Source organism: Schistocerca serialis, chromosome 11 (assembly GCF_023864345.2).
Source record: "Schistocerca serialis cubense isolate TAMUIC-IGC-003099 chromosome 11, iqSchSeri2.2, whole genome shotgun sequence".
NCBI classification, from domain to species: Eukaryota; Metazoa; Arthropoda; class Insecta; order Orthoptera; family Acrididae; genus Schistocerca; species Schistocerca serialis.
The window spans coordinates 22,183,532-22,327,710 of NC_064648.1; positions in this window are offsets into that span (position 1 = coordinate 22,183,532).

A 144,179-nucleotide genomic window follows, 5' to 3' on the forward strand; every position below is an offset into this window, starting at 1 on the left:
GTCAGTCCTCTTGTACTTAAGTCGGCATTGTGCCTTTTGAATTTAATTCCGATGCAATTTCTGTGTTTCATCGTCAATAAGAAGTTGCAAGGTATACAGTAAACCTGAAGTGGAGCATCGGAATCTGAAACTGGACACACAGGAGAGGTTCAAATCATAGAAAGTTAGAGTGTCAGTCCTCTTGTACTTAAGTCGGCATTGTGATTTTTGAATTGAATTCCGATGCAATTTCTGTGTTTCATCGTCAATAAGAAGGTCCAAGGGATACAGTAAACCTGAAGTGAAGCATCGGAATCTAAAACTGGACTCACAGGAGAGGTTCAAATCATAGATAGTTAGGGTGTCACTCTTCTTGTACATGAGTGGGTATTGTGCCTTTTATATTAAATTCGGGTGCAATTTCTGTGTTTCATCGTCAATAAGAGGGTCCAAGGGATACATTAACCTGAAGCGAGCATCGGAATCTAGAACTGGTCTCACAGGAGAGTTTCAGATCATAGATTGTTAGAATGTCAGTCCTCATGTACTTTAGTCGGCATTGTGCTTTTGTATTAAATTCGGATGCAATTTCTGTGTTTCATCGTCAATAAGAAGGTGCAAGGTATACAGTAAACCTGAAGTGAAGCATCGGAATCTAAAACTGGACTCACAGGAGAGGTTCAAATCATAGACAGTGAGAGTGTCAGTCCTCTTGTAATTAAGTCGGCATTGTGGCATTTGTATTAAATTCGGGTGCAATTTCTGTGTTTCATCGTCAATAAGAAGGTCCAAGGGATACAGTAAACCTGAAGTGAAGCATCGGAATCTAAAACTGGACTCACAGGAGAGGTTGAAGTCATAGAAAGTGAGAGTGTCGGTCATCTTGTACTTAAGTCGGCATTGTACCTTTTGTATTAAATTCGGTTGCAAACTCTGTGTTTCATCGTCAGTAAGAAGGTCCAAGGGATACAGCAACCCTGAAGTGAAGCATCCGAATCTAAAACTGGACTCACAGGAGTGGATCAAATCATAGAAAGTGAGAGTGTCAGTCCTGTTGTACTTAAGAAGGCATTGAGCATTTTGAATTTATTTCCGATGCAATATCTGTGTTTCATCGACAATAAGAAGGTGTAAGGTACACAGTAAACCTGAAGTGAAGCATCGGAATCTAAAACTGGACTCACAGGAGAGGTTCAAATAATAGAAAGTGAGAGTGTCAGTCCTCTTCTACTTAGGTCGGTATTGTGGCTTTTGAATTAAATTCCGATGCAATTTCTGTGTTTCATCGACAATAAGTAGGTCCAAGGGATACAGTAAACATGAAGTGAAGCATCGGAATCTAAAACTGGTCTCACAGGAGAGATTCATATCATAGAAAGTTAAAGTGTCACTCCTCTTGTACTTAAGTCGGTATTGTGCCTTTTGTATTAAATTCTGATGCAATTTCTGTGTTTCATCGTCAATAAGAAGGTCCAAGGGATACAGTAAACGTTCAGTGAAGCATCGGAATCGAAAACTGGACTCACTGGAGAGGTTCAAATCATAGGAAGTTAGAGTGTCAGTCCTCTTTTACTTAGGTCGGCATTGTGCTTTTTGTATTGAATTCCGATGCAATTTCTGTGTTTCATCGTCAATCAGAAGGTGCAAGGTATACAGTAAACCTGAAGTGAAACATCGGAATCTAAAACTGGGCTCACAGGAGAGGTTCAAATCATAGAAAGTTAGAATGTCAGTCCTCTTGTACTTAAGTCGGCATTGTGCCTTTTGTATTAAATTCGGATCCAATTTCTGTGTTTCATCGTCAATAAGAAGGTCCATCGGATACAGTAAACCTGAAGTGAAGCATCGGAATCTAAAACTGGACTCACAGGAGTGGTTCAAATCATAGAAAGTTAGAGTGTCAGTCCTCTTGTACTTAAGTCGGCATTGTGCCTTTTGTATTAAATTCGGATGCAAACTCTGTGTTTCATCGTCAATAAGAAGGTCCAAGGGATACAGTAAACCTGAAGTGAAGCATCGGAATCTAAAACTGGACTCACAGGAGAGGTTCTAATCATAGAAAGTGAGAGTGTCAGTCCTCTTGTCCTGAAGTCGGCATTGTGCCATTTGTATTAAGTTCGGGTGCGATTTCTGTGTTTCATCGTCAATAAGAAGGTCCAAGGGATACAGTAAACCAGAAGTGAAGCATCGGATTCTAAAACTGGACTCACAGGAAAGGTTCAAATCATAGAAAGTGACTGTGTCAGTCCTCTTGTAGTTAAGTCGGCATTGTGGCATTTGTATTACATTCGGATGCAATTTCTGTGTTTCATCGTCAATAAGAAGGTCCAAGGCATATAGTAAACCTGAAGTGAAGCATCGGAGCCTAAAACTGGACTCACAGGAGAGGTTCAAATCATAGAAAGTTAGAGTGTCACTCCTCTTGTACTTAAGTCGGTATTGTGCCATTTGTATTACATTCGGATGCAATTTCTGTGTTTCATCGCCAATAAGAAAGTCCAAGGGATACAGTAAACCTGAATTGACGCATCGGAATCTGAAACTGGACTCAGAGGAGAGGATCAAATCATAGAAAGTGAGAGTGTCAGTCCTCTTGTACTTAAGTCGGCATTGTACCTTTTGTATTAAAGTCGGATGCAAATTCTATGTTCATCGTCAATAAGAAGGTGCAAGGTATACAGTAAACCTGGAGTGAAGCATCGGAATTTAAAACCGGACTATCAGGAGAGGTTCAAATCATAGAAAGAGAGAGTGTCAGTCCTCTTGTACTTAAGTCGGCATTGTGCCATTTGTATTAAACTCGGATGCAATTCCTGTGTTTCATAGTCAATAAGAAGGTCCAAGGGATAAGTAAACCTGAAGTTAAACATCGGAATCTAAAACTGGACTCACAGGAGAGGTTCAAATCATAGAAAGTGAGAATGTCAGTCCTCTTGTACTTAAGTCGGCATTGTGCCTTTTGAATTTAATTCCGATGCAATTTCTGTGTTTCATCGTCAATAAGAAGTGCAAGGTATACAGTAAACCTGATATGACGCATCGGAATCTGAAACTGGACTCAGAGGAGAGGTTAAAATCATAGAAAGTGAGAGTGTCAGTCCTCTTCTACTTAGGTCGGCGTTGTGCTTTTTGAATTAAATTCCGATGCAATTTCTGTGTTTCTTCGTCAATAAGTGTGTCCAAGGGATACAGTAAACATGAAGTTAAGCATCGGAATCAAAAGTGGACTCACAGGAGAGATTCAAATCATAGAATGTTAAAGTGTCACTCCCCTTGTACTTCAGTCGGTATTGTGCCTTTTGTATTAAATTCGGATGCAATTTCTGTCTTTCATCGTCAATAAGAAGGTCCAAGGGATACAGTAAACCTTAAGTGAAGCATCGGAATCTAAATCTCCACTCACTGGAGAGGTTCAAATCATAGAAAGTTAGGGTGTCAGTCCTCTTTTACTTAGGTCGGCATTGTGCCTTTTGTATTAAATTCCGATGCAATTTCTGTGTTTCATCGTCAATCAGAAGGTGCAAGGTATACAGTAAACCTGAAGTGAAGCATCAGATTCTAAAAGTGGACTCACAGGAGAGGTTCAAATCATAGAGAGTGAGAGTGTTAGTCCTCTTGTACTTAAGTCGGCATTGTGCCATTTGTATTAAATTCGGATAAAATTTCTGTGTTTCATCGTCAATAAGATGGTCAAAGGTATACAGTAAACCTGAAGTGAAGCATCGGTATCTAAAACTGGACTCACAGGAGAGGTTCAAATCATAGAAAGTTAGAGTGCCACTCCTCTTGTACTTAAGTCGGTATTGTACCATTTGTATTACATTCGGATGCAATTTCTGTGTTTCATCGTTAATAAGAAAGTCCAAGGGATACTGTAAACCTGAATTGAAGCATCGGAATCTAAAACTGGACTCACAGGAGAGGTTCAAACCATAGAAAATTAGAATGTCAGTCCTCTTGTACTTAAGTCGGCATTGTGCCTTTTGTATTAAATTAGGATGCAATTTCTGTGTTTCATCGTCAATAAGAGGGTGCAAGGTATACAGTAACCCTAAAGTAAAGCATCGGAAACGAAAACTGGACTCACAGGAGAGGTTCCAATGATAGAAAGTGAGAGTGTCAGCCTTCTTGTACTTAAGTCGGCATTGTACCTTTTGTATTAAATTCGGATTCAAACACTGTGTTTCATCGTCAATAAGAAGGTCCAAGGGATACAGTAAACCTGAAGTGAGGCATCGGAATCTAAAACTGGACTCACAGGAGGGGTTCAAATCATAGACAGTGAGAGTGTCAGTCCTCTTGTAATTAAGTTGGCATTGTGGCATTTGTATTAAATTCGGGTGCAATTTCTGTGTTTCATCGTCAATACGAAGGTCCAAGGGATACAGTAAACCTGAAGTGAAGCATCGGAATCAAAAACTGGACTCACAGGAGAGGTTCAAATAATAGAAAGTGAGAGTGTCAGTCCTCTTCTACTTAGGTCGGCATTGTGCCTTTTGAATTAAATTCCGATGCAATTTCTGTGTTTCGTCGACAATAAGTAGGTCCAAGGGATACAGTAAACATGAAGTGAAGCATCGGAATCTAAAACTGGACTCACAGGAGAGATTTATAACATAGAAAGTTAAAGTGTACTCCTCTTGTACTTAAGTCGGTATTGTGCCTTTTGTATTAAATTCTGATGCAATTTCTGTGTTTCATCGTCAATAAGAAGGTCCAAGGGATACAGTAAACCTTAAGTGAAGCATCGGAATCTAAAACTGGACTCACTGGAGAGGTTCAAATCATAGAAAGTTTGAGTGTCACTCCTCTTGTACTTAAGTCGGTATTGTGCCATTTGTATTGCATTCGGATGCAAATTCTGTGTTTCATCATCAATAAGAAAGTCCAAGGGATACAGTAAACCTGAAGTGACGCATCGGAATCTGAAACTGGACTCAGAGGAGAGGTTCAAATCATAGAAAGTGAGAGTGTCAGTGCTCTTGTACTTAAGTCGGCATTGTACCTTTTTTATTAAATTCGGATGCAAATTCTATGTTCATCGTCAACAAGAAGGTGCAAGGTATACAGTAAACCTGGAGTGAAGCATCGGAATTTAAAACCGGACTATCAGGAGAGGTTCAAATCATAGAAAGAGTGAGTGTCAGTGCTCTTGTACTTAAGTCGGCATTGTGCCATTGGTATTAAACTCGGATGCAATTCCTGTGTTTCATACTCAATAAGAAGGTCCAAGGGATAAGTAAACCTGAAGTGAAACATCAGAATCTAAAACTGGACTCACAGGAGAGGTTCAAATCATAGAAAGTGAGAGTGTCAGTCCTCTTGTACTTAAGTCGGCATTGTACCTTCTGTATTAAATTCGGATGCAAACTCTGTGTTTCATCGTCAATAAAAAGGTCCAAGGTATACAGTAAACCTGAAGTGACGCATCGGAATCTGAAACTGGACTCAGAGGAGAGGTTCAAATCATAGAAAGTGAGAGTGTCAGTCCTCTTCTACTTAGGTCGGCATTGTGCCTATGAATTAAACTCCGATGCAATTTCTGTCTTTCATCGTCTATAAGAAGGTCCCAGGGATACAGTAAACCTTAAGTGAAGCATTAGAATCTAAAACTGGACTCACTGGAGAGGTTCAAATCACAGAAAGTTAGAGTGTCAGTCCTCTTTTACTTAGGTCGGCATTGTGCCTTTTGTATTAAATTCCGATGCAATTTCTGTGTTTCATCGTCAATCAGAAGGTGCAAGGTATACAGTAACCCTGAAGTGAAGCATCAGAATCTAAAACTGTACTCACAGGAGAGGTTCAAATCATAGAGAGTGAGAGTGGCAGTCCTCTTGTACTTAAGTCGGCATTGTGCCATTTGTATTAAATTCGGATAAAATTTCTGTGTTTCATCGTCAATAAGATGGTCAAAGGTATACAGTAAACCTGAAGTGAAGCATCGGAATCTAAAACTGGACTCACAGGAGAGGTTCAAATCATAGAAAGTTAGAATGTCAGTCCACTTCTACTTAAGTCGGCATTGTGCCTTTTGTATTAAATTCGGATGTAATTTCTGTGTTTCATCGTCAATAAGAAGGTGCAAGGTATACAGTAAACCTAAAGTGAAGCATCGGAATCTAAAACTGGACTCACAGGAGAGGTTCAAATCATAGAAAGTTAGAGTGTCAGCCTTCTTGTACTTAAGTCGGCATTGAACCTTTTGTATTAAATTCGGATGCAAACACTGTGTTTCATCGTCAATAAGAAGGTCCAAGGGATACAGTAAACCTGAAGTGAAGCTTCGGAATCTAAAACTGGTCTCACAGGAGAGGTTCCAATCATAGAAAGTGAGAGTGTCAGTCCTCTTGTACATAAGTCTGCATTGTGCATTTTGAATTTAATTACGATGCAATTTCTGTGTTTCATCGTCAATAAGAAGTTGCAAGGTATACAGTAAACCTGAAGTGAAGCATCGGAATCTGAAACTGGACTCACAGGAGAGGTCCAAATCATTGAAAGTGAGAGTGTCAGTCCTCTTGTACTTAAGTCGGCATTGAGCCTTTTGTATTAAATTCGGATGCAAACTCTGTGTTTCATCGTCAACAAGAAGGTCCAAGGGATACAGTAAACCTGAAGTGAAGCATCAGAATCTAAAACTGTACTCACAGGAGAGGTTCAAATCATAGAGAGTGAGAGTGGCAGTCCTCTTGTACTTAAGTCGGCATTGTGCCATTTGTATTAAATTCGGATAAAATTTCTGTGTATCATCGTCAATAAGATGGTCAAAGGTATACAGTAAACCTGAAGTGAAGCATCGGAATCGAAAACTGGACTCACAGGAGAGGTTCAAATCATAGAAAGTTAGAGTGTCACTCCTCTTGTACTTAAGTCGGTTTTGTGCCATTTGTATTACATTCGGATGCAATTTCTGGGTTTCATCGTCAATAAGAAAGTCCACGGGATACAGTAAACCTGAAGTGAAGCATCGGAATCTAAAACTGGACTCACAGGAGAGGTTCAAATCATAGAAAGTTAGAATGTCAGTCCTCTTGTACTTAAGTCGGCATTGTGCCTTTTGTATTAAATTCGTATGCAATTTCTGTGTTTCATCGTCAATAAGAAGGTGCAAGGTATACAGTAAACCTAAAGTGAAGCATCGGAATCTAAAACTGGACTCACAGGAGAGGTTCAAATCATTGAAAGTTAGAGTGTCAGCCTTCTTGTACTTAAGTCGTCATTGAACCTTTTGTATTGAATTCGGATGCAAACACTGTGTTTCATCGTCAATAAGAAGGTCCAAGGGATACAGTAAACCTGAAGTGAAGCTTCGGAATCTAAAACTGGTCTCACAGGAGAGGTTCCAATCATAGAAAGTGAGAGTGTCAGTCCTCTTGTACATAAGTCTGCATTGTGCCTTTTGAATTTAATTACGATGCAATTTCTGTGTTTCATCGTCAATAAGAAGTTGCAAGGTATACAGTAAACCTGAAGTGAAGCATCGGAATCTGAAACTGGACTCACAGGAGAGGTTCAAATCATTGAAAGTGAGAGTGTCAGTCCTCTTGTACTTAAGTCGGCATTGAGACTTTTGTATTAAATTCGGATCCAAACTCTGTGTTTCATCGTCAACAAGAAGGTCCAAGGGATACAGTAAACCTGAAGTGAAGCATCGGAATCTAAAACTGGTCTCACAGGAGAGGTTCAAATCATAGAAAGTGATGGTGTCAGTCCTCTTGTACTTAAGTCGGCATTGTGCCATTTGTATTAAATTCGGGTGCAATTTCTGTGTTTCATCATCAATAAGAAGGTCCAAGAGATACAGTGAACCTGAAGTGAAGCATCGGAATCTAAAACTGGACACACAGGAAAGGTTCAAATCATAGAAAGTGACAGTGTCAGTCCTCTTGTAGTTAAGTCGGCATTGTGGCAATTGTATTAAATTCGGATGCAATTTCTGTGTTTCATCGTCAATAAGAAGGTCCAAGGGATATAGTAAACCTGAAGTGAAGCATTGGAATCTAAAATTGGACTCACAGGAGAGGTTCAAATCATGGAAAGTTAGAGTGTCACTCCTCTTGTACTTAAGTCGGTATTGTGGGATTTGCATTAAATTCGGATGCAATTTCAGTGTTTCATCGTCAATAAGAAGGTCCAAGGGATACAGTAAACCTTAAGTGAAGCATCGGAATCTAAAACTGGACTCACTGGAGAGGTTCAAATCATAGAAAGTTAGAGTGTCAGTCCTCTTTTACTTAGGTCGGCATTGTGCATTTTGTATTAAATTCCGATGCAATTTCTGTGTTTCATCGTCAATCAGAAGGTGCAAGGTATACAGTAAACCTGAAGTGAAGCATCGGAATCTAAAACTGGACTCACAGGAGAGGTTCAAATCATAGAAAGTCAGAATGTCAGTCCTCTTGTACTTAAGTCCGCATTGTGCCTTTTGTATTAAATTCGGATGCAAACTCTGTGTTTTATCGTCAATAAGAAGGTCCAAGGGATACAATAAACCTGAAGTGAAGCTTCGGAATCTAAAACAGGACTCACAGGTGAGGTTCATATCATAGAAAGTGAGAGTGTCAGTCCTCTTGTACTTAAGTCGGCATTGTGGCATTTGCATTAAATTCGGATGCATTTTCAGTGTTTCATCGTCAATAACAAGGTGCAAGGTATACAGTAATCCTAAAGTGAAGCATCGGAATCTAAAACTGGACTCAAAGGAGAGGTTCAAACCATAGAAAGTTAGTGTGTCAGCCTTCTTGTACTTAAGTCGGCATTGTACCTTTTGTATTAAATTCGGATGCAAACACTGTGTTTCATCGTCAATAAGAAGGTCCAAGGGATACAGTAAACCTGAAGTGAAGCTTCGGAATCGAAAACTGGTCTCACAGGAGAGGTTCCAATCATAGAAAGTGAGAGTGTCGCTCATCTTGTACTTAAGTCGGTATTGTGCCTTTTGTATTAAATTCGGAAGCAATTTATGTGTTTTATCGTCAATAAGAAGGTCCAAGGGATACAGTAAACCTGAAGTGAAGCATCGGAATCTAAAACCGGACTCACAGGAGAGGCTCAAATCATAGAAAGTTAGAGTGTCAGTCCTCTTGTACTTAAGTCGGCATTGTACCTTCTGTATTAAATTGGGATGCAAACTCTGTGTTTCATCGTCAATAAAAAGGTCCAAGGTATACAGTAAACATGAAGTGACGCATTGGAATCTGAAACTGGACTCAGAGGAGAGGTTCAAATCATAGAAAGTGAGAGTGTCAGTCCTCTTCTACTTAGGTGGGCATTGTGCCTTTTGAATTAAATTCCGATGCAAATTCTGTGTTTCTTCGTCAATAAGTAGGTCCAAGGGATACAGTAAACATGAAGTGAAGCATCGGAATCTAAAAGTGGACTCACAGGAGAGATTCAAATCATAGAATGTTAAAGTGTCAATCCCCTTGTACTTAAGTCGGTATTGTGCCTTTTGTATTAAATTCGCATGCAATTTCTGTCTTTCATCGTCTATAAGAAGGTCCCAGGGATACAGTAAACCTTAAGTGAAGCATCGGAATCTAAAACTGGACTCACTGGAGAGGTTCAAATCATTGAAAGTTAGAGTGTCAGTCCTCTTTTACTTAGGTCGGCATTGTGCCTTTTGTATTAAAATCCGATGCAATTTCTGTGTTTCATCGTCACTCAGAAGGTGCAAGGTATACAGTAAACCTGAACTGAAGCATCAGAATCTAAAACTGTACTCACAGGAGAGGTTCAAATCATAGAGAGTGAGAGTGTCAGTCCTTTTGTACTTAAGTCGGCATTGTGCCATTTGTATTAAATTCGGATAAAAATTTCTGTGTTTCATCGTCAATAAGATGGTCAAAGGTATACAGTAAACCTGAAGTGAAGCATCGGAATCTAAAACTGGACTCACAGGAGAGGTTCAAATCATAGAAAGTGAGAGTGTCAGTCCTCTTGTACTTAAGTCGGCATTGTGCCATTTGTATTACATTCGAATGCAATTTCTGGGTTTCATCGTCAATAAGAAAGTCCAAGGGATACAGTAAACCTGAAGTGAAGCATCGGAATCTAAAACTGGACTCACAGGAGAGGTTCAAATCATAGAATGTTAGAATGTCAGTCCTCTTGTACTTAAGTCGGCATTGTGCCTTTTGTATTAAATTCGGATGCAATTTCTGTGTTTCATCGTCAATAAGAAGGTGCAAGGTATACAGTAAACCTAAAGTGAAGCATCGGAATCTAAAACTGGACTCACAGGAGAGGTTCAAACCATAGAAAGTTAGAGTGTCAGCCTTCTTGTACTTAAGTCGGCATTGTACCTTTTGAATTAAATTCGGATGCAAACACTGTGTTTCATCGTCAATAAGAAGGCCCAAGGGATACAGTAAACCTGAAGTGAAGCTTCGGAATCTAAGACTGGTCTCACAGGAGAGGTTCAAATCATAGAAAGTTAGAGTGTCAGTCCTCTTGTACATAAGTCGGCATTGTGCCTTTTGAATTTAATTCCGATGCAATTTCTGTGTTTCATCGTCAATAAGAAGTTGCAAGGTATACAGTAAACCTGAAGTGAAGCATCGGAATCTGAAACTGGACTCACAGGAGAGGTTCAAATCATTGAAAGTGAGAGTGTCAGTCCTCTTGTACTTAAGTCGGCATTGAGCCTTTTGTATTAAATTCGGATGCAAACTCTGTGTTTCATCGTCAACAAGAAGGTCGAAGGGATATAGTAAACCTGAAGTGAAGCATCGGAATCTAAAACTGGACTCACAGGAGAGGTTCAAATCATAGAAAGTGAGAGTGTCAGTCCTCTTGTACTTAAGTCGGCATTGTGCCATTTGTATTAAATTCGGGTGCAATTTCGGTGTTTCATCATCAATAACAAGGTCCAAGGGATACAGTAAACCTGAAGTGAAGCATCGGAATCTAAAACTGGACTTACAGGAAAGGTTCAAATCATAGAAAGTGACAGTGTCAGTCCTGTTGTAGTTAAGTCGGCATTGTGGCAATTGTATTAAATTCGGATGCAATTTCTGTGTTTCATCGTCAATAAGAAGGTCCAAGGGATATAGTAAACCTGAAGTGAAGCATTGGAATCTAAAATCGGACTCACAGGAGAGGTTCAAATCATGGAAAGTTAGAGTGTCACTCCTCTTGTACTTAAGTCGGTATTGTGCCTTTTTTATTAAATTCGGATGCAAATTCTATGTTCATCGTCAACAAGAAGGTGGAAGGTATACAGTAAACCTGGAGTGAAGCATCGGAATTTAAAACCGGACTATCAGGAGAGGTTCAAATCATAGAAAGTTAGAGTGTCGCTCCTCTTGTACCTAAGTCGGTATTGTGCCTTTTGTATTAAATTCGGACGCAATTTATGTGTTTTATCGTCAATAAGAAGGTCCAAGGGATACAGTAAACCTGAAGTGAAGCATCGGAATCTAAAACCGGACTCACAGGAGAGGTTCAAATCATAGAAAGTTAGAGTGTCAGTCCTCTTGTACTTAAGTCGGCATTGTACCTTCTGTATTAAATTCGTATGCAAACTCTGTGTTTCATCGTCAATAAAAAGGTCCAAGGTATACAGTAAACCTGAATTGACGCATCGGAATCTAAAACTGGACTCACAGGAGGTGTACAAATCATAGAAAGTTAAAGTGACAGTCCTCTTGTACTTTAGTCGGCATTGTGCCTTTTGTATTAAATTCGGATGCAAACTCTGTGTTTCATCGTCAATAAAAAGGTCCAAGGTATACAGTAATCCTGAAGTGACGCATTGGAATCTGAAACTGCACTCAGAGGAGAGGTTCAAATCATAGAAAGTGAGAGTGTCAGTCCTCTTCTACTTAGGTCGGCATTGTGCCTTTTGAATTAAATTCCGATGCAAATTCTGTGTTTCTTCGTCAATAAGTAGGTCCAAGGGATACAGTAAACATGAAGTGAAGCATCGGAATCTAAAAGTGGACTCACAGGAGAGATTCAAATCATAGAATGTTAAAGTGTCACTCCCCTTGTACTTAAGTCGGTATTGTGCCTTTTGTATTAAATTCGGATGCAATTTCTGTCTTTCATCGTCTATAAGAAGATCCCAGGGATACAGTAAACCTTAAGTGAAGCATCGGAATCTAAAACTTGACTCACTGGAGAGGTTCAAATCATAGAAAGTTAGAGTGTCAGTCCTCTTTTACTTAGGTCGGCATTGTGCCTTTTGTATTAAATTCCGATGCAATTTCAGTGTTTCATCGTCAATCAGAAGGTGCAAGGTATACAGTAAACCTGAAGTGAAGGATCAGAATCTAAAACTGTACTCACAGGAGAGGTTCAAATCATAGAGAGTGAGAGTGTCAGTCATCTTGTACTTAAGTCGGCATTGTGCCATTTGTATTAAATTCGGATAAAATTTCTGTGTTTCATCGTCAATAAGATGGTCAAAGGTATACAGTAAACCTGAAGTGAAGCATCGGAATCTAAAACTGGACCCACAGGAGAGGTTCAAATCATAGAAAGTTAGAGTGTCACTCCTCTTGTACTTAAGTCGGCATTGTGCCATTTGTATTAAATTCGGGTGCAACTTCTGTGTTTCATCATCAATAAGAAGGTCCAAGGGATACAGTAAACCTGAAGTGAAGCATCGGAATCTAAAACTGGACTCAAAGAAAACTTTCAAATCATAGAAAGTGACAGTGTCAGTCCTGTTGTAGTTAAGTCGGCATTGTGGCAATTGTATTAAATTCGGATGCAATTTCTGTGTTACATCGTCAATAAGAAGGTCCAAGGGATATAGTAAACCTGAAGTGAAGCATTGGAATCTAAAATTGGACTCACAGGAGAGGTTCAAATCATGGAAAGTTAGAGTGTCACTCCTCTTGTACTTAAGTCGGTATTGTGCCACTTGTATTACATTCGGATGTAATTTCTGTGTTTCATCGTCAATAAGAAAGTGCAAGGGATACAGTAAACCTGAAGAGAAGCATCGGAATCTAAACTGGACTCACAGGAGAAGTTCAAATCATAGAAAGTTAGAGTGTCAGTCCTCTTGTATTTAAGTCGACATTGTACCTTCTGTATTAAATTCGGATGCCAACTCTGTGTTTCATTGTCAATAAAAAGTTCCAAGGTATACAGTAAACCTGAAGTGACGCATCGGAATCTGAAACTGGACTCAGAGGAGAGGTTCAAATCATAGAAAGTGAGAGTGTCAGTCCTCTTCTACTTAGGTCGGCATTGTGCCTTTTGAATTAAATTCCGATGCAAATTCTGTGTTTCTTCGTCAACAAGTAGGTCCAAGGGATACTGTAAACATGAAGTGAAGCATCGGAATCTAAAAGTGGACCCACAGGAGAGATTCAAATCATAGAATGTTAAAGTGTCACTCCCCTTGTACATAAGTCGGTATTGTTCCTTTTGTATTAAATTCGGATGCAATTTCTGTCTTTCATTGTCTATAAGAAGGTCCCAGGGATACAGTAAACCTTAAGTGAAGCATCGGAATCTAAAACTGGACTCACTGGAGAGGTTCAAATCATAGAAAGTTAGAGTGTCAGTCGTCTTTTACTTAGGTCGGCATTGTGCCTTTTGTATTAAATTCCGATGCAATTTCTGTCTTTCATCGTCAATCAGAAGGTGCAAGGTATACAGTAAACCTGAAGTGAAGCATCAGAATCTAAAACTGTACTCACAGGAGAGGTTCAAATCATAGAGAGTGAGAGTGTCAGTCCTCTTGTACTTAAGTCGGCATTGTGCCATTTGTATTAAATTCGGATAAAATTTCTGTGTTTCATCGTCAATAAGATGGTCAAAGGTATACAGTAAACCTGAAGAGAAGCATCGGAATCTGAAACTGGACTCACAGGAGAGGTTCAAATCATGGAATGTTAGAGTGTCACTCCTCTTGTACTTAAGTCGGTATTGTGCCATTTGTATTACATTCGGATGCAATTTCTGGGTTTCATCGTCAATAAGAAAGTCCAAGGGTTACAGTAAACCTGAAGTGAAGCATCGGAATCTAAAACTGGTCTCACAGGAGAGGTTCAAATCATAGAAAGTGAGAGTGTCAGTCCTCTTGTACATAAGTCGGCATTGTGCCTTTTGAATTTAATTCCGATGCAATTTCTGTGTTTCATCGTCAATAAGAAGTTGCAAGGTATACAGTAAACCTGAAGTAAAGCATCGGAATCTGAAACTGGACTCACAGGAGAGGTTCAAATCATTGAAAGTGAGAGTGTCAGTCCTCTTGTACTTAAGTCGGCATTGAGCCTTTTGTATTAAATTCGGATGCAAACTCTGTGTTTCATCGTCAACAAGAAGGTCCAAGGGATACAGTAAACCTGAAGTGAAGCATCGGAATCTAAAACTGGACTCACAGGAGAGGTTCAAATCATAGAAAGTGAGAGTGTCAGTCCTCTTGTACTTAAGTCGGCATTGTGCCATTTGTATTAAATTCGGGTGCAATTTCTGTGTTTCATCATCAATAAGAAGGTCCAAGGGATACAGTAAACCTGAAGTGAAGCATCGGAATCTAAAACTGGACTCACAGGAAAGGTTCAAATCATAGAAAGTGACAGTGTCAGTCCTGTTGTAGTTAAGTCGGCATTGTGGCAATTGTATTAAATTCGGATGCAATTTCTGTGTTACATCGTCAATAAGAAGGTCCAAGGGATATAGTAAACCTGAAGTGAAGCATTGGAATCTAAAATTGGACTCACAGGAGAGGTTCAAATCATGGAAAGTTAGAGTGTCACTCCTCTTGTACTTAAGTCGGTATTGTGCCACTTGTATTACATTCGGATGTAATTTCTGTGTTTCATCGTCAATAAGAAAGTGCAAGGGATACAGTAAACCTGAAGTGAAGCATCGGAATCTAAACCTGGACTCACAGGAGAGGTTCAAATCATACAAAGTTAGAGTGTCAGTCCTCTTGTACTTAAGTCGGCATTGTACCTTCTGTATTAAATTCGGATGCAAACTCTGTGTTTCATTGTCAATAAAAAGTTCCAAGGTATACAGTAAACCTGAAGTGACGCATCGGAATCTGAAACTGGACTCAGAGGAGAGGTTCAAATCATAGAAAGTGAGAGTGTCAGTCCTCTGCTACTTAGGTCGGCATTGTGCCTTTTGAATTAAATTCCGATGCAAATTCTGTGTTTCTTCGTCAATAAGTAGGTCCAAGGGATACTGTAAACATGAAGTGAAGCATCGGAATCTAAAAGTGGACTCACAGGAGAGATTCAAATCATAGAATGTTAAAGTGTCACTCCCCTTGTACATAAGTCGGTATTGTGCCTTTTGTATTAAATTCGGATGCAATTTCTGTCTTTCATTGTCTATAAGAAGGTCCCAGGGATACAGTAAACCTTAAGTGAAGCATCGGAATCTAAAAGTGGACTCACTGGAGAGGTTCAAATCATAGAAAGTTAGAGTGTCAGTCCTCTTTTACTTAGGTCGGCATTGTGCCTTTTGTATTAAATTCCGATGCAATTTATGTCTTTCATCGTCAATCAGAAGGTGCAAGGTATACAGTAAACCTGAAGTGAAGCATCAGAATCTAAAACTGTACTCACAGGAGAGGTTCAAATCATAGAGAGTGAGAGTGTCAGTCCTCTTGTACTTAAGTCGGCATTGTGCCATTTGTATTAAATTCGGATAAAATTTCTGTGTTTCATCGTCAATAAGATGGTCAAAGGTATACAGTAAACCTGAAGAGAAGCATCGGAATCTAAAACTGGACTCACAGGAGAGGTTCAAATCGTAGAAAGTTAGAGTGTCACTCCTCTTGTACTTAAGTCGGTATTGTGCCATTTGTATTACATTCGGATGCAATTTCTGGGTTTCATCGTCAATACGAAAGTCCAAGGGTTACAGTAAACCTGAAGTGAAGCATCGGAATCTAAAACTGGACTCACAGGAGAGGTTCAAATCATAGAAAGTTAGAATGTCAGTCCTCTTGTACTTAAGTCGGCATTGTGCCTTTTGTATTAAATTCGGATGCAGTTTCTGTGTTTCATCGTCAATAAGAAGGTGCAAGGTATACAGTAAACCTAAAGTAAAGCATCGGAATCTAAAACTGGACTCACAGGAGAGGTTCAAACCATAGAAAGTTAGAGTGTCAGCCTTCTTGTACTTCAGTCGGCATTGTACCTTTTGTATTAAATTCGGATGCAAACACTGTGTTTCATCGTCAATAAGAAGGTCCAAGGGATACAGTAAACCTGAAGTGAAGCTTCGGAATCTAAAACTGGTCTCACAGGAGAGGTTCAAATCATAGAAAGTGAGAGTGTCAGTCCTCTTGTACATAAGTCGGCATTGTGCCTTTTGAATTTAATTCCGATGCAATTTCTGTGTTTCATCCTCAATAAGAAGTTGCAATGTATACAGTAAACCTGAAGTGAAGCATCGGAATCTGAAACTGGACTCACAGGAGAGGTTCAAATCATTGAAAGTGAGAGTGTCAGTCCTCTTGTACTTAAGTCGGCATTGAGCCTTTTGTATTAAATTCGGATGCAAACACTGTGTTTCATCGTCAACAAGAAGGTCCAAGGGATACAGTAAACCTGAAGTGAAGCATCGGAATCTAAAACTGGACTCACAGGAGAGGTTCAAATCATAGAAAGTGGGAGTGTCAGTCCTCTTGTACTTAAGTCGGCATTGTGCCATTTGTATTAAATTCGGGTGCAATTTCTGTGTTTCATCATCAATAAGAAGGTCCAAGGGATACAGTAAACCTGAAGTGAAGCATCGGAATCTAAAACTGGACTCACAGGAAAGGTTCAAATCATAGAAAGTGACAGTGTCAGTCCTGTTGTAGTTAAGTCGGCATTGTGGCAATTGTATTAAATTCGGATGCAATTTCTGTGTTTCATCGTCAATAAGAAGGTCCAAGGGATATAGTAAACATGAAGTGAAGCATTGGAATCTAAAATCGGACTCACAGGAGAGGTTGAAATCATGGAAAGTTCGAGTGTCACTCCTCTTGTACTTAAGTCGGTATTGTGCCACTTGTATTACATTCGGATGCAATTTCTGGGTTTCATCGTCAATAAGAAAGTGCAAGGGATACAGTAAACCTGAAGTGAAGCATCGGAATCTAAAACTGGACTCACAGGAGAGGTTCAAATCATAGAGAGTGAGAGTATCGGTCCTCTTGTACTTAAGTCGACATTGTGCCATTTGTATTAAATTCGGATGCAATTTCTGTGTTTCATCGTCAATAAGAAGGTCCAAGGGATACAGTAAACCTGAAGTGAAGCATCGGAATCTAAAACTGGACTCTCAGGAGAGGTTCAAATCATAGAAAGTTAGAGTGTTTGTCCTCTTTTACTTAAGTCGGCATTGTGCTTTTTGTATTAAATTCCGATGCAATTTCTATGTTCATCGTCAATAAGAAGGTGCAAGGTATACAGTAAACCTGGAGTGAAGCATCGGAATTTAAAACCGGTCTCACAGGACAGGTTCAAATCATAGAAAGAAAGAGTGTCATTCCTCTTGTACTTAAGTCGGCATTGTGCCATTTGTTTTAAATTCGGATGCAATTCCTGTGTCTCATAGTCAATAAGAATGTCCAAGGGATACAGTAAACCTGAAGTGAAACATCGGAATCTAAAACTGGAGTCACAGGAGAGGTTCAAATCATAGAAAGTTAGAGTGTCACTCCTCTAGTACTTAAGTCGGTATTGTGCCTTTTGTATTAAAGTCAGATGCAATTTCTGTGTTTTATCGTCAATAAGAAGGTCCAAGGTATACAGTAAACCTAAAGTGAAGCATCGGAATCTAAAACCGGACTCACACGAGAGGTTCAAATCATAGAAAGTTAGAGCGTCAGTCCTCTTGTACTTAAGTCGGCATTGTACGTTTTGTATTAAATTCCGATGCAAACTCTGTATTTCATCGTCAATAAAAAGGTCCAAGGGATACAGTAAACCTGAAGTGAAGCAGCGGAATCTAAAACTTGTCTCACAGGAGAGGTTCAAATCATAGAAAGTGACAGTGTCAGTCCTCTTGTACTTAAGGCGGCATTGTGCCTTTTGAATTTAATTCCGATGCAATTTCTGTGTTTCATCGTCAATAAGAAGGTGCAAGGTATACAGTAAACCTGAAGTGATGCATCGGAATCTGAAACTGCACTCACAGGAGAGGTTCAAATCATAGAAAGTGAGAGTGTCAGTCCTCTTGTACTTAAGTCGCCATTGTGCCTTTTGTATTTAATTTGGATGCAATTTCTGTGTTTCAACGTCAAGATGAAGGTCCAAGGGATACAGTAAACCTGAAGGGAAGCATCGGAATCTAAAACTGGACTCACAGGAGAGGTTCAAATCATAGAAAGTGAGAGTGTCAGTCCTCTTGTACTTTAGTCGGCATTGTGTCATTTGTATTAAATTCGGGTGCAATTTCTGTGTTTCATAGTCAATAAGAAGGTCCAAGGGATACAGTAAACCTGAAGTGAAGCATCGGAATCTGAAACTGGACTCACAGGAAAGGTTCAAATCATAGAAAGTGAGAGTGTCACTCCTCTTGTACTTGAGTCGGTATTGTGCTTTTGTATTAAATTGGGGAGCAATTTCTGTCTTTCATCGTCAATAAGAATGTCCAAGGGATACAATAAACCTGAAGTGAAGCACCGGAATCTAAAACTGGATTCACAGAAGAGGTTCAAATCATAGAAAGTTAGAATATCAGTCCTCTTGTACTTAAGTCAGCATTGTGCCTTTTGTATTAAATTCGGATGCAATTTCTGTGTTTCATCGTCAATAAGAAGGAGCAAGGTATTCAGTAAACCTGAAGTGAAGCATCGGAATCTGAAACTGGACTCACAGGAGAGGTTCAAATCATAGAGAGAGAGTGTGTCAGTCCTCTTGTACTTAAGTCGGCATTGTGCCATTTCTATTAAATTCGGATAAAATTTCTGTGTTTCATCGTCAATAAGAAGGTCCAAGGGATAGAGTAAACCTGAAGTGAAGCATCGGAATCTAAAACTGGACTCACAGGAGAGGTTCAAATCATAGAAAGTTAGAGTGTTTGTCCTCTTTTACTTAAGTCGGCATTCTGTTTTTGTTTTGAATTCTGATGCAATTTCTATGTTCATCGTCAATAAGAAGGTGCAAGGTATACAGTAAACCTGGAGTGAAGCATCGGAATTTAAAACCGGTCTCACAGAAGAGGTTCAAATCATAGAAAGAAAGAGTGTCAGTCCTCTTGCACTTAAGTCGGCATTGTGCCATTTGTTTTAAATTCGGATGCAATTCCTGTGTTTCATTGTCAATAAGATGGTCCAAGGGATACAGTAAACCTGAAGTGAAACATCGGAATCTAAAACTGGACTCACAGGATAGGTTCAAATCATAGAAAGTTAGAGTGTCACTCCTCCAGTACTTAAGTCGGTATTGTGCCTTTTGTATTAAATTCAGATGCAATTTCTGTGTTTTATCGTCAATAAGATGTTCCAAGGTATACAGTAAACCTAAAGTGAAGCATCGGCATCTAAAACCGGACTCACATGAGAGGTTCAAATCATAGAAAGTTAAAGTGTCAGTCCTCTTGAACTTAAGTCGGCATTGTACATTTTGTATTAAATTCGGATGCAATTTCTGTGTTTCATCGTCAATAGGAAGGTCCAAGGGATACAGTAAACCTTAAGTGAAGCTTCTTATTCTAAAACTGGACTCACAGGAGAGGTTCAAATCATAGAAAGTTAGAGTGTCGCTCCTCTTGTACTTAAGTCGGCATTGTACCTTTTGCATTAAATTCGGATGCAAACTCTGTGTTTCATCGTCAATAAAAAGGTCCAAGGGATACACTAAACATGAAGTGAAGCATCGGAATCTAACAGTGGACTCACAGGAGAGATTCAAATCATAGAATGTTAAATGTATCACTCCCCTTGTACTTAAGTCGGTATTGTGTCTTTTGTATTAAATTCGGATGCAATTTCTGTCTTTCATCGTCAATAAGAAGGTCCCAGGGATACAGTAAACCTTAAGTGAGGCATCGGAATCTAAAACTGGACTCACTGGAGAGGTTCAAATCATAGAAAGTTAGAGTGTCAGTCCTCTTTTACTTAGGTCGGCATTGTGCCTTTTGTATTAAATTCCGATGCAATTTCTGTGTTTCAACGTCAATCAGAAGGTGCAAGGTATACAGTAAACCTGAAGTGAAGCATCAGAATCTGAAACTGGACTCACAGGAGAGGTTCAAATCATAGAGAGAGAGTGTGTCAGTCCTCTTGTACTTAAGTCGGCATTGTGCCATTTCTATTAAATTCGGATAAAATTTCTGTGTTTCATCGTCAATAAGATGGGCAAAGGTATACAGTAAACCTGAAGTGAAGCATCGGAATCTAAAACTGGACTCACAGGAGAGGTTCAAATAATAGAAATTTAGAGTGTCACTCCTCTGGTACTTAAGTCGGTATTGTGCCATTTGTATTACATTCAGATGCAATTTCTGGGTTTCCTCGTCAATAAGAAAGTCCAAGGGATACAGAAAACCTGAAGTGAAGCATCGGAATCTAAAACTGGACTCACAGGAGAGGTTCAATCATAGAAAGTGAGAGTGTCAGCCTTCTTGTACTTAAGTCGGCATTGTACCTTTTGTATTAAATTCGGATGCAAACACTGTGTTTCATCGTCAATAAGAAGGTCCAAGGGATACAGTAAACCTGAAGTGAAGCATCGGAATCTAAAACTGGACACACAGGAGAGGTTCAAATCATAGAAAGTGAGAGTGTCAGTCCTCTTGTACTTAAATCGGCATTGTGCCTTTTGAATTTAATTCCGATGCAATTTCTGTGTTTCATCGTCAATAAGAAGTTGCAAGGTATACAGTAAACCTGAAGTGAAGCATCGGAATCTGAAACTGGACTCACAGGAGAGGTTCAAATCATTGAAAGTGAGAGAGTGAGTCCTCTTGTACTTAAGTCGCCATTGTGCCTTTTGGATTAAATTTTGATCCAATTTCTGTGTTTCGTCGTCAATAAGAAGGTTCAAGGGATACAGTAAACCTGAAGTGAAGCATCGGAATCTAAAACTGGACTCACTGGAGAGGTTCAAATCATAGAAAGTGAGAGTGTCAGTCCTCTTGTACTTAAGTCGGCATTGTGCCATTTGTATTAAATTCGAGTGCAATTTCTGTGTTTCATCATCAATAAGAAGTTCCAAGGGATACAGTAAACCTGAAGTGAAGCATCGGAATCTAAAACTGGACTCACAGGAAAGGTTCAAATCATAGAAAGTGACAGTGTCAGTCCTCTTGTAGTTAAGTCGGCATTGTGGCAATTGTATTAAATTCGGATGCAATATCTGTGTTTCATCGTCAATAAGACGGTCCAAGGGATATAGTAAACCTCAAGTGAAGCATCGGAATCTAAAATTGGACTCACAGGAGACGTTCAAATCATAGAAAGTTAGAGTGTCACACCTCTTGTACTTAAGTCGGTATTGTGCCATTTGTATTACATTCGGATGCAATTTCTGTATTTCATCGTCAATAAGAAAGTCCAAGGGATACAGTAAACCTGAAGTGAAGCATCGGAATCTAAAACTGGACTCACAGGAGAGGTTTAAATCATAGATAGTGAGATTATCGGTCCTCTTGTACTGAAGTCGATATTGTGCCATTTGTATTAAATTCGGATGCAATTTCTGTGTTTCATCGTCAATAAGAAGGTCCAAGGGATAGAGTAAACCTGAAGTGAAGCATCGGAATCTAAAACTGGACTCACAGGAGAGGTTCAAATCATAGAAAGTTAGAGTGTTTGTCCTCTTTTACTTAAGTCGGCATTCTGTTTTTGTTTTGAATTCTGATGCAATTTCTATGTTCATCGTCAATAAGAAGGTGCAAGGTATACAGTAAACCTGGAGTGAAGCATCGGAATTTAAAACCGGTCTCACAGAAGAGGTTCAAATCATAGAAAGAAAGAGTGTCAGTCCTCTTGCACTTAAGTCGGCATTGTGCCATTTGTTTTAAATTCGGATGCAATTCCTGTGTTTCATTGTCAATAAGATGGTCCAAGGGATACAGTAAACCTGAAGTGAAACATCGGAATCTAAAACTGGACTCACAGGATAGGTTCAAATCATAGAAAGTTAGAGTGTCACTCCTCTAGTACTTAAGTCGGTATTGTGCCTTTTGTATTAAATTCAGATGCAATTTCTCTGTTTTATCGTCAATAAGATGTTCCAAGGTATACAGTAAACCTAAAGTGAAGCATCGGCATCTAAAACCGGACTCACATGAGAGGTTCAAATCATAGAAAGTTAAAGTGTCAGTCCTCTTGAACTTAAGTCGGCATTGTACATTTTGTATTAAATTCGGATGCAATTTCTGTGTTTCATCGTCAATAGGAAGGTCCAAGGGATACAGTAAACCTTAAGTGAAGCTTCTTATTCTAAAACTGGACTCACAGGAGAGGTTCAAATCATAGAAAGTGAGAGTGTCAGTCCTCTTGTACTTAAGGCGGCATTGTGACTATTGAATTTAATTCCGATGCAATTTCTTTGCTCCATCGTCAATAAGAAGGTGCAAGGTATACAGTAAACCTGAAGTGATGCATCGGAATCTAAAACTGGACTCACTGGAGAGGTTCAAATCATAGAAAGTGAGAGTGTCAGTCCTCTTGTACTTAAGTCGCCATTGTGCCATTTGTATTAAATTCGGATGCAATTACTGTGTTTCATCGTCAAGAAGAAGGTCCAAGGGATACAGTAAACCTGAAGTGAAGCATCGGAATCAAAAACTGGACTCACAGGAGAGGTTCAAATCATAGAAAGTGAGAGTGTCAGTGCTCTTGTACTTAAGTCGGCATTGTACCTTTTTTATTAAATTCGGATGCAAATTCTATGTTCATCGTCAACAAGAAGGTGCAAGGTATACAGTAAACCTGGAGTGAAGCATCGGAATTTAAAACCGGACTATCAGGAGAGGTTCAAATCATAGAAAGTGTGAGTGTCAGTGCTCTTAAACTTAAGTCGGCATTGTGCCACTAGTATTAAAGTCGGATGCAATTCCTGTGTTTCATAGTCAATAAGAAGGTCCAAGGGATAAGTAAACCTGAAGTGAAACATCAGAATCTAAAACTGGACTCACAGGAGAGGTTCAAATCATAGAAAGTTAGAGTGTCGCTCTTCTTGTACTTAAGTCGGTATTGTGCCTTTTGTATTAAATTCGGACGCAATTTATGTGTTTTATCGTCAATAATAAGGTCCAAGGGATACAGTAAACCTGAAGTGAAGCATCGGAATCTAAAACCGGACTCACAGGAGATGTTCAAATCATAGAAAGTTAGAGTGTCAGTCCTCTTGTACTTAAGTCGGCATTGTACCTTCTGTATTAAATTCGGATTCAAACTCTGTGTTTCTTCGTCAATAAAAAGGTCCAAGGTATACAGTAAACCTGAAGTGACGCATCGGAATCTGAAACTGGACTCAGAGGAGAGGTTCAAATCATAGAAAGTGAGAGTGTCAGTCCTCTTCTACTTAGGTCGGCATTGTGCCTTTTGAATTAAATTCCGATGCAAATTCTATGTTTATTCGTCAATAAGTAGGTCCAAGGGATACAGTAAACATGAAGTGAAGCATCGGGATCTAAAAGTGGACTCACAGGAGAGATTCAAATCATAGAATGATAAAGTGTCACTCCCCTTGTACTTAAGTCGGTATTGTGCCTTTTGTATTAAATTCGGATGCAATTTCTGTCTTTCATCGTCTATAAGAAGGTCCCAGGGATACAGTAAACCTTAAGTAAAGCATCGGAATCTAAAAATGGACTCACTGGAGAGGTTCAAATCATAGAAAGTTAGAGTGTCAGTCCTTTATGTACTTAAGTCGGCATTGTGCCATTTGTATTAAATTCGGATAAAATTTCTGTGTTTCATCGTCAATAAGATGGTTAAAGGTATACAGTAAACCTGAAGTGAAGCATCGGAATCTAAAACTGGACTCACAGGAGAGGTTCAAATCATAGAAAGTTAGAGTGTCACTCCTCTTGTACTTAAGTCGGTATTGTGCCATTTGTATTACATTCGGATGCAATTTCTGGGTTTCATCGTCAATAAGAAAGTCCAAGGGATACAGTAAACCTGAAGTGAAGCATCGGAATCTAAAACTGGACTCACAGGAGAGGTTCAAATCATAGAAAGTTAGAATGTCAGTCCTCTTCTACTTAAGTCGGCATTCTGCCTTTTGTATTAAATTCGGATGCAATTTCTGTGTTTCATCGCCAATAAGATGGTGCAAGGTATACAGTAAACATAAAGTGAAGCATCGGAATCTAAAACTGGACTCACAGGAGAGGTTCACATCATAGAAAGTTAGAGTGTCAGCCTTCTTGTACTTAAATCGGCATTGTACCTTTTGTATTAAATTCGGATGCAAACACTGTGTTTCATCGTCAATAAGAAGGTCCAAGGGATACAGTAAACCTGAAGTGAAGCTTCGGAATCTAAAACTGGTCTCACAGGAGAGGTTCAAATCATAGAATGTGAGAGTGTCAGTCCTCTTGTACTTAAGGCGGCATTGTGCCTTTTGAATTTAATTCCGATGCAATTTCTGTGTTTCATCGTCAATAAGAAGGTGCAAGGCATACAGTAAACCTGAAGTGAAGCATCGGAATCTAAAACTGGACTCACAGGAAAGGTTCTAATCATAGAAAGTGAGAGTGTCACTCCTCTTGTACTTGAGTCGGTATTGTGCTTTTGTATTAAATTGGGGAGCAATTTCTGTGTTTCATCGTCAATAAGAATGTCCAAGGGATACAATAAACCTGAAGTGAAGCATCGGAATCTAAAACTGGATTCACAGGATAGGTTCAAATCATAGAAAGTTAGAATGTCAGTCCTCTTGTACTTAAGTCAGCATTGTGCCCTTTGTATTAAATTCGGATGCAATTTCTGTGTTTCATCGTCAATACGAAGGAGCAAGGTATTCAGTAAACCTGAAGTGAAGCATCGGAATCTAAAACTGGACTCACAGGAGAGGTTCAAATCATAGAAAATGAGAGTGTCAGTCCTCTTGTACTTAAGTCGGCATTGTGGCATTTGTATTTAATTAGGATGAAATATCTTTGTTTCATCGTCAATAAGAAAGTCCAAGGGATAGAGTAAACCTGAAGTGAAGCATCGGAATCTAAATCTGGACTCACAGGAGAGGTTCAAATCATAGAAAGTGAGACTGTCAGTACTCTTGTACTTTAGTCGCCATTGTGACTTTTGTATTAAATTCGGATGCAATTTCTGTGTTTCATCGTCAATAAGAAGGTCCAAGGGATACAGTAAACCTGAAGTGAAATATCGGAATCTAAAACTGGACTCACAGGAATGGTTCAAATCATAGAATGTGAGAGTGTCCGTCCTCTTGTACTTATGTCGGCATTGTGGCATTTGTATTAAACTCGGATGCAATTCCTGTGTTTCACAGTCAATAAGAAGGTCCAAGGGATAAGTAAACCTGAAGTGAAACATCAGAATCTAAAACTGGACTCACAGGAGAGGTTCAAATCATAGAAAGTTAGAGTGTCGCTCCTCTTGTAGTTAAGTCGGTATTGTGCCTTTTGTATTAAATTCGGACGCAATTTATGTGTTTTATCGTCAATAAGTAGGTCCAAGGGATACAGTAAACCTGAAGTAACGCATCGGAATCTAAAACCGGACTCAAAGGAGAGGTTCAAATCATAGAAAGTTAGAGTGTCAGTTCTCTTGCACTTAAGTCGGCATTGTACCTTTTGCATTAAATTCGGATGCAAACTCTGTGTTTCATCGTCAATAATAAGGTCCAAGGGGTTCAGTAATCATGAAGTGAAGCATCGGAATCTAAAAGTGGACTCACAGGAGAGATTCAAATCATAGAATGTTAAATGTATTACTCCCCTTGTACTTAAGTCGGTATTGTGACTTTTGTATTAAATTCGGATGCAATTTCTGTCTTTCATCGTCAATAAGAAGGTCCCAGGGATACAGTAAACCTTAAGTGAAGCATCGGAATCTAAAACTGGACTCACTGCAGAGGTTCAAATCATAGACAGTTAGAGTGTCAGTCCTCTTTTACTTAGGTCGGCATTGTGCCTTTTTTATTAAATTCCGATGCAATTTCTGTGTTTCAACGTCAATCAGAAGGTGCAAGGTATACAGTAAACCTGAAGTGAAGCATCAGAATCTAAAACTGGACTCACAGGAGAGGTTCAAGTCATAGAGAGTGAGAGTGTCAGTCCTCTTGTACTTAAGTCGGCATTTTGCCATTTGTATTAAATTCGGATAAAATTTCTGTGTTTCATCGTCAATAAGATGGTCAAAGGTATACAGTAAACCTGTAGTGAAGCATCGGAATCTAAAACTGAACTCACAGGAGAGGTTCAAATCATAGAAAGGTACAGTGTCACTCCTCTGGTACTTAAGTCGGTATTGTGTCATTTGTATTACATTCGGATGCAATTTCTGGGTTTCCTCGTCAATAAGAAAGTCCAAGGGATACAGTAAACCTGAAGTGAAGATTCGGAATCTAAAACTGGACTCACAGGAGAGGTTCAAATCATAGAAAGTGAGAGTGTCAGCCTTCTTGTACTTAAGTCGGCATTGCACCTTTTGTATTAAATTCGGATGCAAACACTGTGTTTCATCGTCAATAAGAAGGTCCAAGGGATACAGTAACCCTGAAGTGAAGCATCGGAATCTAAAACTGGACTCACAGGAGAGGTTCAAATCATAGAAAGTGAGAGTGTCAGTCCTCTTGTACTTAAGTCGGCATTGTGTCATTTGTATTAAATTCGAGTGCAATTTCTGTGTTTCATCATCAATAAGAAGAACCAAGGGATACAGTAAACCTGAAGTGAAGCATCGGAATCTAAAACTGGACTCACAGGAAAGGTTCAAATCATAGAAAGTAAGAGTGTCAGTCCTCTTGTACTTAAGGCGGCATTGTGCCTTTTGAATTTAATTCCGATGCAATTTCTGTGTTCCATCGTCAATAAGAAGGTGCAAGGTATACAGTAAACCTGATGTGATGCATCGGAATCTGAAAATGGACTCACAGAAGAGGTTCAAATCACAGAAAGTGAGAGTGTCAGTCCTCTTGTACTTAAGTCGACATTGTGCCTTTTGTATTAAATTCGGATGCAATTTCTGTGTTTCATCGTCAAGAAGAAGGTCCAAGGGATACAGTAAACCTGAAGTGAAGCATCGGAATCTAAAACTGGACACACAGGAGAGGTTCAAATCATAGAAATTGAGAGTGTCACTCCTCTTGTACTTGAGTCGGTATTGTGCTTTTGTATTAAATTGGATGAGCAATTTCTGTGTTTCATCGTCAATAAGAATGTCCAAGGGATACAGTGAACCTGTAGTGAAGCATCGGTAGCTAAAACTGGATTCACAGGAGAGGTTCAAATCATAGAAAGTGAGAATGTCAGTCCTCTTGTACTTAAGTCGGCATTGTGCCCTTTGTATTAAATTCGGATGCAATTTCTGTGTTTCATCGTCAATAAGAAGGAGCACGGTATTCAGTAAACCTGAAGTGAAGCATCGGAATCTAAAACGGGACTCACAGGAGAGGTTCAAATCATAGAAAATGAGAGTGTCAGTCCTCTTGTACTTAAGTCGGCATTGTGGCATTTGTATTTAATTAGGATGAAATATCTGTGTTTCATCGTCAATAAGAAGGTCCAAGGGATACAGTAAACCTGAAGTGAAGCATCGGAATCTAAAACTGGACTCACAGGAGAGGTTCAAATCATAGAAAGTGAGAGTGTCAGTACTCTTGTACTTTAGTCGCCATTGTGATTTTTATATTAAATTCGGAAGCAATTTCTGTGTTTCATCGTCAATAAGAAGGTCCAAGGGGTACAGTAAACCTGAAGTGAAGCATCGGAATCTAAAAGTGGACTCTTAGGAGAGGTTCTAATCATAGAAAGTGAGAGTGTCCGTCCTCTTGTACTTATGTCGGCATTGTGGCATTTGTATTAAATTCGGTTGCAATTTCAGTGTTTCATCGTCAATAAGAAGGTCCAAGCGATACAAAAAACCTGAAGTGAAGCATCGGAATCTAAAACTGGACTCGCAGGAGAGGTTCAAATCATAGAATGTTAGAGTGTCAGTCCTCTTTTACTTAAGTCGGCATTGTGCCTTTTGTATTAATTTCGAGTGCAATTTCTGTCTTTCATCATCAATAAGAAAGTCCAAGGGATACAGTAAACCTGAAGTGAAGCATCGGAATCTAAAACTGGACTCACAGGAAAGGTTCAAATCATAGAAAGTGACAGTGTCAGTCCTCTTGTAGTTAAGTCGGCATTGTGGCAATTGTATTAAATTCGGATGCAATATCTGTGTTTCATCGTCAATAAGAAGGTCCAAGGGATATAGTAAACCTGAAGTGAATCATCGGAATCTAAAATTGGACTCACAGGAGAGGTTCAAATCATAGAAAGTTCGAGTGGCACTCCTCTTGTACTTAAGTCGGTATTGTGCCATTTGTATTACATTTGGATGCAATTTCTGTATTTCATCGTCAATAAGAAAGTCCAAGGGATACAGTAAACCTGAAGTGAAGCATCGGAATCTAAAACTGGACTCACAGGAGAGGTTTAAATCATAGAGAGTGAGAGTATCGGCCCTCTTGTACTTAAGTCGATATTGTGCCATTTGTATTAAATTCGGATGCAATTTCTGTGTTTCATCGTCAATAAGATGGTCCAAGGGATAGAGTAAACCTGAAGTGAAGCATCGGTATCTAAAACTGGACTCACAGGAGAGGTTCAAATCATAGAAAGTTAGAGTGTCAGTCCTCTTTTACTTAAGTCGGCATTCTGTTTTTGTATTAAATTCTGATGCAATTTCTATGTTCATCGTCAATAAGAAGGTGCAAGGTATACAGTAAACCTGGAGTGAAGCATCGGAATTTAAAACCGGTCTCACAGGAGAGGTTCAAATCATAGAAAGAAAGAGTGTCAGTCCTCTTGCACTTAAGTCGGCATTGTGCCATTTGTTTTAAATTCGGATGCAATTCCTGTGTTTCATTGTCAATAAGAAGGTCCAAGGGATACAGTAAACCTGAAGTGAAACATCGGAATCTAAAACCGGACTCACAGGAGAGGTTCAAATCATAGAAAGTTAGAGTGTCACTCCTCTAGTACTTAAGACGTATTGTGCCTTTTATATTAAATTCAGATGCAATTTCTGTGTTTTATCGTCAATAAGATGTTCCAAGGTATACAGTAAACCTAAAGTGAAACATTGGCATCTAAAACCGGACTCACAGGAGAGGTTCAAATCATAGAAAGTTAAAGTGTCAGTCCTCTTGAACGTAAGTCGGCATTGTACCTTTTGTATTAAATTCGGATGCAATTTCTGTGTTTCATCGTCAATAAGAAGGTCCAAGGGATCCAGTAAACCTTAAGTGAAGCTTCGGAATCTAAAACTGGACTCACAGGAGAGGTTCAAATCATAGAAAGTGAGAGTGTCAGTACTCTTGTACTTAAGGCAGCATTGTGCCTTTTGAATTTAATTCCGATGCAATTTATGTGTTCCATCGTCAATAAGAAGGTGCAAGGTATACAGTAAACCTGATGTGATGCATCGGAATCTGAAACTGGACTCACAGGAGAGGTTCAAACCATAGAAAGTGAGAGTGTCAGTCCTCTTGTACTTAAGTCGCCATTGTGCCTTTTGTATTAAATTCGGATGCAATTTCTGTGTTTCATCGTCAAGAAGAATGTCCAAGGGATACAGTAAACCTGAAGTGAAGCATCGGAATCTAAAACTGGACTCACAGGAGAGGTTCAAATCATAGAAAGTGAGAGTGTCAGTCCTCTTGTACTTAAGTCGGCATTGTGTCATTTGTATTAAATTCGGGTGCAATTTCTGTGTTTCATCGTCAATAAGAAGGTCCAAGGGATACAGTAAACCTGAAGTGAAGCATCGGAATCTAAAACTGGACTCACAGGAAAGGTTCAAAGCATAGAAATTGAGAGTGTCACTCCTCTTGTACTTGAGTCGGTATTGTGCTTTTGTATTAAATTGGATGAGCAATTTCTGTGTATCATCGTCAATAAGAATGTCCAAGGGATACAGTAAACCTGTAGTGAAGCATCGGTATCTAAAACTGGATTCACAGGAGAGGTTCAAATCATAGAAAGTTAGAATGTCATGCCTCTTGTACTTATGTCGGCATTGTGCCCTTTGTATTAAATTCGGATGCAATTTCTGTGTTTCATCGTCAATAAGAAGGAGCAAGGTATTCAGTAAACCTGAAGTGAAGCATCGGAATCTAAAACGGGACTCACAGGAGAGGTTCAAATCATAGAAAATGATAGTGTCAGTCCTCTTGTACTTAAGTCGGCATTGTGGCATTTGTATTTAATTAGGATGAAATATCTATGTTTCATCGTCAATAAGAAGGTCCAAGGGATACAGTAAACCTGAAGTGAAGCATCGGAATCTAAAACTGGACTCACAGGAGAGGTTCAAATCATAGAAAGTGAGAGTGTCAGTACTCTTGTACTTTAGTCGCCATTGTGATTTTTATATTAAATTCGGAAGCAATTTCTGTGTTTCATCGTCAATAAGAAGGTCCAAGGGGTACAGTAAACCTGAAGTGAAGCATCGGAATCTAAAACTGGACTCTTAGGAGAGGTTCTAATCATAGAAAGTGAGAGTGTCCGTCCTCTTGTACTTATGTCGGCATTGTGGCATTTGTATTAAATTCGGTTGCAATTTCTGTGTTTCATCGTCAATAAGAAGGTCCAAGGGATACAATAAACCTGAAGTGAAGCATCGGAATCTAAAACTGGACTCACAGGAGAGGTTCTAATCATAGAAAGTGAGAGTGTCCGTCCTCTTGTACTTATGTTGGCGTTGTGGCATTTGTATTAAATTCGGTTGCAATTTCTGTGTTTCATCGTCAATAAGAAGGTCCAAGGGATACAATAAACCTGAAGTGAAGCATCGGAATCTAAAACTGGATTCACAGGAGAGGTTCAAATCATAGAAAGTTAGAGTGTCACTCCTCTTGTACTTGAGTCGGTATAGTGCTTTTGTATTAAATTGGGCAGCAATTTCTGTGTTACATCGTCAATAAGAATGTCCAAGGGATACAGTAAACCTGAAGTGAAGCATCGGAATCTAAAACTGGATTCACAGGAGAGGTTCAATTCATAGAAATTTAGAATGTCAGTCCCCTTGTACTTAAGTAGGAATTGTGCCATTTGTATTAAATTCGGATGCAATTTCTGTGTCTCAACGTCAATAAGAAGGAGCAAGGGATAAAGTAAAACTGAAGTGAAGCTTCGGAATCTAAAACTGGACTCACAGGATAGGTTCACATCATAGAAACAGAGAGTGTCAGTCCTCTTGTACTTAAGTCGGCATTGTGTCTTTTGAATTTATTTCCGATGCAATTTCTGTGTTTCATCGTCAATAAGAAGGTGGAAGGTATACAGTAAACCTGAAGTGAAGCATCGGAATCTAAAACTGGACTCACAGGAGAGGTTCAAATCATAGAAAGTGAGCGTGTCAGTCCTCTTGTACTTAAGTCGGCATTGTGGCATTTGTATTAAATTCGGATGAAATTTCTGTGTTTCATCGTCAATAAGAAGGTCCAAGGGATACAGTGAAACTGAAGTGAAGCTTCGGAATCTAAAACTGGACTCACAGGAGAGGTTCAAATCATTGAAAGTTAGAGTGTCACTCCTCTTGTACTTGAGTCGGTATTGTGCCTTTTGTATTAAATTCGGATGCAATTTCTGTGTTTCATCGTCAATAACAATGACCAAGGGATACAGTAAACCTTAAGTGAAGCATCGGAATCTAGAACTGCACTCGCAGGAGAGGTTCAAATTATAGAATGTTAGAGTGTCAGTCCTCTTTTACTTAAGTCGGCATTGTGCCTTTTGTATTAAATTCGGATGCAATTTCTGTGTTTCATCGTCAATAAGAAGGTCCAAGGGATACAGTAAACCTGAAGTGAAGCATCGGAAACTAAAACTGGACTCACAGGAGACGTTCAAATCATAGAAAGTTAGAATGTCAGTCCTCTTGTACTTAAGTCGGCATTGTGCCTTTTGTATTAATTTCGGATGCATTTTTTGTGTTTCATCGTCAATAAGAAGGTGCAAGGTATACTGTAAACCTGAAGTGAAGCATCGGAATCTAAAACTGGACTCACAGGAGAGGTTCAAATCATAGAAAGTGAGAGCGTCAGTCCTCTTGTACTTAAGTCGACATTGTGCCATTTGTATTAAATTCGGATGCAATATCTGTGTTTCATCGTCAATAAGAAGGTGCAAGGGATAAAGTAAACCTGAAGTGAAGCATCGGAATCTAAAGCTGGACTCACAGGAGAGGTTCAAATCATAGAAAGTTAGAGTGTTTGTCCTCTTTTATTTAAGTCGGCATTGTGGTTTTTGCATTAAATTCCGATGCATTTTCTATGTTTCATCGTCAATAAGAAGGTGCAAGGTATACAGTAAACCTGAAGTGAAGCATCGGAATTTAAACCGGACTCACAGGAGAGGTTCAAATCATAGAAAGAGAGAGTGTCAGTCCTCTTGTACTTAAGTTGGCATTGTGCCATTTGTATTAAATTCGGATGCAATTCCTGTGTTTCATAGTCAATAAGAAGGTCCAAGGAATACAGTAAACCTGAAGTGAAACATCGGAATCTAAAACTGGACTCACAGGAGAGGTTCAAATCATAGAAAGTAAGAGTGTCAGTCCTCTTGTACTTAAGTCGGCATTGTACCTTTTGTATTAAATTTGGATGCAAACTCTGTGTTTCATCGACAATTAGAAGGTCCAAGGGATACAGTAAACCTGAAGTGATGCATCGGAATCTGAAACTGGACTCACAGGAGATGTTCAAATCATAGAAAGTTAGAATGTCAGTCCTCTTGTACTTAAGTCGGCATTGTTGCATTTGTATTAAATTCGGATGAAATTTCTGTGTTTAATCGTCAATAAGAAGGTCCAAGGGATACAGTAAATCTAAAGTGAAGCATCGAAATCTAAAACTGGACTCAAAGGAGAGGTTCAAATCATAGAAAGTGAGAGTGTCAGTCCTCTTGTACTTAAGTCGCCATTGTTATTTTTGTATTAAATACGGATGCAATTTCTGTGTTTCATCGTCAATAAGAAGATCCAAGGGATACAGTAAACCTGAAGTGAAGCATCGGAATCATAAACTGGACTCACAGGAGACGTTCAAATCATAGAAAGTTAGGGTGTCAGTCTCTTGTACTTATGCCGGCATTGTACCTTTTGAATGTAATTCCGATGCAATTTCTGTGTTTCATCGTCAATAAGATGGTGCAAGGTATACAGTAAACCTGAAGTGAAGCATCGGAATCTAAAACTGGACTCACAGGAGAGGTTCAAATCATAGAAAGTGAGAGTGTCAGTCCTCTTCTACTTAGGTCGGCATTGTGCCTCTTGAAGTTAATTCCGATGCAATTTCTGTGTTTCATCGTCAATAAGAAGGTCGAAGGGATACAGTAAACCTGAAGTGAAGCATCGGAGTCTAAAACTGGACTCACAGGAGAGATTCAAATCATTGAAAGTTAGAGTGTCACTCCTCTTGTACTTGAGTCGGTATTGTGCCTTTTGTATTAAATTCGGATGCAATTTCTGTGTTTCATCGTCAATAAGAAGGTCCAAGGGATACAGTAAACCTTAATTGAAGCATCGGAATCTAAAACTGCACTCGCAGGAGAGGTTCAAATCATAGAATGTTAGAGTGTCAGTCCTCTTTTACTTAAGTCGGCATTGTGCATTTGTATTAAATTCGGATGCAATTTCTGTGTTTCATCGTCAATAAGAAAGTCCAAAGGATACAATAAACCTGAAGTGAAGCATCGGAAACTAAAATTGGACTCACAGGAGACGTTCAAATCATAGAAAGTTAGAATGTCAGTCCTCTTGTACTTAAGTCGGCATTGTGCCTTTTGTATTAAATTCGGATGCAATTTTTGTGTTTCATCGTCAATAAGAAGGTGCAAGGTATACTGTAAACCTGAAGTGAAGCATCGGAATCTAAAACTGGACTCACAGGAGAGGTTCAAATCATAGAAAGTGAGAGTGTCAGTCCTCTTGTACTTAAGTCGACATTGTGCCATTTGTATTAAATTCGGATGCAATTTCTGTGTATCATTGTCAATAAGAAGGTCCAACGGATACAGTAAACCTGAAGTGAAGCATCGGAATCTAAAGCTGGACTCACAGGAAAGGTTCAAATCATAGAAGGTTAGAGTGTTTGTCCTCTTTTATTTAAGTCGGCATTGTGGCTTTTGCATCAAATTCCGATGCAATTTGTATGTTTCATCGTCAATAAGAAGGTGCAAGGTATACAGTAAACCTGAAGTGAAGCATCGGAATTTAAAGCCGTACTCACAGGAGAGGTTCAAATCATAGAAAGAGAGAGTGTCAGTCCTCTTGTACTTAAGTTGGCATTGTGCCATTTGTATTAAATTCGGATGCAATTCCTGTGTTCAATAGTCAATAAGAAGGTCCAAGGAATACAGTAAACCTGAAGTGAAGCATCGGAATCTAAAACTGGACTCACAGGAGAGGTTCAAATCATAGAAAGTAAGAGTGTCAGTCCTCTTGTACTTAAGTCGGCATTGTACCTTTTGTATTAAATTTGGATGCAAACTCTGTGTTTCATCGACAATTAGAAGGTCCAAGGGATACAGTAAACCTGAAGTGATGCATCGGAATCTGAAACTGGATTCACAGGAGAGGTTCAAATCATAGATATTTAGAATGTCAGTCCTCTTGTACTTAAGTCGGCATTGTTGCATTTATATTAAATTCGGATGAAATTTCTGTGTTTCATCGTCAATAAGAAGGTCCAAGGGATACAGTAAAACTGAAGTGAGGCATCGAAGTCTAAAACTGGACTCAAAGGAGAGGTTCAAATCATAGAAAGTGAGAGTGTCAGTCCTCTTGTACTTAAGTCGCCATTGTTATTTTTGTATTAAATTCGGATGCAATTTCTGTGTTTCATCGTCAATAAGAAGATCCAAGGGATATACAGTAAACCTGAAGTGAAGCATCGGATCTTAAACTGGACTCACAGGAGACCTTCAAATCATAGAAAGTTAGAGTGTCAGTCCTCTTCTACTTAGGTCGGCATTGTGCCTCTTGAATTTAATTCCGATGCAATTTCTGTGTTTCATCGTCAATGAGAAGGTCCAAGGGATACAGTAAACCTGAAGTGAAGCATCGGAGTCTAAAACTGGACTCACAGGAGAGATTCAAATCATTGAAAGTTAGAGTGTCACTCCTCTTGTACTTGAGTCGGTATTGTGCTTTTTGTATTAAATTCGGATGCAATTTCTGTGTTTCATCGTCAATAAGAAGGTCCAAGGGATACAGTAAACCTTAAGTGAAGCATCGGAATCTAAAACTGCACTCGCAGGAGAGGTTCAAATCATAGAATGTTAGAGTGTCAGTCATCTTTTACTTAAGACGGCATTGTGCCTTTTGTATTAAATTCGGATGCAATTTCTGTGTTTCATCGTCAATAAGAAGGTCCAAGGGATACAGTAAACCTGAAGTGAAGCATCGGAATCTAAAACTGGACTCACAGGAGAGGTTCAAAACAAAGAAAGTTAGAATGTCAGTCCTCTTGTACTTAAGTCGGCATTGTGCCTTTTGTATTAAATTTGGATGCAATTTCTGTGTTTCGGCGTTATTAAGAAGGTGCAAGGTATACTGTAAACCTGAAGTGAAGCATCGGAATCTAAAACTGGACTCACAGGAGAGGTTCAAATCATAGAAAGTGAGAGCGTCAGTCCTCTTGTACTTAAGTCGACATTGTGCCATTTGTATTAAATTCGGATGCAATAACTGTGTTTCATCGTCAATAAGAAGGTCCAAGGGATAAAGTAAACCTGAAGTGAAGCATCGGAATCTAAAGCTGGACTCACAGGAGAGGTTCAAATCATAGAAAGTTAGAGTGTTTGTCCTCTTTTATTTAAGTCGGCATTGTGGTTTTTGCATTAAATTCCGATGCATTTTCTATGTTTCATTGTCAATAAGAAGGTGCAAGGTATACAGTAAACCTGAAGTGAAGCATCGGAATTTAAAACCGGACTCACAGGAGAGGTTCAAATCATAGAAAGAGAGAGTGTCAGTCCTCTTGTACTTAAGTTGGCATTGTGCCCTTTGTATTAAATTCGGATGCAATTCCTGTGTTTCATAGTCAATAAGAAGGTCCAAGGAATACAGTAAACTTGAAGTGAAACATCGTAATCTAAAACTGGACTCACAGGAGAGGTTCAAATCATAGAAAGTAAGAGTGTCAGTCCTCATGTACTTAAGTCGGCATTGTACCTTTTGTATTAAATTTGGATGCAAACTCTGTGTTTCATCGACAATTAGAAGGTCCAAGGGATACAGTAAACCTGAAGTGATGCATCGGAATCTGAAACTGGACTCACAGGAGATGTTCAAATCATAGAAAGTTAGAATGTCAGTCCTCTTGTACTTAAGTCGGCATTGTTGCATTTGTATTAAATTCGGATGAAATTTCTGTGTTTAATCGTCAATAAGAAGGTCCAAGGGATACAGTAAAACTGAAGTGAAGCATCGAAATCTAAAACTGGATTCAAAGGAGAGGTTCAAATCATAGAAAGTGAGAGTGTCAGTCCTCTTGTACTTAAGTCGCCATTGTTATTTTTGTATTAAATACGGATGCAATTTCTGTGTTTCATCGTCAATAAGAAGATCCAAGGGATACAGTAAACCTGAAGTGAAGCATCGGAATCATAAACTGGACTCACAGGAGACGTTCAAATCATAGAAAGTTAGGGTGTCAGTCTCTTGTACTTATGCCGGCATTGTACCTTTTGAATTTAATTCCGATGTAATTTCTGTGTTTCATCGTCAATAAGATGGTGCAAGGTATACAGTAAACCTGAAGTGAAACATCGGAATCTAAAACTGGACTCACAGGAGAGGTTCAAATCATAGAAAGTGAGAGTGTCAGTCCTCTTCTACTTAGGTCGGCATTGTGCCTCTTGAATTTAATTCCGATGCAATTTCTGTGTTTCATCGTCAATAAGAAGGTCGAAGGGATACAGTAAACCTGAAGTGAAGCATCGGAGTCTAAAACTGGACTCACAGGAGAGATTCAAATCATTGAAAGTTAGAATGTCACTCCTCTTGTACTTGAGTCGGTATTGTGCCTTTTGTATTAAATTCGGATGCAATTTCTGTGTTTCATCGTCAATAAGAAGGTCCAAGGGATACAGTAAACCTTAATTGAAGCATCGGAATCTAAAACTGCACTCGCAGGAGAGGTTCAAATCATAGAATGTTAGAGTGTCAGTCCTCTTCTACTTAAGGCGGCATTGTGCATTTGTATTAAATTCGGATGCAATTTCTGTGTTTCATCGTCAATAAGAAAGTCCAAAGGATACAATAAACCTGAAGTGAAGCATCGGAAACTAAAATTGGACTCACAGGAGACGTTCAAATCATAGAAAGTTAGAATGTCAGTCCTCTTGTACTTAAGTCGGCATTGTGCCTTTTGTATTAAATTCGGATGCAATTTTTGTGTTTCATCGTCAATAAGAAGGTGCAAGGTATACTGTAAACCTGAAGCGAAGCATCGGAATCTAAAACTGGACTCACAGGAGAGGTTCAAATCATAGAAAGTGAGAGTGTCAGTCCTCTTGTACTTAAGTCGACATTGTGCCATTTGTATTAAATTCGGATGCAATTTCTGTGTTTCATCGTCAATAAGAAGGTCCAACGGATACAGTAAACCTGAAGTGAAGCATCGGAATCTAAAGCTGGACTCACAGGAAAGGTTCAAATCATAGAAGGTTAGAGTGTTTGTCCTCTTTTATTTAAGTCGGCATTGTGGCTTTTGCATCAAATTCCGATGCAATTTCTATGTTTCATCGTCAATAAGAAGGTGCAAGGTATACAGTAAACCTGAAGTGAAGCATCGGAATTTAAAGCCGTACTCACAGGAGAGGTTCAAATCATAGAAAGAGAGAGTGTCAGTCCTCTTGTACTTAAGTTGGCATTGTGCCATTTGTATTAAATTCGGATGCAATTCCTGTGTTTCATAGTCAATAAGAAGGTCCAAGGAATACAGTAAACCTGAAGTGAAGCATCGGAATCTAAAACTGGACTCACAGGAGAGGTTCAAATCATAGAAAGTAAGAGTGTCAGTCCTCTTGTACTTAAGTCGGCATTGTACCTTTTGTATTAAATTTGGATGCAAACTCTGTGTTTCATCGACAATTAGAAGGTCCAAGGGATACAGTAAACCTGAAGTGATGCATCGGAATCTGAAACTGGATTCACAGGAGAGGTTCAAATCATAGATATTTAGAATGTCAGTCCTTTTGTACTTAAGTCGGCATTGTTGCATTTATATTAAATTCGGATGAAATTTCTGTGTTTCATCGTCAATAAGAAGGTCCAAGGGATACAGTAAAACTGAAGTGAAACATCGAAATCTAAAACTGGACTCAAAGGAGAGGTTCAAATCATAGAAAGTGAGAGTGTCAGTCCTCTTGTACTTAAGTCGCCATTGTTATTTTTGTATTAAATTCGGATACAATTTCTGTGTTTCATCGTCAATAAGAAGATCCAAGGGATACAGTAAACCTGAAGTGAAGCATCGGAATCTTAAACTGGACTCACAGGAGACGTTCAAATCATAGAAAGTTAGAGTGTCAGTCCTCTTCTACTTAGGTCGGCATTGTGCCTCTTGAATTTAATTCCGATGCAATTTCTGTGTTTCATCGTCAATAAGAAGGTCCAAGGGATACAGTAAACCTGAAGTGAAGCATCGGAGTCTAAAACTGGACTCACAGGAGAGATTCAAATCATTGAAAGTTAGAGTGTCACTCCTCTTGTACTTGAGTCGGTATTGTGCCTTTTGTATTAAATTCGGATGCAATTTCTGTGTTTCATCGTCAATAAGAAGGTCCAAGGGATACAGTAAACCTTACGTGAAGCATCGGAATCTAAAACTGCACTCGCAGGAGAGGTTCAAATCATAGAATGTTAAGTGTCAGTCATCTTTTACTTAAGACGGCATTGTGCCTTTTGTATTAAATTCGGATGCAATTTCTGTGTTTCATCGTCAATAAGAAGGTCCAAGGGATACAGTAAACCTGAAGTGAAGCATCGGAATCTAAAACTGGACTCACAGGAGAGGTTCAAAACAAAGAAAGTTAGAATGTCAGTCCTCTTGTACTTAAGTCGGCATTGTGCCATTTGTATTAAATTCGGATGCAATTTCTGTGTTTCATCGTCAATAAGGAGGTCCAAGGGATACAGTAAAACTGAAGTGAAGCATCGGAATCTAAAACTGGACTCACAGGAGAGGTTCAAATCATAGAAAGTTAGAGTGTTAGTCCTCTTTTATTTAAGTCGGCATTGTGGCTTTTGCATTAAATTCCGATGCAATTTCTATGTTTCATCGTCAATAAGAAGGTGCAAGGTATACAGTAAACCTGAAGTGAAGCATCGGAATTTAAAACCGGACTCACAGGAGAGGTTCAAATCATAGAAAGAGAGAGTGTCAGTCCTCTTCTACTTAGGTCGGCATTGTGCCTCTTGTATTTAATTCCGATGCAATTTCTGTGTTTCATCGTCAATAAGAAGGTCCAAGGGATACAGTAAACCTGAAGTGAAGCATCGGAGTCTAAAACTGGACTCATAGGAGAGGTTCAAATCATAGAAAGTGAGAGTGTCAGTCCTTTTCTACTTAAGTCGGCATTGTGACTTTTGTATTAAATTCGGATGAAAACTCTGTCTTTTATCGTCAATTAGAAGGTCCAAGGGATACAGTAAACCTGAAGTGATGCATCGGAATATGAAACTGGACTCACAGGATCTTTTCACATCATAGAAACTGAGAGTGTCAGTCCTCTTGTTTTTAAGTCGGCATTGTGCCATTTGTATTACATTCGGGTGCAATTTCTGTGTTTCATCGTCAATAAGAAGGTCCAAGGGATACAGTAAACCTGAAGTGAAGCATCGGAATCTAAAACTGGACTCACAGGAGACGTTCAAATCATAGAAAGTTAGGGTGTCAGTCTCTTGTACTTATGCCGGCATTGTACCTTTTGAATTTAATTCCGATGTAATTTCTGTGTTTCATCGTCAATAAGATGGTGCAAGGTATACAGTAAACCTGAAGTGAAACATCGGAATCTAAAACTGGACTCACAGGAGAGGTTCAAATCATAGAAAGTGAGAGTGTCAGTCCTCTTCTACTTAGGTCGGCATTGTGCCTCTTGAATTTAATTCCGATGCAATTTCTGTGTTTCATCGTCAATAAGAAGGTCGAAGGGATACAGTAAACCTGAAGTGAAGCATCGGAGTCTAAAACTGGACTCACAGGAGAGATTCAAATCATTGAAAGTTAGAATGTCACTCCTCTTGTACTTGAGTCGGTATTGTGCCTTTTGTATTAAATTCGGATGCAATTTCTGTGTTTCATCGTCAATAAGAAGGTCCAAGGGATACAGTAAACCTTAATTGAAGCATCGGAATCTAAAACTGCACTCGCAGGAGAGGTTCAAATCATAGAATGTTAGAGTGTCAGTCCTCTTCTACTTAAGGCGGCATTGTGCATTTGTATTAAATTCGGATGCAATTTCTGTGTTTCATCGTCAATAAGAAAGTCCAAAGGATACAATAAACCTGAAGTGAAGCATCGGAAACTAAAATTGGACTCACAGGAGACGTTCAAATCATAGAAAGTTAGAATGTCAGTCCTCTTGTACTTAAGTCGGCATTGTGCCTTTTGTATTAAATTCGGATGCAATTTTTGTGTTTCATCGTCAATAAGAAGGTGCAAGGTATACTGTAAACCTGAAGCGAAGCATCGGAATCTAAAACTGGACTCACAGGAGAGGTTCAAATCATAGAAAGTGAGAGTGTCAGTCCTCTTGTACTTAAGTCGACATTGTGCCATTTGTATTAAATTCGGATGCAATTTCTGTGTTTCATCGTCAATAAGAAGGTCCAACGGATACAGTAAACCTGAAGTGAAGCATCGGAATCTAAAGCTGGACTCACAGGAAAGGTTCAAATCATAGAAGGTTAGAGTGTTTGTCCTCTTTTATTTAAGTCGGCATTGTGGCTTTTGCATCAAATTCCGATGCAATTTCTATGTTTCATCGTCAATAAGAAGGTGCAAGGTATACAGTAAACCTGAAGTGAAGCATCGGAATTTAAAGCCGTACTCACAGGAGAGGTTCAAATCATAGAAAGAGAGAGTGTCAGTCCTCTTGTACTTAAGTTGGCATTGTGCCATTTGTATTAAATTCGGATGCAATTCCTGTGTTTCATAGTCAATAAGAAGGTCCAAGGAATACAGTAAACCTGAAGTGAAGCATCGGAATCTAAAACTGGACTCACAGGAGAGGTTCAAATCATAGAAAGTAAGAGTGTCAGTCCTCTTGTACTTAAGTCGGCATTGTACCTTTTGTATTAAATTTGGATGCAAACTCTGTGTTTCATCGACAATTAGAAGGTCCAAGGGATACAGTAAACCTGAAGTGATGCATCGGAATCTGAAACTGGATTCACAGGAGAGGTTCAAATCATAGATATTTAGAATGTCAGTCCTTTTGTACTTAAGTCGGCATTGTTGCATTTATATTAAATTCGGATGAAATTTCTGTGTTTCATCGTCAATAAGAAGGTCCAAGGGATACAGTAAAACTGAAGTGAAACATCGAAATCTAAAACTGGACTCAAAGGAGAGGTTCAAATCATAGAAAGTGAGAGTGTCAGTCCTCTTGTACTTAAGTCGCCATTGTTATTTTTGTATTAAATTCGGATACAATTTCTGTGTTTCATCGTCAATAAGAAGATCCAAGGGATACAGTAAACCTGAAGTGAAGCATCGGAATCTTAAACTGGACTCACAGGAGACGTTCAAATCATAGAAAGTTAGAGTGTCAGTCCTCTTCTACTTAGGTCGGCATTGTGCCTCTTGAATTTAATTCCGATGCAATTTCTGTGTTTCATCGTCAATAAGAAGGTCCAAGGGATACAGTAAACCTGAAGTGAAGCATCGGAGTCTAAAACTGGACTCACAGGAGAGATTCAAATCATTGAAAGTTAGAGTGTCACTCCTCTTGTACTTGAGTCGGTATTGTGCCTTTTGTATTAAATTCGGATGCAATTTCTGTGTTTCATCGTCAATAAGAAGGTCCAAGGGATACAGTAAACCTTACGTGAAGCATCGGAATCTAAAACTGCACTCGCAGGAGAGGTTCAAATCATAGAATGTTAAGTGTCAGTCATCTTTTACTTAAGACGGCATTGTGCCTTTTGTATTAAATTCGGATGCAATTTCTGTGTTTCATCGTCAATAAGAAGGTCCAAGGGATACAGTAAACCTGAAGTGAAGCATCGGAATCTAAAACTGGACTCACAGGAGAGGTTCAAAACAAAGAAAGTTAGAATGTCAGTCCTCTTGTACTTAAGTCGGCATTGTGCCATTTGTATTAAATTCGGATGCAATTTCTGTGTTTCATCGTCAATAAGGAGGTCCAAGGGATACAGTAAAACTGAAGTGAAGCATCGGAATCTAAAACTGGACTCACAGGAGAGGTTCAAATCATAGAAAGTTAGAGTGTTAGTCCTCTTTTATTTAAGTCGGCATTGTGGCTTTTGCATTAAATTCCGATGCAATTTCTATGTTTCATCGTCAATAAGAAGGTGCAAGGTATACAGTAAACCTGAAGTGAAGCATCGGAATTTAAAACCGGACTCACAGGAGAGGTTCAAATCATAGAAAGAGAGAGTGTCAGTCCTCTTCTACTTAGGTCGGCATTGTGCCTCTTGTATTTAATTCCGATGCAATTTCTGTGTTTCATCGTCAATAAGAAGGTCCAAGGGATACAGTAAACCTGAAGTGAAGCATCGGAGTCTAAAACTGGACTCATAGGAGAGGTTCAAATCATAGAAAGTGAGAGTGTCAGTCCTTTTCTACTTAAGTCGGCATTGTGACTTTTGTATTAAATTCGGATGAAAACTCTGTCTTTTATCGTCAATTAGAAGGTCCAAGGGATACAGTAAACCTGAAGTGATGCATCGGAATATGAAACTGGACTCACAGGATCTTTTCACATCATAGAAACTGAGAGTGTCAGTCCTCTTGTTTTTAAGTCGGCATTGTGCCATTTGTATTACATTCGGGTGCAATTTCTGTGTTTCATCGTCAATAAGAAGGTCCAAGGGATACAGTAAACCTGAAGTGAAGCATCGGAATCTAAAACTGGTCTCACAGGAGAGGTTCAAATCATAGAAAGTGTGAGTGTCACTCCTCTTCTTCTTAGGTCGGCATTGTGCCTTTTGAATTTAATTCCGATGCAATTTCTGTGTTTCATCGTCAATAAGAAGGTCCAAAGGATACAGTAAACCTGAAGTGAAGCATCGGAATCTAAAACTGAGTCACAGGAGAGATTCAAATCATAGAAAGCCAGAGTGTCACTCCTCTTGTACTTAAGTCGGTATTGTGCTTTTTGTATTAAATTCGGATGCAATTTCTGTGTTTCATCATCAATAAGAAGGTCCAAGGGATACAGTAAACCTTAAGTAAAGCATCGGAATTTAAAACTGGACTCACAGGAGAGGTTCAAATCATAGAAAGTTAGAGTGTCAGTCCTCTTGTACTTAAGTTGGCATTGTGCCTTTTGTATTAATTTCGGATGCAAACTCTGTGTTTCATCGTCAATAAGAAGGTCCAAGGGATATAGTAAACCTGAAGTGAAGCATCGGAATCTAAAACTGGACTCACAGGAGGGGTTCAAATCATAGAAAGTTAGAGTGTCATTCCTCTTGTACTTAACCCTGCATTGTGATTTTTGAATTTAATTCCGACGCAATTTCTGTGTTTCATCGTCAGTAAGAAGGTCCAAGGGATACAGTAAACACGGAATGAAGCATTGGAATCTAAGACTGGACTCACAGGAGATGTACAAATCATAGAAAGTGAAAATGTCAGTCCTCTTGTACTTATGTCGGCATTGTGGCATTTGTATTAAATTCGGATGCAATTTCTGTGTTTCATCGTCAATTAGAATGTCCAAGGGATACAATAAACTTGAAGTGAAGCATCGGAATCTAAAACCGGACTCTCAGGAGAGGTTCAAATCATAGAAAGTTAGAGTGTCAGTCCTCTTTTACTTAAGTTGGCATTGTGCTTTTGTATTAAATTCGGATGCAATTTCTGTGTTTCATCGTCAATAAGAAGGTCCAAGGGATACAGTAAACCTCAAGTGAAGCATCGGAATCTATAACTGGACTCACAGGAGAGGTTCAAATCATAGAAATTTAGAATGTCTGTCCTCTTGTACTTAAGTCGGCATTGTGCCTTTTGTATTAAAATCGGATGCAATTTCTGTGTTTCATCGTCAATAAGAAGGTCCAAGGGATGCAGTAAACCTGAAGAGAAGCATCGGAATCTAAAACTGGACTCAAAGGAGAGAATCAAATCATACAAAGTTAGAGTGTTAGTCCTCTTTTATTTAAGTCGGCATTGTGGCTTTTGCATTAAATTCCGATGCAATTTCTATGTTTCATCGTCAATAAGAAGGTGCAAGGTATACAGTAAACCTGAAGTGAAGCATCGGAATTTAAAACCGGACTCACAGGAGAGGTTCATATCATAGAAAGAGAGAGTGTCAGTCCTCTTGTACTTAACTTGGCATTGTGCCATTTGTATTAAATTCGGATGCAATTCCTGTGTTTCATAGTCAATAAGAAGGTCCAAGGAATACAGTAAACTTGAAGTGAAACATCGGAATCTAAAACTGGACTCACAGGAGAGGTTCAAATCATAGAAAGTAAGAGTGTCAGTCCTCTTGTACTTAAGTCGGCATTGTACCTTTTGTATTAAATTTGGATGCAAACTCTGTGTTTCATCGTCAATAAAAAGGTCCAAGGGATACGGTAAATCTGAAGTGAAGCATCGGGATCTAAAACTGGACTCATAGGAGAGGTTCAAATCATAGAAAGTGAGTGTGTCAGTCCTCTAGTAGTTAAGTCGGTATTGTGCATTTTGAATTTAATTCCGATGCCATTTCTGTGTTTCATCGTCAATAAGAAGGTGCAAGGTATGCAGTAAACCTGAAGTGAAGCATCGGAATTTGAAACTGGACTCACAGGAGAGGTTCAAATCATAGAAAGTGAGAGTGTCAGTAGTCTTGTACTTAAGTCGCCATTGTGCAATTTGTATTAAATTCGGATGCAATTTCTGTGTTTCGTCGTCAATAGGAAGGTCCAAGGGATACAGTAAACCCGAAGTGAAGCTTCGGAATCTAAAACTGGACTCACAGGAGAGGTTCAAATCATAGAAATTTAGAGTGTCAGTCCTTTTGTACTTAAGTCGGCATTGTGACTTTTGTATTAAATTCGGATGCAAACTCTGTATTTCATCGTCAATTAGAAGATCCAAAGGATACAGAAAACCTGAAGTGATGCATCGGAATCTGAAACTGGACTCACAGGAGAGGTTCAAATCATAGAATGTTAGAGTGTCAGTCCTCTTTTACTTAAGTCGGCATTGTGCCTTTCGTATTAAATTCGGATGCAATTTCTGTGTTTCATCGTCAATAAGAAGGTCCAAGGGATACAGTAAACCTGAAGTGAAGCATCGGAATCTAAAACTGGACTCACAGGAGAGGTTCAAATCATAGAAAGTTAGATTGTTAGTCCTCTTTTATATAAGTCGGCATTGTGGCATTTGCATTATATTCCGATGCAATTTCTATTTTTCATCGTCAATAAGAAGGTGCAAGGTATACAGTAAACCTGAAGTGAAGCATCGGAATTTAAAACCGGACTCACAGGAGAGGTTCAAATCATAGTAAGAGAGAGTGTCAGTCCTCTTGTGCTTAAGTTGGCATTGTGCCATTTGTATTAAATTCGGATGCAATTCCTGTGTTTCATAGTCAATTAGAAGGTCCAAGGAATACAGTAAACATGAAGTGAAACATCGGAATCTAAAACTGGACTCACAGAAGAGGTTCAAATCAAAGAAAGTAAGAGTGTCAGTCCTCTTGTACTTAAGTCGGCATTGTACCTTTTGTATTAAATTTGGATGCAAACTCTGTGTTTCATCGTCAATAAAAAGGTCCAAGGGATATAGTAAACCTGAAGTGAACCATCGGGATTTAAAACTGGACTCACAGGAGAGGTTCAAATCATAGAAAGTTAGAGTGTCAGTCCTTTTGTACTTAAGTCGGAATTGTGACTTTTGTATTAAATTCGGGTGCAAACTCTGTGTTTCATCGTCAATTAGAAGGTCCAAGGGATACAGTAAACCTGAAGTGATGCATCGGATTATGAAACTGGACTCACAGGAGAGGTTCAAATCATAGAAAGTGAGAGTGTCAGTCCTCTTGTACTTAAGTTGGCATTGTGCCATTTGTATTAAATTCGGGTGCAATTTCTGTGTTTCATCGTCATTAAGAAGGTCCAAGGGATACAGTAAACCTGAAGTGAAGCATCGGAATCTAAAACTGAACTCACAGGAGAGATTCTAATCATAGCAAGCTAGAGTGTCACTCCTCTTGTACTTAAGTCGGTATTGTGCTTTTTGTTTTAAATTCGGATGCATTTTCTGTGTTTCACCATCAATAAGAAGGTCCAAGGGATACAGTAAACCTTAAGTAAAGCATCGGAATCTAAAACTGGACTCACAGGAGAGGTTCAAACCATAGAAAGTTGGAGTGTCAGTCCTCTTGTACTTATGTCGCCATTGTGCCTTTTGTATTAATTTCGGATGCAAACTCTGTGTTTCAACGTCAATAAGAAGGTCCAAGGGATACAGTAAAGCTGAAGTGAAGCATCGGAATCTAAAACTGGACTCACAGGAGAGGTTCAAATGATAGAAAGTTAGAGTGTCGTTCCTCTTGTACTTAACTCGGCATTGTGATTTTTGATATTCAATTCCGATGCAATTTCTGTGTTTCATCGTCAGTAAGAAGGTCCAAGGGATACAGTAAACCTGGAATGAATAATTGGAATCTAAGACTGGACTCACAGGAGATGTTCAAATCATAGAAAATGAGAGTGTCAGTCCTCTTTTACTTAAGTCGGCATTGTGCGTTTTGAATTTAATTTCGATGCAAATTCAGTGTTTCATCGTCAATAAGAAGGTCCAAGCGATACAGTAAATCTGAAGTGAAGCATCGGAATCAAAAACTTGACTCACAGTAAAGGTTCAAGTCATAGAAAGTGAAAGTGTCCGTCCTCTTGTACTTAAGTCGGCATTGTGGCATATGTATTAATTTCGGGTGCAATTTCTGTGTTTCATCGTCAATAAGAATGTCCAAGGGATACAATAAACCTGAAGTGAAGCATCGTAATCTAAAACTGGACTCACAGGAGAGGTTCAAATCATAGAAAGTGAGAGTGTCAGTCCTCTTCTACTTAGGTCGGCATTGTGCCTTTTGAATTTAATTCCGATGCAATTTCTGTGTTTCATCGTCAATAAGAAGGTCCAAGGGATACAGTAAACCTTAAGTGAAGCATCGGAATCTAAAACTGCACTCGCAGGAGAGGTTCTAATCATAGAGTGTCAGTCCTCTTTTACTTAAGTCGGCATTGTGCGTTTTGTATTAAATTCGGATGCAATTTCTGTGTTTCATCGTCAATAAGAAGGTCCAAGGGATACAGTAAACCTAAAGTGAAACATCGGAATCTAAAACTGCACTCGCAGGAGAGGTTCAAATCATAGAATGTTAGAGTGTCAGTAGTCTTGTACTTAAGTAGCCATTGTACCTTTTGTATTAAATTCGGATGCAATTTCTGTGTTTCATCGTCAATATGAAGGTCCAAGGGATACAGTAAACCTGAAGTGATGCATCGGGATCTAAAACTGGACTCATAGGAGAGGTTCAAATCATAGAAAGTGAGAGTGTCAGTCCTATTGTAGTTAAGTCGGTATTGTGCATTTTGAATTTAATTCCGATGCAATTTGTGTGTTTTATCGTCAATAAGAAGGTGCAAGGTATGCAGTAAACCTGAAGTGAAGCATCGGAATCTGAAACTGGACTCATAGGAGAGGTTCACATCATAGAAAGTGAGAGTGTCAGTAGTCTTGTACTTAAGTCGCCATTGTGCCTATTATATTAAATTCGGATGCAATTTCTGTGTTTCATCATCAATAAGAAGGTCCAAGGGATACAGTAAACCTTAAGTATAGCATCGGAATCTAAAACTGGACTCACAGGAGAGGTTCAAATCATAGAAAGGTAGAGTGTCAGTCCTCTTGTACTGAAGTCGGCATTGTGCCTTTTGTATTAATTTCGGATGCAAACTCTAGGTTTCATCGTCAATAAGAAGGTGCAAGGGATACAGTAAACCTGAAGTGAAGCATCGGAATCTAAAACTGAACTCACAGGAGAGGTTCAAATCATAGAAAGATAGAGTGTCGTTCTTCTTGTACTTAACTCTGCATTGTGATTTTTGAATTTAATTCCGATGCAATTTCTGTGTTTCATCGTCAGTAAGAAGGTCCAAGGGATACAGTAAACCTGGAATGAATAATTGGAATCTAAGACTGGACTCACAGGAGATGTTCAAATCATAGAAAATGAGAGTGTCAGTCCTCTTTTACTTAAGTCGGCAATGTGCGTTTTGAATTTAATTCCGATGCAAATTCTGTGTTTCATCGTCAATAAGAAGGTCCAAGCGATACAGTAAATCTGAAGTGAAGCATCGGAATCAAAAACTGGACTCACAGTAAAGGTTCAAGTCATAGAAAGTGAAAGTGTCAGTCCTCTTGTACTTAAGTCGGCATTGTGGCATTTGTATTAAATTCGGATGCAATTTCCGTGTTTCATCGTCAATAAGAATGTCCAAGGGATACAATAAACCTGAAGTGAAGCTTCGGAATCTAAAACTGGACTCACAGGAGAGGTTCAAATCATAGAAAGTTAGAGTGTCAGTCCTCTTTTACTTAAGTCGGCATTGTGCCTTTTGTATTAATTCCGATGAAATTTCTATGTTTCATCGTCAATAAAAAGGTGCAAGGTATACAGTAAACCTGAAGTGAAGCATCGGAATCTTAACTGGACTCACAGGAGAGGTTCAAATCATAGAAAGTGAGAGTGTCAGTCCTCTTCTACTTAGGTCGCCATTGTGCCTATTGAATTTAATTCCGATGCAAGTTCTGTGTTTCATCGTCAATAAGAAGGTCCAAGGGATACAGTAAACCTGAAGTGAAGCATCGGAGTCTAAAACTGGACTCACAGGAGAGATTCAAATCATTGAAAGTTAGAGTGTCACTCCTCTTGTACTTGAGTCGGTATTTTGCCTTTTGTATTAAATTCGGATGCAATTTCTGTGTTTCATCGTCAATAAGAAGGTCCAAGGGATACAGTAAACCTAAAGTGAAACATCGGAATCTTAAACTGCACTCGCAGGAGAGGTTCAAATCATAGAATGTTAGAGTGTCAGTAGTCTTGTACTTAAGTCGCCATTGTGCCTTTTGTATTAAATTCGGATGCAATTTCTGTGTTTCATCGTCAATAAGAAGGTCCAAGGGATACAGTAAACCTGAAGTGAAACATCGGAATCTAAAACTGGACTCACAGGAGAGGTTCAAATCATAGAAATTTAGAATGTCAGTCCTCTTGTACTTAAGTCGGCATTGTGCCTTTTGTATTAAAATCGGATGCAAATTCTGTGTTTCATCGTCAATAAGAAGGGCCAAGGGATACAGTAAACCTGAAGTGAAGCATCGGAATCTAAAACTGGACTCACAGGAGAGGTTCAAATCATGGAAAGAGAGAGTGTCAGTCCTCTTGTACTAAAGTTGGCATTGTGCCATTTGTATTAAATTCGGAGGCAATTCCTGTGTTTCATAGTCAATAAGAAGGTCCAAGGAATACCGTAAACCTGAAGTGAAACATCGGCATCTAAAACTGGACTCACAGGAGAGGTTCAAATCATAAAAAGTAAGAGTGTCAGTCCTCTTGTACTTAAGTCGGCATTCTACCTTTTGTATTAAATTTGGTTGCAAACTCTGTGTTTCATCGTCAATAAAATGGTCCAAGGGATACAGTAAACCTGAAGTGATGCATCGGGATCTAAAACTGGACTCATAGGAGAGGTTCAAATCATAGAAAGTGAGTGTGTCAGTCCTATTGTAGTTAAGTCGGTATTGTGCATTTTGAATTTAATTCCGATGGAATTTGTGTGTTTTATCGTCAATAAGAAGGTGCAAGGTATGCAGTAAACCTGAAGTGAAGCATCGGAATCTGAAACTGGACTCACAGGAGAGGTTCACATCATAGAAAGTGAGAGTGTCAGTAGTCTTGTACTTAAGTCGCCATTGTGCCTATTGTATTAAATTCGGATGCAATTTCTGTGTTTCATCATCAATAAGAAGGTCCAAGGGATACAGTAAACCTTAAGTATAGCATCGGAATCTAAAACTGGACTCACAGGAGAGGTTCAAATCATAGAATGTTAGTGTCAGTCCTCTTGTACTGAAGTCGGCATTGTGCCATTTGTATTAATTTCGGATGCAAACTCTGTGTTTCATCGTCAATAAGAAGGTGCAAGGGATACAGTAAATCTGAAGTGAAGCATCGGAATCTAAAACTGGACTCACAGGGGAGGTTCAAATCATAGAAAGTGAGAGTGTCAGTCCTCTTCTACTTAGGTCGCCATTGTGCCTATTGAATTTAATTCCGATGCAATTTCTGTGTTTCATCGTCAATAACAAGGTCCAAGGGACACAGTAAACCTGAAGTGAAGCATCGGAGTCTAAAACTGGACTCACAGGAGAGATTCAAATCATTAAAAGTTAGAGTGTCACTCCTCTTGTACTTGAGTCGGTATTGTGCCTTTTGTATTAAATTCGGATGCAATTTCTGTGTTTCATCGTCAATAAGAAGGTCCAAGGGATACAGTAAACCTAAAGTGAAACATCGGAATCTAAAACTGCACTAGCAGGAGAGGTTCAAATCATAGGACGTTAGAGTGTCAGTCCTCTTTTACTTAAGTCGGCATTGTGCCTTTTGTATTAAATTCGGATGCAATTTCTGTGTTTCATCGTCAATAAGAAGGTCCAAGGGATACAGTAAACCTGAAGTGAAGCATCGGAATCTAAAACTGGACTCACAGGAGAGGTTCAAATCATAGAAATTTAGAATGTCAGTCCTCTTGTACTTAAGTCGGCATTGTGCCTTTTGTATTAAAATCGGAAGAAATTTCTGTGTTTCATCGTCAATAAGAAGGTGCAAGGTATACTGTAAACCTGAAGTGAAGCATCGGAAACTAAAACTGGACTCACAGGAGAGGGTCAAATCATAGAAAGTGAGAGTGTCAGTAGTCTTGTACTTAAGTCGCCATTGTGCCTTTTGTATTAAATTCCTATGCAATTTCTGTGTTTCATCGTCAAGAAGAAGGTCCAAGGGACACAGTAAACCTGAAGTGAAGCTTCGGAATCAAAAACTGGACTCACAGGAGAGGTTCAAATCATAGAAAGTTAGAGTGTCAGTCCTTTTGTACTTAAGTCGGCATTGTGACTTTTGTATTAAATTCGGATGAAAACTCTGTGTTTCATCGTCAATTAGAAGGTACAAGGGATACAGTAAACCTGAAGTGATGCATCGGAATCTGAAACTGGACTCACAGGAGAGGTTCAAATCCTAGAAAGTGAGAGTGTCCGTCTTCTTGTACTTAGGTCGGCATTGTGCCATTTGTATTAAAGTTGGGTGCAATGTCTGAGTTTCATCGTCAATAAAAAGGTCCAAGGGATACAGTAAACCTGAAGTGAAGCATCGGAATCTAAAACTGGACTCACAGGAGAGGTTCAAATCATAGAAAGTTAGAGTGTCAGTCCTCTTGTACTTAAGTCGGTATTGTGCCTTTTGTATTAATTTCGGATGCAAACTCTGTGTTTCATCGTCAATAAGAAGGTCCAAGGGATACAGTAAACCTCAAGTGAAGCATCGGAATCTAAAACTGGACTCACAGGAGAGGTTCAAATCATGGAAATTTAGAGTGTCGTTCCTCTTGTACTTAACTCTGCATTGTGATTTTTGAATTTAATTCCGATGCAATTTCTGTGTTTCATCGTCAGTAAGAAGGTCCAAGGGATACAGTAAACCTGGAATGAATAATTGGAATCTAAGACTGGACTCACAGGAGATGTTCAAATCATAGAAAATGAGAGTGTCAGTCCTCTTTTACTTAAGTCGGCATTGTGCGTTTTGAATTTATTTCCGATGCAAATTCTGTGTTTCATCGTCAATAAGAAGGACCAAGCGATACAGTAAATCTGAAGTGAAGCATCGGAATAAAAAACTGGACTCACAGTAAAGGTTCAAGTCATAGAAAGTGAAAGTGTCAGTCCTCTTGTACTTAAGTCGGCATTGTGGCATTTGTATTAAATTCGGATGCAATTTCTGTGTTTCATCGTCAATAAGAATGTCCAAGGGATACAATAAACCTGAAGTGAAGCATCGGAATCTAAAACTGGACTCACAGGAGAGGTTCAAATCATAGAAAGTTTGAGTGTCAGTCCTCTTTTACTTAAGTCGGAATTGTGCCTTTTGTATTAAATTCCGATGCAATTTCACTGTTTCATCGTCCATAAAAAGGTGCAAGGTATACAGTAAACCTGAAGTGAAGCATCGGAATCTAAAACTGGGCTCACAGGAGAGGTTCAAATCATAGAAAGTGAGAGTGTCACTCCTCTTGTACTTGAGTCGGTGTTGTGCCTTTTGTATTCAATTCGGATGCAATTTCTGTGTTTCATCGTCAATAAGAAGGTCCAAGGGATACAGTAAACCTGAAGTGAAGCATCGGAATCTAAAACTGGACTCACAGGAGAGGTTCAAATCATAGAAATTTAGAATGTGAGTCCTCTTGTACTTAAGCCGGCATTGTGCCTTTTGTATTAAAATCGGATGCAATTTCTGTGTTTCATCGTCAATAAGAAGGTCCAAGGGATACAGTAAACCTGAAGTGAATCATCGGAATCTGAAACTGGACTCACAGGAGAGGTTCAAATCATAGAAAGTTAGAGTGTTAGTCCTCTTTTATTTAAGTCGGCATTGTGGCTTTTGCATTAAATTCCGATGCAATTTCTATGTTTCATCGTCAATAAGATGGTGCAAGGTATACAGTAAACCTGAAGTGAAGCATCGGAATTTAAAACCGGACTCACAGGAGAGGTTCAAATCATAGAAAGAGAGAGTGTCAGTCCTCTTGTACTAAAGTTGGCATTGTTCCATTTGTATTAAATTCGGAGGCAATTTCTGTGTTTCATAGTCAATAAGAAGTTCCAAGGAATACAGTAAAAATAAAGTGAAACATCGGAATCTAAAACTGGACTCACAGGAGAGGTTCAAACCATAGAAAGTAGGAGTGTCAGTCCTCTTGTACTTAAGTCGGCATTGTACCTTCTGTATTAAATTTGGATCCAAAATCTGTGTTTCATCGTCAATAAAAAGGTCCAAGGGATACAGTAAACCTGAAGTGAAGCATCGGGATCTAAAACTGGACTCATAGGAGAGTTTCAAATCATAGAAAGTGAGAGTGTGAGTCCTCTTGTAGTTAAGTCGGTATTGTGCATTTTGAATTTAATTCCGATGCAATTTCTGTGTTTCATCGTCAATACGAAGGTGCAAGGTATGCAGTAAACCTGAAGTGAAGCATCGGAATCTGAAACTGGACCCACAGGAGAGGTTCACATCATAGAAAGTGAGAGTGTCAGTAGTCTTGTACTTAAGTCGCCATTGTGCCTTTTGTATTAAATTCGGATGCAATTTCTGTGTTTCATCGTCAATAAGAAGGTCCAAGGGATACAGTAAACCTGAAGTGAAGCATCGGAATCTAAAACTGGACTCACAGGAGAGGTTCAAATCATAGAAATTTAGAATGTCAGTCCTCTTGTACTTAAGTCGGCATTGTGCCTTTTGTATTAAATTCGGATGCAATTTCTGTGTTTCATTGTCAATAAGAAGATCCAAGGGATACAGTAAACCTGAAGTGATGCATCGGAATCTGAAACTGGACTCACAGGAGAGGTTCAAATCCTAGAAAGTGAGAGTGTCCGTCTTCTTGTACTTAGGTCGGCATTGTGCCATTTGTATTAAAGTTGGGTGCAATGTCTGAGTTTCATCGTCAATAAAAAGGTCCAAGGGATACAGTAAACCTGAAGTGAAGCATCGGAATCTAAAACTGGACTCACAGGAGAGGTTCAAATCATAGAAAGTTAGAGTGTCAGTCCTCTTGTACTTAAGTCGGTATTGTGCCTTTTGTATTAATTTCGGATGCAAACTCTGTGTTTCATCGTCAATAAGAAGGCCCAAGGGATACAGTAAACCTCAAGTGAAGCATCGGAATCTAAAACTGGACTCACAGGAGAGGTTCAAATCATGGAAATTTAGAGTGTCGTTCCTCTTGTACTTACCTCTGCATTGTGATTTTTGAATTTAATTCCGATGCAATTTCTGTGTTTCATCGTCAGTAAGAAGGTCCAAGGGATACAGTAAACCTTGAATGAATAATTGGAATCTAAGACTGGACTCACAGGAGATGTTCAAATCATAGAAAATGAGAGTGTCAGTCCTCTTTTACTTAAGTCGGCATTGTGCGTTTTGAATTTATTTCCGATGCAAATTCTGTGTTTCATCGTCAATAAGAAGGACCAAGCGATACAGTAAATCTGAAGTGAAGCATCGGAATAAAAAACTGGACTCACAGTAAAGGTTCAAGTCATAGAAAGTGAAAGTGTCAGTCCTCTTGTACTTAAGTCGGCATTGTGGCATTTGTATTAAATTCGGATGCAATTTCTGTGTTTCATCGTCAATAAGAATGTCCAAGGGATACAATAAACCTGAAGTGAAGCATCGGAATCTAAAACTGGACTCACAGGAGAGGTTCAAATCATAGAAAGTTTGAGTGTCAGTCCTCTTTTACTTAAGTCGGAATTGTGCCTTTTGTATTAAATTCCGATGCAATTTCACTGTTTCATCGTCCATAAAAAGGTGCAAGGTATACAGTAAACCTGAAGTGAAGCATCGGAATCTAAAACTGGGCTCACAGGAGAGGTTCAAATCATAGAAAGTGAGAGTGTCACTCCTCTTGTACTTGAGTCGGTGTTGTGCCTTTTGTATTCAATTCGGATGCAATTTCTGTGTTTCATCGTCAATAAGAAGGTCCAAGGGATACAGTAAACCTGAAGTGAAGCATCGGAATCTAAAACTGGACTCACAGGAGAGGTTCAAATCATAGAAATTTAGAATGTGAGTCCTCTTGTACTTAAGCCGGCATTGTGCCTTTTGTATTAAAATCGGATGCAATTTCTGTGTTTCATCGTCAATAAGAAGGTCCAAGGGATACAGTAAACCTGAAGTGAATCATCGGAATCTGAAACTGGACTCACAGGAGAGGTTCAAATCATAGAAAGTTAGAGTGTTAGTCCTCTTTTATTTAAGTCGGCATTGTGGCTTTTGCATTAAATTCCGATGCAATTTCTATGTTTCATCGTCAATAAGATGGTGCAAGGTATACAGTAAACCTGAAGTGAAGCATCGGAATTTAAAACCGGACTCACAGGAGAGGTTCAAATCATAGAAAGAGAGAGTGTCAGTCCTCTTGTACTAAAGTTGGCATTGTTCCATTTGTATTAAATTCGGAGGCAATTTCTGTGTTTCATAGTCAATAAGAAGTTCCAAGGAATACAGTAAAAATAAAGTGAAACATCGGAATCTAAAACTGGACTCACAGGAGAGGTTCAAACCATAGAAAGTAGGAGTGTCAGTCCTCTTGTACTTAAGTCGGCATTGTACCTTCTGTATTAAATTTGGATCCAAAATCTGTGTTTCATCGTCAATAAAAAGGTCCAAGGGATACAGTAAACCTGAAGTGAAGCATCGGGATCTAAAACTGGACTCATAGGAGAGTTTCAAATCATAGAAAGTGAGAGTGTGAGTCCTCTTGTAGTTAAGTCGGTATTGTGCATTTTGAATTTAATTCCGATGCAATTTCTGTGTTTCATCGTCAATACGAAGGTGCAAGGTATGCAGTAAACCTGAAGTGAAGCATCGGAATCTGAAACTGGACCCACAGGAGAGGTTCACATCATAGAAAGTGAGAGTGTCAGTAGTCTTGTACTTAAGTCGCCATTGTGCCTTTTGTATTAAATTCGGATGCAATTTCTGTGTTTCATCGTCAATAAGAAGGTCCAAGGGATACAGTAAACCTGAAGTGAAGCATCGGAATCTAAAACTGGACTCACAGGAGAGGTTCAAATCATAGAAATTTAGAATGTCAGTCCTCTTGTACTTAAGTCGGCATTGTGCCTTTTGTATTAAAATCGGATGCAATTTCTGTGTTTCATCGTCAATAAGAAGGTCCAAGGGATACAGTAAACCTGAAGTGAAGCATCGGAATCTAAAACTGGACTCACAGGAGAGGTTCGAATCATAGAAAGTTAGAGTGTTTGTCCTCTTTTATTTAAGTCGGCATTGTGGCTTTTGCATTAAATTCGGTTGCAATTTCTGTGTTTCATCGTCAATAAGAAGGTCCAAATGATACAGTAAACCTGAAGTGAAGCATCGAAATCTAAAACTGAACTCACAGGAGAGATTCAAATCATAGAAAGCTAGAGTGTCACTCCTCTTGTACTTAAGTCGGTATTGTGCTTTTTGTATTAAATTCGGATGCATTTTCTGTGTTTCATCATCAATAAGAAGGTCCAAGGGATACAGTAAACCTTAAGTAAAGCATCGAAATCTAAAACTGGACTCACAGGAGAGGTTCAAATCATAGAAAGTTAGAGTGTCAGTCCTCTTGTACTTAAGTCGGCATTGTGCCTTTTGTATTAATTTCGGATGCAAACTCTGTGTTTCATCGTCAATAAGAAGGAGCAAGGGATACAGTAAATCTGAAGTGAAGCATCGGAATCTAAAACTGGACTCACAGGGGAGGTTCAAATCATAGAAAGTGAGAGTGTCAGTCCTCTTCTACTTAGGTCGCCATTGTGCCTATTGAATTTAATTCCGATGCAATTTCTGTGTTTCATCGTCAATAAGAAGGTCCAAGGGATACAGTAAACCTGAAGTGAAGCATCGGAGTCTAAAACTGGACTCACAGGAGAGATTCAAATCATTGAAAGTTAGAGTGTCACTCCTCTTGTACTTGAGTCGGTATTGTGCCTTTTGTATTAAATTCGGATGCAATTTCTGTGTTTCATCGTCAATAAGAAGGTCCAAGGGATACAGTAAACCTAAAGTGAAACATCGGAATCTAAAACTGCACTAGCAGGAGAGGTTCAAATCATAGGACGTTAGAGTGTCAGTCCTCTTTTACTTAAGTCGGCATTGTGCCTTTTGTATTAAATTCGGATGCAATTTCTGTGTTTCATCGTCAATAAGAAGGTCCAAGGGATACAGTAAACCTGAAGTGAAGCATCGGAATCTAAAACTGGACTCACAGGAGAGGTTCAAATCATAGAAATTTAGAATGTCAGTCCTCTTGTACTTAAGTCGGCATTGTGCCTTTTGTATTAAAATCGGAAGAAATTTCTGTGTTTCATCGTCAATAAGAAGGTGCAAGGTATACTGTAAACCTGAAGTGAAGCATCGGAAACTAAAACTGGACTCACAGGAGAGGGTCAAATCATAGAAAGTGAGAGTGTCAGTAGTCTTGTACTTAAGTCGCCATTGTGCATTTTGTATTAAATTCCTATGCAATTTCTGTGTTTCATCGTCAAGAAGAAGGTCCAAGGGACACAGTAAACCAGAAGTGAAGCTTCGGAATCAAAAACTGGACTCACAGGAGAGGTTCAAATCATAGAAAGTTAGAGTGTCAGTCCTTTTGTACTTAAGTCGGCATTGTGACTTTTGTATTAAATTCGGATGAAAACTCTGTGTTTCATCGTCAATTAGAAGGTACAAGAGATACAGTAAACCTGAAGTGATGCATCGGAATCTGAAACTGGACTCACAGGAGAGGTTCAAATCCTAGAAAGTGAGAGTGTCCGTCTTCTTGTACTTAAGTCGGCATTGTGCCATTTGTATTAAAGTCGGGTGCAATGTCTGAGTTTCATCGTCAATAAAAAGGTCCAAGGGATACAGTAAACCTGAAGTGAAGCATCGGAATCTAAAACTGGACTCACAGGAGAGGTTCAAATCATAGAAAGTTAGAGTGTCAGTCCTCTTGTACTTAAGTCGGTATTGTGCCTTTTGTAATAATTTCGGATGCAAACTCTGTGTTTCATCGTCAATAAGAAGGCCCAAGGGATACAGTAAACCTCAAGTGAAGCATCGGAATCTAAAACTGGACTCACAGGAGAGGTTCAAATCATAGAAATTTAGAGTGTCGTTCCTCTTGCACTTAACTCTGCATTGTGATTTTTGAATTTAATTCCGATGCAATTTCTGTGTTTCATCGTCAGTAAGAAGGTCCAAGGGATACAGTAAACCTGGAATCAATAATTGGAATCTAAGACTGGACTCACAGGAGATGTTCAAATCATAGAAAATGAGAGTGTCAGTCCTCTTTTACTTAAGTCGGCATTGTGCGTTTTGAATTTAACTCCGATGCAAATTCTGTGTTTCATCGTCAATAAGAAGGACCAAGCGATACAGTAAATCTGAAGTGAAGCATCGGAATAAAAAACTGGACTCACAGTAAAGGTTCAAGTCATAGAAAGTGAAAGTGTCAGTCCTCTTGTACTTAAGTCGGCATTGTGGCATTTGTATTAAATTCGGATGCAATTTCTGTGTTTCATCGTCAATAAGAATGTCCAAGGGATACAATAAACCTGAAGTGAAGCATCGGAATCTAAAACTGGACTCACAGGAGAGGTTCAAATCATAGAAAGTTTGAGTGTCAGTCCTCTTTTACTTAAGTCGGAATTGTGCCTTTTGTATTAAATTCCGATGCAATTTCACTGTTTCATCGTCCATAAAAAGGTGCAAGGTATACAGTAAACCTGAAGTGAAGCATCGGAATCTAAAACTGGACTCACAGGAGAGGTTCAAATCATAGAAAGTGAGAGTGTCACTCCTCTTGTACTTGAGTCGGTATTGTGCCTTTTGTATTCAATTCGGATGCAATTTCTGTGTTTCATCGTCAATAAGAAGGTCCAAGGGATACAGTAAACCTGAAGTGAAGCATCGGAATCTAAAACTGGACTCACAGGAGAGGTTCAAATCATAGAAATTTAGAATGTGAGTCCTCTTGTACTTAAGTCGGCATTGTGCCTTTTGTATTAAAATCGGATGCAATTTCTGTGTTTCATCGTCAATAAGAAGGTCCAAGGGATACAGTAAACCTGAAGTGAATCATCGGAATCTGAAACTGGACTCACAGGAGAGGTTCAAATCATAGAAAGTTAGAGTGTTAGTCCTCTTTTATTTAAGTCGGCATTGTGGCTTTTGCATTAAATTCCGATGCAATTTCTATGTTTCATCGTCAATAAGATGGTGGAAGGTATACAGTAAACCTGAAGTGAAGCATCGGAATTTAAAACCGGACTCACAGGAGAGGTTCAAATCATAGAAAGAGAGAGTGTCAGTCCTCTTGTACTAAAGTTGGCATTGTGCCATTTGTATTAAATTCGGAGACAATTTCTGTGTTTCATAGTCAATAAGAAGTTCCAAGGAGAACAGTAAAAATAAAGTGAAACATCGGAATCTAAAACTGGACTCACAGGAGAGGTTCAAACCATAGAAAGTAGGAGTGTCATTCCTCTTGTACTTAAGTCGGCATTGTACCTTCTGTATTAAATTTGGATCCAAACTCTGTGTTTCATCGTCAATAAAAAGGTCCAAGGGATACAGTAAACCTGAAGTGAAGCATCGGGATCTAAAACTGGACTCATAGGAGAGTTTCAAATCATAGAAAGTGAGAGTGTGAGTCCTCTTGTAGTTAAGTCGGTATTGTGCATTTTGAATTTAATTCCGATGCAATTTCTGTGTTTCATCGGCAATAAGAAGGTGCAAGGTATGCAGTAAACCTGAAGTGAAGCATCGGAATCTGAAACTGGACCCACAGGAGAGGTTCACATCATAGAAAGTGAGAGTGTCAGTAGTCTTGTACTTAAGTCGCCATTGTGCCTTTTGTATTAAATTCGGATGCAATTTCTGTGTTTCATCGTCAATAAGAAGGTCCAAGGGATACAGTAAACCTGAAGTGAAGCATCGGAATCTAAAACTGGACTCACAGGAGAGGTTCAAATCATAGAAATTTAGAATGTCAGTCCTCTTGTACTTAAGTCGGCATTGTGCCTATTGTATTAAAATCGGATGCAATTTCTGTGTTTCATCGTCAATAAGAAGGTCCAAGGGATACAGTAAACCTGAAGTGAAGCATCGGAATCTAAAACTGGACTCACAGGAGAGGTTCGAATCATAGAAAGTTAGAGTGTTAGTCCTCTTTTATTTAAGTCGGCATTGTGGCTTTTGCATTAAATTCGGGTGCAATTTCTGTGTTTCATCGTCAATAAGAAGGTCCAAATGATACAGTAAACCTGAAGTGAAGCATCGGAATCTAAAACTGAACTCACAGGAGGGATTCAAATCATAGAAAGCTAGAGTGTCACTCCTCTTGTACTTAAGTCGGTATTGTGCTTTTTGTATTAAATTCGGATGCATTTTCTGTGTTTCATCATCAATAAGAAGGTCCAAGGGATACAGTAAACCTTAAGTAAAGCATCGAAATCTAAAACTGGACTCACAGGAGAGGTTCAAATCATAGAAAGTTAGAGTGTCAGTCCTCTTGTACTTAAGTCGGCATTGTGCCTTTTGTATTAATTTCGGATGCAAACTCTGTGTTTCATCGTCAATAAGAAGGTCCAAGGGATACAGTAAACCTGAAGTGAAGCATCGGAATCTAAAACTGGTCTCACAGGAGAGGTTCAAATCATAGAAAGTTAGAGTGTCGTTCCTCTTGTACTTAACTCTGCATTGTGATTTTTGAATTTAATTCCGATGCAATTTCTGTGTCTCATCGTCAGTAAGAAGGTCCAAGGGATACAGTAAACCTGGAATGAATAATTGGAATCTAAGACTGGACTCACAGGAGATGTTCAAATCATAGAAAATGAGAGTGTCAGTCCTCTTTTACTTAAGTCGGCATTGTACGTTTTGAATTTAATTCCGATGCAAATTCTGTGTTTCATCGTCAATAAGAAGGTCCAAGCGATACAGTAAATCTGAAGTGAAGCATCGGAATCAAAAACTGGACTCACAGTAAAGGTTCAAGTCATAGAAAGTGAAAGTGTCAGTCCTCCTGTACTTAAGTCGGCATTGTGGCATTTGTGTTAAATTCGGATGCAATTTCTGTGTTTCATCGTCAATAAGAAGGTCCAAGGGATACAGTAAACCTTAAGTGAAGCATCGGAATCTAAAACTGCACTCGCAATAGAGTTTCAAATCATAGAATGTTTGAGTGTCAGTCCTCTTTTACTTAAGTCGGCATTGTGCCTTTTGTATTAAAATCGGATGCAATTTCTGTGTTTCATCGTCAATAAGAAGGTCCAAGGGATACAGTAACCCTGAAGTGAAGCATCGGAATCTATAACTGGACTCACAGGAGAGGTTCAAATCATAGAAATTTAGAATGTCTGTCCTCTTGTACTTAAGTCGGCATTGTGCCTTTTGTATTAAAATCGGATGCAATTTCTGTGTTTCATCGTCAATAAGAAGGTCCAAGGGATGCAGTAAACCTGAAGTGAAGCATCGGAATCTAAAACTGGACTCACAGGAGAGGTTCAAATCATAGAAAGTAAGAGTGTTAGTCCTATTTTATTTAAGTCGGCATTGTGGCTTTTGCATTAAATTCCGATGCAATTTCTGTGTTTCATCGTCAATAAGAAGGTGCAAGGTATACAGTAAACCTGAAGTGAAGCATCGGAATTTAAAACCGGACTCACAGGAGACGTTCAAATCATAGAAAGTAAGAGTGTCAGTCCTCTTTTACTTAAGTCGGCATTGTACCTTTTGTATTAAATTTGGATGCAAACTCTGTGTTTCATCGTCAATAAAAAGGTCCAAGGGATACAGTAAACCTAAAGTGAACCATCGGAATCTAAAACTGGACTCACAGGAGAGGTTCAAATCATAGAAAGTTAGAGTGTCAGTCCTTTTGTACTTAAGTCGGAATTGTGACTTTTGTATTAAATTCGGATGCAAACTCTGTGTTTCATCGTCAATTTGAAGGTCCAAGGGATACAGTAAACCTGAAGTGATGCGTCGGAATCTGAAACTGGACTCACAGGAGAGGTTCAAATCATAGAAAGTGAGAGTGTCAGTCCTTTTGTACTTAAGTCGGCATTGTGCCATTTGTATTAAATTCGGGTGCAATTTCTGTGTTTCATCGTCAACAAGAAGGTCCAAGGGATACAGTAAACCTGAAGTGATGCATCGGAATCTAAAACTGAACTCACAGGAGAGATTCAAATCAGAGAAAGCTAGAGTGTCACTCCTCTCGTACTTAAGTCGGTATTGTGCTTTTTGTATTAAATTCGGATGCATTTTCTGTGTTTCATCATCAATAAGAAGGTCCAAGGGATACAGTAAACCTTAAGTAAAGCTTCGGAATCTAAAACTGGACTCACAGGAGAGGTTCAAATCATAGAAAGTTGGAGTGTCAGTCCTCTTGTACTTAAGTCGCCATTGTGCCTTTTGTATTAATTTCGGATGCAAACTCTGTGTTTCATCGTCAATAAGAAGGTCCAAGGGATACAGTAAAGCTGAAGTGAAGCATCGGAATCTAAAACTGGACTCACAGGAGAGGTTCAAATGATAGAAAGTTTAAGTGTCGTTCCTCTTGTACTTAACTCGGCATTGTGATTTTTGAATTCAATTCCGATGCAATTTCTGTGTTTCATCGTCAGTAAGAAGGTCCAAGGGATGCAGTAAACCTGGAATGAATAATTGGAATCTAAGACTGGACTGACAGGAGATGTTCAAATCATAGAAAATGTGAGTGTCAGTCCTCTTTTACTTAAGTCGGCATTGTGCGCTTTGAATTTAATTTCGATGCAAATTCTGTGTTTCATCGTCAATAAGAAGGTCCAAGCGATACAGTAAATCTGAAGTGAAGCATCGGAATCAAAAACTTGACTCACAGTAAAGGTTCAAGTCATAGAAAGTGAAAGTGTCAGTCCTCTTGTACTTAAGTCGGCATTGTGGCATATGTATTAAATTCGGGTGCAATTTCTGTGTTTCATCGTCAATAAGAATGTCCAAGGGATACAATAAACCTGAAGTGAGGCATCGTAATCTAAAACTGGACTCACAGGAGAGGTTCAAATCATAGAAAGTTAGAGTGTCAGTCCTCTTTTACTTAAGTCGGCATTGTGCCTTTTGTATTAAATTCCGATGCAATTTCTCTGTTTCATCGTCAATAAAAAGGTGCAAGGTATACAGCAAACCTGAAGTGAAGCATCGGAATCTAAAACTGGACTCACAGGAGAGGTTCAAATCATAGAAAGTGAGAGAGTCAGTCCTCTTCTACTTAGGTCGGCATTGTGCCTTTTGAATTTAATTCCGATGCAATTTCTGTGTTTCATCGTCAATAAGAAGGTCCAAGGGATACAGTAAACCTGAAGTGAGGCATCGGAGTCTAAAACTGGACTCACAGGAGAGATTCTAATCATTGAAAGTTAGAGTGTCACTCCTCTTGTACTTGAGTCGGTATTGTGCCTTTTGTATTAAATTCGGATTCAATTTCTGTGTTTCATCGTCAATAAGAAGGTCCAAGGGATACAGTAAAGCTTAAGTGAAGCATCGGAATCTAAAACTGCACTCGCAGGAGAGGTTCTAATCATAGAGTGTCAGTCCTCTTTTACTTAAGTCGGCATTGTGCGTTTTGTATTAAATTCGGATGCAATTTCTTTGTTTCATCGTCAATAAGAAGGTCCAAGGGATACATTAAACCTGAAGTGAAGCATCGGAATCTAAAACTGGACTCACAGGAGAGGTTCAAATCATAGAAATTTAGAATGTCAGTCCTCTTGTACTGAAGTCGGCATTGTGCCTTTTGTATTAAAATCGGATGCAATTTCTGTGTTTCATCGTCAATAAGAAGGGCCAAGGGATACAGTAAACCTGAAGTGAAGCATCGGAATCTAAAACTGGACTCACAGGAGAGGTTTAAATCATAGAAAGTTAGAGTGTTAGTCCTCTTTTATTTAAGTCGGCATTGTGGCTTTTGAATTAAATTCCGATGCAAATTTCTATGTTTCGTCGTCAATAAGAGGGTTCAAGGTATACAGTAAACCTGAAGTGAAGCATCGGAATTTAAAACCGGACTCACAGGAGAGGTTCAAATCATGGAAAGAGAGAGTGTCAGTCCTCTTGTACTAAAGTTGGCATTGTGCAATTTGTATTAAATTCGGAGGCAATTCCTGTGTTTCATAGTCAATAAGAAGGTCCAAGGAATACCGTAAACCTGAAGTGAAACATCGGAATCTAAAACTGGACTAACAGGAGAGGTTCAAATCATAGAAAGTAAGAGTGTCAGTCCTCTTGTACTTAAGTCGGCATTGTACCTTTTGTATTAAATTTGGATGCAAACTCTGTGTTTCATTGTCATTAAAAAGGTCCAAGGGATACAGTAAACCTGAAGTGATGCATCGGCATCTAAAACTGGACTCATAGGAGAGGTTCAAATCATAGAAAGTGAGAGTGTCAGTCCTCTTGTAGTTAAGTCGGTATTGTGCATTTTGAATTTAATTCCGATGCAATTTGTGTGTTTTATCGTCAATAAGAAGGTGCAAGGTATGCAGTAAACCTGAAGTGAAGCATCGGAATCTGAAACTGGACTCACAGGAGAGGTTCACATCATAGAAAGTGAGAGTGTCAGTAGTCTTGTACTTAAGTCGCCATTGTGCCTTTTGTATTAAATTCGGATGCAATTTCTGTGTTTCATCATCAATAAGAAGGTCCAAGGGATACAGTAAACCTTAAGTATAGCATCGGAATCTAAAACTGGACTCACAGGAGAGGTTCAAATATAGAAAGTTAGAGTGTCAGTCCTCTTGTACTGAAGTCGGCATTGTGCCTTTTGTATTAATTTCGGATGCAAACTCTGTGTGTCATCGTCAATAAGAAGGTGCAAGGGATACAGTAAACCTGAAGTGAAGCATCGGAATCTAAAACTGTACTCACAGGAGAGGTTCAAATCATAGAAAGATAGAGTGTCGTTCCTCTTGTACTTAACTCTGCATTGTGATTTTTGAATTTATTTCCGATGCAATTTCTGTGTTTCATCGTCAGTAAGAAGGTCCAAGGGATACAGTAAACCTGGAATGAATAATTGGAATCTAAGACTGGACTCACAGGAGATGTTCAAATCATAGAAAATGAGAGTGTCAGTCCTCATTTACTTAAGTCGGCATTGTGCGTTTTGAATTTAATTCCGATTCAAATTCTGTGTTTCATCGTCAATAAGAAGGTCCAAGCGATACAGTAAATCTGAAGTGAAGCATCGGAATCAAAAACTGGACTCACAGTAAAGGTTCAAGTCATAGAAAGTGAAAGTGTCAGTCCTCTTGTACTTAAGTCGGCATTGTGGCATTTGTAATAAATTCGGATGCAATTTCTGTGTTTCATCGTCAATAAGAATGTCCAAGGGATACATTAAACCTGAAGTGAAGCATCGGAATCTAAAACTGGACTCACGGGAAAGGTTCAAATCATAGAAAGTTAGAGTGTCAGTCCTCTTTTACTTAAGTCGGCATTGTGCCTTTTGTATTAAATTCCGATGAAATTTCTATGTTTCATCGTCAATAAAAAGGTGCAAGGTGTACAGTAAACCTGAAGTGAAGCATCGGAATCTAAAACTGGACTCACAGGAGAGGTTCAAATCATAGAAAGTGAGAGTGTCAGTCCTCTTCTACTTAGGTCGGCATTGTGCCTTTTGAATTTAATTCCGATGCAATTTCTGTTTTTCATCGTCAATAAGAAGGTCCAAGGGATACAGTAAACCTGAAGTGAAGCATCGGAGTCTAAAACTGGACTCACACGAGAGATTCAAATCATTGAAAGTTAGAGTGTCACTCCTCTTGTACTTGAGTCGGTATTGTGCCTTTTGTATTAAATTCGGATGCAATTTCTGTGTTTCATCGTCAATAAGAAGGTCCAAGGGATACAGTAAACCTAAAGTGAAACATCGGAATCTAAAACTGCACTCGCAGGAGAGGTTCAAATCATAGAATTTTAGAGTGTCAGTCCTCTTTTACTTAAGTCGGCATTGTGCCTTTTGTATTAAATTCGGATGCAATTTCTGTGTTTCATCGTCAATAAGAAGGTCCAAGGGATACAGTAAACCTGAAGTGATGCATCGGAATCTAAAACTGGACTCACAGGTGAGGTTCAAATCATAGAAATTTAGAATGTCAGTCCTCTTGTACTTAAGTCGGCATTGTGCCTTTTGTATTAAAATCGGAAGAAATTTCTGTGTTTCATCGTCAATATGAAGGTGCAAGGTATACTGTAAACCTGAAGTGAAGCATCGGAAACTAAAACTGGACTCACAGGAGAGGTTCAAATCATAGAAAGTGAGAGTGTCAGTAGTCTTGTACTTAAGTCGCCATTGTGCCTTTCGTATTAAAATCGGATGCAATTTCTGTGTTTCATCGGCAATAAGAAGGTCCAAGGGATACAGTAAACCTGAAGTGAAGCTTCGGAATCTAAAACTGGACTCACAGGAGAGGTTCAAATCATAGAAAGTTAGAGTGTCAGTCCTTTTGTACTTAAGTCGGCATTGTGACTTTTGTATTAAATTCGGTTTGAAACTCTGTGTTTCATCGTCAATTAGAAGGTACAAGGGAAACAGTAAACCTGAAGTGATGCATCGGAATCTGAAACTGGACTCACAGGAGAGGTTCAAATCCTAGAAAGTGAGAGTGTCAGTCTTCTTGCACTTAAGTCGGCATTGTGCCATTTGTATTAAATTCCGGTGCAATTTCTGTGTTTCATCGTCAATAAGAAGGTCCAAGGGATACAGTAAACCTAAAGTGAAGCATCGGAATCTAAAACTGGACTCACAGGAGAGGTTCAAATCATAGACAGTTAGAGTGTCAGTCCTCTTGTACTTAAGTCGGCATTGTGCCTTTTGTAATAATTTCGGATGCAAACTCTGTGTTTCATCGTCAATAAGAAGGTCCAAGGGATACAGTAAACCTCAAGTGAAGCATCGGAATCTAAAACTGGACTCACAAGAGAGGTTCAAATCATAGAAATTTAGAGTGTCGTTCCTCTTGTACTTAACTCTGCATTGTGATTTTTGAATTTAATTCCGATGCAATTTCTGTGTTTCATCGTCAGTAAGAAGGTCCAAGGGATACAGTAAACCTGGAATGAATAATTGGAATCTAAGACTGGACTCACAGGAGATGTTCAAATCATAGAAAATGAGAGTGTCAGTCCTCTTTTACTTAAGTCGGCATTGTGCGTTTTGAATTTAATTCCGATGCAAATTCTGTGTTTCATCGTCAATAAGACGTTCCAAGCGATACAGTAAATCTGAAGTGAAGCATCGGAATAAAAAACTGGACTCACAGTAAAGGTTCAAGTCATAGAAAGTGAAAGTGTCAGTCCTCTTGTACTTAAGTCGGCATTGTGGCATTTGTATTAAATTCGGATGCAATTTCTGTGTTTCATCGTCAATAAGAATGTCCAAGGGATACAATAAACCTGAAGTGAAGCATCGGAATCTAAGACTGGACTCACAGGAGAGGTTCTAATCATAGAAAGTTAGAGTGTCAGTCCTCTTTTACTTAAGTCGGCATTGTGCCTTTTGTATTAAATTCCGATGAAATTTCTATGTTTCATCGTCAATAAAAAGGTGCAAGGTATACAGTAAACCTGAAGTGAAGCATCGGAATCTAAAACTGGACTCACAGGAGAGGTTCAAATCATAGAAAGTGAGAGTGTCAGTCCTCTTCTACTTAGGTTGGCATTGTGCCTTTTGAATTTAATTCCGATGCAATTTCTGTGTTTCATCGTCAATAAGAAGGTCCAAGGGATACAGTAAACCTGAAGTGAAGCATCGGAGTCTAAAACTGGACTCACAGGAGAGATTCAAATCATTGAAAGTTAGAGTGTCACTCCTCTTGTACTTGAGTCGGTATTGTGCCTTTTGTATTAAATTCGGATGCAATTTCTGTGTTTCATCGTCAATAAGAAGGTCCAAGGGATACAGTAAACCTGAAGTGAAGCATCGGAATCTAAAACTGGACTCACAGGAGAGGTTCAAATCATAGAAATTTAGAATGTCAGTCCTCTTTTACTTAAGTCGGCATTGTGCCTTTTGTATTAAAATCGGAAGAAATTTCTGTGTTTCATCGTCAATAAGAAGGTGCAAGGTATACTGTAAACCTGAAGTGAAGCATCGGAAACTAAAAGTAGACTCACAGGAGAGGTTCAAATCATAGAAAGTGAGAGTGTCAGTAGTCTTGTACTTAAGTCGCCATTGTGCCTTTTGTATTAAATTCGGATGCAATTTCTGTGTTTCATCGGCAATAAGAATGTCCAAGGGATACAATAAACCTGAAGTGAAGCATCGGAATCTAAAACTGGACTCACAGGAGAGGTTCAAATCATAGAAAGTTAGAGTGTCAGTCCTCTTTTACTTAAGTCGGAATTGTGCCTTTTGTATTAAATTCCGATGCGATTTCACTGTTTCATCGTCAATAAAAAGGTGCAAGGTATACAGTAAACCTGAAGTGAAGCATCGGAATCTAAAACTGGACTCACAGGAGAGGTTCAAATCATAGAAAGTGAGAGTGTCACTCCTCTTGTACTTGAGTCGGTATTGTGCCTTTTGTATTAAACTCGGATGCAATTTCTGTGTTTCATCGTCAATAAGAAGGTCCAAGGGATACAGTAAACCTGAAGTGAAGCATCGGAATCTAAAACTGGACTCACAGGAGAGGTTCAAATCATAGAAAGTTAGAGTGTTAGTCCTCTTTTATTTAAGTCGGCATTGTGGCTTTTGCATTAAATTCCGATGCAATTTCTATGTTTCATCGTCAATAAGATGGTGCAAGGTATACAGTAAACCTGAAGTGAAGCATCGGAATTTAAAACCGGACTCACAGGAGAGGTTCAAATCATAGAAAGAGAGAGTGTCAGTCCTCTTGTACTAAAGTTGGCATTGTGCCATTTGTATTAAATTCGGAGGCAATATCTGTGTTTCATAGTCAATAAGAAGTTCCAAGGAATACAGTAAAAATGAAGTGAAACATCGGAATCTAAAACTGGACTCACAGGAGAGGTTCAAATCATAGAAAGTAAGAGTGTCAGTCCTCTTGTACTTAAGTCGGCATTGTACCTTTTGTATTAAGTTTGGATCCAAACTCTGTGTTTCATCGTCAATAAAAGGGTCCAAATGATACAGTAAACCTGAAGTGAAACATCGGGATCTAAAACTGGACTCATAGGAGAGTTTCATATCATAGAAAGTGAGAGTGTCAGTCCTCTTGTAGTGAAGTCGGTATTGTGCATTTTGAATTTAATTCCGATGCAATTTCTGTGTTTCATCGTCAATAAGAAGGTGCAAGGTATGCAGTAAACCTGAAGTGAAGCATCGGAATCTGAAACTGGACTCACAGGGAGGTTCACATCATAGAAAGTGAGAGTGTCAGTAGTCTTGTACTTAAGTCGCCATTGTGCCTTTTGTATTAAATTCGGATGCAATTTCTGTGTTTCATCGTCAATAAGAAGTTCCAAGGGATACAGTAAACCTGAAGTGAAGCATCGGAATCTAAAACTGGACTCACAGGAGAGGTTCAAATCATAGAAATTTAGAATGTCAGTCCTCTTGTACTTAAGTCGGCATTGTGCCATTTGTATTAAAATCGGATGCAATTTCTGTGTTTCATCGTCAATAAGAAGGTCCAAGGGATACAGTAAACCTGAAGTGAAGCATCGGAATCTAAAACTGGACTCACAGGAGAGGTTCGAATCATAGAAAGATAGAGTGTTAGTCCTCTTTTATTTAAGTCGGCATTGTGGCTTTTGCATTAAATTCCGATGCAATTTCTATGTTTCATCGTCAATAAGAAGGTGCAAGGTATACAGTAAACCTGAAGTGAAGCATCGGAATTTAAAACCGGACTCACAGGAGAGTTTCAAATCATAGAAAGAGAGAGTGTCAGTCCTCTTGTACTAAAGTTGGCATTGTCTCATTTGTATTAAATTCGGAGGCAATTCCTGTGTTTCATAGTCAATAAGAAGGTCCAAGGAATACAGTAAACCTGAAGTGAAACATCGGAATAAAACAGGACTCACATGAGAGGTTCAAATCATAGAAAGTAAGAGTGTCAGTCCTCTGGTACTTATGTCGGCATTGTACCTTTTGTATTAAATTTGGATCCAAACTCTGTGTTTCATCGTCAATAAAAAGGTCCAAGGGATACAGTAAACCTGAAGTGAAGCATCGGGATCTAAAACTGGACTCATAGGAGAGGTTCAAATCATAGAAAGTGAGAGTGTCAGTCCTCTTGAATTTAAGTCGGTATTGTGCAAATTGAATTTAATTCCGATGCAATTTCTCTGTTTCATCGTCAATAAGAACGTGCAAGGTATGCAGTAAACCTGAAGTGAAGCATCGGAATCTGAAACTGGACTCACAGGAGAGGTTCACATTATAGAAAGTGAGAGTGTCAGTAGTCTTGTACTTAAGTCGCCATTGTGCCCTTTGTATTAAAATCGGATGCAATTTCTGTGTTTCATCGTCAATAAGAAGGTCCAAGGGATACAGTAAACCTGAAGTGAAGCTTCGGAATCTAAAACTGGACTCACAGGAGAGGTTCAAATCAAAGAAAGTTAGAGTGTCAGTCCTTTTGTACTTAAGTCGGCATTGTGACTTTTGTATTAAATTCGGATGCAAACTCTGTGTTTCATCGTCAATTAGAAGGTACAAGGGATACAGTAAACCTGAAGTGATGCATCGGAATCTGAAACTGGACTCACAGGAGAGGTTCAAATCCTAGAAGTGAGAGTGTCAGTCCTCTTGTAGTTAAGTCGGCATTGTGCCATTTGTATTAAATTCGGGTGCAATTTCTGTGTTTCATCGTCAATAAGAAGGTCCAAGGGATACAGTAAACCTGAAGTGAAGCATCGGAATCTAAAACTGGACTCACAGGAGAGGTTCAAATCATAGAAAGTGAGAGTGTCAGTAGTCTTGTACTTAAGTCGCCATTGTGCCTTTTGTATTAAAATCGGATGCAATTTCTGTTTTTCATCGTCAATAAGAAGGTCCAAGGGATACAGTAAACCTGAAGTGAAGCTTCGGAATCTAAAACTGGACTCACAGGAGAGGTTCAAATCAAAGAAAGTTAGAGTGTCGGTCCTTTTGTACTTAAGTCGCCATTGTGACTTTTGTATTAAATTCGGATGCAAACTATGTGTTTCATCGTCAATTAGAAGGTACAAGGGATACAGTAAACCTGAAGTGATGCATCGGAATCTGAAACTGGACTCACAGGAGAGGTTCAAATCCTAGAAGTGAGAGTGTCAGTCCTCTTGTAGTTAAGTCGACATTGTGCCATTTGTATTACATTCGGGTGCAACTTCTGTGTTTCATCGTCAATAAGAAGGTCCAAGGGATACAGTAAACCTGAAGTGAAGCATCGGAATCTAAAACTGGACTCACAGGAGAGGTTCAAATCATAGAAAGTTAGAGTGTCAGTCCTCTTGTTCTTAAGTCGGCTTCTGCCTTTTGTATTAATTTCGGATTCAAACTCTGTGTTTCATCGTCAATAAGAAGGTCCAAGGGATACAGTAAACCTGAAGTGAAGCATCTGAATCTAAAACTGGGCTCACAGGAGAGGTTCAAATCATAGAAAGTTAGAGTGTCGTTCCTCTTGTACTTAACTCTGCATTGTGATTTTTGAATTTAATTCCGATGCAATTTCTGTGTTTCATCGTCAATTAGAAGGTACAAGGGATACAGTAAACCTGAAGTGATGCATCGGAATCTGAAACTGGACTCACAGGAGAGGTTCAAATCCTCGAAGTGAGAGTGTCAGTCCTCTTGTAGTTAAGTCGGCATAGTGCCATTTGTATTAAATTCGGGTGCAATTTCTGTGTTTCATCGTCAATAAGAAGGTCCAAGCGATACAGTAAATCTGAAGTGGAGCATCGGAATCAAAAACTGGACTCACAGTAAAGGTTCAAGTAATAGAAAGTGAAAGTGTCAGACGTCTTGTACTTAAGTCGGCATTGTGGTATTTGTATTAAATTCGGATGCAATTTCTGTGTTTCATCGTCAATAAGAATGTCCAAGGGATACAATAAACCTGGATTGAAGCATCGGAATCTAAAACTGGACTCAAAGGAGAGGTTCAAATCATAGAAATTTAGAATGTCAGTACTCTTTTACTTAAGTCGGCATTGTGCCTTTTGTATTAAAATCGGAAGAAATTTCTGTGTTTCATCGTCAATAAGAAGGTGCAAGGTATACAGTAAACCTGAAGTGAAGCATCGGAAACTAAAACTGGACTCACAGGAGAGGTTCAAATCATAGAAAGTTAGGGTGTCAGTCCTCTTTTACTTAAGTCGGAATTGTGCCTTTTGTATTAAATTCCGATGCGATTTCACTGTTTCATCGTCAATAAGAAGGTCCAAGGGATACAGTAAACCTGAAGTGAACCATCGCAATCTAAAACTGGACTCACAGAAGAGGTTCAAATCATAGAAATTTAGAATGTCAGTCCTCTTGTAGTTAAGTCGGCATTGTGCCTTTTGTATTAAAATCGGATGCAATTTCTGTGTTTCATCGTCAATAAGAAGGTCCAAGGGATACAGTAAACCTGAAGTGAAGCATCGGAATCTAAAACTGGACTCACAGGAGAGGTTCAAATCATAGAAAGTTAGAGTGTTAGTCCTCTTTTATTTAAGTCGGTATTGTGGCTTTTGCATTAAATTCCGATGCAATTTCTATGTTTCATCGTCAATAAGATGGTGCAAGGTATACAGTAAACCTGAAGTGAAGCATCGGAATTTAAAACCGGACTCACAGGAGAGGTTCAAATCATAGAAAGAGAGAGTGTCAGTCCTCTTGTACTAAAGTTGGCATTGTGCCATTTGTATTAAATTCGGAGGCAATTTCTGTGTTTCATAGTCAATAAGAAGTTCCAAGGAATACAGTAAAAATGAAGTGAAACATCGGAATCTAAAACTGGACTCACAGGAGAGGTTCAAATCATAGAAAGTAAGAGTGTCAGTCCTCTTGTACTTAAGTCGGCATTGTACCTTTTGTATTAAATTTGGATCCAAACTCTGTGTTTCATCGTCAATAAAAGGGTCCAAATGATACAGTAAACCTGAAGTGAAACATCGGGATCTAAAACTGGACTCATAGGAGAGTTTCATATCATAGAAAGTGAGAGTGTCAGTCCTCTTGTAGTGAAGTCGGTATTGTGCATTTTGAATTTAATTCCGATGCAATTTCTGTGTTTCATCGTCAATAAGAAGGTGCAAGGTATGCAGTAAACCTGAAGTGAAGCATCGGAATCTGAAACTGGACTCACAGGAGAGGTTCACATTAAAGAAAGTGAGAGTGTCAGTAGTCTTGTACTTATGTCGCCATTGTGCCTTTTGTATTAAAATCGGATGCAATTTCTGTGTTTCATCGTCAATAAGAAGGTCCAAGGGATACAGTAAACCTGAAGTGAAGCTTCGGAATCTAAAACTGGACTCACAGGAGAGGTTCAAATCAAAGAAAGTTAGAGTGTCAGTCCTTTTGTACTTAAGTCGGCATTGTGACTTTTGTATTAAATTCGGATGCAAACTCTGTGTTTCATCGTCAATTAGAAGGTACAAGGGATACAGTAAACCTGAAGTGATGCATCGGAACCTGAAACTGGACTCACAGGAGAGGTTCAAATCCTAGAAGTGAGGGTGTCAGTCCTCTTGTAGTTAAGTCGGCATTGTGCCATTTGTATTAAATTCGGGTGCAATTTCTGTGTTTCATCGTCAATAAGAAGGTCCAAGGGATACAGTAAACCTGAAGTGAAGCATCGGAATCTAAAACTGGACTCACAGGAGAGGTTCAAATCATAGAAAGTGAGAGTGTCTGTAGTCTTGTACTTAAGTCGCCATTGTGCCTTTTGTATTAAAATCGGATGCAATTTCTGTGTTTCATCGTCAATAAGAAGGTCCAAGGGATACAGTAAACCTGAAGTGAAGCTTCGGAATCTAAAACTGGACTCACAGGAGAGGTTCAAATCAAAGAAAGTTAGAGTGTCAGTCCTTTTGTACTTAAGTCGGCATTGTGACTTTTGAATTAAATTCGGATGCAAACTCTGTGTTTTATCGTCAATTAGAAGGTACAAGGGATACAGTAAACCTGAAGTGATGCATCGGAATCTGAAACTGGACTCATAGGAGAGGTTCAAATCCTAGAAGTGAGAGTGTCAGTCCTCTTGTAGTTAAGTCGGCATTGTGCCATTTGTATTAAATTCGGGTGCAACTTCCGTGTTTCATCGTCAATAAGAAGGTCCAAGGGATACAGTAAACCTGAAGTGAAGCATCGGAATCTAAAACTGGACTCACAGGAGAGGTTCAAATCATAGAAAGTTAGAGTGTCAGTCCTCTTGTACTTAAGTCGGCTTGTGCCTTTTGTATTAATTTCGGATTCAAACTCTGTGTTTCATCGTCAATAAGAAGGTCCAAGGGATACAGTAAACCTGAAGTGAAGCATCTGAATCTAAAACTGGGCTCACAGGAGAGGTTCAAATCATAGAAAGTTAGAGTGTCGTTCCTCTTGTACTTAACTCTGCATCGTGATTTTTGAATGTAATTCCGATGCAATTTCTGTGTTTCATCGTCAGTAAGAAGGTCCAAGGGATACAGTAAACCTGGAATGAATAATTGGAATCTAAGACTGGACTCACAGGAGAGGTTCAAATCCTAGAAAGTGAGAGTGTCAGTCCTCTTGTAGTTAAGTCGGCATTGTGCCATTTGTATTAAATTCGGGTGCAATTTCTGTGTTTCATCGTCAATAAGAAGGTCCAAGCGATACAGTAAATCTGAAGTGAAGCATCGGAATCAAAAACTGGACTCACAGGAGGGGTTCAAATCATAGAAAGTTAGAGTGTTAGTCTTCTTTTATTTAAGTCGGCATTGTGGCTTTTGCATTAAATTCCGATGCAATTTCTATGTTTCATCGTCAATAAGAAGGTGCAAGGTATACAGTAAACCTGAAGTGAAGCATCGGAATTTAAAACCGGACTCACAGGAGAGGTTCAAATAATAGAAAGAGAGAGTGTCAGTCCTCTTGTACTTAAGTTGGCATTGTGCCATTTGTATTAAATTCGGATGCAATTCCAGTGTTTCATAGTCGATAAGAAGGTCCAAGGATTACAGTAAACCTGAAGTGAAACATCGGAATCTAAAACTGGACTCACAGGAGAGGTTCAAATCATAGAATGTAAGAGTGTCAGTCCTCTTGTACTTAAGTCGGCATTGTACCTTTTGTATTAAATTTGGATCCAAACTCTGTGTTTCATTGTCAATAAAAAGGTCCAAGGGATACAGTAAACCTGAAGTGAAGCATTGGGATCTAAAACTTGACTCATAGGAGAGGTTCAAATCATAGAAAGTGAGAGTGTCAGTCCTCTTGTAGTTAAGTCGGTATTGTGCATTTTGAATTTAATTCCGATGCAATTTCTGTGTTTCATCGTCAAAAAGAAGGTGCAAGGTATGCAGTAAACCTGAAGTGAAGCATCGGAATCTGAAACTGGACTCACAGGAGAGGTTCACATCATAGAAAGTGAGAGTGTCAGTAGTCTTGTACTTAAGTCGCCATTGTGCCTTTTGTATTAAATTCGGATGCAATTTCTGTGTTTCATCGTCAATAAGAACGTCCAAGGGATACAGTAAACCTGAAGTGAAGTTTCGGAATGTAAAACTGGACTCACAGGAGAGGTTCAAATCATATAAAGTTAGAGTGTCAGTCCTTCTGTACTTAAGTCGGCATTGTGACTTATGTATTAAATTCGGATGCAAACTCTGTGTTTCATCGTCAATTAGAAGGTACAAGGGATACAGTAAACCTGAAGTGATGCATCGGAATCTGAAACTGGACTCATAGGAGAGGTTCAAATCCTAGAAAGTGAGAGTGTCAGTCCTCTTGTACATAAGTCGGCATTGTGCCATTTGTATTAAATTCGGGTGCAATTTCTGTGTTTCATCGTCAATAAGAAGGTCCAAGGGATACAGTAAACCTGAAGTGAAGCATCGGAATCTAAAACTGGACTCACAAGAGAGGTTCAAATCATAGAAAGTTAGAGTGTCAGTCCTCTTGTACTTAAGTCGGCATTGTGCCTTTTGTATTAATTTCGGATGCAAACTCTGTGTTTCATCGTCAATAAGAAGGTCCAAGGGATACAGTAAACCTGAAGTGAAGCATCGGAATCTAAAACTGGACTCACAGGAGAGGTTCAAATGATAGAAAGTTAGAGAGTCGTTCCTCTTGTACTTAACTCTGCATTGTGATTTTTGAATTTAATTCCGATGCAATTTCTGTGTTTCATCGTCAGTAAGAAGGTCCAAGGGATACAGTAAACCTGGAATGAATAATTGGAATCTAAGACTGGACTCACAGGAGATGTTCAAATCATAGAAAATGAAAGTGTCAATCCTCTTTTACTTAAGTCGGCATTGTGCGTTTTGAATTTAATTCCGATGCAAATTCTGTGATTCATCGTCAATAAGAAGGTCCAAGCGATACAGTAAATCTGAAGTGAAGCATCGGTATCAAAAACTGGACTCACAGTAAAGGTTCAAGTCATAGAAAGTGAAAGTGTCAGTCCTCTTGTACTTAAGTCGGCATTGTGGCATTTGTGTTAAATTCGAATGCAATTTCTGTGTTTCATCGTCAATAAGAATGTCCAAGGGATACAATAAACCTGAAGTGAAACATCGGAATCTAAAACTGGACTCACAGGAGAGGTTCAAATCATAGAAAGTTAGAGTGTCTGTCCTCTTTTACTTAAGTCGGCATTGTGCCTTTTGTATTAAATTCCGATGCAATTTCTCTATTTCATCGTCAATAAAAAGGTGCAAGGTATACAGTAAACCTGAAGTGAAGCATCATAATCTAAAACTGGACTCACAGGAGAGGTTCAAATCATAGAAAGTGAGAGTGTCAGTCCTCTTCTACTTAGGTCGGCATTGTGCCTTTTGAATTTAATTCCGATGCAATTTCTGTGTTTCATCGTCAATAAGAAGGTCCAAGGGATACAGTAAACCTGAAGTGAAGCATCGGAGTCTAAAACTGGACTCACAGGAGAGATTCAAATCATTGAAAGTTAGAGTGTCACTCCTCTTGTACTTGAGTCAGTATTGTGCCTTTTGTATTAAATTCGGATGCAATGTCTGTGTTTCATCGTCAATAAGAAGGTCCAAGGTATACAGTAAACCTGAAGTGAAGCATCGGAATCTAAAACTGCACTCGCAGGAGAGGTTCAAATCATAGAATGTTAGAGTGTCAGTCCTCTTGTACTTAAGTTGGCATTGTGCCATTTGTATTAAATTCGGATGCAATTTCTGTGTTTCATCGTCAATAAGAAGGTCCAAGGGATACAGTAAACCTGAAGTGAAGCATCGGAATCTAAAACTGGACTCACCGGAGAGGTTCAAATCATAGAAAGTTAGAGTGTTAGTCTTCTTTTATTTAAGTCGGCATTGTGGCCTTTGCATTACATTCCGATGCAATTTCTATGTTTCATCGTCAATAAGAAGGTGCAAAGTATACAGTAAACCTGAAGTGAAGCATCAGAATTTAAAACCGGACTCACAGGAGAGGTCCAAATAATAGAAAGAGCGAGTGTCAGTCCTCTTGTACTTAAGTTGGCATTGTGCCATTTGTATTAAATTCGGATGCAATTCCTGTGTTTCATAGTCGATAAGAAGGTCCAAGGATTACAGTTAACCTGAAGTGAAACATCGGAATCTAAAACTGGACTCACAGGAGAGGTTCAAATCATAGAATGAAAGAGTGTCAGTCCTCTTGTACTTAAGTCGGCATTGTACCTTTTGTATTAAATTTGGATCCAAACTCTGTGTTTCATCGTCAATAAAAAGGTCCAAGGGATACATTAAACCTGAAGTGTAGCATCGGGATCTAAAACTGGACTCATAGGAGAGGTTCAAATCATAGAAAGTGAGAGTGTCAGTCCTCTTGTAGTTAAGTCGGTATTGTGCATTTTGAATTTAATTCCGATGCAATTTCTGTGTTTCATCGTCAATAAGAAGGTCCAAGGAATACAGTAAACCTAAAGTGAAGCATCGGAATCTAAAACTGGACTCACAGGAGAGGTTCAAATCATAGAAAGTTAGAGTGTCAGTCCTCTTGTACTTAAGTCGGCATTGTGCCTTTTGTATTAATTTCGGTTGCAAACTCTGTGTTTCATCGTCAATAAGAAGGTCCAAGGGATACAGTAAACCTGAAGTGAAGCATCGGAATCTAAAACTGGGCTCACAGGAGAGGTTCAAATCATATAAAGTTAGAGTGTCGTTCCTCTTGTACTTAACTCTGCATTGTGATTTTTAATTTAATTCCGATGCAATTTCTGTGTTTCATCGTCAGTAAGAAGGTCCAAGGGATACAGTAAACCTGGAATGAATAATTGGAATCTAAGACTGGACTCACAGGAGAGGTTCAAATCCTAGAAAGTGAGAGTGTCAGTCCTCTTGTAGTTAAGTCGGCATTGTGCCATTTGTATTAAAATCGGGTGCAATTTCTGTGTTTCATCGTCAATAAGAAGGTCCAAGCGATACAGTAAATCTGAAGTGAAGCATCGGAATCAAAAACTGGACTCACAGTAAAGGTTCAAGTAATAGAAAGTGAAAGTGTCAGACGTCTTGTACTTAAGTCGGCATTGTGGTATTTGTATTAAATTCGGATGCAATTTCTGTGTTTCACCGTCAATAAGAATGTCCAAGGGATACAATAAACCTGAAGTGAAGCATCGGAATCTAAAACTGGACTCACAGGAGAGGTTCCAATCATAGAAAACTAGAGTGTCAGTCCTCTTCTACTTAGGTCGGCATTGTGCCTTTTGAATTTAATTCCGATGCAATTTCTGTGTTTCATCGTCAATAAGAAGGTCCAAGGGATACAGTAAACCTGAAGTGAAGCATCGGAGTCTAAAACTGGACTCACAGGAGAGATTCAAATCATTGAAAGTTAGAGTGTCACTCCTCTTGTACTTGAGTCGGTATTGTGCCTTTTGTATTAATTTCGGATGCAATGTCTGTGTTTCATCGTCAATAAGAAGGTCCAAGAGATACAGTAAACCTTAAGTGAAGCATCGGAATCTAAAACTGCACTCGCAGGAAAGGTTCAAATCATAGAATTTTTGAGTGTCAGTCCTCTTTTACTTAAGTCGGCATTGTGCCTATTGTATTAAATTCGGATGCAATTTCTGTGTTTCATTGTCAATAAGAAGGTCCAAGGGATACAGTAAACCTGAAGTTAAGCATCGGAATCTAAAACTGGACTCACAGGAGAGGTTCAAATCATAGAAAGTGAGAGTGTCAGTCCTCTTGTACTTAAGTCTACATTCTGCCATTTGTAGTAAATTCGGATGCAATTTTTGTGTTTCATCGTCAATAAGAAGGTCCAAGGGATACAGTAAACCTGAAGTGAAGCAATGGGATCTAAAACTTGACTCATAGGAGAGGTTCAAATCATAGAAAGTGAGAGTGTTAGTCTCCTTTTATTTAAGTCGGCATTGTGGCTTTTGCATTAAATTCCGATGCAATTTCTATGTTTCATCGTCAATAAGAAGGTGCAAGGTATACAGTAAACCTGAAGTGAAGCATCGGAATTTAAAACCGGACTCACAGGAGAGGTTCGAATAATAGAAAGAGAGAGTGTCAGTCCTCTTGTACTTAAGTTGGCATTGTGCCATTTGTATTAAATTCGGATGCAATTCCTGTGTTTCATAGTCGATAAGAAGGTCCAAGGATTACAGTAAACCTGAAGTGAAACATCGGAATCTAAAACTGGACTCACAGGAGAGGTTCAAATCATAGAATGTAAGAGTGTCAGTCCTCTGGTACTTAAGTCGGCATTGTACCTTTTGTATTAAATTTGGATCCAAACTCTGTGTTTCATCGTCAATAAAAAGGTCCAAGGGATACAGTAAACCTGAAGTGAAGCATTGGGATCTAAAACTTGACTCATAGGAGAGGTTCAAATCATAGAAAGTGAGAGTGTCAGTCCTCTTGTAGTTAAGTCGGTATTGTGCATTTTGAATTTAATTAGGATGCAATTTCTGTGTTTCATCGTCAATAAGAAGGTGCAAGGTATGCAGTAAACCTGAAGTGAAGCATCGGAATCTGAAACTGGACTCACAGGAGAGGTTCACATCATAGAAAGTGAGAGTGTCAGTAGTCTTGTACTTAAGTCGCCATTGTGCCTTTTGTATTAAATTCGGATGCAATTTCTGTGTTTCATCGTCAATAAGAACGTCCAAGGGATACAGTAAACCTGAAGTGAAGTTTCGGAATGTAAAACTGGACTCACAGGAGAGGTTCAAATCATAGAAAGTTAGAGTGTCAGTCCTTCTGTACTTAAGTCGGCATTGTGACTTTTGTATTAAATTCGGATGCAAACTCTGTGTTTCATCGACAATTAGAAGGTCCAAGGAATACAGTAAACCTAAAGTGAAGCATCGGAATCTAAAACTGGACTCACAGGAGAGGTTCAAATCATAGAAAGTTAGAGTGTCAGTCCTCTTGTACTTAAGTCGGCATTGTGCCTTTTGTATTAATTTCGATTGCAAACTCTGTGTTTCATCGTCAATAAGAAGGTCCAAGGGATACAGTAAACCTGAAGTGAAGCATCGGAATCTAAAACTGGGCTCACAGGAGAGGTTCAAATCATATAAAGTTAGAGTGTCGTTCCTCTTGTACTTAACTCTGCATTGTGATTTTTAATTTAATTCCGATGCAATTTCTGTGTTTCATCGTCAGTAAGAAGGTCCAAGGGATACAGTAAACCTGGAATGAATAATTGGAATCTAAGACTGGACTCACAGGAGAGGTTCAAATCCTAGAAAGTGAGAGTGTCAGTCCTCTTGTAGTTAAGTCGGCATTGTGCCATTTGTATTCAAATCGGGTGCAATTTCTGTGTTTCATCGTCAATAAGAAGGTCCAAGCGATACAGTAAATCTGAAGTGAAGCATCGGAATCAAAAACTGGACTCACAGTAAAGGTTCAAGTAATAGAAAGTGAAAGTGTCAGACGTCTTGTACTTAAGTCGGCATTGTGGTATTTGTATTAAATTCGGATGCAATTTCTGTGTTTCACCGTCAATAAGAATGTCCAAGGGATACAATAAACCTGAAGTGAAGCATCGGAATCTAAAACTGGACTCACAGGAGAGGTTCCAATCATAGAAAACTAGAGTGTCAGTCCTCTTCTACTTAGGTCGGCATTGTGCCTTTTGAATTTAATTCCGATGCAATTTCTGTGTTTCATCGTCAATAAGAAGGTCCAAGGGATACAGTAAACCTGAAGTGAAGCATCGGAGTCTAAAACTGGAGTCACAGGAGAGATTCAAATCATTGAAAGTTAGAGTGTCACTCCTCTTGTACTTGAGTCGGTATTGTGCCTTTTGTATTAATTTCGGATGCAATGTCTGTGTTTCATCGTCAATAAGAAGGTCCAAGAGATACAGTAAACCTTAAGTGAAGCATCGGAATCTAAAACTGCACTCGCAGGAAAGGTTCAAATCATAGAATTTTTGAGTGTCAGTCCTCTTTTACTTAAGTCGGCATTGTGCCTATTGTATTAAATTCGGATGCAATTTCTGTGTTACATTGTCAATAAGAAGGTCCAAGGGATACAGTAAACCTGAAGTTAAGCATCGGAATCTAAAACTGGACTCACAGGAGAGGTTCAAATCATAGAAAGTGAGAGTGTCAGTCCTCTTGTACTTAAGTCTACATTCTGCCATTTGTATTAAATTCGGATGCAATTTTTGTGTTTCATCGTCAATAAGAAGGTCCAAGGGATACAGTAAACCTGAAGTGAAGCATTGGGATCTAAAACTTGACTCATAGGAGAGGTTCAAATCATAGAAAGTGAGAGTGTTAGTCTCCTTTTATTTAAGTCGGCATTGTGGCTTTTGCATTAAATTCCGATGCAATTTCTATGTTTCATCGTCAATAAGAAGGTGCAAGGTATACAGTAAACCTGAAGTGAAGCATCGGAATTTAAAACCGGACTCACAGGAGAGGTTCGAATAATAGAAAGAGAGAGTGTCAGTCCTCTTGTACTTAAGTTGGCATTGTGCCATTTGTATTAAATTCGGATGCAATTCCTGTGTTTCATAGTCGATAAGAAGGTCCAAGGATTACAGTAAACCTGAAGTGAAACATCGGAATCTAAAACTGGACTCACAGGAGAGGTTCAAATCATAGAATGTAAGAGTGTCAGTCCTCTGGTACTTAAGTCGGCATTGTACCTTTTGTATTAAATTTGGATCCAAACTCTGTGTTTCATCGTCAATAAAAAGGTCCAAGGGATACAGTAAACCTGAAGTGAAGCATTGGGATCTAAAACTTGACTCATAGGAGAGGTTCAAATCATAGAAAGTGAGAGTGTCAGCCCTCTTGTAGTTAAGTCGGTATTGTGCATTTTGAATTTAATTAGGATGCAATTTCTGTGTTTCATCGTCAATAAGAAGGTGCAAGGTATGCAGTAAACCTGAAGTGAAGCATCGGAATCTGAAACTGGACTCACAGGAGAGGTTCACATCATAGAAAGTGAGAGTGTCAGTAGTCTTGTACTTAAGTCGCCATTGTGCCTTTTGTATTAAATTCGGATGCAATTTCTGTGTTTCATCGTCAATAAGAACGTCCAAGGGATACAGTAAACCTGAAGTGAAGTTTCGGAATGTAAAACTGGACTCACAGGAGATGTTCAAATCATAGAAAGTTAGAGTGTCAGTCCTTCTGTACTTAAGTCGGCATTGTGACTTTTGTATTAAATTCGGATGCAAACTCTGTGTTTCATCGACAATTAGAAGGTCCAAGGAATACAGTAAACCTAAAGTGAAGCATCGGAATCTAAAACTGGACTCACAGGAGAGGTTCAAATCATAGAAAGTTAGAGTGTCAGTCCTCTTGTACTTAAGTCGGCATTGTGCCTTTTGTATTAATTTCGGTTGCAAACTCTGTGTTTCATCGTCAATAAGAAGGTCCAAGGGATACAGTAAACCTGAAGTGAAGCATCGGAATCTAAAACTGGGCTCACAGGAGAGGTTCAAATCATATAAAGTTAGAGTGTCGTTCCTCTTGTACTTAACTCTGCATTGTGATTTTTAATTTAATTCCGATGCAATTTCTGTGTTTCATCGTCAGTAAGAAGGTCCAAGGGATACAGTAAACCTGGAATGAATAATTGGAATCTAAGACTGGACTCACAGGAGAGGTTCAAATCCTAGAAAGTGAGAGTGTCAGTCCTCTTGTAGTTAAGTCGGCATTGTGCCATTTGTATTAAAATCGGGTGCAATTTCTGTGTTTCATCGTCAATAAGAAGGTCCAAGCGATACAGTAAATCTGAAGTGAAGCATCGGAATCAAAAACTGGACTCACAGTAAAGGTTCAAGTAATAGAAAGTGAAAGTGTCAGACGTCTTGTACTTAAGTCGGCATTGTGGTATTTGTATTAAATTCGGATGCAATTTCTGTGTTTCACCGTCAATAAGAATGTCCAAGGGATACAATAAACCTGAAGTGAAGCATCGGAATCTAAAACTGGACTCACAGGAGAGGTTCCAATCATAGAAAACTAGAGTGTCAGTCCTCTTCTACTTAGGTCGGCATTGTGCCTTTTGAATTTAATTCCGATGCAATTTCTGTGTTTCATCGTCAATAAGAAGGTCCAAGGGATACAGTAAACCTGAAGTGAAGCATCGGAGCCTAAACTGGACTCACAGGAAAGATTCACATCATTGAAAGTTAGAGTGTCACTCCTCTTGTACTTGAGTCGGTATTGTGCCTTTTGTATTAATTTCGGATGCAATGTCTGTGTTTCATCGTCAATAAGAAGGTCCAAGAGATACAGTAAACCTTAAGTGAAGCATCGGAATCTAAAACTGCACTGGCAGGAAAGGTTCAAATCATAGAATTTTTGAGTGTCAGTCCTCTTTTACTTAAGTCGGCATTGTGCCTATTGTATTAAATTCGGATGCAATTTCTGTGTTTCATTGTCAATAAGAAGGTCCAAGGGATACAGTAAACCTGAAGTTAAGCATCGGAATCTAAAACTGGACTCACAGGAGAGGTTCAAATCATAGAAAGTGAGAGTGTCAGTCCTCTTGTACTTAAGTCTACATTCTGCCATTTGTATTAAATTCGGATGCAATTTTTGTGTTTCATCGTCAATAAGAAGGTCCAAGGGATACAGTAAACCTGAAGTGAAGCATTGGGATCTAAAACTTGACTCATGGGAGAGGTTCAAATCATAGAAAGTGAGAGTGTTAGTCTCCTTTTATTTAAGTCGGCATTGTGGCTTTTGCATTAAATTCCGATGCAATTTCTATGTTTCATCGTCAATAAGAAGGTGCAAGGTATACAGTAAACCTGAAGTGAAGCATCGGAATTTAAAACCGGACTCACAGGAGAGGTTCGAATAATAGAAAGAGAGAGTGTCAGTCCTCTTGTACTTAAGTTGGCATTGTGCCATTTGTATTAAATTCGGATGCAATTCCTGTGTTTCATAGTCGATAAGAAGGTCCAAGGATTACAGTAAACCTGAAGTGAAACATCGGAATCTAAAACTGGACTCACAGGAGAGGTTCAAATCATAGAATGTAAGAGTGTCAGTCCTCTGGTACTTAAGTCGGCATTGTACCTTTTGTATTAAATTTGGATCCAAACTCTGTGTTTCATCGTCAATAAAAAGGTCCAAGGGATACAGTAAACCTGAAGTGAAGCATTGGGATCTAAAACTTGACTCATAGGAGAGGTTCAAATCATAGAAAGTGAGAGTGTCAGTCCTCTTGTAGTTAAGTCGGTATTGTGCATTTTGAATTTAATTAGGATGCAATTTCTGTGTTTCATCGTCAATAAGAAGGTGCAAGGTATGCAGTAAACCTGAAGTGAAGCATCGGAATCCGAAACTGGACTCACAGGAGAGGTTCACATCATAGAAAGTGAGAGTGTCAGTAGTCTTGTACTTAAGTCGCCATTGTGCCTTTTGTATTAAATTCGGATGCAATTTCTGTGTTTCATCGTCAATAAGAACGTCCAAGGGATACAGTAAACCTGAAGTGAAGTTTCGGAATGTAAAACTGGACTCACAGGAGAGGTTCAAATCATAGAAAGTTAGAGTGTCAGTCCTTCTGTACTTAAGTCGGCATTGTGACTTTTGTATTAAATTCGGATGCAAACTCTGTGTTTCATCGACAATTAGAAGGTACAAGGGATACAGTAAACCTGAAGTGATGCATCGGAATCAGAAACTTGACTCACAGGAGAGGTTCAAATCCTAGAAAGTGAGAGTGTCAGTCCTCTTGTACATAAGTCGGCATTGTGCCATTTGTATTAAATTCGGGTGCAATTTCTGTGTTTCATCGTCAATAAGAAGGTCCAAGGGATACAGTAAACCTGAAGTGAAGCATCGGAATCTAAAACTGGACTCACAAGAGAGGTTCAAATCATAGAAAATTAGAGTGTCAGTCCTCTTGTACTTAACTCGGCATTGTGCCTTTTGTATTAATTTCGGATGCAAACTCTGTGTTTCATCGTCAATAAGAAGGTCTAAGGGATACAGTAAACCTGAAGTGAAGCATCGGAATCTAAAACTGGACTCACAGGAGAGGTTCAAATCATAGAAAGTTAGAGTGTCGTTCCTCTTGTACTTAACTCTGCATTGTGATTTTTGAATTTAATTCCGATGCAATTTCTCTATTTCATCGTCAATAAAAAGGTGCAAGGTATACAGTAAACCTGAAGTGAAGCATCGGAATCTAAAACTGGACTCACAGGAGAGGTTCAAATCATAGAAAGTGAGAGTGTCAGTCCTCTTCTACTTAGGTCGGCATTGTGCCTTTTGAATTTAATTCCGATGCAGTTTCTGTGTTTCATCGTCAATAAGAAGGTCCAAGGGATACAGTATACCTGAAGTGTAGCATCGGAGTCTAAAACTGGACTCACAGGAGAGATTCAAATCATTGAAAGTTAGAGTGTCACTCCTCTTGTACTTGAGTCAGTATTGTGCCTTTTGTATTAAATTCGGATGCAATGTCTGTGTTTCATCGTCAATAAGAAGGTCCAAGGGATACAGTAAACCTGAAGTGAAGCATCGGAATCTAAAACTGCACTCGCAGGAGAGGTTCAAATCATAGAATGTTAGAGTGTCAGTCCTCTTGTACTTAAGTTGGCATTGTGCCATTTGTATTAAATTCGGATGCAATTTCTGTGTTTCATCGTCAATAAGAAGGTCCAAGGGATACAGCAAACCTGAAGTGAAGCATCGGAATCTAAAACTGGACTCACAGGAGAGGTTCAATTCATAGAAAGTTAGAGTGTTAGTCTTCTTTTATTTAAGTCGGCATTGTGGCCTTTGCATTAAATTCCGATGCAATTTCTATGTTTCATCGTCAATAAGAAGGTGCAAAGTATACAGTAAACCTGAAGTGAAGCATCGGAATTTAAAACCGGACTCACAGGAGAGGTTCAAATAATAGAAAGAGAGAGTGTCAGTCCTCTTGTACTTAAGTTGGCATTGTGCCATTTGTATTAAATTCGGATGCAATTCCTGTGTTTCATAGTCGATAAGAAGGTCCAAGGAATACAGTAAACCTGAAGTGAAACATCGGAATCCTAAACTGGACTCACACGAGAGGTTCAAATCATAGAATGAAAGAGTGTCAGTCCTCTTGTACTTAAGTCGGCATTGTACCTTTTGTATTAAATTTGGATCCAAACTCTGTGTTTCATCGTCAATAAAAAGGTCCAAGGGATACAGTAAACCTGAAGTGAAGCATCGGAGTCTAAAACTGGACTCACAGGAGAGATTCAAATCATTGAACGTTAGAGTGTCACTCCTCTTGTACTTGAGTCAGTATTGTGCCTTTTGTATTAAATTCGGATGCAATGTCTGTGTTTCATCGTCAATAAGAAGGTCCAAGGGATACAGTAAACCTGAAGTGAAGCATCGGAATCTAAAACTGGACTCACAGGAGAGGTTCAAATCATAGAAATTTGGAATGTCAATCCTCTTGTACTTAAGTCGGCATTGTGCCTTTTGTATTAAAATCGGATGCAATTTCTGTGTTTCATCGTCAATAAGAAGGTCCAAGGGATACAGTAAACCTGGAGTGAAGCATCGGAATCTAAAACTGGACTCACAGAAGAGGTTCAAATCATAGAAAGTTAGAGTGTTAGTCCTCTTTTATTTATGTCGGCATTGTTGCTTTTGCATTAAATTCCGATGCAATTTCTATGTTTCATCGTTAATATGAAGGTGCAAGGTATACAGTAAACCTGAAGTGAAGCATCGGAAATTAAAACCGGACTCACAGGAGAGGTTCAAATCATAGAAAGGGAGAGTGTCAGTCCTCTTGTACTAAAGTTGGCATTGTGCCATTTGTATTAAATTCGGAGGCAATTCCTGTGTTTCGTAGTCAATAACAAGGTCCAAGGAATACAGTAAACCTGAAGTGAAACATCGGAATCTAAAACTGGACTCACTGGAGAGGTTCAAATCATAGAAAGTAAGAGTGTCAGTCCTCTTGTACTCAAGTCGGCATTGTACCTTTTGTATTAAATTTGGATGCAAACTCTGTGTTTCATCGTCAATAAAAAGGTCCAAGGGCTACAGTAAACCTGAAGTGAAGCATCGGGATCTAAAACTGGACTCATAGGAGAGGTTCAAATCATAGAAAGTGAGAGTGTCAGTCCTCTTGTAGTTAAGTCGGTATTGTGCATTTTGAATTTAATTCCGATGCAATTTGTGTGTTTCATCGTCAATAAGAAGGTGCAAGGTATGCAGTAAACCTGAAGTGAAGCATCGGAATCTGAAACTGGACTCACAGGAGAGGTTCAAATCATAGAAATTTTGAGTGTCGTTCCTCTTGTACTTAACTCTGCATTGTGATTTTTGAATTTAATTCCGATGCAATTTCTGTGTTTCATCGTCAGTATGAAGGTCCAAGGGATACAGTAAACCTGGAATGAATAATTGGAATCTAAGACTGGACTCACAGGAGATGTTCAAATCATAGAAAATGAGAGTGTCAGTCCTCTTTTACTTAAGTCGGCATTGTGCGTTTTGAATTTAATTCCGATGCAATTTCTGTGTTTCATCGTCAATAAGAAGGTCCAAGGGATACAGTAAACCTGAAGTGAAGCATCGGAGTCTAAAACTGCACTCCCAGGAGAGGTTCAAATCATAGAATGTTAGAGTGTCAGTCCTCTTTTACTTAAGTCGGCATTGAGCCTTTTGTATTAAATTCGGATGCAATTTCTGTGTTTCATCGTCAATAAGAAGGTCCAAGGGATACAGTATACCTGAAGTGAAGCATCGGAATCTAAAACTGGACTCACAGGAGAGATTCAAATCATAGAAAGTTAGAGGGTTAGTCCTCTTTTATTTAAGTCGGCATTGTTGCTTTTGCATTAAATTCCGAAGCAATTTCTATGTTTCATCGTCAATAAGTAGGTGCAAGGTATACAGTAAACCTGAAGTGAAGCATCGGAATTTAAAACCGGACTCACAGGAGAGGTTCAAATAATAGAAAGAGAGAGTGTCAGTCCTCTTGTACTTAAGTTGGCATTGTGCCATTTGTATTAAATTTGGATGCAATTCCTGTGTTTCATAGTCAATAAGAAGGTCCAAGGAATACAGTAAACCTGAAGTGAAACATCGGAATCTAAAACTGGACTCACAGGACAGGTTCAAATCATAGAATGTAAGAGTGTCAGTCCTCTTGTACTTAAGTCGGCATTGTACCTTTTGTATTAAATTTGGATCCAAACTCTGTGTTTCATGGTCAATAAAAAGGTCCAAGGGATACAGTAAACCGTATGTGAAGCATCGGGATCTAAAACTGGACTCATAGGAGAGGTACAAATCATAGAAAGTGAGAGTGTCAGTCCTCTTGTAGTTAAGTCGGTATTGTGCATTTTGAATTTAATTCTGATGCAATTTCTGTGTTTCATCGTCAATAAGAAGGTACAATATATGCAGTAAACCTGAAGTGAAGCATCGGAATCTGAAACTGGTCTCACAGGAGAGGTTCACATCATAGAAAGTGAGAGTGTCAGTTGTCTTGTACTTAAGTCGCCATTGTGCCTTTTGTATTAAATTCGGAGGCAATTTCTGTGTTTCATCGTCAATAAGAAGGTCCAAGGGATACAGTAAACCTGAAGTGAAGCTTCGGAATCTAAAACTGGACTCACAGGAGAGGTTCAAATCATAGAAAGTTAGAGTGTCAGTCCTTTTGTACTTAAGTCGGCATTGTGACTTTTGTATTAAATTCGGATGCAAACTCTGTGTTTCATCGTCAATTAGAAGGTACAAGGGATACAGTAAACCTGAAGTGATGCATCGGAATCTGAAACTGGACTCACAGGAGAGGTTCAAATCATAGAATGTTAGAGTGTCAGTCCTCTTTTACTTAAGTCGGCATTGAGCCTTTTGTATTAAATTCGGATGCAATTTCTGTGTTTCATCGTCAATAAGAAGGTCCAAGGGATACAGTATACCTGAAGTGAAGCATCGGAATCTAAAACTGGACTCACAGGAGAGGTTCAAATCATAGAAAGTTAGAGGGTCAGTCCTCTTCTACTTAGGTCGGCATTGTGCCTTTTGAATTTAATTCCGATGCAATTTCTGGGTTTCATCGTCAATAAGAAGGTCCAAAGGATACAGAAAACCTGAAGTCAAGCATCGGAATCTAATACTGAACTCACAGGAGAGATTCAAATCATAGAAAGCTAGAGTGTCCCTCCTCTTGTACTTAAGTCGCTATCGTGCATTTTGTATTAAATTCGGATGCAATTTCTGTGTTTCATCATCAATAAGAAGGTCCAAGGGATACAGTAAACCTTAAGTAAAGCATCGGAATCTAAAACTGGACTCACAGGAGAGGTTCAAATCACAGAAAGTTAGAGTGTCAGTCCTCTTGTACTTAAGTCGGCATTGTGCCTTTTGTATTAATTTCGGATGCAAACTCTGTGTTTAATCGTCAATAAGAAGGTCCAAGGGATACAGTAAGCCTGAAGTGAAGCATCGGAATCTAAAACTGGACTCACAGGAGAGGTTCAAATAATAGAATGTTAGAGTGTCATTCCTCTTGTACTTAACCCTGCATTGTGATTTTTGAATTTAATTCCGATGCAATTTCTGTGTTTCATCGTCAATAAGAAGGTCCAAGGGATACAGTAAACCTGGAATGAAGCATTGGAATCTAAGACTGGATTCACAGGAGAGGTTCAAATCATAGAAAATGAGAGTGTCAGTCCTCTTTTACTTAAGTCGGCATTGTGCGTTTTGAATTTAATTCCGATGCAAATTCTGTGTTTCATTGTGAATAAGAACGTCCAAGGGATACAGTAAACCTGAAGTGAAGCATCGGAATCGAAAACTGGACTCACAGGAAAGATTCAAATCATAGAAAGTGAGAGTGTCACTCCTCTTGTACTTAAGTCGGCATTGTGGAATTTGTATTAAATTCGGATGCAATTTCTGTGTTTCATCGTCAATAAGAATGTCCAAGGGATACAATAAACCTGAAGTGATGCATCGGAATCTAAAACTGGACTCACGGGAGTGGTTCAAATCATAGAAAGTTAGAGTGGCAGTCCTCTTGTACTTAAGTCGGCATTGTGCCTTTTGTATTAAGTTCCGATGTAATATCTGTGTTTCATCGTCAATAAGAAGGTCCAAGGGATACAGTAAAGCTGATGTGAAGCATCGGAATCTAAAACTGGACTCACAGGAGAGGTTCAAATCATAGAAAGTTAGAATGTTAGTCCTCTTGTACTTAAGTCGGGATTGTGCCTTTTGTATTAATTTCGGATGCAAACTCTGTGTTTAATCGTAAATAAGAAGGTCCAAGGGATACAGTAAGCCTGAAGTGAAGCATCGGAATCTAAAACTGGACTCACAGGAGAGGTTCAAATCATAGAAAGTTAGAGTGTCATTCCTCTTGTACTTAACTCTGCATTGTGATTTTTGAATTTAATTCCGATGCAATTTCTGTGTTTCATCGTCAATAAGAAGGTCCAAGGGATACAGTAAACCTGGAATGAAGCATTGGAATCTAAGACTGGACTCACAGGAGTGGTTCAAATCATAGAAAATGAGAGTGTCAGTCCTCTTTTACTTAAGTCGGCATTGTGCGTTTTGAATTTAATTCCGATGCAAATTCTGTGTTTCAACGTGAATAAGAAGGTCCAAGGGATACAGTAAACCTGAAGTGAAGCATCGGAATCGAAAACTGGACTCACAGGAAAGATTCAAATCATAGAAAGTGAGAGTGTCACTCCTCTTGTACTTAAGTCGGCATTGTGGAATTTGTATTAAATTCGGATGCAATTTCTGTGTTTCATCGTCAATAAGAATGTCCAAGGGATACAATAAACCAGAAGTGATGCATCGGAATCTAAAACTGGACTCACAGGAGAGGTTCAAATCATAGAAAGTTAGAGTGGCAGTCCTCTTTTACTTAAGTCGGCATTGTGCCTTTTGTATTAAATTCCGTTGCAATTTCTATGTTTCATCGTCATAAAATGGTGCAAGGTATACAGTAAACCTGAAGTGAAGCATCGGAATCTAAAACTGGACTCACAGGAGAGGTTCAAATCATAGAAAGTGAGAGTGTCAGTCCTCTTCTACTTAGGTCGGCATTGTGCCTTTTGAATTTAATTCCGATGCAATCTCTGTGTTTCATCGTCAATAAGAAGGTCCAAAGGATACAGTAAACCTGAAGGGAAGTATCAGAATCAAAAACTGGACTCACAGGAGAGATTCAAATCATAGAATGTTAGAGTGTCAATACTCTTGTACTTAAGTCGGTATTGTGCCATTTGTATTAAACTCGGATGCAATTTCTGTGTTTTATCGTCAATAAGGAGGTCCAAAGGGATACAGTAAACATTAAGTGAAGCATCGGAATCTAAAACTGGACTCGCAGGGGAGGTTCAAATCATAGAATGTCAGAGTGTCAGTCCTCTTTTACTTAAGTCGGCATTGTGCCTTTTGTATTAAGTTCCGATGTAATATCTGTGTTTCATCGTCAATAAGAAGGTCCTAGGGATACAGTAAAGCTGAAGTGAAGCATCGGAATCTAAAACTGGACTCACAGGAGAGGTTCAAATCATAGAAAGTTAGAGTGTCAGTCCTCTTTTACTTAAGTCAGCATTGTGCCTTTTGTATTAAATTCCGATGCAATTTCTATGTTTCATCGTCAATAAGAAAGTGCAAGGTATACAGTAAACCTGAATTGAAGCATCGGAATTTAAATCCGGTCTCACAGGAGAGGTTCAAATCAAAGAAAGTGAGAGTGGCAGTCCTCTTGTTCTTAAGTCGGCATTGTGCCATTTGTATTAAATTCGGATGCGATTTCTGTGTTTTATCGTCAATAAGAAGGTCCAAGGGATACAGTAAACCTGAAGTGAAGCATCGGAATCTAAATCTGACCTCACAGTAGAGGTTCTAATCATAGAAAGTAAGTGTGTCAGCCCTCTTGTACTTAAGTCGGCATTGTGCCTTTTGTATTAAATTCGGATGCAATTTCTGTGTTTCATCGTCAATAAGAAGGTCCAAGGGATGCAGTAAACCTGAGGGGAAGCATCGGAATCTAAAACTGGACTCACAGGAGAGGTTCAAATCATAGAAAGTGATAGTGTCAGTCGTCTTTTACTTAATTCGGCATTGTGCGTTTTGAATTTAAATCCGATGCAATTTCTGTGTTTCATCGTCAATAAGAAAGTCCAAGGGATACGGTAAACCTGAAGTGAAGCATCGGAATCTAAAACTGGACTCACAGGAGATGTTCAAACCATCGAAAGTGAGATTGTCAGTCCTCTTGTACTTAAGTCGCCATTGTGATTTTTGTATTAAATTCGGATGCAATTTCTGTGTTTCATCGTCAATAAGAAGGTCCAAATTATACAGTAAACCTGAAGTGAAGTATCGGAATCAAAAACTGGACTCACAGAAGAGATTCAAATCATAGAATGTTAGAGTGTCAATACTCTTGTACTTAAGTCGGTATTGTGCCATTTGTATTAATCTCGGATGCAATTTCTGTGTTTTATCGTCAATAAGAAGTTCCAAGGGATACAGTAAACCTGAAGTGTAGCATCGGAATCTAAAACTGGACTCGCAGGGGAGTTTCAAATCATAGAATGTCAGTGTGTCAGTCCTCTTTTACTTAAGTCGGCATTGTGCCTTTTGCATTAAGTTCCGTTGTAATATCTGTGTTTCATCGTCAATAAGAAGGTCCAAGGGATACAGTAAAGCTGATGTGAAGCATCGGAATCTAAAACTGGACTCACAGGAGAGGTTCAAATCATAGAAAGTTAGAGTGTCAGTCCTCTTGTACTTAAGTCAGCATTGTGCCTTTTGTATTAATTTCGGATGCAAACTCTGTGTTTAATCGTCAATTAGATGGTCCAAGGGATACAGTAAGCCTGAAGTGAAGCATCGGAATCGAAAACTGGACTCAAAGGAAAGATTCAAATCATAGAAAGTGAGAGTGTCACACCTCTTGTACTTAAGTCGGCATTGTGGAATTTGTATTAAATTCGGTTGCAATTTCTGTGTTTCATCGTCAGTAAGAATATCCAAGGGATACAATAAACCTGAAGTGATGCATCGGAATCTAAAAGTGGACTCACAGGAGAGGTTCAAATCATAGAAAGTTAGAGTGACAGTCCTCTTTTACTTTAGTCGGCATTGTGCCTTTTGTATTAAATTCCGATGCAATTTCTATGTTTCATCGTCATAAAATGGTGCAAGGTATACAGTAAACCTGAAGTGAAGCATCGGAATCTAAAACTGGACTCACAGGAGAGGTTCAAATCATAGAAAGTGAGAGTGTCAGTCCTCTTCTACCTAGGTCGGCATTGTGCCTTTTGAATTTAATTCCGTTGCAATTTCTGTGTTTCATCATCAATAAGAAGGACCAAAGGATACAGTAAACCTGAAGTGAAGTATCGGAATCAAAAACTGGACTCACAGGAGAGATTCAAATCATAGAATGTTAGAGTGTCAATACTCTTGTACTTAAGTCGGTATTGTGCCATTTGTATTAAACTCGGATGCAATTTCAGTCTTTTATCGTCAATAAGAAGGTCCAAGGGATACAGTAAACATTAAGTGAAGCATCGGAATCTAAAACTGGACTCGCAGGGGAGGTTCAAATCATAGAATGTCAGAGTGTCAGTCCTCTTTTACTAAAGTCGGCATTGTGCCTTTTGTATTAAGTTCCGATGTAATATCTGTGTTTCATCGTCAATAAGAAGGTCCAAGGGATACAGTAAAGCTGAAGTGAAGCATCGGAATCTAAAACTGGACTCACAGGAGAGGTTCAAATCATAGAAAGTTAGAGTGTCAGTCCTCTTTTACTTAAGTCGGCATTGTGCCTTTCGTATTAAATTCCGATGCAATTTCTATGTTTCATCGCCAATAAGAAAGTGCAAGGAATACAGTAAACCTGAATTGAAGCATCGGAATTTAAATCCGGTCTCACAGGAGAGGTTCAAATTATAGAAAGTGAGAGTGGCAGTCCTCTTGTACTTAAGTCGGCATTGTGCCATTTGTATTAAATTCGGATGCGATTTCTGTGTTTTATCGTCAATAAGAAGGTCCAAGGGATACAGTAAACCTGAAGTGAAGCATCGGAATCTAAATCTGACCTCACAGGAGAGGTTCGAATCATAGAAAGTAAGTGTGTCAGCCCACTTGTACTTAAGTCGGCATTGTGCCGTTTGTATTAAATTCGGATGCAATTTCTATGTTTCATCGTCAATAAGAAGGTCCAAGGGATGCAGTAAACCTGAGGGGAAATATCGGAATCTAAAACTGGACTCACAGGAGAGGTTCAAATCATAGAAAGTGAGAGTGTCAGTCCTCTTGTACTAAAGTCGCCATTGTGCCTTTTGTATTAAATTCGGATGCAATTTCTGTGTTTCATCGTCAATAAGAAGGTCCCAGGGATACAGTAAATCTGAAGTGAAGCATCGGAATCCAAAACTGGACTCACAGGACAGGTTCAAATCATAGAAAGTTAGTGTGTCAGTCCTCTTGTACTTAAGTCGGCATTGTGCCTTTTGTATTAAATTCGGATGCAAACTCTGTGTTTCATCGTCAATAACAAGGTCCAAGGGATACAGTAAACCTGAAGTGAAGCATCGGAATCTAAAACCGAACTCACAGGCGAGGTTCAAACCATAGAAAGTGAGATTGTCAGTCCTCTTGTACTTAAGTCGCCATTGTGAATTTTGTATTAAATTCGGATGCAATTTCTGTGTTTCATCGTCATTAAGAAGGTGCAAGGTATACAGTAAACCTGAAGTGAAGCAACGGAATCTATAACTGGACTCACAGGAGAGGTTCAAATCATAGAAAGTGAGAGTGTCAGTCCTCTTTTATTTAAGTCGGCATTGTGCGTTTTGAATATAATTCCGATGCTATTTCTGTGTTTCATTGTCAATAAGAAGATCCAAGGGATACAGTAAACCCGAAGTGAAGCATCGGATTCTAAAACTGGACTCACAGGAGAGGTTCAAATCATAGAAAGTGAGAGTGTCAGTCCTCTTGTACTTAAGTCCACATTGTGCCATTTATATTACATTCAGATGCAATTTCTGTGTTTCATCGTCAATAAGAAGGTCCAAGGGATACAGTAAACCTGAAGTGAAGCATCGGAATCCAAAACTGGACTCACAGGAGAGGTTCAAATCATAGAAAGTTAGAGTGTCAGTCCTCTTGTACTTAAGTCGACATTGTGCCATTTGTATTAAATTCGGATGCAATTTCTGTGTTTCATTGTCAATAAGAAGGTACAAGGGATACAGTAAACCTGAAGTGAAGCATCAGAATCTGAAACTGGACTCACAGGAGAGGTTTAAATCATTGAAAGTTAGAGTGTCAGTCCTCTTTTACTTAAGTCGGCATTGTGCCTTTTGAATTTAATTCCGATGCTATTTCTGTGTTTCATTGTCAATAAGAAGGTCCAAGGGATACAGTAAACCTGAAGTGAAGCATCGGAATCCAAAACAGGACTCACAGGAGGGGTTCTAATCATAGAAAGTTAGAGTGTGAGTCCTCTTTTACTTAAGTCGGCATTGTGCCTTTTGTATTAAATTCCGATGCAATTTCTATGTTTCATCGTCAATAAGAAAGTGCAAGGTATACAGTAAACCTGAATTGAAGCATCGGAATTTAAATCCGGTCTCACAGGAGAGGTTCAAATCATAGAAAGTGAGAGTGGCAGTCCTCTTGTACTTAAGTCGGCATTGTGCCATTTGTATTAAATTCGGATGCGATTTCTGTGTTTTATCGTCAATAAGAAGGTCCAAGGGATACAGTAAACCTGAACTGAAGCATCGGAATCTAAATCTGACCTCACAGGAGAGGTTCGAATCATAGAAAGTACGTGTGTCAGCCCTCTTGTACTTAAGTCGGCATTGTGCCGTTTGTATTTAACTCGGATGCAATTTCTGTGTTTTATCGTCAATAAGAAGTTCCAAGGTATACAGTAAACATTAAGTGAAGCATCGGAATCTAAAACTGGACTCGCAGGGGAGGTTCAAATCATAGAATGTCAGTGTGTCAGTCCTCTTTTACTTAAGTCGGCATTGTGCCATTTGTATTAAGTTCCGATGTAATATCTGTGTTTCATCGTCAATAAGAAGGTCCAAGGGATACAGTAAAGCTGATGTGAAGCATCGGAATCTAAAACTGGACTCACAGGAGAGGTTCAAATCATAGAAAGTTAGAGTGTCAGTCCTCTTGTATTTAAGTCAGCATTGTGCCTTTTGTATTAATTTCGGATGCAAACTCTGTGTTTAATCGTCAATAAGAAGGTCCAAGGGATACAGTAAGCCTAAAGTGAAGTATCGGAATCGAAAACTGGACTCACAGGAAAGATTCAAATCATAGAAAGTGAGAGTGTCACTCCTCTTGTACTTAAGTCGGCATTGTGGAATTTGTATTAAATTCGGATGCAATTTCTGTGTTCCATCGTCAATAAGAATGTCCAAGGGATACAATAAACCTGAAGTGATGCATCGGAATCTAAAACTGGACTCACAGGAGAGGTTCAAATCATAGAAAGTTAGAGTGGCAGTCCTCTTTTACTTTAGTCGGCATTGTGCCTTTTGTATTAAATTCCGATGCAATTTCTATGATTCATCGTCATAAAATGGTGCAAGGTATACAGTAAACCTGAAGTGAAGCATCGGAATCTAAAACTGGACTCACAGGAGAGGTTCAAATCATAGAAAGTGAGAGTGTCAGTCCTCTTCTACTTAGGTCGGCATTGTGCCTTTTGAATTTAATTCCGATGCAATTTCTGTGTTTCATCGTCAAGAAGAAGGTCCAAAGGATACAGTAAACCTGAAGTGAAGTATCGGAATCAAAAACTGGACTCACAGGAGAGATTCAAATCATAGAATGTTAGAGTGTCAATACTCTTGTACTTAAGTCGGTATTGTGCCATTTGTATTAAACTCGGATGCAATTTCAGTCTTTTATCGTCAATAAGAAGGTCCAAGGGATACAGTAAACATTAAGTGAAGCATCGGAATCTAAAACTGGACTCGCAGGGGAGGTTCAAATCATAGAATGTCAGAGTGTCAGTCCTCTTTTACTAAAGTCGGCATTGTGCCTTTTGTATTAAGTTCCGATGTAATATCTGTGTTTCATCGTCAATAAGAAGGTCCAAGGGATACAGTAAAGCTGAAGTGAAGCATCGGAATCTAAAACTGGACTCACAGGAGAGGTTCAAATCATAGAAAGTTAGAGTGTCAGTCCTCTTTTACTTAAGTCGGCATTGTGCCTTTCGTATTAAATTCCGATGCAATATCTATGTTTCATCGCCAATAAGAAAGTGCAAGGAATACAGTAAACCTGAATTGAAGCATCGGAATTTAAATCCGGTCTCACAGGAGAGGTTCAAATTATAGAAAGTGAGAGTGGCAGTCCTCTTGTACTTAAGTCGGCATTGTGCCATTTGTATTAAATTCGGATGCGATTTCTGTGTTTTATCGTCAATAAGAAGGTCCAAGGGATACAGTAAACCTGAAGTGAAGCATCGGAATCTAAATCTGACCTCACAGGAGAGGTTCGAATCATAGAAAGTAAGTGTGTCAGCCCACTTGTACTTAAGTCGGCATTGTGCCGTTTGTATTAAATTCGGATGCAATTTCTATGTTTCATCGTCAATAAGAAGGTCCAAGGGATGCAGTAAACCTGAGGGGAAATATCGGAATCTAAAACTGGACTCACAGGAGAGGTTCAAATCATAGAAAGTGAGAGTGACAGTCCTCTTGTACTAAAGTCGCCATTGTGCCTTTTGTATTAAATTCGGATGCAATTTCTGTGTTTCATCGTCAATAAGAAGGTCCCAGGGATACAGTAAATCTGAAGTGAAGCATCGGAATCCAAAACTGGACTCACAGGACAGGTTCAAATCATAGAAAGTTAGTGTGTCAGTCCTCTTGTACTTAAGTCGGCATTGTGCCTTTTGTATTAAATTCGGATGCAAACTCTGTGTTTCATCGTCAATAACAAGGTCCAAGGGATACAGTAAACCTGAAGTGAAGCATCGGAATCTAAAACCGAACTCACAGGCGAGGTTCAAACCATAGTAAGTGAGATTGTCAGTCCTCTTGTACTTAAGTCGCCATTGTGAATTTTGTATTAAATTCGGATGCAATTTCTGTGTTTCATCGTCATTAAGAAGGTGCAAGGTATACAGTAAACCTGAAGTGAAGCAACGGAATCTATAACTGGACTCACAGGAGAGGTTCAAATCATAGAAAGTGAGAGTGTCAGTCCTCTTTTATTTAAGTCGGCATTGTGCGTTTTGAATATAATTCCGATGCTATTTCTGTGTTTCATTGTCAATAAGAAGATCCAAGGGATACAGTAAACCCGAAGTGAAGCATCGGATTCTAAAACTGGACTCACAGGAGAGGTTCAAATCATAAAAGTGAGAGTGTCAGTCCTCTTGTACTTAAGTCCACATTGTGCCATTTGTATTACATTCAGATGCAATTTCTGTGTTTCATCGTCAATAAGAAGGTCCAAGGGATACAGTAAACCTGAAGTGAAGCATCGGAATCCAAAACTGGACTCACAGGAGAGGTTCAAATCATAGAAAGTTAGAGTGTCAGTCCTCTTGTACTTAAGTCGACATTGTGCCATTTGTATTAAATTCGGATGCAATTTCTGTGTTTCATTGTCAATAAGAAGGTACAAGGGATACAGTAAACCTGAAGTGAAGCATCAGAATCTGAAACTGGACTCACAGGAGAGGTTTAAATCATTGAAAGTTAGAGTGTCAGTCCTCTTTTACTTAAGTCGGCATTGTGCCTTTTGAATTTAATTCCGATGCTATTTCTGTGTTTCATTGTCAATAAGAAGGTCCAAGGGATACAGTAAACCTGAAGTGAAGCATCGGAATCCAAAACAGGACTCACAGGAGTGGTTCTAATCATAGAAAGTTAGAGTGTGAGTCCTCTTTTACTTAAGTCGGCATTGTGCCTTTTGTATTAAATTCCGATGCAATTTCTATGTTTCATCGTCAATAAGAAAGTGCAAGGTATACAGTAAACCTGAATTGAAGCATCGGAATTTAAATCCGGTCTCACAGGAGAGGTTCAAATCATAGAAAGTGAGAGTGGCAGTCCTCTTGTACTTAAGTCGGCATTGTGCCATTTGTATTAAATTCGGATGCGATTTCTGTGTTTTATCGTCAATAAGAAGGTCCAAGGGATACAGTAAACCTGAACTGAAGCATCGGAATCTAAATCTGACCTCACAGGAGAGGTTCGAATCATAGAATGTACGTGTGTCAGCCCTCTTGTACTTAAGTCGGCATTGTGCCGTTTGTATTTAACTCGGATGCAATTTCTGTGTTTTATCGTCAATAAGAAGTTCCAAGGTATACAGTAAACATTAAGTGAAGCATCGGAATCTAAAACTGGACTCGCAGGGGAGGTTCAAATCATAGAATGTCAGTGTGTCAGTCCTCTTTTACTTAAGTCGGCATTGTGCCATTTGTATTAAGTTCCGATGTAATATCTGTGTTTCATCGTCAATAAGAAGGTCCAAGGGATACAGTAAAGCTGATGTGAAGCATCGGAATCTAAAACTGGACTCACAGGAGAGGTTCAAATCATAGAAAGTTAGAGTGTCAGTCCTCTTGTATTTAAGTCAGCATTGTGCCTTTTGTATTAATTTCGGATGCAAACTCTGTGTTTAATCGTCAATAAGAAGGTCCAAGGGATACAGTAAGCCTAAAGTGAAGTATCGGAATCGAAAACTGGACTCACAGGAAAGATTCAAATCATAGAAAGTGAGAGTGTCACTCCTCTTGTACTTAAGTCGGCATTGTGGAATTTGTATTAAATTCGGATGCAATTTCTGTGTTCCATCGTCAATAAGAATGTCCAAGGGATACAATAAACCTGAAGTGATGCATCGGAATCTAAAAGTGGACTCACAGGAGAGGTTCAAATCATAGAAAGTTAGAGTGGCAGTCCTCTTTTACTTTAGTCGGCATTGTGCCTTTTGTATTAAATTCCGATGCAATTTCTATGATTCATCGTCATAAAATGGTGCAAGGTATACAGTAAACCTGAAGTGAAGCATCGGAATCTAAAACTGGACTCACAGGAGAGGTTCAAATCATAGAAAGTGAGAGTGTCAGTCCTCTTCTACTTAGGTCGGCATTGTGCCTTTTGAATTTAATTCCGATGCAATTTCTGTGTTTCATCGTCAAGAAGAAGGTCCAAAGGATACAGTAAACCTGAAGTGAAGTATCGGAATCAAAAACTGGACTCACAGGAGAGATTCAAATCATAGAATGTTAGAGTGTCAATACTCTTGTACTTAAGTCGGTATTGTGCCATTTGTATTAAACTCGGATGCAATTTCTGTGTTTTATCGTCAATAAGAAGGTCCAAGGGATACAGTAAACATTAAGTGAAGCATCGGAATCTAAGACTGGACTCGCAGGGGAGGTTCAAATCATAGAATGTCGGAGTGTCAGTCCTCTTTTACTTAAGTCGGCATTGTGACTTTTGTATTAAGTTCCGATGTAATATCTGTGTTTCATCGTCAATAAGAAGGTCCAAGGGATACAGTAAAGCTGAAGTGAAGCATCGGAATCTATAACTGGACTCACAGGAGAGGTTCAAATCATAGAAAGTTAGAGTGTCAGTCCTCTTTTACTTAAGTCGGCATTGTGACTTTTGTATTAAATTCCGATGCAATTTCTATGTTTCATTGTCAATAAGAAAGTGCAAGGTATACAGTAAACCTGAATTGAAGCATCGGAATTTAAATCCGGTCTCACAGGAGAGGTTCAAATCATAGAAAGTGAGAGTGGCAGTCCTCTTGTACTTAAGTCGGCATTGGCCATTTGTATTAAATTCGGATGCGATTTCTGAGTTTTATCGTGAATAAGATGGTCCAGGGGATACAGTAAACCTGAAGTGAAGCATCGGAATCTAAATCTGACCTCACAGGAGAGGTTCAACTCATAGAAAGTTAGAGTGTCAGTCCTCTTGTACTTAAGTCGGCATTGTGCCCTTTGTATTAATTTCGGATGCAAACTCTGTGTTTAATCGTCAATAAGAAGGTCCAAGGGATACAGTAAGCCTGAAGTGAAGCATCGGAATCGAAAACTGGACTCACAGGAAAGATTCAAATCATAGAAAGTGAGAGTGTCACTCCTCTTGTACTTAAGTCGGCATTGTGGAATTTGTATTAAATTGGGATGCAATTTCTGTGTTTCATCGTCAATAAGAATGTCCAAGGGATACAATAAACCTGAAGTGATGCATCGGAATCTAAAACTGGACTCACAGGGGAGGTTCAAATCATAGAAAGTTAGAGTGGCAGTCCACTTTTACTTTAGTCGGCATTGTGCCTTTTGTATTAAATTCCGATGCAATTTCTATGTTTCATCGTCATAAAATGGTGCAAGGTATACAGTAAACCTGAAGTGAAGCATCGGAATCTAAAACTGGACTCACAGGAGAGGTTCAAATCATAGAAAGTGAGAGTGTCAGTCCTCTTCTACTTAGGTCGGCATTGTGCCTTTTGAATTTAATTCCGATGCAATTTCTGTGTTTCATCGTCAATAAGAAGGTCCAAAGGATACAGTAAACCTGAAGTGAAGTATCGGAATCAAAAACTGGACTCACTGGAGAGATTCAAATCATAGAATGTTAGAGTGTCAATACTCTTGTACTTAAGTCGGTATTGTGCCATTTGTATTAAACTCGGATGCAATTTCTGTGTTTTATCGTCAATAAGAAGGTCCAAGGGATACAGTAAACATTAAGTGAAGCATCGGAATCTAAAACTATACTTGCAGGGGAGGTTCAAATCATAGAATGTCAGTGTCAGTCCTCTTTTACTGAAGTCGGCATTGTGCCTTTTGTATTAAGTTCCGATGTAATATCTGTGTTTCATCGTCAATAAGAAGGTCCAAGGGATACAGTAAAGCTGAAGTGAAGCATCGGAATCTAAAACTGGACTCACAGGAGAGGTTCTAATCATAGAAAGTTAGAGTGTCAGTCCTCTTTTACTTAAGTCGGCATTGTGCCTTTTGTATTAAATTCGGATGCAATTTCTATGTTCCATCGTCAAAAAGAAAGTGAAAGGTATACAGTTAACCTGAATTGAAGCATCGGAATTTAAATCCGGTCTCACAGGAGAGGTTCAAATCATAGAAAGTGAGAGTGGCAGTCCTCTTGTACTTAAGTCGGCATTGTGCCATTTGTATTAAATTCGGATGCGATATATGTGTTTTATCGTCAATAAGAAGGTCCAAGGGATACAGTAAACCTGAAGTGAAGCATCGGAATCTAAATCTGACCTCACAGGAGAGGTTCGAATCATAGAAAGTAAGTGTGTCAGCCCTCTTGTACTTAAGTCGGCATTGTGCCGTTTGTATTAAATTCGGATGCAATTTCTGTGTTTCATCGTCTATAAGAAGATCCAAGGGATGCAGTAAACCTGAGGGGAAGCATCGGAATCTAAAACTGGACTCACAGGAGAGGTTCAAATCATAGAAAGATAGAGTATCAGTCCTCTTGTACTTAAGTCGCCATTGTGTCTTTTGTATTAAATTCGGATGCAATTTCTGTGTTTCATCGTCAATAAGAAGGTCCAAGGGATACAGTAAATCTGAAGTGAAGCATCGGAATCCAAAACTGGACTCACAGGACAGGTTCAAATCATAGAAAGTTGGTGTGTCAGTCCTCTTGTACTTAAGTCGGCATTGTGCCTTTTGTATTAAATTCGGATGCAAACTCTGTGTTTCATCGTCAATAACAAGGTCCAAGGGATACAGTAAACCTGAAGTGTAGCATCGGAATCTAAAACCGAACTCACAGGCGATGTTCAAATCATAGAAAGTTAGATGGTCAGTCCTCTTGTACTTAAGTCGGCATTGTGCCTTTTGAATTTAATTCCGATGCAATTTCTGTGTTTCATCGTCAATAAGAAGGTCCAATGGAGACAGTAAACCTGAAGTGAAGCATCGGAATCTAAAGCTGGACTCACAGGAGAGGTTCGAATCATAGAAAGTTAGAGTGTCAGTCCTCTTGTTCTTAAGTCGGTATTGTACCTTTTGTATTAAATTCGGATGCAAACTCTGTGTTTCATCATCAATTAGAAGGTCCCAGGGATACAGTAAACCTGAAGTGAAGCATCGGAATCTAAAACTGCACTCACAGGAGAGGTTCAAATCATAGCAAGTGAGAGTGTCAGTCCTCTTGTACTTAAGACGGCATTGTGCCTTTTGAATTTAATTCCGATGAAATTTCTGTGTTTCATCGTCAATAAGAAGGTCCAAGGGATACTGTAAACCTGAAGTGAAGCATCAGAATCTAAAACTGGACTCACAGGAGAGGTTCAAATAATAGAAAGTTAGAATGTCAGTCCTCTTGTACTTAAGACGGCATTGTGCCTTTTGTATTAAATTCGGATGCAATTTCTGTGTTTCATCGACAATAAGAAGGCGCAAGGTATACAGTAAACCTGAAGTGAAGCATCGGAATCTATAACTGGACTCACAGGAGAGGTTCAAATCATAGAAAGTGAGAGTGTGAGTCCTCTTTTACTTAAGTCAGCATTGTGCGTTTTGAATTTAATTCCGATGCTATTTCTGTGTTTCATTGTCAATAAGAAGATCCAAGGGATACAGTAAACCCGAAGTGAAGCATCGGAATCTAAAACTGGACTCACAGGAGAGGTTCAAATAATAGAAAGTTAGAATGTCAGTCCTCTTGTACTTAAGTCGGCATTGTGCCTTTTGTATTAATTTCGCATGCAATTTCTGTGTTTCATCGTCAATAAGAAGGCGCAAGGTATACAGTAAACCTGAAGTGAATCATCGGAATCTAAAACTGGACTCACAGGAGAGGTTCAAATCATCGAAAGTGAGAGTGTCAGTCCTCTTGTACTTAAGTCGACATTGTGCCATTTGTATTACAATCAGATGCAATTTCTGTGTTTCATCGTCAATAAGAAGGTCCAAGCAATACAGTAAACCTGAAGTGAAGCATCGGAATCCAAAACTGGACTCACAGGAGAGGTTCAAATCATAGAAAGTTAGAGTGTCAGTCCTCTTGTACTTAAGTCGACATTGTGCCATTTGTATTAAATTCGGATGCAATTTCTGTGTTTCATTGTCAATAAGAAGGTACAAGGGATACAGTAAACCTGAAGTGAAGCATCAGAATCTGAAACTGGACTCACAGGAGAGTTTTAAATCATAGAAAGTTAGAGTGTCAGTCCTCTTTTACTTAAGTCGGCATTGTGCCTTTTGAATTTAATTCCGATGCTATTTCTGTGTTTCATTGTCAATAAGAAGGTCCAAGGGATACAGTAAACCTGAAGTGAAGCATCGGAATCCAAAACAGGACTCACAGGAGAGGTTCTAATCATAGAAAGTTAGAGTGTGAGTCCTCTTTTACTTAAGTCGGCATTGTGCCTTTTGTATTAAATTCCGATGCAATTTCTATGTTTCATCGTCAATAAGAAAGTGCAAGGTATACAGTAAACCTGAATTGAAGCATCGGAATTTAAATCCGGTCTCACAGGAGAGGTTCAAATCATAGAAAGTGAGAGTGGCAGTCCTCTTGTACTTAAGTCGGCATTGTGCCATTTGTATTAAATTCGGATGCGATTTCTGTGTTTTATCGTCAATAAGAACGTCCAAGGGATACAGTAAACCTGAACTGAAGCATCGGAATCTAAATCTGACCTCACAGGAGAGGTTCGAATCATAGAAAGTACGTGTGTCAGCCCTCTTGTACTTAAGTCGGCATTGTGCCGTTTGTATTTAATTCCGATGCAATTTCTGTGGTTCATCGTCAATAAGAAGGTGCAATATATGCAGTATACCTGAAGTGGAGCATCGGAATCTGTAACTGGACTCACAGGAGTGGTTCAAATCATAGAAAGTGAGAGTGTCAGTAGTCTTGTACGTAAGTCGCCATTGTGCATTTTGTATTAAATTCAGATGCAATTTCTGTGTTTCATCGTCAATAAGAAGGTCCAAGGGATACAGTAACCCTGAAGTGAAGCTTCGGAATCTAAAACTGGACTCACAGGAGAGGTTCAAATCATAGAAAGTTAGAGTGTCAGTCCTTTTGTACTTAAGTCGGTATTGTGACCTTTGTATTAAATTCGGATACAAACTCTGTGTTTCATCGTCAATTACAAGGTACAAGGGATACAGTAAACCTGAAGTGAGGCATCGGAATCTGAAACTGGACTCACAGGAGAGGTTCAAATCCTAGAAAGTGAGAGTGTCAGTCCTCTTGTAGTTAAGTCGGCATTGAGTCATTTGTATTAAATTCGGGTGCAATTTCTGTGTTTCATCGTCAATAAGAAGGTCCAAGGGATACAGTAAACCTGAAGTGAAGCATCGGAATCTAAAACTGGACTCACAGGAGAGGTTCAAATCATAGAAAGTGAGAGGGTCAGACCACTTCTACTTAGGTCGGCATTGTGCCTTTTGAATTTAATTCCGATGCAATTTCTGGGTTTCATCGTCAATAAGAAGGTCCAAAGGATACATAAAACCTGAAGTGAAGCATCGGAATATAAAACTGAACTCACAGGAGAGATTCAAATCATAGAAAGCTAGAGTGTCACTCCTCTTGAACTTATGTCGGTATCGTGCCTTTGGTATTAAATTCGGATGCAATTTCTGTGTTTCATCATCAATAAGAAGGTCCAAGGGATACAGTAAACCTTAAGTAAAGCATCGGAATCCAAAACTGGACTCACAGGAGAGGTTCAAATCATAGAAAGTTAGAGTGTCAGTCCTCTTGTACTTAAGTCGGCATTGTGCGTTTTGAATTTAATTCCGATGCAAATTCTGTGTTTCATCGTCAATAAGAAGGTCCAAGGGATACAGTAAACCTGAAGTGAAGCATCGGAATCTAAAACTGGACTCACAGGAAAGATTCAAATCATAGAAAGTGAGTGTGTCACTCCTCTTGTACTTAAGTCGGCATTGTGGAATTTGTATTAAATTCGGATGCAATTTCTGTGTTTCATCGTCAATAAGAAGGTCCAAAATATACAGTAAACCTGAAGTGAAGTATCGGAACCAAAAACTGGACTCACAGGAGAGATTCAAATCATAGAATGTTAGAGTGTCAATACTCTTGTACTTAAGTCGGTATTGTGCCTTTTGTATTAAACTCGGATGCAATTTCTGTGTTTTATCGTCAATAAGAAGGTCCAAGGGATACAGTAAACATTAAGTGAAGCATCGGAATCTAAAACTGGACTCGCAGGGGAGGTTCAAATCATAGAATGTCAGAGTGTCAGTCCTCTTTTACTTAAGTCGGCATTGTGCCTTTTGTATTAAATTCCGATGTAATATCTGTGTTTCATCGTCAATAAGAAGGTCCAAGGGATACAGTAAAGCTGAAGTGAAGCATCGGAATCCAAAACTGGACTCACAGGAGAGGTTCACATCATAGAAAGTGAGAGTGTCAGTAGTCTTGTACTTAAGACGCCATTGTGCCTTTTGTATTAAATTCGGATGCAATTTCTGTGTTTAATCGTCAATAAGAAGGTCCAAGGGATACAGTAAACCTGAAGTGAAGCTTCGGAATCTAAAACTGGACTCACAGGAGAGGTTCAAATCATAGAAAGTTAGAGTGTCAGTCCTTTTGTACTTAAGTCGGCATTGTGACATTTGTATTAAATTCGGATGCAAACTCTGTGTTTCATCGTCAATTAGAAGGTACAAGGGATACAGTAAACCTGAAGTGATGCATCGGAATCTGAAACTGGACTCACAGGAGAGGTTCAAATCCTAGAAAGTGTGAGTTTCAGTCCTCTTGTAGTTAAGTCGGCATTGTGTCATTTGTATTAAATTCGGGTGCAATTTCTGTGTTTCATCGTCAATAAGAAGGTCCAATGGATACAGTAAACCTGAAGTGAAGCTTCGGAATCTAAAACTGGACTCACAGGAGAGGTTCAAATCATAGAAACTTAGAGTGTCAGTCCTTTTGTACTTAAGTCGGCATTGTGACTTTTGTATTAAATTCGGATGCAAACTCTGTGCTTCATCATCAATTAGAAGGTCCAAGGGATACAGTAAACCTGAAGTGAAGCTTCGGAATCTAAAACTGGACTCACAGGAGAGGTTCAAATCATAGAAAGTTAGAGTGTCAGTCCTTTTGTACTTAAGTCGGCATTGTGACTTTTGTATTAAATTCGGATGCAAACTCTGTGTTTCATCGTCAATTAGAAGGTACAAGGGATACAGTAAACCTGAAGTGAAGCATCGGAATCTAAAACTGCACTCACAGGAGAGGTTCAAATCACAGCAAGTGAGAGTGGCAGTCCTCTTGTACTTAAGACGGCAATGTGCCTTTTGAATTTAATTCCGATGCAATGTCTGTGTTTCATCATCAATACGAAGGTGCAAGGTATACAGTAAACCTGGAGTGAAGCATCGGAATCTAAATCTGACCTCACAGGAGAGGTTCGAATCATAGAAAGTGAGAGTGTCTGTCCTTTTGTACTTAAGTCGGCATTGTGCCATTTGTATTAAATTCGGATGCAATTTCTGTGTTTCATCGTCAATAAGAAGGTCCAAGGGATACTGTAAACCTGAAGTGAAGCATCGGAATCTAAAACTGGACTCACAGGAGAGGTTCAAATCATAGAAAGTTAGAGTGTCAGTCCTCTTGTACCTAAGTCAGCATTGTGCCTTTTAAATTTAATTCCGATGCTATTTCTGTGTTTCATTGTCAATAAGAAGATCCAAGGGATACAGTAAACCCGAAGTGAAGCATCGGAATCTTAAACTGGACTCACAGGAGAGGTTCAAATCATAGAAAGTTAGAGTGTCAGTCCTCTTTTACTTAAGTCGACATTGTGCCTTTTGAATTTAATTCCGATGCCATTTCTGTGTTTCATTGTCAATAAGAAGGTCCAAGCGATACAGTAAATCTGAAGTGAAGCATCGGAATAAAAAACTGGACTCACAGTAAAGGTTCAAGTCATAGAAAGTGAAAGTGTCAGTCCTCTTGTACTTAAGTCGGCATTGTGCCATTTGTATTAAATTCGGATGCGATTTCTGTGTTTTATCGTCAATAAGAAGGTCCAAGGGATACAGTAAACCTGAAGTGAAGCATCGGAATCTAAATCTGACCTCACAGGAGAGGTTCGAATCATAGAAAGTAAGTGTGTCAGCCCTCTTGTACTTAAGTCGGCATTGTGCCGTTTGTATTAAATTCGGATGCAATTTCTGTGTTTCATCGTCAATAAGAAGGTCCAAGGGATGCAGTAAACCTGAGGGGAAGCATCGGAATCTAAAACTGGACTCACAGGAGAGGTTCAAATCATAGAAAGTGAGAGTGTCAGTCCTCTTGTACTTAAGTCGCCATTGTGCCTTTTGTATTAAATTCGGATGCAATTTCTGTGTTTCATCGTCAATAAGAAGGTCCAAGGGATACAGTAAACCTGAAGTGAAGCATGGGAATCCAAAACTGGACTCACAGGACAGGTTCAAATCATAGAAAGTTAGTGTGTCAGTCCTCTTGTACTTAAGTCGGCATTGTGCCTTTTGTATTAAATTCGGATGCAAACTCTGTGTTTCATCGTCAATAACAAGGTCCAAGGGATACAGTAAACCTGAAGTGAAGCATCGGAATCTAAAACCGAACTCACAGGCGAGGTTCAAATCATAGAAAGTTGGATTGTCAGTGCTCTTGTACTTAAGTCGGCATTGTGCCTTTTGAATTTCATTCTGATGCAATTCCTGTCTTTCATCGTCAACAAGAAGGTCCAAGGGATACAGTAAACCTGAAGTGAAGCATCGGAATCTAAAACCGGACTTACAGGAGAGGTTCAAATCATAGAAAGTGAGAGTGTCAGTCGTCTTTTACTTAGGTCGGCATTGTGCGTTTTGAATTTAAATCCGATGCAATTTCTGTGTTTCATCGTCAATAAGAAGGTCCAAGGGATACAGTAAAACTGAAGTGAAGCATCGGAATCTAAAACTGGACTCACAGGAGATGTTCAAACCATAGAAAGTGAGATTGTCAGTCCTCTTGTACTTAAGTCGCCATTGTGATTTTTGTATTAAATTCGGATGCAATTTCTGTGTTTCATCGTCAATAAGAAGGTCCAATGGATACAGGAAACCTGAAGTGAAGCATCGGAATCTAAAACTGGACTCACAGGAGAGGTTCAAATGATAGAAAGTTTGAGTGTCAGTCCTCTTGTTCTTAAGTCGGTATTGTACCTTTTGTATTAAATTCGGGTGCAAACTCTGTGTTTCATCATCAATTAGAAGGTCCCAGGGATACAGTAAACCTGAAGTGAAGCATCGGAATCTAAAACTGCACTTACAGGAGAGGTTCAAATCATAGCAAGTGAGAGTGTCAGTCCTCTTGTACTTAAGACGGCATTGTGCCTATTGAATTTAATTCCGATGCAATTTCTGTGTTTCATCATCAAGAAGAAGGTGCAAGGTATACAGTAAACCTGGAGTGAAGCATCGGAATCTAAATCTGACCTCACAGGAGAGGTTCGAATCATAGAAAGTGAGAGTGTCTGTCCTTTTGTACTTAAGTCGGCATTGTGCCATTTGTATTAAATTCGGATGCAATTTCTGTGTTTCATCGTCAATAAGAAGGTCCAAGGGATACTGTAAACCTGAAGTGAAGCATCGGAATCTAAAACTGGACTCATAGGAGAGGTTCAAATCATAGAAAGTTAGAGTGTCAGTCCTCTTGTACCTAAGTCGGCATTGTGCCTTTTGAATTTAATTCCGATGCTATTTCTGTGTTTCATTGTCAATAAGAAGATCCAAGGGATACAGTAAACCCGAAGTGAAGCATCGGAATCTAAAACTGGACTCACAGGAGAGGTTCAAATAATAGAAAGTTAGTATGTCAGTCCTCTTGTACTTAAGCCGGCATTGAGCCTTTTGTATTAAATTCGGATGCAATTTCTGTGTTTCATCGTCAATAAGAAGGAGCAAGGTATACAGTAAACCTGAGTGAAGCATCGGAATCTAAAACTGGACTCACAGGAGAGGTTCAAATCCTAGAAAGTGAGAGTTTCAGTCCTCTTGTAGTTAAGTCGGCATTGTGTCAATTGCATTAAATTCGGGTGCAATTTCTGTGTTTCATCGTCAATAAGAAGGTCCAATGGATACAGTAAACCTGAAGTGAAGCTTCGGAATCTAAAACTGGACTCACAGGAGAGGTTCAAATCATAGAAACTTAGAGTGTCAGTCCTTTTGTACTTAAGTCGGCATTGTGACTTTTGTATTAAATTCGGATGCAAACTCTGTGTTTCATCGTCAATTAGAAGGTCCAAGGGATACAGTAAACCTGAAGTGAAGCTTCGGAATCTAAAACTGGACTCACAGGAGAGGTTCAAATCATAGAAAGTTAGAGTGTCAGTCCTTTTGTACTTAAGTCGGCATTGTGACTTTTGTATTAAATTCGGATGCAAACTCTGTGTTTCATCGTCAATTAGAAGGTACAAGGGATACAGTAAACCTGAAGTGAAGCATCGGAATCTAAAACTGCACTCACAGGAGAGGTTCAAATCATAGCAAGTGAGAGTGGCAGTCCTCTTGTACTTAAGACGGCAATGTGCCTTTTGAATTTAATTCCGATGCAATGTCTGTGTTTCATCATCAATAAGAAGGTGCAAGGTATATAGTAAACCTGGAGTGAAGCATCGGAATCTAAATCTGACCTCACAGGAGAGGTTCGAATCATAGAAAGTGAGAGTGTCTGTCCTTTTGTACTTAAGTCGGCATTGTGCCATTTGTATTAAATTCGGATGCAATTTCTGTGTTTCATCGTCAATAAGAAGGTCCAAGGGATACTGTAAACCTGAAGTGAAGCATCGGAACCTAAAACTGGACTCATAGGAGAGGTTCAAATCATAGAAAGTTAGAGTGTCAGTCCTCTTGTACCTAAGTCGGCATTGTGCCTTTTGAATTTAATTCCGATGCTATTTCTGTGTTTCATTGTCAATAAGAAGATCCAAGGGATACAGTAAACCCGAAGTGAAGCATCGGAATCTAAAACTGGACTCACAGGGGAGGTTCAAATAATAGAAAGTTAGAATGTCAGTCCTCTTGTACTTAAGCCGGCATTGAGCCTTTTGTATTAAATTCGGATGCAATTTCTGTGTTTCATCGTCAATAAGAAGGAGCAAGGTATACAGTAATTCTGAGTGAAGCATCGGAATCTAAAACTGGACTCACAGGAGAGGTTCAAATCCTAGAAAGTGAGAGTTTCAGTCCTCTTGTAGTTAAGTCGGCATTGTGTCAATTGCATTAAATTCGGGTGCAATTTCTGTGTTTCATCGTCAATAAGAAGGTCCAATGGATACAGTAAACCTGAAGTGAAGCTTCGGAATCTAAAACTGGACTCACAGGAGAGGTTCAAATCATAGAAAGTTAGAATGTCAGTCCTCTTGTACTTAAGTGGGCATTGTGCATTTTGTATTAAATTCGGATGCAAACTCTGTGTTTCATCGTCAATAAGAAGGTCCAAGGGATACAGTAAACCTGAAGTGAAGCTTCGGAATCTAAAACTGGACTCACAGGAGAGGTTCAAATCATAGACAGTTAGAGTGTCAGTCCTTTTGTACTTAAGTCGGCATTGTGACTTTTGTATTAAATTCGGATGCAAACTCTGTGTTTCATCGTCAATTAGAAGGTACAAGGTATACAGTAAACCTGAAGTGAAGCATCGGAATCTAAAACTGGACTCACAGGAGAGGTTCAAATCATAGAAAGTGAGAGTGTCAGTCCTCTTGTACGTTAGTCGACATTGTGCCATTTGTATTAAATTCGGATGCAATATCTGTGTTTCATCGTCAGTAAGAAGGTCCAAGGGATACAGTAAACCTGAAGTGAAGCATCGGAATCTTAAACTGGACTCACAGGAGAGGTTCAAATCATAGAAAGTTAGAGTGTCAGTCCTCTTTTACTTAAGTCGGCATTGTGCCTTTTGAATTTAATTCCGATGCTATTTCTGTGCTTCATTGGCAATAAGAAGGTCCAAGGGATACAGTAAACCTGAAGTGAAGCATCGGAATCTAAAACTGGACTCACAGGTGAGGTTCTAATCATAGAAAGTTAGGATGTCATTCCTCTTGTACTTAAGACGGCATTGTACCTTTTGTATTACATTCGGATGCAATTTCTGTGTTTCATCGTCATTAAGGAGGTGCAAGGTATACAGTAAACCTGACGTGAAGCATCGGAATCTATAACTGGACTCACAGGAGAGGTTCAAATCATAGAAAGTGAGAGTGTCAGTCCTCTTTTACTTAAGTCGGCATTGTGCCTTTTGAATTTAATTCCGATGCCATTTCTGTGTTTCATTGACAATAAGAAGGTCCAAGCGATACAGTAAATCTGAAGTGAAGCATCGGAATAAAAAACTGGACTCACAGTAAAGGTTCAAGTCATAGAAAGTGAAAGTGTCAGTCCTCTTGTACTTAAGTCGGCATTGTGCCATTTGTATTAAATTCGGATGCGATTTCTGTGTTTTATCGTCAATAAGAAGGTCCAAGGGATACAGTAAACCTGAAGTGAAGCATCGGAATCTAAATCTGACCTCACAGGAGAGGTTCGAATCATAGAAAGTAAGTGTGTCAGCCCTCTTGTACTTAAGTCGGCATTGTGCCGTTTGTATTAAATTCGGATGCAATTTCTGTGTTTCATCGTCAATACGAAGGTCCAAGGGATGCAGTAAACCTGAGGGGAAGCATCGGAATCTAAAACTGGACTCACAGGAGAGGTTCAAATCATAGAAAGTGAGAGTGTCAGTCCTCTTGTACTTAAGTCGCCATTGTGCCTTTTGTATTAAATTCGGATGCAATTTCTGTGTTTCATCGTCAATAAGAAGGTCCAAGGGATACAGTAAACCTGAAGTGAAGCATGGGAATCCAAAACTGGACTCACAGGACAGGTTCAAATCATAGAAAGTTAGTGTGTCAGTCCTCTTGTACTTAAGTCGGCATTGTGCCTTTTGTATTAAATTCGGATGCAAACTCTGTGTTTCATCGTCAATAACAAGGTCCAAGGTATACAGTAAACCTGAGTGAAGCATCGGAATCTAAAACTGGACTCACAGGAGAGGTTCAAATCCTAGAAAGTGAGAGTTTCAGTCCTCTTGTAGTTAAGTCGGCATTGTGTCATTTGTATTAAATTCGGGTGCAATTTCTGTGTTTCATCGTCAATAAGAAGGTCCAATGGATACAGTAAACCTGAAGTGAAGCTTCGGAATCTAAAACTGGACTCACAGGAGAGGTTCAAATCATAGAAAGTGAGAGTGTCAGTCCTCTTGTACTTAAGTCGCCATTGTGCCTTTTGTATTAAATTCGGATGCAATTTCTGTGTTTCATCGTCAATAAGAAGGTCCAAGGGATACAGTAAACCTGAAGTGAAGCATGGGAATCCAAAACTGGACTCACAGGACAGGTTCAAATCATAGAAAGTTAGTGTGTCAGTCCTCTTGTACTTAAGTCGGCATTGTGCCTTTTGTATTAAATTCGGATGCAAACTCTGTGTTTCATCGTCAATAACAAGGTCCAAGGGATACAGTAAACCTGAAGTGAAGCATCGGAATCTAAAACCGAACTCACAGGCGAGGTTCAAATCATAGAAAGTTGGATTGTCAGTGCTCTTGTACTTAAGTCGGCATTGTGCCTTTTGAATTTCATTCTGATGCAATTCCTGTCTTTCATCGTCAAAAAGAAGGTCCAAGGGATACAGTAAACCTGAAGTGAAGCATCGGAATCTAAAACCGGACTCACAGGAGAGGTTCAAATCATAGAAAGTGAGAGTGTCAGTTGTCTTTTACTTGGGTCGGCATTGTGCGTTTTGAATTTAAATCCGATGCAATTTCTGTGTTTCATCGTCAATAAGAAGGTCCAAGGGATACAGTAAAACTGAAGTGAAGCATCGGAATCTAAAACTGGACTCACAGGAGATGTTCAAACCATAGAAAGTGAGATTGTCAGTCCTCTTGTACTTAAGTCGCCATTGTGATTTTTGTATTAAATTCGGATGCAATTTCTGTGTTTCATCGTCAATAAGAAGGTCCAATGGATACAGGAAACCTGAAGTGAAGCATCGGAATCTAAAACTGGACTCACAGGAGAGGTTCAAATGATAGAAAGTTTGAGTGTCAGTCCTCTTGTTCTTAAGTCGGTATTGTACCTTTTGTATTAAATTCGGATGCAAACTCTGTGTTTCATCATCAATTAGAAGGTCCCAGGGATACAGTAAACCTGAAGTGAAGCATCGGAATCTAAAACTGCACTTACAGGAGAGGTTCAAATCATAGCAAGTGAGAGTGTCAGTCCTCTTGTACTTAAGACGGCATTGTGCCTATTGAATTTAATTCCGATGCAATTTCTGTGTTTCATCATCAAGAAGAAGGTGCAAGGTATACAGTAAACCTGGAGTGAAGCATCGGAATCTAAATCTGACCTCACAGGAGAGGTTCGAATCATAGAAAGTGAGAGTGTCTGTCCTTTTGTACTTAAGTCGGCATTGTGCCATTTGTATTAAATTCGGATGCAATTTCTGTGTTTCATCGTCAATAAGAAGGTCCAAGGGATACTGTAAACCTGAAGTGAAGCATCGGAATCTAAAACTGGACTCATAGGAGAGGTTCAAATCATAGAAAGTTAGAGTGTCAGTCCTCTTGTACCTAAGTCGGCATTGTGCCTTTTGAATTTAATTCCGATGCTATTTCTGTGTTTCATTGTCAATAAGAAGATCCAAGGGATACAGTAAACCCGAAGTGAAGCATCGGAATCTAAAACTGGACTCACAGGAGAGGTTCAAATAATAGAAAGTTAGAATGTCAGTCCTCTTGTACTTAAGCTGGCATTGAGCCTTTTGTATTAAATTCGGATGCAATTTCTGTGTTTCATCGTCAATAAGAAGGAGCAAGGTATACAGTAAACCTGAGTGAAGCATCGGAATCTAAAACTGGACTCACAGGAGAGGTTCAAATCCTAGAAAGTGAGAGTTTCAGTCCTCTTGTAGTTAAGTCGGCATTGTGTCAATTGCATTAAATTCGGGTGCAATTTCTGTGTTTCATCGTCAATAAGAAGGTCCAATGGATACAGTAAACCTGAAGTGAAGCTTCGGAATCTAAAACTGGACTCACAGGAGAGGTTCAAATCATAGAAACTTAGAGTGTCAGTCCTTTTGTACTTAAGTCGGCATTGTGACTTTTGTATTAAATTCGGATGCAAACTCTGTGTTTCATCGTCAATTAGAAGGTCCAAGGGATACAGTAAACCTGAAGTGAAGCTTCGGAATCTAAAACTGGACTCACAGGAGAGGTTCAAATCATAGAAAGTTAGAGTGTCAGTCCTTTTGTACTTAAGTCGGCATTTTGACTTTTGTATTAAATTCGGATGCAAACTCTGTGTTTCATCGTCAATAAGAAGGTCCAAGGGATACAGTAAACCTGAAGTGAAGCTTCGGAATCTAAAACTGGACTCACAGGAGAGGTTCAAATCATAGACAGTTAGAGTGTCAGTCCTTTTGTACTTAAGTCGGCATTGTGACTTTTGTATTAAATTCGGATGCAAACTCTGTGTTTCATCGTCAATTAGAAGGTACAAGGTATACAGTAAACCTGAAGTGAAGCATCGGAATCTAAAACTGGACTCACAGGAGAGTTTCAAATCATAGAAAGTGAGAGTGTCAGTCCTCTTGTACTTTAGTCGACATTGTGCCATTTGTATTAAATTCGGATGCAATATCTGTGTTTCATCGTCAGTAAGAAGGTCCAAGGGATACAGTAAACCTGAAGTGAAGCATCGGAATCTTAAACTGGACTCACAGGAGAGGTTCAAATCATAGAAAGTTAGAGTGTCAGTCCTCTTTTACTTAAGTCGGCATTGTGCCTTTTGAATTTAATTCCGATGCTATTTCTGTGCTTCATTGGCAATAAGAAGGTCCAAGGGATACAGTAAACCTGAAGTGAAGCATCGGAATCTAAAACTGGACTCACAGGTGAGGTTCTAATCATAGAAAGTTAGGATGTCATTCCTCTTGTACTTAATACGGCATTGTACCTTTTGTATTACATTCGGATGCAATTTCTGTGTTTCATCGTCATTAAGGAGGTGCAAGGTATACAGTAAACCTGAAGTGAAGCATCGGAATCTATAACTGGACTCACAGGAGAGGTTCAAATCATAGAAAGTGAGAGTGTCAGTCCTCTTTTACTTAAGTCGGCATTGTGCCTTTTGAATTTAATTCCGATGCCATTTCTGTGTTTCATTGACAATAAGAAGGTCCAAGCGATACAGTAAATCTGAAGTGAAGCATCGGAATAAAAAACTGGACTCACAGTAAACGTTCAAGTCATAGAAAGTGAAAGTGTCAGTCCTCTTGTACTTAAGTCGGCATTGTGCCATTTGTATTAAATTCGGATGCGATTTCTGTGTTTTATCGTCAATAAGAAGGTCCAAGGGATACAGTAAACCTGAAGTGAAGCATCGGAATCTAAATCTGACCTCACAGGAGAGGTTCGAATCATAGAAAGTAAGTGTGTCAGCCCTCTTGTACTTAAGTCGGCATTGTGCCGTTTGTATTAAATTCGGATGCAATTTCTGTGTTTCATCGTCAATAAGAAGGTCCAAGGGATGCAGTAAACCTGAGGGGAAGCATCGGAATCTAAAACTGGACTCACAGGAGAGGTTCAAATCATAGAAAGTGAGAGTGTCAGTCCTCTTGTACTTAAGTCGCCATTGTGCCTTTTGTATTAGATTCGGATGCAATTTCTGTGTTTCATCGTCAATAAGAAGGTCCAAGGGATACAGTAAACCTGAAGTGAAGCATGGGAATCCAAAACTGGACTCACAGGACAGGTTCAAATCATAGAAAGTTAGTGTGTCAGTCCTCTTGTACTTAAGTCGGCATTGTGCCTTTTGTATTAAATTCGGATGCAAACTCTGTGTTTCATCGTCAATAACAAGGTCCAAGGTATACAGTAAACCTGAGTGAAGCATCGGAATCTAAAACTGGACTCACAGGAGAGGTTCAAATCCTAGAAAGTGAGAGTTTCAGTCCTCTTGTAGTTAAGTCGGCATTGTGTCATTTGTATTAAATTCGGGTGCAATTTCTGTGTTTCATCGTCAATAAGAAGGTCCAATGGATACAGTAAACCTGAAGTGAAGCTTCGGAATCTAAAACTGGACTCACAGGAGAGGTTCAAATCATAGAAACTTAGAGTGTCAGTCCTTTTGTACTTAAGTCGGCATTGTGACTTTGCATTAAATTCGGATGCAAACTCTGTGTTTCATCGTCAATTAGAAGGTCCAAGGGATACAGTAAACCTGAAGTGAAGCTTCGGAATCTAAAACTGGACTCACAGGAGAGGTTCAAATCATAGAAAGTTAGAGTGTCAGTCCTTTTGTACTTAAGTCGGCATTGTGACTTTTGTATTAAATTCGGATGCAAACTCTGTGTTTCATCGTCAATTAGAAGGTACAAGGGATACAGTAAACCTGAAGTGAAGCATCGGAATCTAAAACTGCACTCACAGGAGAGGTTCAAATCATAGCAAGTGAGAGTGGCAGTCCTCTTGTACTTAAGACGGCAATGTGCCTTTTGAATTTAATTCCGATGCAATGTCTGTGTTTCATCATCAATAAGAAGGTGCAAGGTATACAGTAAACCTGGAGTGAAGCATCGGAATCTAAATCTGACCTCACAGGAGAGGTTCGAATCATAGAAAGTGAGAGTGTCTGTCCTTTTGTACTTAAGTCGGCATTGTGCCATTTGTATTAAATTCGGATGCAATTTCTGTGTTTCATCGTCAATAAGAAGGTCCAAGGGATACTGTAAACCTGAAGTGAAGCATCGGAATCTAAAACTGGACTCACAGGAGAGGTTCAAATCATAGAAAGTTAGAGTGTCAGTCCTGTTGTACCTAATTCAGCATTGTGCCTTTTAAATTTAATTCCGATGCTATTTCTGTGTTTCATTGACAATAAGAAGATCCAAGGGATACAGTAAACCCGAAGTGAAGCATCGGAATCTAAAACTGGACTCACAGGAGAGGTTCAAATAATAGAAAGTTAGAATGTCAGTCCTCTTGTACTTAAGTGGGCATTGTGCATTTTGTATTAAATTCGGATGCAATTTCTGTGTTTCATCGTCAATAAGAAGGCGCAAGGTATACAGTAAACCTGAAGTGAAGCATCGGAATCTAAAACTGGACTCACAGGAGAGGTTCAAATCATAGAAAGTGAGAGTGTCAGTCCTCTTGTACTTTAGTCGACATTGTGCCATTTGTATTAAATTCGGATGCAATATCTGTGTTTCATCGTCAGTAAGAAGGTCCAAGGGATACAGTAAACCTGACGTGAAGCATCGGAATCTTAAACTGGACTCACAGGAGAGGTTCAAATCATAGAAAGTTAGAGTGTCAGTCCTCTTTTACTTAAGTCGGCATTGTGCTTTTTGAATTTAATTCCGATACTATTTCTGTGCTTCATTGGCAATAAGAAGGTCCAAGGGATACAGTAAACCTGAAGTGAAGCATCGGAATCTAAAACTTGACTCACAGGTGAGGTTCTAATCATAGAAAGTTAGGATGTCATTCCTCTTGTACTTAAGACGGCATTGTGCCTTTTGTATTACATTCGGATGCTATTTCTGTGTTTCATCGTCATTAAGGAGGTGCAAGGTATACAGTAAACCTGAAGTGAAGCATCGGAATCTATAACTGGACTCACAGGAGAGGTTCAAATCATAGAAAGTGAGAGTGTCAGTCCTCTTTTACTTAAGTCGGCATTGTGCCTTTTGAATTTAATTCCGATGCCATTTCTGTGTTTCATTGTCAATAAGAAGGTCCAAGTGATACAGTAAATCTGAAGTGAAGCATCGGAATAAAAAACTGGACTCACAGTAAAGGTTCAAGTCATAGAAAGTGAAAGTGTCAGTCCTCTTGTACTTAAGTCGGCATTGTGCCATTTGTATTAAATTCGCATGCGATTTCTGTGTTTTATCGTCAATAAGAAGGTCCAAGGGATACAGTAAACCTGAAGTGAAGCATCGGAATCTGAATCTGACCTCACAGGAGAGGTTCGAATCATAGAAAGTAAGTGTGTCAGCCCTCTTGTACTTAAGTCGGCATTGTGCCGTTTGTATTAAATTCGGATGCAATTTCTGTGTTTCATCGTCAATAAGAAGGTCCAAGGGATGCAGTAAACCTGAGGGGAAGCATAGGAATCTAAAACTGGACTCACAGGAGAGGTTCAAATCATAGAAAGTGAGAGTGTCAGTCCTCTTGTACTTAAGTCGCCATTGTGCCTTTTGTATTAAATTCGGATGCAATTTCTGTGTTTCATCGTCAATAAGAAGGTCCAAGGGATACAGTAAACCTGAAGTGAAGCATGGGAATCCAAAACTGGACTCACGGACAGGTTCAAATCATAGAAAGTTAGTGTGTCAGTCCTCTTGTACTTAAGTCGGCATTGTGCCTTTTGTATTAAATTCGGATGCAAACTCTGTGTTTCATCGTCAATAACAAGGTCCAAGGGATACAGTAAACCTGAAGTGAAGCATCGGAATCTAAAACCGAACTCACAGGCGAGGTTCAAATCATAGAAAGTTGGATTGTCAGTGCTATTGTACTTAAGTCGGCATTGTGCCTTTTGAATTTCATTCTGATGCAATTTCTGTCTTTCATCGTCAACAAGAAGGTCCAAGGGATACAGTAAACCTGAAGTGAAGCATCGGAATCTAAAACCGGACTCACAGGAGAGGTTCAAATCATAGAAAGTGAGAGTGTCAGTCGTCTTTTACTTAGGTCGGCATTGTGCGTTTTGAATTTAAATCCGATGTAATTTCTGTGTTTCATCGTCAATAAGAAGGTCCAAGGGATACAGTAAAACTGAAGTGAAGCATCGGAATCTAAAACTGGACTCACAGGAGATGTTCAAACCATAGAAAGTGAGATTGTCAGTCCTCTTGTACTTAAGTCGCCATTGTGATTTTTGTATTTAATTCGGATGCAATTTCTGTGTTTCATCGTCAGTAAGAAGGTCCAATGGATACAGGAAACCTGAAGTGAAGCATCGGAATCTAAAACTGGACTCACAGGAGAGCTTCAAATCATAGAAAGTTTGAGTGTCAGTCCTCTTGCTCTTAAGTCGGTATTGTACCTTTTGTATTAAATTCGGATGCAAACTCTGTGTTTCATCATCAATTAGAAGGTCCCAGGGATACAGTAAACCTGAAGTGAAGCATCGGAATCTAAAACTGCACTTACAGGAGAGGTTCAAATCATAGCAAGTGAGAGTGTCCGTCCTCTTGTACTTAAGACGGCATTGTGCCTATTGAATTTAAATCCGATGCAATTTCTGTGTTTCATCATCAAGAAGAAGGTGCAAGGTATACAGTAAACCTGGAGTGAAGCATCGGAATCTAAATCTGACCTCACAGGAGAGGTTCGAATCATAGAAAGTGAGAGTGTCTGTCCTTTTGTACTTAAGTCGGCATTGTGCCATTTGTATTAAATTCGGATGCAATTTCTGTGTTTCATCGTCAATAAGAAGGTCCAAGGGATACTGTAAACCTGAAGTGAAGCATCGGAATCTAAAACTGGACTCATAGGAGAGGTTCAAATCATAGAAAGTTAGAGTGTCAGTCCTCTTGTACCTAAGTCGGCATTGTGCCTTTTGAATTTAATTCCGATGCTATTTCTGTGTTTCATTGTCAATAAGAAGATCCAAGGGATACAGTAAACCCGAAGTGAAGCATCGGAATCTAAAACTGGACTCACAGGAGAGGTTCAAATAATAGAAAGTTAGAATGTCAGTCCTCTTGTACTTAAGCCGGCATTGAGCCTTTTGTATTAAATTCGGATGCAATTTCTGTGTTTCATCGTCAATAAGAAGGAGCAAGGTATACAGTAAACCTGAAGTGAAGCATCGGAATCTAAAACTGGACTCACAGGAGAGGTTCAAATCCTAGAAAGTGAGAGTTTCAGTCCTCTTGTAGTTAAGTCGGCATTGTGTCATTTGTATTAAATTCGGGTGCAATTTCTGTGTTTCAACGTCAATAAGAAGGTCCAATGGATACAGTAAACCTGAAGTGAAGCTTCGGAATCTAAAACTGGACTCACAGGAGAGGTTCAAATCATAGAAAGTTAGAGTGTCAGTCCTTTTGTACTTAAGTCGGCATTGTGACTTTTGTATTAAATTCGGATGCAAACTCTGTGTTTCATCGTCAATTAGAAGGTACAAGGGATACAGTAAACCTGAAGTGAAGCATCGGAATCTAAAACCGAACTCACAGGCGAGGTTCAAATCATAGAAAGTTGGATTGTCAGTGCTCTTGTACTTAAGTCGGCATTGTGCCTTTTGAATTTCATTCTGATGCAATTTCTGTCTTTCATCGTCAACAAGAAGGTCCAAGGGATACAGTAAACCTGAAGTGAAGCATCGGAATCTAAAACCGGACTCACAGGAGAGGTTCAAATCATAGAAAGTGAGAGTGTCAGTCGTCTTTTACTTAGGTCGGCATTGTGCGTTTTGAATTTAAATCCGATGCAATTTCTGTGTTTCATCGTCAATAAGAAGGTCCAAGGGATACAGTAAAACTGAAGTGAAGCATCGGAATCTAAAACTGGACTCACAGGAGATGTTCAAACCATAGAAAGTGAGATTGTCAGTCCTCTTGTACTTTAGTCGCCATTGTGATTTTTGTATTAAATTCGGATGCAATTTCTGTGTTTCATCGTCAATCAGAAGGTCCAAGGGATACTGTAAACCTGAAGTGAAGCATCGGAATCTAAAACTGGACTCATAGGAGAGGTTCAAATCATAGAAAGTTAGAGTGTCAGTCCTCTTGTACCTAAGTCGGCATTGTGCCTTTTGAATTTAATTCCGATGCTATTTCTGTGTTTCATTGTCAATAAGAAGATCCAAGGGATACAGTAAACCCGAATTGAAGCATCGGAATCTAAAACTGGACTCACAGGAGAGGGTCAAATAATAGAAAGTTAGAATGTCAGTCCTCTTGTACTTAAGCCGGCATTGAGCCTTTTGTATTAAATTCGGATGCAATTTCTGCGTTTCATCGTCAATAAGAAGGAGCAAGGTATACAGTAAACCTGAAGTGAAGCATCGGAATCTAAAACTGGACTCACAGGAGAGGATCAAATCATATAATGTGAGAGTGTCAGTCCTCTTGTACTTAAGTCGACATTGTGCCATTTGTATTAAATTCGGATGCAATATCTGTGTTTCATCGTCAATAAGAAGGTCCAAGGGATACAGTAAACCTGAAGTGAAGCATCGGAATCTTAAACTGGACTCACAGGAGAGGTTCAAATCATAGAAAGTTAGAGTGTCAGTCCTCTTTTACTTAAGTCGGCATTGTGCCTTTTGAATTTAATTCCGATGCTATTTCTGTGCTTCATTGGAAATAAGTAGGTCCAAGGGATACAGTAAACCTGAAGTGAAGCATCGGAATCTAAAACTGGACTCACAGGAGAGGTTCTAATCATAGAAAGTTAGGATGTCATTACTCTTGTACTTAAGACGGCATTGTGCCTTTTGTATTAAATTCCGATGCAATTTCTATGTTTCATCGTCAATAAGAAAGTGCAAGGTATACAGTAAACCTGAATTGAAGCATCGGAATTTCAATCCGGTCTCACGGGAGAGGTTCAAATCATAGAAAGTGAGAGTGGCAGTCCTCTTGTACATAAGTCGGCATTGTGGCATTTGTATTAAATTCGGATGCGATTTCTGTGTTTTATCGTCAATAAGAAGGTCCAAGGGATACAGTAAATCTGAAGTGAAGCATCGGAATCTAAATCTGACCTCACAGGAGAGGTTCGAATCATAGAAAGTAAGTGTGTCAGCCCTCTTGTACTTAAGTCGGCATTGTGCCGTTTGTGTTAAATTCGGATGCAATTTCTGTGTTTCATCGTCAATAAGAAGGTCCAAGGGATGCAGTAAACCTGAGGGGAAGCATCGGAATCTAAAACTGGACTCACAGGAGAGGTTCAAATCATAGAAAGTTAGAGTGTCAGTCCTCTTGTACTTAAGTCGCCATTGTGCCTTTTGTATTAAATTCGGATGCAATTTCTGTGTTTCATCGTCAATAAGAAGGTCCAAGGGATACAGTAAACCTGAAGTGAAGCATGGGAATCCAAAACTGGACTCACAGGACAGGTTCAAATCATAGAAAGTTAGTGTGTCAGTCCTCTTGTACTTAAGTCGGCATTGTGCCTTTTGTATTAAATTCGGATGCAAACTCTGTGTTTCATCGTCAATAACAAGGTCCAAGGGATACAGTAAACCTGAAGTGAAGCATCGGAATCTAAAACCGAACTCACAGGCGAGGTTCAAATCATAGAAAGTTGGATTGTCAGTGCTATTGTACTTAAGTCGGCATTGTGCCTTTTGAATTTCATTCTGATGCAATTTCTGTCTTTCATCGTCAACAAGAAGGTCCAAGGGATACAGTAAACCTGAAGTGAAGCATCGGAATCTACAACCGGACTCACAGGAGAGGTTCAAATCATAGAAAGTGAGAGTGTCAGTCGTCTTTTACTTAGGTCGGCATTGTGCGTTTTGAATTTAAATCCGATGTAATTTCTGTGTTTCATCGTCAATAAGAAGGTCCAAGGGATACAGTAAAACTGAAGTGAAGCATCGGAATCTAAAACTGGACTCACAGGAGATGTTCAAACCATAGAAAGTGAGATTGTCAGTCCTCTTGTACTTAAGTCGCCATTGTGATTTTTGTATTTAATTCGGATGCAATTTCTGTGTTTCATCGTCAGTAAGAAGGTCCAATGGATACAGGAAACCTGAAGTGAAGCATCGGAATCTAAAACTGGACTCACAGGAGAGCTTCAAATCATAGAAAGTTTGAGTGTCAGTCCTCTTGCTCTTAAGTCGGTATTGTACCTTTTGTATTAAATTCGGATGCAAACTCTGTGTTTCATCATCAATTAGAAGGTCCCAGGGATACAGTAAACCTGAAGTGAAGCATCGGAATCTAAAACTGCACTTACAGGAGAGGTTCAAATCATAGCAAGTGAGAGTGTCCGTCCTCTTGTACTTAAGACGGCATTGTGCCTATTGAATTTAATTCCGATGCAATTTCTGTGTTTCATCATCAAGAAGAAGGTGCAAGGTATACAGTAAACCTGGAGTGAAGCATCGGAATCTAAATCTGACCTCACAGGAGAGGTTCGAATCATAGAAAGTGAGAGTGTCTGTCCTTTTGTACTTAAGTCGGCATTGTGCCATTTGTATTAAATTCGGATGCAATTTCTGTGTTTCATCGTCAATAAGAAGGTCCAAGGGATACTGTAAACCTGAAGTGAAGCATCGGAATCTAAAACTGGACTCATAGGAGAGGTTCAAATCATAGAAAGTTAGAGTGTCAGTCCTCTTGTACCTAAGTCGGCATTGTGCCTTTTGAATTTAATTCCGATGCTATTTCTGTGTTTCATTGTCAATAAGAAGATCCAAGGGATACAGTAAACCCGAAGTGAAGCATCGGAATCTAAAACTGGACTCACAGGAGAGGTTCAAATAATAGAAAGTTAGAATGTCAGTCCTCTTGTACTTAAGCCGGCATTGAGCCTTTTGTATTAAATTCGGATGCAATTTCTGTGTTTCATCGTCAATAAGAAGGAGCAAGGTATACAGTAAACCTGAAGTGAAGCATCGGAATCTAAAACTGGACTCACAGGAGAGGTTCAAATCCTAGAAAGTGAGAGTTTCAGTCCTCTTGTAGTTAAGTCGGCATTGTGTCATTTGTATTAAATTCGGGTGCAATTTCTGTGTTTCATCGTCAATAAGAAGGTCCAATGGATACAGTAAACCTGAAGTGAAGCTTCGGAATCTAAAACTGGACTCACAGGAGAGGTTCAAATCATAGAAAGTTAGAGTGTCAGTCCTTTTGTACTTAAGTCGGCATTGTGACTTTTGTATTAAATTCGGATGCAAACTCTGTGTTTCATCGTCAATTAGAAGGTACAAGGGATACAGTAAACCTGAAGTGAAGCATCGGAATCTAAAACCGAACTCACAGGCGAGGTTCAAATCATAGAAAGTTGGATTGTCAGTGCTCTTGTACTTAAGTCGGCATTGTGCCTTTTGAATTTCATTCTGATGCAATTTCTGTCTTTCATCGTCAACAAGAAGGTCCAAGGGATACAGTAAACCTGAAGTGAAGCATCGGAATCTAAAACCGGACTCACAGGAGAGGTTCAAATCATAGAAAGTGAGAGTGTCAGTCGTCTTTTACTTAGGTCGGCATTGTGCGTTTTGAATTTAAATCCGATGCAATTTCTGTGTTTCATCGTCAATAAGAAGGTCCAAGGGATACAGTAAAACTGAAGTGAAGCATCGGAATCTAAAACTGGACTCACAGGAGATGTTCAAACCATAGAAAGTGAGATTGTCAGTCCTCTTGTACTTTAGTCGCCATTGTGATTTTTGTATTAAATTCGGATGCAATTTCTGTGTTTCATCGTCAATCAGAAGGTCCAAGGGATACTGTAAACCTGAAGTGAAGCATCGGAATCTAAAACTGGACTCATAGGAGAGGTTCAAATCATAGAAAGTTAGAGTGTCAGTCCTCTTGTACCTAAGTCGGCATTGTGCCTTTTGAATTTAATTCCGATGCTATTTCTGTGTTTCATTGTCAATAAGAAGATCCAAGGGATACAGTAAACCCGAATTGAAGCATCGGAATCTAAAACTGGACTCACAGGAGAGGGTCAAATAATAGAAAGTTAGAATGTCAGTCCTCTTGTACTTAAGCCGGCATTGAGCCTTTTGTATTAAATTCGGATGCAATTTCTGCGTTTCATCGTCAATAAGAAGGAGCAAGGTATACAGTAAACCTGAAGTGAAGCATCGGAATCTAAAACTGGACTCACAGGAGAGGATCAAATCATATAATGTGAGAGTGTCAGTCCTCTTGTACTTAAGTCGACATTGTGCCATTTGTATTAAATTCGGATGCAATATCTGTGTTTCATCGTCAATAAGAAGGTCCAAGGGATACAGTAAACCTGAAGTGAAGCATCGGAATCTTAAACTGGACTCACAGGAGAGGTTCAAATCATAGAAAGTTAGAGTGTCAGTCCTCTTTTACTTAAGTCGGCATTGTGCCTTTTGAATTTAATTCCGATGCTATTTCTGTGCTTCATTGGAAATAAGTAGGTCCAAGGGATACAGTAAACCTGAAGTGAAGCATCGGAATCTAAAACTGGACTCACAGGAGAGGTTCTAATCATAGAAAGTTAGGATGTCATTCCTCTTGTACTTAAGACGGCATTGTGCCTTTTGTATTAAATTCCGATGCAATTTCTATGTTTCATCGTCAATAAGAAAGTGCAAGGTATACAGTAAACCTGAATTGAAGCATCGGAATTTAAATCCGGTCTCACGGGAGAGGTTCAAATCATAGAAAGTGAGAGTGGCAGTCCTCTTGTACATAAGTCGGCATTGTGGCATTTGTATTAAATTCGGATGCGATTTCTGTGTTTTATCGTCAATAAGAAGGTCCAAGGGATACAGTAAATCTGAAGTGAAGCATCGGAATCTAAATCTGACCTCACAGGAGAGGTTCGAATCATAGAAAGTAAGTGTGTCAGCCCTCTTGTACTTAAGTCGGCATTGTGCCGTTTGTGTTAAATTCGGATGCAATTTCTGTGTTTCATCGTCAATAAGAAGGTCCAAGGGATGCAGTAAACCTGAGGGGAAGCATCGGAATCTAAAACTGGACTCACAGGAGAGGTTCAAATCATAGAAAGTTAGAGTGTCAGTCCTCTTGTACTTAAGTCGCCATTGTGCCTTTTGTATTAAATTCGGATGCAATTTCTGTGTTTCATCGTCAATAAGAAGGTCTAAGCGATACAGTAAACCTGAAGTGAAGCATCGGAATCCAAAACTGGACTCACAGGACAGGTTCAAATCATAGAAAGTTAGATTGTCAGTCCTCTTGTACTTAAGTCGGCATTGTGCCTTTTGAATTTAATTCCGATGCAATTTCTGTCTTTCATCGTCAATAAGAAGGCCCAAGGGATACAGTAAACCTGAAGTGAAGCATCGGAATCTAAAACTGGACTCACAGGAGAGGTTCAAATCATAGAAAGTTAGAGTGTCAGTCCTCTTTTACTTAAGTCGGCATTGTGCCTTTTGAATTTAATTCCGATGCTATTTCTGTGCTTCATTGGCAATAAGAAGGTCCAAGGGATACAGTAAACCTGAAGTGAAGCATCGGAATCTAAAACTGGACTCACAGGAGAGGTTTTAATCATAGAAAGTTAGGATGTCATTCCTCTTGTACTTAAGACGGCATTGTGCCTTTTGTATTACATTCGAATGCAATTTCTGTGTTTCATCGTCATTAAGAAAGTGCAAGGTATACAGAAAATCTGAAGTGAAGCATCGGAATCTATAACTGGACTTACAGGAGAGGTTCAAATCATAGAAAGTGAGAGTGTCAGTCCTCTTTTACTTAAGTCGGCATTGTGCGTTTTGAATTTAATTCCGATGCTATTTCTGTGTTTCATTGTCAATAAGAAGATCCAAGGGATACAGTAAACCCGAAGTGAAGCATCGGAATCAAAACTGGACTCACAGGAGAGGTTTAAATAATAGAAAGTTAGAATGTCAGTCCTCTTGTACTTAAGTCGGCATTGTGCCTTTTGTATTAAATTCGGATGCAATTTCTGTGTTTCATCGTCAATAATAAGGTCCAAGGGATACAGTAAACCTGAAGTGAAGCATCGGAATCCAAAACTGGACTCACAGGAGAGGTTCAAATCATAGAAAGTTAGAGTGTCAATCCTCTTGTACTTAAGTCGACATTGTGCCATTTGTATTAAGTTCGGATGCAATTTCTGTGTTACATTGTCAATAAGAAGGTCCAAGGGATACAGTAAACCTGAAGTGAAGCATCGGAATCTAAAACAGGACGCACAGGAGAGGTTCTAATCATAGAAAGTTAGAGTGTCAGTCCTCTTTTACTTAAGTCGGCATTGTGCCTTTTGTATTAAATTCCGATGCAATTTCTATGTTTCATCGTCAATAAGAAAGTGCAAGGTATACTGTAAACCTAAATTGAAGCATCGGAATTTAAATCCGGTCTCACAGGAGAGGTTCAAATCATAGAAAGTGAGAGTGGCAGTCCTCTTGTACTTAAGTCGGCATTGTGCCATTTGTATTAAATTCGGATGCGATTTCTGTGTTTTATCGTCAATAAGAAGGTCCAAGGGATACAGCAAACCTGAAGTGAAGCATCGGAATCTAAATCTGACCTCACAGGAGAGGTTCGAATCATAGAACGTTAGTGTGTCAGCCCTCTTGTACATAAGTCGGCATTGTGCCGTTTGTATTTAATTCCGATGCAATTTCTGTGTTTCATCGTCAATAAGAAGGTGCAATATATGCAGTAAACCTGAAGTGAAGCATCGGAATCTGAAACTGGACTCACAGGAGAGGTTCACATCATAGAAAGTGAGAGTGTTAGTAGTCTTGTACTTAAGTCGCCATTGTGCCTTTTGTATTAAATTCGGATGCAATTTCTGTGTTTCATCGTCAATAAGAAGGTCCAAGGGATACAGTAAACCTGAAGTGAAGCTTCGGAATCTGAAACTGGACTCACAGGAGATGTTCAAATCATAGAAAGTTAGAGTGTCAGTCCTTTTGTACTTAAGTCGGTATTGTACCTTTTGTATTAAATTCGGATGCAAACTCTGTGTTTCATCATCAATTAGAAGGTCCCAGGGATACAGTAAACCTGAAGTGAAGCATCGGAATCTAAAACTGCACTCACAGGAGAGGTTCAAATCATAGCAAGTGAGAGTGTCAGTCCTCTTGTAATTAAGACGGCATTGTGCCTTTTGAATTTAATTCCGATGCAATTTCTGTGTTTCATCATCAATAAGAAGGTGCAAGGTATACAGTAAACCTGGAGTGAAGCATCGGAATCTAAATCTGACCTCACAGGAGAGGTTCGAATCATAGAAAGTGAGAGTGTCTGTCCTTTTGTACTTAAGTCGGCATTGTGCCATTTGTATTAAATTCGGATGCAATTTCTGTGTTTCATCGTCAATAAGAAGGTCCAAGGGATACTGTAAACCTGAAGTGAAGCATCGGAATCTAAAACTGGACTCACAGGAGAGGTTCAAATCATAGAAAGTTAGAGTGTCAGTCCTCTTGTACCTAAGTCGGCATTGTGCCTTTTGAATTTAATTCCGATGCTATTTCTGTGTTTCATTGTCAATAAGAAGATCCAAGGGATACAGTAAACCCGAAGTGAAGCATCGGAATCTAAAACTGGACTCACAGGAGAGGTTCAAATAATAGAAAGTTAGAATGTCAGTCCTCTTGTACGTAAGCCGGCATTGTGCCTTTTGTATTAAATTCGGATGCAATTTCTGTGTTTCATCGTCAATAAGAAGGCGCAAGGTATATAGTAGGCCTGAAGTGAAGCATCGGAATCTAAAACTGGACTCACAGGAGAGGTTCAAATCATAGAAAGTGAGAGTGTCAGTCCTCTAGTACTTAAGTCGACATTGTGCCATTTGTATTAAATTCAGATGCAATATCTGTGTTTCATCGTCAATAAGAAGGTCCAAGGGATACAGTAAACCTGAAGTGAAGCATCGGAGTCTTAAACTGGACTCACAGGAGAGGTTCAAATCATAGAAAGTTAGAGTGTCAGTCCTCTTTTACTTAAGTCGGCATTGTGAGTTTTGAATTTAATTCCGATGCTATTTCTGTGCTTCATTATCAATTAGAAAGTCCAAGGGATACAGTAAACCTGAAGTGAAGCATCGGAATCTAAAACTGGACTCACAGGAGAGGTTATAATCATTGAAAGTTAGGATGTCATTCCTCTTGTACTTAAGACGGCATTGTGCCTTTTGTATTACAATCGAATGCAATTTCTGTGTTTCATCGTCATTACAAAGGTGCAAGGTATACAGTAAACCTGAAGTGAAGCATCGGAATCTATAACTGGACTCACAGGAGAGGTTCAAATCACAGAAAGTGAGAGTGTCAGTCCTCTTTTACATAAGTCGGCATTGTGCGTTTTGAATTTAATTCCGATGCTATTTCTGTGTTTCATTGTCAATAAGAAGATCCAAGGGATACAGTAAACCCGAAGTGAAGCATCGGAATCTAAAACTGGACTCACAGGAGAGGTTTAAATAATAGAAAGTTAGAATGTCAGTCCGCTTGTACTTAAGTCGGCATTGTGCCTATTGTATTAAATTCGGATGCAATTTCTGTGTTTCTTCGTCAATAAGAAGGCGCAAGGTATACATTAAACCTGAAGTGAATCATCGGAATCTAAAACTGGACTCACAGGAGAGGTTCAAATCATAGGAAGTGAGAGTGTCCGTCCTCTTGTACTTAAGTCGACATTGTGCCATTTGTATTAAATTCGGATGCAATTTCTGTGTTTCATCGTCAATAAGAAGGTCCAAGGGATACAGTAAACCTGAAGTGAAGCATCGGAATCCAAAACTGGACTCACAGGAGAGGTTCAAATCATAGAAAGTTAGAGGGTCAGTCCTCTTGTACTTAAGTCGACATTGTGCCATTTGTATTAAATTCGGATGCAATTTCTGTGTCATCGTCAATAAGAAGGTCCAAGGGATACAGTAAACCTGAAGTGAAGCATCGGAATCTAAAACTGGACTCACAGGAGATGTTCAAACCATTGAAAGTGAGATTATCAGTCCTCTTGTACTTATGTCGCCATTGTGATTTTTGTATTAACTTCGGATGCAAATTCTGTGTTTCATCGTCAATAAGAAGGTCCAATGGATACAGTAAACCTGAAGTGAAGCATCGGAATCTAAAACTGGACTCACAGGAGAGGTTCAAATCATAGAAAGTTAGAGTATCAGTCCTCTTGTTCTTAAGTCGGTATTGTACCTTTTGTATTAAATTCGGATGCAAACTCTGTGTTTCATCATCAATTAGAAGGTCCCAGGGATACAGTAAACCTGAAGTGAAGCATCGGAATCTAAAACTGCACTCACAGGAGAGGTTCAAATCATAGCAAGTGAGAGTGTCAGTCCTCCTGTACTTAAGACGGCATTGTGCCTTTTGAATTTAATTCCGATGCAATTTCTGTGTTTCATCATCAATAAGAAGGTGCAAGGTATACAGTAAACCTGGAGTGAAGCATCGGAATCTAAATCTGACCTCACAGGAGAGGTTCGAATCATAGAAAGTGAGAGTGTCTGTCCTTTTGTACTTAAGTCGGCATTGTGCCATTTGTATTAAATTCGGATGCAATTTCTGTGTTTTGATCGTCAATAAGAAGGCGCAAGGTATACAGTAAACCTGAAGTGAATCATCGGAATCTAAAACTGGACTCACAGGAGAGGTTCAAATCATTGAAAGTGAGAGTGTCAGTCCTCTTGTACTTAAGTCGACATTGTGCCATTTGTATTAAATTCGGATGCAATTTCTGTGTTTCATCGTCAATAATGAGGTCCAAGGGATACAGTAAACCTGAAGTGAAACATCGGAATCCAAAACTGGACTCACAGGAGAGGTTCAAATCATAGAAAGTTAGAGTGTCAGTCCTCTTGTACTTAAGTCGACATTGTGCCATTTGTATTAAATTCGGATGCAATTTCTGTGTTTCATTGTCAATAAGAAGGTCCAAGGGATACAGTAAACCTGAAGTGAAGCATCGGAATCTAAAACAGGACGCACAGGAGAGGTTCTAATCATAGAATGTTAGAGTGTCAGTCCTCTTTTACTTAAGTCGGCATTGTGCCTTTTGTATTAAATTCCGATGCAATTTCTATGTTTCATCGTCAATAAGAAAGTGCAAGGTATACAGTAAACCTGAATTGAAGCATCGGAATTTAAATCCGGTCTCACAGGAGAGGTTCAAATCATAGAAAGTGAGAGTGGCAGTCCTCTAGTACTTAAGTCGGCATTGTGCCATTTGTATTAAATTCGGATGCGATTTCTGTGTTTTATCGTCAATAAGAAGGTCCAAGGGATACAGTAAACCTGAAGTGAAGCATCGGAATCTAAATCTGACCTCACAGGAGAGGTTCGAATCGTAGAAAGTAAGTGTGTCAGCCCTCTTGTACTTAAGTCGGCATTGTGCCGTTTGTATTTAATTCCGATGCAATTGCTGTGTTTCATCGTCAATAAGAAGGTGCAATATATGCAGTAAACCTGAAGTGAAGCATCGGAATCTGAAACTGGACTCATAGGAGAGGTTCACATCATAGAAAGTGAGAGTGTCAGTAGTCTTGTACTTAAGTCGCCATTGTGCCTATTGTATTAAATTCGGATGCAATTTCTGTGTTTCATCGTCAATAAGAAGGTCCAAGGGATACAGTAAACCTGAAGTGAAGCTTCGGAATCTGAAACTGGACTCACAGGAGAGGTTCAAATCCTAGAAAGTTAGAGTATCAGTCCTCTTGTTCTTAAGTCGGTATTGTACCTTTTGTATTAAATTCGGATGCAAACTCTGTGTTTCATCATCAATTAGAAGGTCCCAGGGACACAGTAAACCTGAAGTGAAGCATCGGAATCTAAAACTGCACTCACAGGAGAGTTTCAAATCATAGCCAGTGAGAGTGTCAGTCCTCTTTTACTTAAGACGGCATTGTGCCTTTTGAATTTAATTCCGATGCAATTTCTGTGTTTCATCATCAATTAGAAGGTGCAAGGTATACAGTAAACCTGGAGTGAAGCATCGGAATCTAAATCTGACCTCACAGGAGAGGTTCGAATCATAGAAAGTGAGAGTGTCTGTCCTTTTGTACTTAAGTCGGCATTGTGCCATTTGTATTAAATTCGGATGCAATTCCTGTGTTTCATCGTCAATAAGAAGGTCCAAGGGATACTGTAAACCTGAAGTGAAGCATCGGAATCTAAAACTGGACTCACAGGAGAGGTTCAAACCATAGAAAGTTAGAGTGTCAGTCCTCTTGTACCTAAGTCGGCATTGTGCCTTTTGAATTTAATTCCGATGCTATTTCTGTGTTTCATTGTCAATAAGAAGATCCAAGGGATAAAGTAAACCCGAAGTGAAGCATCGGAATCTAAAACTGGACTCACAGGAGAGGTTCAAATAATAGAAAGTTAGAATGTCAGTCCTCTTGTACTTAAGCCGGCATTGTGCCTTTCGTATTAAATTCGGATGCAATTTCTGTGTTTCATCGTCAATAGGAAGGCGCAAGGTATACAGTAGACCTGAAGTGAAGCATCGGAATCTAAAACTGGACTCACAGGAGAGGTTCAAATCATAGAAAGTGAGAGTGTCAGTCCTCATGTACATAAGTCGACATTGTGCAATTTGTATTAAATTCGATGCAATATCTGTGTTTCATCGTCAATAAGAAGGTCCAAGGGATACAGTAAACCTGAAGTGAAGCATCGGAATCTTAAACTGGACTCACAGGAGAGGTTCAAATCATAGAAAGTTAGAGTGTCAGTCTTCTCTTACTTAAGTCGGCATTGTGCGTTTTGAATTTAATTCCGATGCTATTTCTGTGTTTCATTGTCAATAAGAAGATCCAAGGGATACAGTAAACCCGAAGTGAAGCATCGGAATCTAAAACTGGACTCACAGGAGAGGTTTAAATAATAGAAAGTTAGAATGTCAGTCCTCTTGTACTTAAGTCGGCATTTTGCCTTTTGTATTAAATACGGATGCAATTTCTGTGTTTCATCGTCAATAAGAAGGCGCAAGGTATACAGTAAACCTGAAGTGAATCATCGGAATCCAAAACTGGACTCACAGGAGAGGTTCAAATCATAGAAAGTTAGAGTGTCAGTCCTCTTGTACTTAAGTCGACATTGTGCCATTTGTATTAAATTCGGATGCAATTTCTGTGTTTCATTGTCAATAAGAAGATCCAAGGGATACAGTAAACCTGAAGTGAAGCATCGGAATCTAAAACAGGACGCACAGGAGAGGTTCTAATCATAGAAAGTTAGAGTGTCAGTCCTCTTTTACTTAAGTCGGCATTGTGCCTTTTGTATTAAATTCCGATGCAATTTCTATGTTTCATCGTCAATAAGAAAGTGCAAGGTATACAGTAAACCTGAATTGAAGCATCGGAATTTAAATCCGGTCTCACAGGAGAGGTTCAAATCATAGAAAGTGAGAGTGGCAGTCCTCATGTACTTAAGTCGGCATTGTGCCATTTGTATTAAATTCGGATGCGATTTCTGTGTTTTATCGTCAATAAGAAGGTCCAAGGGATACAGTAAACCTGAAGTGAAGCATCGGAATCTAAATCTGACCTCACAGGAGAGGTTCGAATCATAGAAAGTAAGTGTGTCAGCCCTCTTGTACTTAAGTCGGCATTGTGCCGTTTGTATTTAATTCCGATGCAATTTCTGTGTTTCATCGTCAATAAGAAGGTGCAATATATGCAGTAAACCTGAAGTGAAGCATCGGAATCTGAAACTGGACTCACAGGAGAGGTTCACATCATAGAAAGTGAGAGTGTCAGTAGTCTTGTACTTAAGTCGCCATTGTGCCTATTGTATTAAATTCGGATGCAATTTCTGTGTTTCATCGTCAATAAGAAGGTCCAAGGGATACAGTAAACCTGAAGTGAAGCTTCGGAATCTGAAACTGGACTCACAGGAGAGGTTCAAATCCTAGAAAGTTAGAGTATCAGTCCTCTTGTTCTTAAGTCGGTATTGTACCTTTTGTATTAAATTCGGATGCAAACTCTGTGTTTCATCATCAATTAGAAGGTCCCAGGGACACAGTAAACCTGAAGTGAAGCATCGGAATCTAAAACTGCACTCACAGGAGAGTTTCAAATCATAGCAAGTGAGAGTGTCAGTCCTCTTTTACTTAAGACGGCATTGTGCCTTTTGAATTTAATTCCGATGCAATTTCTGTGTTTCATCATCAATTAGAAGGTGCAAGGTATACAGTAAACCTGGAGTGAAGCATCGGAATCTAAATCTGACCTCACAGGAGAGGTTCGAATCATAGAAAGTGAGAGTGTCTGTCCTTTTGTACTTAAGTCGGCATTGTGCCATTTGTATTAAATTCGGATGCAATTTCTGTGTTTTGATCGTCAATAAGAAGGCGCAAGGTATACAGTAAACCTGAAGTGAATCATCGGAATCTAAAACTGGACTCACAGGAGAGGTTCAAATCATTGAAAGTGAGAGTGTCAGTCCTCTTGTACTTAAGTCGACATTGTGCCATTTGTATTAAATTCGGATGCAATTTCTGTGTTTCATCGTCAATAATGAGGTCCAAGGGATACAGTAAACCTGAAGTGAAACATCGGAATCCAAAACTGGACTCACAGGAGAGGTTCAAATCATAGAAAGTTAGAGTGTCAGTCCTCTTGTACTTAAGTCGACATTGTGCCATTTGTATTAAATTCGGATGCAATTTCTGTGTTTCATTGTCAATAAGAAGGTCCAAGGGATACAGTAAACCTGAAGTGAAGCATCGGAATCTAAAACAGGACGCACAGGAGAGGTTCTAATCATAGAATGTTAGAGTGTCAGTCCTCTTTTACTTAAGTCGGCATTGTGCCTTTTGTATTAAATTCCGATGCAATTTCTATGTTTCATCGTCAATAAGAAAGTGCAAGGTATACAGTAAACCTGAATTGAAGCATCGGAATTTAAATCCGGTCTCACAGGAGAGGTTCAAATCATAGAAAGTGAGAGTGGCAGTCCTCTAGTACTTAAGTCGGCATTGTGCCATTTGTATTAAATTCGGATGCGATTTCTGTGTTTTATCGTCAATAAGAAGGTCCAAGGGATACAGTAAACCTGAAGTGAAGCATCGGAATCTAAATCTGACCTCACAGGAGAGGTTCGAATCGTAGAAAGTAAGTGTGTCAGCCCTCTTGTACTTAAGTCGGCATTGTGCCGTTTGTATTTAATTCCGATGCAATTGCTGTGTTTCATCGTCAATAAGAAGGTGCAATATATGCAGTAAACCTGAAGTGAAGCATCGGAATCTGAAACTGGACTCATAGGAGAGGTTCACATCATAGAAAGTGAGAGTGTCAGTAGTCTTGTACTTAAGTCGCCATTGTGCCTATTGTATTAAATTCGGATGCAATTTCTGTGTTTCATCGTCAATAAGAAGGTCCAAGGGATACAGTAAACCTGAAGTGAAGCTTCGGAATCTGAAACTGGACTCACAGGAGAGGTTCAAATCCTAGAAAGTTAGAGTATCAGTCCTCTTGTTCTTAAGTCGGTATTGTACCTTTTGTATTAAATTCGGATGCAAACTCTGTGTTTCATCATCAATTAGAAGGTCCCAGGGACACAGTAAACCTGAAGTGAAGCATCGGAATCTAAAACTGCACTCACAGGAGAGTTTCAAATCATAGCAAGTGAGAGTGTCAGTCCTCTTTTACTTAAGACGGCATTGTGCCTTTTGAATTTAATTCCGATGCAATTTCTGTGTTTCATCATCAATTAGAAGGTGCAAGGTATACAGTAAACCTGGAGTGAAGCATCGGAATCTAAATCTGACCTCACAGGAGAGGTTCGAATCATAGAAAGTGAGAGTGTCTGTCCTTTTGTACTTAAGTCGGCATTGTGCCATTTGTATTAAATTCGGATGCAATTTCTGTGTTTCATCGTCAATAAGAAGGTCCAAGGGATACTGTAAACCTGAAGTGAAGCATCGGAATCTAAAACTGGACTCACAGGAGAGGTTCAAACCATAGAAAGTTAGAGTGTCAGTCCTCTTGTACCTAAGTCGGCATTGTGCCTTTTGAATTTAATTCCGATGCTATTTCTGTGTTTCATTGTCAATAAGAAGATCCAAGGGATAAAGTAAACCCGAAGTGAAGCATCGGAATCTAAAACTGGACTCACAGGAGAGGTTCAAATAATAGAAAGTTAGAATGTCAGTCCTCTTGTACTTAAGCCGGCATTGTGCCTTTCGTATTAAATTCGGATGCAATTTCTGTGTTTCATCGTCAATAGGAAGGCGCAAGGTATACAGTAGACCTGAAGTGAAGCATCGGAATCTAAAACTGGACTCACAGGAGAGGTTCAAATCATAGAAAGTGAGAGTGTCAGTCCTCATGTACATAAGTCGACATTGTGCCATTTGTATTAAATTCGATGCAATATCTGTGTTTCATCGTCAATAAGAAGGTCCAAGGGATACAGTAAACCTGAAGTGAAGCATCGGAATCTTAAACTGGACTCACAGGAGAGGTTCAAATCATAGAAAGTTAGAGTGTCAGTCTTCTCTTACTTAAGTCGGCATTGTGCGTTTTGAATTTAATTCCGATGCTATTTCTGTGTTTCATTGTCAATAAGAAGATCCAAGGGATACAGTAAACCCGAAGTGAAGCATCGGAATCTAAAACTGGACTCACAGGAGAGGTTTAAATAATAGAAAGTTAGAATGTCAGTCCTCTTGTACTTAAGTCGGCATTTTGCCTTTTGTATTAAATACGGATGCAATTTCTGTGTTTCATCGTCAATAAGAAGGCGCAAGGTATACAGTAAACCTGAAGTGAATCATCGGAATCCAAAACTGGACTCACAGGAGAGGTTCAAATCATAGAAAGTTAGAGTGTCAGTCCTCTTGTACTTAAGTCGACATTGTGCCATTTGTATTAAATTCGGATGCAATTTCTGTGTTTCATTGTCAATAAGAAGATCCAAGGGATACAGTAAACCTGAAGTGAAGCATCGGAATCTAAAACAGGACGCACAGGAGAGGTTCTAATCATAGAAAGTTAGAGTGTCAGTCCTCTTTTACTTAAGTCGGCATTGTGCCTTTTGTATTAAATTCCGATGCAATTTCTATGTTTCATCGTCAATAAGAAAGTGCAAGGTATACAGTAAACCTGAATTGAAGCATCGGAATTTAAATCCGGTCTCACAGGAGAGGTTCAAATCATAGAAAGTGAGAGTGGCAGTCCTCATGTACTTAAGTCGGCATTGTGCCATTTGTATTAAATTCGGATGCGATTTCTGTGTTTTATCGTCAATAAGAAGGTCCAAGGGATACAGTAAACCTGAAGTGAAGCATCGGAATCTAAATCTGACCTCACAGGAGAGGTTCGAATCATAGAAATTAAGTGTGTCAGCCCTCTTGTACTTAAGTCGGCATTGTGCCGTTTGTATTTAATTCCGATGCAATTTCTGTGTTTCATCGTCAATAAGAAGGTGCAATATATGCAGTAAACCTGAAGTGAAGCATCGGAATCTGAAACTGGACTCACAGGAGAGGTTCACATCATAGAAAGTGAGAGTGTCAGTAGTCTTGTACTTAAGTCGCCATTGTGCCTTTTGTATTATTTTCGGATGCAATTTCTGTGTTTCATCGTCAATAAGAAGGTCCAAGGGATACAGTAAACCTGAAGTGAAGCTTCGGAATCTGAAACTTGACTCACAGGAGAGGTTCATATCATAGAAAGTTAGAGTGTCAGTCCTTTTGTACTTAAGTCGGCATTGTGACTTTTGTATTAAATTCGGATGCAAACTCTGTGTTTCATCGTCAATTAGAAGGTACAAGGGATACAGTAAATTTGAAGTGATGCATCTGAATCTGAAACTGGGCTCACAGGAGAGGTTCAAATCCTAGAAAGTTAGAGTATCAGTCCTCTTGTTCTTAAGTCGGTATTGTACCTTTTGTATTAAATTCGGATGCAAACTCTGTGTTTCATCATCAATTAGAAGGTCCCAGGGATACAGTAAACCTGAAGTGAAGCATCGGAATCTAAAACTGCACTCACAGGAGAGGTTCAAATCATAGCAAGTGAGAGTGTCAGTCCTCTTGTACTTAAGACGGCATTGTGCATTTTGAATTGAATTCCGATGCAATTTCTGTGTTTCATCATCAATAAGAAGGTGCAAGGTATACAGTAAACCTGGATTGAAGCATCGGAATCTAAAACTGGACTCACAGGAGAGGTTCAAATCATAGAAAGTGAGAGTGTCAGTCCTCTAGTACTTAAGTCGACATTGTGCCATTTGTATTAAATTCGGATGCAATATCTGTGTTTCATCGTCAATAAGAAGGTCCAAGGGATACAGTAAACCTGAAGTGAAGCATCGGAATCTTAAGGGGAGTTGGAATGCCCTATCTCGCCAATGTTAAATTTGCTAACTTTGTGTACCTTTTTCTTTGGAACTATTATCTTCAGAACTTTGAAATTCTGGCAGAGGTTTTCAGCATATATTGTGAGCCCACTGAACTAGAACCAATGTTTTCTTTTTGTTGGTATAGTATTTATGAATTTTTTACCATTAAGCCATTTTTTATTGGAAAAAGTATAACATAAACTTCCCTAGTTCAGAGAATAAGCCAGTTCTTGTCATGATTCTAGTTCAGTGGCCTCTTTGAACTGTTTTGCAGCATTTCTGAAAATTTGAATGTTGTTGGTTGAGTGGTTTATGAGATAAAGGTACATGTAACACTAAAAATGTCAAATGCCAGAAAATGCGATTAAAGTAATTTATTATGAAAATTCACAAATACCTTTTATTCTATTATCAAAAGTGTCCAGCAGAGTAATCAGGGTCATCTTCTAGTTCTTCTTCTTCACCTAGAAGCTTTCTTCTCCTTGCTGCCCTTGCTTTTTTTGTATTAAATTCAGCTGCATACTGAGCCTTCCTTACTCGCACGCTGTCCAGAAGCTGAAGACCTCTGATGGTGTTGATACCAGGAGCAATGCCGAGCCTTGCCATGACCTTTAGCCTACCCATATGACCATCATTGAATGAAATAACAGCATCACTGACTCCCCATTTCAATGTTTTTATCCCAACAAATACATTCTTAGGTACACGAGTCCAAATGAGGTTGTTGAACGACTCGTTTTGATTCTGGGTACAACCATGAAGACATTTTCGCAGAAGATCAGGATGCCCCAAGTCTCTATATATTGGTTTAATTACTTCCATAACAGCCAATGGAATATAATTTTTATGGTGATAAGGATCCCCAGTAGCTTGAGATTTTCTATAATTGCACCATGACTGAGGACCATCTGGACAAGCAAAATGTTGAGGATTATCATCAGTTGATGATCGATGTAAATATGTGGCCCATACAGCTTGTCTCATTTCCTGCAAATTATTTGCATTATTTCTTATTGCCATACCATAGTATTGTTGTAATTCATTTATAATTTTATCTGACAGGCGACCTCTAATGGTTTTACCATCTGACAAAATTTTGTCCTTCAGATTCTGTTTCAGTTTCCTTAGACGAGTGCCCATTCGTTTCTGAACATGACCGACACATTCTAGTTTAGTTATTGTCTTATTGACATATGGCATGGATTCTGTAACACTTTTGTATGCCTTGGAGTCCCCATCTCCAAGGAATTTTGTGTAAAATACTCCCCGTTCTTTTTCTGATCTGCTAAACATTTTCACAGCAGCGGCAGCCTCCATGCCTCCACTCGTACCTTCATAATTCTTGCTACATATGTGAGCTGCTTCTATCTTACCAGATGCACAATGGTAACAATGTTTAGTGAGCACTTCATAGTCCAAAACTTTACCGCTGTCCACACTAGTAACAGTAGCAACAGCATTTTTGGATGTGTGACCCCTTTTCTGCCAGGTTCCATCAAAAGCAACAGGGATATCTGGGTTTCCTTCATTTATATATTTTGCTTCACTGGCAGCAGCTTTCATTGATAAATCTGCTACAGACTGAACAGCATCTCCTATCACTTCAGTGTAATTGTCAATTTTAGCAGGTGGAGGTGGAAGATTCATTATGGCACAAAATGTTTGAGCAGCAGTATGTCCTTTACCAATTGCTCTCATTGCATACATTAGCCTGATATTACTCTCAAACAAATTGCTACTGCATGTTTTAGAGCTCCAAAAACAGGTCTCATTTTCACAACTGGCACAAACTATAGCAATTTTGCAGGAAAGTCCTATAGATTTTGTTATGTTCATATCAAAAGAACCTCCACAAAGATTACAACACAAACATTTCTTCATAAACTCAGTAAAAACAGGAAAGTCGACTAAAACATATTGTTCATTAGAAGCTTCATCTGTAATTTCACTTGCACAGTTTGATAACTTCTTTTTTGATGCACTGGTGGGCGTGTCTCCTTCACACATCTCAGCTGTACAAACGTCAGAACTTTCACCAGCATCAACAGGTGCTGAAGCAGAATCACTTGAACAAACGTTATTTGTAAATCTATTACCGCGAAACTTTCGCTTTTTAAATAATGATGCACTCCTAGGCATCGTAGAAACTACGCACTCACCACTGAAAGTCAAAACAAGACAGATAACAAACTCCAAATGAGCGACAAACTAAACTCGAGGCTCAAAACAAACACTCACAGATCAAAAACTGAACAATAAACACAGCTAGTCGTAAAAACAATGGTACCTATGGAAGGATCAAAGATTCTACAACTGAAGAGTGAAATCCACAGCCTTCTATATGTAATGTTTTCGGAAATGCGAAGATTTAAATGTGTACAAATCACAAGATGGGTAACTTTGCTGGGCGCACATGTAATTTTGAAAAATTAAATAAAAATACTTCCAATTGGAATTTCTTAACAAATTTTGCACCATTTTAAGCAGAAAATTTCAAATTAAGTTATAAGGTTAAAAACTGAAAATGTGAATTTTTTCCATTTTCCGGCATTCCAACTCCCCTTAAACTGGACTCACAGGAGACGTTCAAATCATAGAAAGTTAGAGTGTCAGTCCTCTTTTACTTAAGTCGGCATTGTGAGTTTAGAATTTAATTCCGATGCTATTTCTGTGCTTCATTGGCAATAAGAAGGTCCAAGGGATACAGTAAACCTGAAGTGAAGCATCGGAATCTAAAACTGGACTCACAGGAGAGGTTCTAATCATAGAAAGTTAGGATGTCATTCCTCTTGTACTTAAGACGGCATTGTGCCTTTTGTATTACATTCGAATGCAATTTCTGTGTTTCATCGTCATTAAGAAGGTGCAAGGTATACAGTAAACCTGAAGTGAAGCATCGGAATCTATAACTGGACTCACAGGAGAGGTTCAAATCATAGAAAGTGAGAGTGTCAGTCCTCTTTTACTTAAGTCGGCATTGTGCGTTTTGAATTTCATTCCGATGCTATTTCTGTGTTTCATTGTCAATAAGAAGATCCAAGGGATACAGTAAACTCGAAGTGAAGCATCGGAATCTAAAACTGGACTCACAGGAGAGGTTTAAATAATAGAAAGTTAGAATGTCAGTCCTCTTGTACTTAAGTCTGCATTGTGCCTTTTGTATTAAATTCGGATGCAATTTCTGTGTTTCATCGTCAATAAGAAGGCGCAAGGTATACAGTAAACCTGATGTGAATCATCGGAATCTAAAACTGGACTCACAGGAGAGGTTCAAATCATAGAAAATGAGAGTGTCCGTCCTCTTGTACTTAAGTCGACATTGTGCCATTTGTATTAAATTCGGATGCAATTTCTGTGTTTCATCGTCAATAAGAAGGTCCAAGGGATACAGTAAACCTGAAGTGAAGCATCGGAATCCAAAACTGGACTCACAGGAGAGGTTCAAATCATAGAAAGTTAGAGTGTCAGTCCTCTTGTACTTAAGTCGACATTGTGCCATTTGTATTAAATTCGGATGCAATTTCTGTGTTTCATTGTCAATAAGAAGGTCCAAGGGATACAGTAAACCTGAAGTGAAGCATCGGAATCTAAAACAGGACTCACAGGAGGGGTTCTAATCTTAGAAAGTTAGAGTGTCAGTCCTCTTTTACTTAAGTCGGCATTGTGCCTTTTGTATTAAATTCCGATGCAATTTCTATGTTTCATCGTCAATAAGTAAGTGCAAGGTATACAGTAAACCTGAATTGAAGCATCGGAATTTAAATCCGGTCTCACAGGAGAGGTTCAAATCATGGAAAGTGAGAGTGGCAGTCCTCTTGTACTTAAGTCGGCATTGTGCCATTTGTATTAAATTCGGATGCGATTTCTGTGTTTTATCGTCAATAAGAAGGTCCACCCCCCATGAACCATGGACCTTGCCGTTGGTGGGGAGGCTTGCGTGCCTCAACGATACAGATGGCCGTACCGTAGGTGCAACCACAACGGAGGGGTATCTGTTGAGAGGCCAGACAAACATGTGGTTCCTGAAGAGGGGCAGCAGCCTTTTCAGTAGTTGCAGGGGCAACTGTCTGGATGATTGACTGATCTGGCCTTGTAACATTAACCAAAACGGCCTTGCTGTGCTGGTACTGCGAACGGCTGAAAGCAAGGGGAAACTACAGCCGTAATTTTTCCCGAGGACATGCAGCTTTACTGTATGATTAAATGATGATGGCGTCCTCTTGGGTAAAATATTCCGGAGGTAAAATAGTCCCCCATTCGGATCTCCGGGCGGGGACTACTCAAGAGGACGTCGTTATCAGGAGAAAGAAAACTGGCGTTCTACGGTTCGGAGCGTGGAATGTCAGATCCCTTAATCGGGCAGGTAGGTTAGAAAATTTAAAAAGGGAAGTGGATAGGTTAAAGTTAGAT